Genomic DNA, 117,951 nt, shown 5'->3' with positions numbered 1-117,951 from the left:
CCCTGGAAGGCGCTGGAATCCCGGGCTGCTGCGGGTCCGCTGGCAGAGAGCAGCGGAGCAGAGCAGCACAGCACAGCGTGCTCTGTGTCCCACCCTGGATTCTTATTTGTGAGAAAGAACATTAAATTCCCACAATACCTGAACGGAAGGACAAGGCAACAAGAACCAAACAGCAGCCTGAGAAACACTGTAAGAAGAATTCACCACCAACTAAAGAACGACTCCAAACGCAGCAGCACTAATATAGAGATTTTATTTCGACTGTATTGAGTTGTACAGCACGTTTTGTTTGTCACAATGCTATCGAACTGATTTTTTAGAGTTTTTTGGCCGGCACATTGTGACGCTGAAACTCACGAGAGCTAAAAGCAGTTTGGACTAATGGCCTGAACGGCAGGGCCAACGGTACCCAGTTTCTGGCTTCCTTATTGCTCGCAGTCATTGCAACACACGCAAAACAGGAGTGAACCCCGTTTCTTCTGCAGCCCCACGGTCGCTCTTCCACGTCCGGCAATGACTGCGAGGTCCAAGGCAGGGGAGAATCCGAAGCAAGGAGCCTTCTCTTCCCAAAGCCATTTCGGTTGTTCCCAGTACGGAAAAGCAGCAGAGTCCAGGTCAGCCCAGGGCCCTCAGCCGACGCCAGCTTTGCTCGCACTATCGGGATTTACAACACCAGAGGCTGACATATCAAAGTGCAGGAAAGGGTCGTTATTCCATTCCCTCCGCTGGAGATGACAAACCATTAGCAAAAATTCGGGAGATCCTAACAGCGTCAAGTCCTTTGCCTTGTTAACAGATCGAATGCCCTCACGGGTATGAAACACACGCCCCCCATGTATGAAAGTCTCAGCTCATGGGGTGCAGAGCGTGTTGGACCTTTGCATTGAGCTGGAAAGAAAACCTGCATTTCAGCAAAGAAATGCCCCGTGTTCAAACTCTTTTTCCTCATCAATATCCACAGATTTCTTAGAAAGGAGGCAGGATGGATACTCCCAGAGGGATCTAGGGGCTAAAAGCCCACCTGAAGCCTTTCTTTCCAAACCTTTCTTTCTAAACCCAGTTCCTTTTTCTTAGAACGAGCTGGGAGTCTTGCTCTCTAGTTTAAAGAAGTAGAGACGCAACTACAAGTCAGCAACTCTGAACTTTGACCACTGTACAGGAGACAAAAAAGAAGTCAAATTCAAGAGGCATTTTAGGTAGTGCTGGGGCACGTCAGAGAGATTGTTTCCACCACTGCAGAGATGCCGCACGTCACGGTTATCGCTGTAGCTGGGCTGTATGTCCTCCCGCGGAAAGCACAGAGTGTAGTGTCTGTGTCAGCCAGTGTCCTCCCCACCCTCATTTTGGTATCGATGCTTCATTCTCCCTTCTTCGGGTTACATTAAGTGCACAGAAATATATAGCAGCATTTGGACTGAAACCCTCACATACACCAGACAGCACATTCCAGGAGGTAAAACAACACATTATGGCCTATACCCTCAAGGTATCAAGTTTTCAGGATAAAGAGCAGTAGGAAGAGGAGAGCTGAGGGCAGAGAAGGGCCGGAGGAGCAACACGGGAAGGCGAGTTCTGTTTCCATGCCAGGAGAGGACCAGGGTGCCAGTCCTGTGCGAGCACCGCGCTGGGACACGACCGCGGACGAAGCAGACGGGCAGAGCAGAAGTGAAAAAGCCAATTTCTCATCTCCCCGCAGAGCTGGGAGGTCAGAGAGTCAAGTGCATTCACCAGTCCCAGTGGAGCACGAAAACGGGCAAAATCTGCTCGGCCCGTTTTCAGCCAGAATGAATTTCTGGTTGACGCTCAAGAGACAAATCAATTAGTGATGGCTAATGAGTCTTGTTCACCAAGCTGATCGCAAATCTCACTCATGGAAAGAGAATCTACAGGACTGCTCCAGGCTGAGGCCCTTCCGAAGCTCGCGGTCCTGCCCAGAGCCTGCGCTCTTCTGGTACAGCAGCCTGCCTTGGTGGGGGTGGTTCTAAACATGCCTTTCTATTGCTTTGGGGGTACTTTGCACAGGCAATAGCTGTGAAAACGTCGCTTTCCAGCCCACAAAAGGAAGAGGTTGCAATCCCCTCTTTAGCCCTAGCTCGTCAGGCTACAACGTATGGGCCCACGGGTACCAGAGGGAGGACACGCACCGCGCTCCAGCCCGAGCTCCTCTGCCCCAGCCCAGCAGCGAGACTGCTGCAGAGGGGCGTTCGAGCGTGGTGTTCGAGGGCTGCACCAAAGGCCTTCACAAGAGTGGAGGCAGAGTCACCCTTCAAACCCCCAGGAGGAAAGGCTGGGCTTAGACAGGTCCCTGTCTGGCATTCAGCTGGAGGCCGTGGCGATGGGTTTCTTCAGGTGTTGGCTCATGAGCTCCCTGGCACGAGACACTTGGATGTGGTCATAACAGGAGTTACAGACGAGGACGGGGTCGTACAGCTGCTGATCGGGGATGGGCAGCTTCAGGTGGCAGCAACCGGCACAGAACACGTTCCCACAGTTCCTGTCAAGGAGCGAGAAAACCGGTGAAGAGAGAGCCGGGAAGAGCACAGCAGAGGATCCGGTTCAGGGTGAAGTACCAGCCCTACCAGGACTTTTCAACACATACAGTGGTCTCCAGTGGGAGCAAACTGGCTACCACTAAAAAGAGACTCATGGGCGTTACTACGCAGGGGAAGGATGAAAGGCCTTGGAAAAATAGAAAGAACAATGCAGAATGGAAATCTGCAGGGAATTTATGAGGCCTGGCAAATAAAAGAAAGTCCTAAAACTCTCTCCTGGGAGCTGGAGGGAACAAACATCGCAGACAGGCATTTTGTGAGTTTGTGAGAAACAGCCTGAGCAGAGGAGCGGAACTACAGCGAGAGCGTTGCTTACCTGCAGTGGTGCCTCCGCTTGGCCAGCCAGAATTCACAATCGCAGTTGAAACAATGCGAGGCCATGTGGTCTGGAACCCACCGCGTGACCTAGAGCAAACCCCAGTCCTGTCAGCTTTCTGTTTGTGACACAACGACCAGGTCCAGGACCCCAGCGCAGGCTGAGATGCGGCTCTGGACCATGACAGGATGGCTCAGGATTAGCCCACCCCCCACATCCCCTTCCACCGGCCCCAGCGGCAGCAGGGAATGCAGAGGATGTGATAAAGGACAAGGGTGATACTCTCTGCCGTGCTTCCAGCCCACCCTCTGCTGCCCTAACACAGTTAACTGCTAAGAAACATCCTCTCCTGCTGCATCACAGCCGCCAAAACGAGACACGTACCTCAGTCTCCTTCTTATCGACTGGCTCCCAGCTCGCTTCTGACAAACAATCCTCACTGTGGTCAGAGCAGAAATCCTCGGTGTCGCTGCCGTCCGATTCCTTCAAACATGTCTGCAGAAACAGAGTCACACGTGCCCTCAGTTGTCTCAGCTGCAGCGTCAAGGGCGTTCCCTGCTCTGGCCACGCTCGGTGCTTGTGAGGGGCACGGGGGTGGCTCCACAGCTCCCCACGCAAGGAGGCAAAGCATTAGTGAGCATGTAGGAGCTGTTGCTTGGTCCTCAAGAAGCAGAGATGCCTCTGGGTGGTATGAGGACACAGCACGTGGACAGGAGGAAAACGGGGCTGAGTAAACATACAATGATCTTAATCATTTTAGCAGGGCCTGTTGTGACAGAACAAGGAGTGATGGTTTTAAACTAAAGGAGGGAGATTCAGGCTGGACATGAGGAAGAAATTGTTGCCCTGAGGGTGGTGAGAGCCTGGGCCAGGTTGCTCAGAGAGGTGGTGGCTGAACCATCCCTGGAGACATCCCAGGCCAGGCTGGACGGGGCTCTGAGCAACCTGAGCTGGTGAAGATGTCCCTGCTCATGGCAGGGGGGGCACTGGGGGAGCTGGGAAGGGCCCTTCAAGACAAACTATTCTATGGTTATATGATCCACTCCAAAAGTATGAGAGTGAGAACTGCAGGTTGGAGGGGGCGGTGTGGGGGCGCAGGAGCACTGCTGGCCCAGAGTTGGGGTGTTCCAGGCCGTTACTTACAAAATCATCCTCGTAGTCCATGGGCGGCTCAGCCGGAGGGGCGCAGAAGTGACGGATGTCCAGGCGCAGCTGCAGCTCCCGCACTTGCCTGCGCAGCTGCTCCACCTCCTGCTTGTAGCTGGCCTCGATCTGCCGCAGCCTGTGCTGAATCACATCCGTGGGGAAGGGGAGCCCATCATCGTCCAGGTAGAGAGGAGGCACAGGGGAAGGACATTTTGGTGGCACGTGCTTGGGACCAGACGCTTGTTTCAGGTGGCAGGGCAGCCAGGAACGGCTGGGCCTCCCCGTGGGGCCTGCAAAATGCACACTGCCGTGGCCAGAGCAGGCGGCGGGTTTCGCTCCTTCCCTGAGGCACAGGCCCGGCGCCCGCAGCGCTTTGCTGCTCAGCCTCTTGCTGCAGCAGCCGTAGGAGAGGAGGTGTCTGGGTGCAGGGTCCCCATTGGAGAGCGGTGTCACCATTCCTTGAAAACTGTCCCAGTTAGAGCCCAGGAAGGAAAACTCGCTGCTCTGGCTCTGGGAGATGGGCTTGCGCCACTGCTCGAGCAGGACTCTGCCCGGCCGGCCAGGCTCCTCGCAGGGCACGTTCCGTCCACCGTCGCCTTTGCCGTTGTCTTCACCTGGGCAGGGGACGCCCGTGGCAGGGCCTGGGCTGTCCTGACAAGGGGCGCTTGGTCCCATGGACTCCTGGCCGGGAATGTCTTGGCCAGTGGTGCTTCTCTTGGGGCAGCCTCCTGCATTGGACACCAGGCCAGCAGCCTTCAAAGGTTCCTGGGGAACGGTTTCTAACTGCTTTCCAGAACTAGTGGAAACCCCCTCAATATTTTCCTGTTTGGAAGGATGTGGAGCTGAACACGTGCCGTCCCGTTCCTCCGTGACCGCTCCACTTCCCTCTTCTGCCTCCAGAGAGGCACCGCTTGCTGGCACAGCAGCCCAGCCGCTCGGTTCCTTGCTCTGCTCTCCATGCTCAGCATGGCTGCTACAAGCGCTGTTGGCTTTCAGGAGAGTGTTTTCCTCTCGCTCCTCCACCCGCCCCGTCTCTCCGGCAGCCCCGGCACCGCCTTCTCCCCCGTGCAGCTCGGGCCCCTCGGCCGTGCCGTGCCGGGCTTCCAGGCCCACCCGGACCTCCTGACAGTGGTTGTTGAGGTTGGGATCGCTCGACGTGCGGGTCAGCGGGCTGCTGGAGTCACAGGCTGAAAGCAGGTCATCCATAGATCTTGTCTTTGGTAATCTAGAATCCAAAAGAAAACAAATTTTAGATGGGATATTAGGAAACATACATTCACAGAAATGTCCAGCATTGGAACAGGCTGCCCAGGGCAGTGCTGGAGTCACCATCCCTGGAGGGCTGGACAGACGGACATGAGGTTCTCAGGACATGGGGCAGTGCCAGGGGTGGGTTATGGTTGGACTTGATGATCTTGAGGGGCTTTTCAAACCAAAATGATTCTCTCATTCTATGAAATCTCAAAACAAAACTCCTGAAACTCTCCTCAATTCAGCTGAAACTGAGAAGAGGGAAGGGAAATGCTCTTAGTTACAGATGACAGGTGGGTGGGGAGGGGCGGTGCAGCAGCACGAGCTGAAATGCACAACACTACGGTGCGGCCTCCACTAACTGCTGGTTTAGCGGCAGCTGGGAGCTGTACACGTTCTTCTCCAAGTGGCTGTGACAATGCTACAGAACTCTTGCTCTCCACAGAGAACAACAGGTAAAACAGAGCAGCTACAATGAGCACGGAGGGAAAGAATCCAGCTCAGGCCTCTGGGGCTCCAGGCTCTCACCTGTCCAAACATCTGCCGCTGAACTCCTGGCTCTGCGACCCAGAGGGCAGGTAAATGTCCATGTCATCCTGTCCCAGAGGGTGCGGCGAGGACGCCGGGAGATACACCGCAGTCCAGACGTGCAGCGCTCGCACGTGGCACACGGGATGCAGCACCTGCAATAACCACTTGTGATCAGAGATGTACACAAAAGGAAACCCCTCCGGCCTCTCCACACAGTCCCTGGTGCCTGGAGGCAGAGCCTGGAACCTGGCCCGGGAGCCCCGCTCACCTGCTCAGAGCCCGGCATGTAGAGCAGGTTGTGGAAGTTCTTGTTGCCGGCCCGCAGGAGGGACCACACGGAGCAGGTTCGCTTGTAGATGTTGTGCATCTCTCGCTCGCAGGGGCTGTTCCCGAGGAAGGTCCCGTAGAGGCAGGAATACGTGTGCTGCACCAGCTTCACCTGCAGTGGCACAGGGGGAACAGCGTCAGGGCCAGCGGGAAACGCTGTGTCCTGTCCACAAGGGAAAGGTTTAACGCTCCTCTGGGGTGGCTCACGTGTGCAACCCCAGGCAGTGACGGTGCTGCTGTCCTCTGCCACACAGGGCAGGACAGAGAAGGGACAGCAATCGGAATCGCTTGATTAAAGCAAAAGCAACAGTCAATGATACCATGCCCATCCCTCTATAACCCGACCTGTATTATTTGATAAGACAGAGATTAATAGTTATAATTTCTCTAATTTAGCTTTATTAAATGTTTCAGACTCATACTGCTCTGAGATAAGGAAAACAGCCTTTTAATCAAAACAATGCTGCTGATGGTATCTGATTCACTGGGCTAGAGAGGGACCTGGAGAAGAAACGATTTAAAGAAACCAGAGAACATAAACCCTCCATCACTGTGCATTCTGTTACGTTCTCCGAGCTGCAGCACCCCCGGGAGGAGGAGGAAACTGCATACAGCCAACAGAAGCAACACACACACACAGAGCCAGGTCAAAACGCCGCGGCTGAGCGGCAGGGCTGGAGCCACACGCAGGGCTGGAGCCACACGCAGGGCTGGAGCCACACGCAGGGCTGGAGCCACACGGTGCAGGTATGTCAGGAATCCAGCAGAGCCCAAGCGCTCAGACACTTCCTCGTTTTTAAATAATTCCGTTTTTGTTTTCTGTCAACCACAAGGGTGTAAAATATCATGGCCGTCCCTTTGGCCCTGCTCACATCTGGCAAGGGATAAAGAGATGTTTGCATGTGTATTTCTTACCAAAAAGGCTTCATTAAATTCAAAGAGGCAAGGAAACTGCTTCAGAAGCTGATGAACCGCGTCCAGCCACTGGAGGAAAACTGGGCACTGCTCGTTCTGATCTTCCACCTTTTCCTGGTGACCGCAGCGATCACCAAACTTGTGACCGAAATCCAGCCAGTCTGATTCAACAAGCACCTGGAAGCCCTGTGAATAAAAGACAAAAGCAAACTGCTGACACTTTGCTGTAGGCAGGTGGCAGGACAAGTGTATGGGGATATAGCGGAAGATTTGACGAGGAAGTTAGTTAAATGTAAATATGCTCAAGTGACTCGCACCTGTCTGTAGAAAAGGCACATACATCACACTAATTGTTTTACTGACCTTGTGTGCTTGATGAGTAGAACCTGTGTTGGATAACATAGGCCTGTGAGAAACTCCAGGCACTTTATCACTATGTCTGAGATTCCTGCTTTGTTGTGAGAAAGAGCAGGAGGCTGCACCTGCCTAAAGCCGTGAAATACAGGCGAGCTCAGCAGGCCCAGTGACCTTCCAGCAGGGTGAACTGACCAGCGCCTGCGTCCCCGCTGCTGTCACCTCTGCTGGGAGCTCAGGGGTGGCTTTGGAGATCCCCCAGGAGAGCAGTAACTAAAATAAAACTTGCTCTTTGCAAATGCATCCGTGGCCTCTGGCTCTTCTTGCAACGTGCCTGCGTATGTGTACACAACAAGGCAAACCCAGGTCTGCAGCGCGGGAAGGAGGCGGCACCAGTGCTGGGCTGGGAGCAAAACCACCCCCGTGTCAGAGGTTTCCGAACACAAACTCACAGCTGGTATTTCTGTACAATAAAAGCCTGGAGAATATGCAGGGAAGCGGCCAAACCCTGAACACAACAGGTTATTTACCACTGTGCTTCACCAAGCCGAGCAGAGGAAAACGGGCAGGAAGAGAATGTGGAAAAACCCAACGCCCACAACAGAAGCTCTGAAACGCCGCTCAGCTAATTACCAAATACCGATCCTGCTCCTTCCTCCTGAGGCTCCAGGACAAAAGCTGCCTTTTAACAGCCATGAAATAGCAGTGAAGCACAACTCGTACCTCCATGGTCCTGTAGTAAGGGTCCAGAAGAATCTTTGCCAGCGCTACGATCTGCGGAGTCCTGTCCCAGCCGTCGGAGCAGTGAACCAGCACGGGCCGCCCTTCTCTGTCCACCGCGCTGGAGACCAGCACGGCTGCCTTCAGCATGACGGAAAGGTGCTGCAGCCACTTGGTGCTCTCCAGGGCGGAAAGCCAGCTAGAAGGGGTGGAAAAAGGCAAGAAAATGGTCGCTTAGCTCTCCAGTGAAAAAAAAAAGAAATATATTGTAACCCAAGTCTTTTTGGAGTCCTCAGTGAAAATCAGCCTTTTCTAAACATGTTCCAGAGGACCCAGCCAGCCTGGGAATAAGTGGAAAGAATCCAACCCCTAATTTCAGTTTTTCCCAGCTACACCTACACTTTAGAAACCCTTGGAGGACACACACAACCAAGTGACACTGGGGCAGCGCTGCAATCTCTTCTGGATTGCCAAGGATCACAATAAGCAGTGTTCAAGCACTGTAAGTGTGTTTCTATCCCTCTGTTTTCTGAAGTAGAGACCTGGGACAGGAAAAAGGAAAAGGGAGGGAAAATACTCCAGGACGTTCACAGATTAGGGTGTCAAAATCAGCAAGAGAACAGTCACTTACTTGCTGGGGTCCGGCACCTGACTGCAGACAGCGCGCAGGTACTGGAAGCTGTTCCGGATGGAGTGGATGTTGGCCATGCCCATGAACACGACTTCACAGTTTGGGTAATACTCTGAACACAAGAGAGACGGAAACACTCAGAGAGAGCTGCTGCTGCCTCCACGTGCTCGTTTAGCTGTCCCCTCTCAGCACCAGTCCCGCTCTGCAGGGAGGCAGGTTTGCTATAAAAGCCTCACCAACCAACACCAATATATCAGGAATAATGGACTTTGAACAAGCATGAAGAGAAATGTGCTCCCAGAGACCAACTCAACCCAAACTCCGCTTTAGGACAAAGTGGGTCCAAGAGGAGGTGTTCTGGGATGTGCTTTGCCCTCTGTACCTTCACATTCGCAGCCGCCTCCCTTTGCCCTGTTGGCCACAGCCGCAGTGTAGGACCTGGCATCAAGAATCAGCAGCTTCTGAGGAGTTCCCGCGTTCTCCACGCCTGAACACGCCGTCAGGGACGAGTCTGCAGAGACAAACGTGGACTGAGCTCCTTCCCAGGACAGGCCCCCGGGGCCACCAACGCCGGCCATGACCGAGCCCAGAAACCCGTCCCACACACCGTGGCCCCGGCGTGATGGGGCCCAGATGATCCCTCTGGATATTGAGATTAAACTTGAGGGTGCCAGAGCCTGGCCCAGGCTGCCCAGAGCGGGTGTGGAGTCTCCTTCTCTGAGACATTCCAACCGCCTGGACCCACCTGTGTGATCTGCTCTGTGACCCTGCGTGAGCAGGGCTGGGCTGGGGATCTGCAGAGCTCCTGCAGCCCAGCCAGACTGGGGTTCTGGGATTGCTGCCCTGTTGGCAGGAACCCTGAGGTGCAGGAAGCCCTGATCGACTCAGGTGTTTGGGGAGCAGAGGGGAGCGAGGTGTCTCACCAAAGTCGGTGTCGCAGGCCTCGGCGCCGTCGCTGCTCCCGTTGTGCGGCACACCGCCCGGCACCTTCGCACCAGGGTTCAATGCACAGGCTTTGGCAATAGACGTCACCAGATACTCGTCGTCAGCGTTTCGCCAGCCCCACCAGCTGATTTCGGGCTGGCTGCAGCGCGCGATCACCGCCCCGTTGCGCACGTGTCTGCAGAGGAAGCGGGAGCCTCATGAACCCCCGGAGAACCAGCCCAGCAAACCTCACCTACAGAGACACCTCTAACCCCCTCACCGCACCACCTGCTGCATTTACACTTGCGTTCCAGTGCTGGGACACAGCGTCAACAATAACTGCCATTCAGAACAAAATGGTGACGGGGAGGCCGTCACTCACATGGTCACCAACAGACGTGGCTGCGAGCAGCTCACGGAGCTGGAACAGCTCACAAAACCAGATATTAGGAGCAGGTCGCTGCAGGAGGGACTGTCGGGACCCGCCGGTGCCAGGGGACAGTGGCAGCTCTGGGGACAGCTCTGGCTCATGGGATGTCACCTCCAGGAGGGACGGCTGTGCCCTGGGTCTCAGCTACCACTACACTTAACGGGGAATTCCTGCAGCGAGGGGGAAGCTGCCAGTTGTTCTGTTACTCTTCTGAGCTACTTTTATACTTTATTTACAATAACATATTATTATCTATAAATATACAATATATATGTCTGTTATTGCCTATAGACAATATATTAAACCAGAGAGGAAAACTTCAAATCATTATGGTTGTACTTTGGAGAATTACTAGTTACTTATTCTAATACTGTTGTGTTCTCCCATTCTCTTTTCTTTTTTCCTCAAAGTACACACCGGTTGCCGAACCATTTCATTTATCACTTGTAAGGCAGAAGGATCAGCTCACCCAGCATCAGACCGGTTTGTTTCTGTGTGGAGGCCTGAGCTGGTGTTTATTAACCCCTAAACGCGAACCCTACACTGGCTGTCGCTACTGAGTCCCGGTGGAAGCTCTGCAGAGGGATAAATTGGGGGAAGGACAGACTAGTCACGTCATTCCCAAACGGTCTGGAAGGGGAATTAGGTGACAAAACTGCTGGTGACACAGCATCAACCAGGTAAGAGTTGCAAAAGATCCTGTCATAGTAGGTGATAGAATATGACATTTAATATTAATAAATGAAAAGTATTTACAAGTGATCAAAATGTAACTCTAGCTATCGACAGGGGTACAAATCGGCTTCCAAATCTCAAAAACTTCAGTCACTGAGCTCTCAAAAAGCCTCGGCTCGATGGTCAAAAGAAACGAAAAGGTTAACAACGTGCCAGCAGTTATTCCGAGAAGAGCCAGACAACAAACGTGACAGCACCACATCTTACGCATGTTCAAAAGGACATCATTTCACACTAAACCATCTCAAAAAGGATAATGTTGTACTCAGACCTCCAGAGAAGGGTGGCAAGGACAGAGGAAAAGAAGAGCTTCAGTAAAGGGACGTGAGTAGGAAACAAGTCCCCACCATGGGAGAAGGACGAGGATGGACGGGAGGCATAAAAGGTCATGAAAATAAGTTCTATTTTTCCCGCAAATCCAAGTAAGTACTGGAATGGTCAGATATGCCATAAGTTGAAGAAAAACCAGCAGTATTTCTTGGACAGCAGGCAGGACAGACAGCTGAGTCTGCCACAGTGAAATGTGGAAGCACAAACTGGCTCCAAAATACAGTAAATTTACAGCAGATAGGTCCACCAGGTGACCATGAAACACAATCACACCTTCCGAATATCTGTTAGAGGAAATCTAAGGTACCGGCTGCTCCAGAGATGCCCCAGGAAGGAATCCCTGTGTACTTGTCCCACCTGTTAGACCTCCTGACACCCAACGCGTGGTTCCTGGCCCCTCTTGGGGACAGGACAGACCAGAGCCTGCACCTCGGTTCTTCACAACAGCGTTCATCCTTCCTATCCCACCACTGCCTGGGCAGAACCCCTCTGAAGATGAGCTGGAAGATGCAGATAAAGCTCCTGACAAACCACATCCAGGTGTCTTCTGTTTGTAGGTCAACGGCTCTGAAGAAGTTGCACTGGTGCAAAGTTGGGGACGTCACGGTGCGGATGCTGACGCACAGCAGGAGCCTCACCCAGCACCCCAGGCTGGTTGGCTGCCAGCGAGGGCTCTGAGGAGCTCTCGTGAAGGTGCATCCTCCTCATGCTGCCACCCTGCATGGAGCTCTGCTGTTCCACAGGGATGAGAGCACCTATTCGTGCCTTTTGCTGCATGCCCCGGCAATGCTCCGAGGCTCTGACCTCCTGATGGGGCCTCTGGTGTCTCAGCAGCAGCTCCTGCACTTTGCAGGAACAGTTTTGCTTCTCAAAGACAAGGTCCCCTTATTCTCCTGAGGCCACTTATCAATAAACGCACAAGATCTGTTATCATTAGTGACATCTCACAGATAATAATGGTCAAGATTTCAAACCAAAGACTTTCACGGTTCAGCTGAGTCAAAACACCGCGGGGTCCTCAGCCTTTCAACGCCACCTCTATAGCTGTTGCATTTCGCAGGGTGATGTACCGAGCACTCAGCCCCACTGCCGGCTTCAGGACCAGGGAAGGACAGTTCACACAGACAAGAGCCAAGGCTTTATTTATGCTCAGAAATGAAACAGAGCCCAGGCGTGGACTTAAGCACCAGCCCACGCTCCCCGAGCCTGTTTGCTGGCACACCCGTGCTCTGGCCTGTGCCAACCGGCGCTTTCCCAGCCAGCGCCTCAGCACGTTGCTGGGAAAGGCAGGAGCTGTGCCAGGGACAGATCCTGCAGGCTGCTGGGACGCGGTGGCACCGTTTTGGGGTGCAGAGGTGGAAAAAGAGTTCAGCTGGGCAGGCCACTTCAGTCAGAGGTCGCCTGTTGAATGCAACACCGCAGCTGCTGCCAGGGAGTCACATTAAATCCAGAAAACTTCTTGGTAGCACTAACTTCTCAGCACTGCAACAAATGCTGGGCAGGGGATGGCCTTGAGGTGGTCGGTTTCAAGACACATCAGACATGCCAATAAACACGAGGAAATACGGCCAGTACCGATGAGCGTGAAGTCATGAAAGTGCCAGTGGACGAACCAAAACCACGAGGGAGCTCGCGATGAGTTCCTGGGTGAGGGGAGCAGCCAGGGCTCAGCAGGAGAACCTGCAAACCTCCCCTGCACAAGCACATGATGCATTTCAGGCCTTTTCTTACAGGGGATTTTTGTGGAGGTTTCCTCAAAGCACAAAGTTCCTTTCTTGAAGCTGGAAAGGCAGAAGGTGCCAGTGTTTTAACTTATGTGGACAAAATTACTTTGTAGGGGTCCTCAGTTTAGTCTTAATGACTCAAGACCCTTTCAGAATCCAGAGCTGGAGCATGAAGTGCCTTTGTAGTTTACCAGTTGAGCTTTTACTCCCAGATTCATCCAGAGCACAAGGCTAGAGAACACCTGATGTCATTAGCATGTGCCACCAAACACATAACAATCACCCAGAAAGCATCAACCAAGATCTCCTGAGTCCACTCCCTGCTTTTCTGGCCATAAGAGAGCTCAGCCACAATGCAAGTCAAGCAGCTTGGATTAAAACACAAGAAAGGAGCTTGGAGCCAGGGGGGTCGGGCTCTGCTCCCCAGGAACAAGCGCCAGGAGCAGAGGAAACGGCCTCAAGTTGCGCCAGGGGAGGGTGAGGTTGGATGTGGGAACAATTTCTTCCCCAAGGGGCTGTGGGGCATTGGAACAGGCTGCCCAGGGCAGTGCTGGAGTCACCATCCCTGGAGGGCTGGACAGACGGACATGAGGTTCTCAGGACAGGGGGCAGTGCCAGGGGTGGGTTATGGTTGGACTCCATGATCTTGAGGGCCTTTTCCAACCAAAATCATTCTATGAAATAGCCAATAGAGGGTTTACAGAGCTGCCGCCTAAAGGTTGCCCACTGAGACGCACGTGCACAAGTCCTTTCATTTCCCGAGTCTCTGGGTTAAGCTCCTGTCTCACTCTGGCACCATCCCAAAGCCTGAGCGCGAGTGCTCAGCCCTGGGGCTGCAGCCGTGTCCTGTTCATCTGCTGTACCATCAACACGGGCAGAGGTGACACCGAGCGCATCGAGCTCTCCTGCTCACACAGCCCCAAGGTCTTCTGAAGGTGGTTGTGCAGACAGCGGGTAATGACCAGGCGCGGCTGGCAGGCGATGGCCGTCTGCCTCTGCAGGCAGCTAAATAATTAATTGCATCCTCTGTGTTGTTTTAAAAGCGAATGTGCCTGGAGGTTCCTGCATCTCTACTGCGCATCCCCACTGAGGACTCGGAGATGCAGATTTCTGCTCTGCTTAACAGGTAAATTGTACTTTTTGAAAGAAAACTGATAATGTGGTACCTTCAGTGTCATGTTTCACAGATCTGACTGTGAGCTGATGAATTCAGCCTTGTTCTCCAAAGCCCTGAACTCTACCAAACAGTCCTGCGCTTGTCACGTACTCGAGCCCACTTGTCCACTCTCTCCTGATCTGCGGGTGAGGAGCTGAGTGTGAGGCTTTCAATATCTTCCCATCCCTTTCCATACAGCACAGGGCACTCCAGAAAAAGCCGTGGCCCTCGCAGACCCTCCTGGCTTCCAATCTTGAGGGCAGAGGCTAAAGAACGCATGAAAACGAGATACACGGTGGCCAAGCGCTTGCCCCATCTTGTAGCATCGCTTGTCAGCATCTTCTAATCTGATCCCCGGCTGCAAAGGGCTGTAAATTACCGGGTACCATTACAGCGATATTATAAAGCAAGGAACAAAATAATTGTTAGAGCAGCAAAAAGACATGGCTTTGCCCTCGGGTGGGGAGGCGCAGCGGGACAGTCTCCAGCACCGGGCCATTTTTAGCAAAAGTAATCGCAAATACAATTAACTTCTTAGCTGACTTGGCTACAAAGAGGGAAAGGCTCCATACAATGAGCAGCGCTTGTTATTACTCTGCTAGAGAATTTAGTCCTTCTAGAAGAAGTAATACCCAGTGTCTGCCACCACCTGACAGCAAACACTGCAACACGAAGATGTAGAATTAAGAGGCGTGTAAATTCCCTGGTTTTGTTTCCAGGCTTTTGTACTTCACAGGGTTGTCGTCTGTTGTGCAGCTCTTTTCTTTTCACAGCGTTTTATATTTGGATTTAGTAACTGCTAGCATGGAATCTAAGGCTAGAAACCATAACGTACGTTCCAGCATGTGCACTGACTGGGTGCACTAATTCAACCGGTCTCGCAGAGGATGTTTTGGATGGGAAACCATCCTCTGCCCTGAAAAGCTCTGCTCTGTTTGCTGCCTGGCCTCCTGCATCCCCCTCTATACATTATTTTTGGAAGGCTGACCAGGGAATAGGTATTCTATATATTTACCAGGTATCGAATCAACAAAGTTCAAGCACACGCAAACATTTCATTCTGTTGCCTAAACGCTGTCAGACTCTCAGAACTCGCTCAAAACAGAAACGATTTGCTCTGGGGTGTTTAAAGGTATGTCCAGCTGGCAGCAGGGCTTGTTTTGGGCAAGACTTCTTTTCAAAGCACCAGCCAGGTACCAAGCTGTGAAAAGGTTTTGAAACTCAGAAATCTTAATCCAACACAGTGTTCTTGCTGTATCTCCATAGGAGGAAAATCACCCACATCTTCAGATCTACCTGAGCGCGGGCGAGACCACGAGGACAAGGGCAACTGCTGTAGGTTTAGGGGAGAGCTCTTTGGTTGTTACCTGTACACCACCACAGGGATCCTTTTCCACGACCTGAACGAAGCCACATTCTCCAGCTCCTTATCGGTGATCCAGACAGGGACCAGCAGCTTCTGGGGATAACTGGAGCAAAGTCTGGGGAGAAAGAAAAAGCAGCACAGAGGCAAGATGAGGACTCTGCAATCAAAAATCTGCACTAGAGAAGCCGTGCGGAGAGCAGGCAGGAGCAGCTCATGTTTCCCCAAACTTGGCTTGTGGGACCTTGACTCTTCTTCATACCCATCTTAGCACAATCTCAATGCGGGAAAAGTGACCCAAAAAGCGCTGTCAGGAATGAGCTGAGAGCAGACAACCTCCTTTCACCCCACGCCTCGCTCCGGCCTGTACAAAGTACCCCCGTTCTTCCCAAGGGTGCCTTTGGTGCATACTCGGGATTTAAGAATTCATGAGGGTTTAGGGGAACAGCCCTTAATTTATGTGGGGTTTTGGTTTCCTCGCAGCACTTGCAAACCCAGAAACGCACACGGCTTCTGGTAAATGATAATCTGCCACTTTCTGCCTTGCAGAAAACAGGTCACTGCAGATAAGCTTCATACATTGCTCTCTGCAAGGAAGACACAGCTCTGCCCAGAGAAATGGCAATGGTGATTTGGGGTATGCTATAATAAAATGACATGAGAGAGATCTAAAAGAATATCCTGTTTTGTGGGGCACCAGAAATCAGATTCCTGATTCCCATGTGAACACACACCAGCAGCGAGAGGAGTGTGATGGGCGAGTCTGATCCGGACCCTGCGGAAGGAACTAACGGCAGAAGATGTGCCATGGAGGGTCAGCTGGACGTGAGGAAAAGGTTCTTGACCCAGAGTTGCTGGACACTGAACAGGCTCCCCAGGGAGGTGTCACAGCCCAACCTGACAGTGTTCAAGAGGAGACACTCAGGACATTCTATGGTTCTAACTCCCGGTGCACACAGTGAATAGTGGGGGGGACCCAACTCTCCGACGAGCAGAGCAGCAGTCCCAGAGGAGCCCCACATCTGCGTGAACACAAGTGTAGAACAGTCCAGCTGAAATGGAAATTCAGTTGGGGAGGGTGGGCGAGACAGGAAGAGGCAACAGGATTGCAAATGCTGAGGTCCCAAGAAAAATGTTAAAAATCCAGCTGCAGGTATGTTATCAGCAGAGCAAGAGGACGGACAGCCAAGGGGTGCTGGGGAGAAGGGGAGAGAGTAGAATGATGCAAAGGTAAGAAACCAGGAGCACAGGCGCTCCCTGGTTACTGCAGCTACTGTCCTTCCGCGCTGCAGGCAGGGCCGGCCGCAGGCAGCACACGGCTGCAGGCAGCACACGGCTACAGGCAGCGCACGGCCGCAGGCAGGGCAGGCAGGTCACATGCTGCAGACAAAGCGCTGCCCGGATGCTGGACCAGCTGAGCTCCATCCAGCAGCTGAAACAAAGCCGAACACGCAAGCGACATCAAAGAGCAGCTCCAGCTCCAGGCTATAACCCACATCCTTCAGCAGGAATGTTTCAGGGCAGATGGGAAACAAAGTGAGGGGGGTGAAACTACCCAGCCATAAGCTCCAGAGGTGGCCTGGTGTGCAGGACTACAGAGATGAGGAGGGGTCTGGAGCCTCTTTGTGATGAGGAGACACTGAGAGAGCTGGGGCTGTTGAGCTGGAGAAGAGAAGCTGAGAGGGATCTGATCCACGGATCAATAGCTCAGGGTGGGTGTCAGAGGATGGAGCAGACTCTGTTCAGTGGTGCCCAGCGCCAGGGTGAGGGGCAACGGGCACAGACTGAAACACAGGAGGCTCCATGTGAACATGAGCAGAAACTTGTTTGCTGGGAGGTGCCAGAGCCTGGCCCAGGCTGCCCAGAGCGGGTGTGGAGTCTCCTTCTCTGAGACATTCCAACCGCCTGGACCCACCTGTGTGATCTGCTCTGTGACCCTGCGTGAGCAGGGCTGGGCTGGGGATCTGCAGAGCTCCTGCAGCCCAACCAGCCTGGGGTTCTGGGGTTCTGTGACTCCTCCGAGCTCAGGGACTTCCCTGCTGATGGCAACAGGCACGATACGGCACTTAATGTTATTTAGTCTGCGATGCTGGTGAGGAACTGCCTGCCACAGCACTTCACACAGAGTCTAGACAGCTCCACAGAAAAGCCCCGGGCTGAAAGCAAAGCTGGTCTATGAGATAAAAAACAACAGGGTGAGGAAGTAGAATTCAGGCAGCAAAATTAAAGCTGTCAGGAAAGACGCTGGAGACCAGGATGTCTGTGGTAGGATGTCTAGGCTTGGACATCTCTGAAATACCTCAGATTCCACCAGTGAAGTTGGTCAGGAAATTAGAGAAGCATTGAAGTGTGACTGAGAATAAAGGTATGTGGGAGCACCTGGTAAGACCTGGAGGAACTTTTGGAACAGTTGAGTCTGTACAAGAACTGGCTTCACGGGAATGAAAACAGAATGAGTTCCCTGGCACTTGAGCTGAAACACTCCAGGAGATGTCAGCAACTCAAAACCGGGGAAAGTCGGCAGAGCAGAGGTTCAGGAGCACATCTTCTAAGAGCTCTGCAGCCTTAGGAAAACAGTAAGACAGAATTCGATGAACACAGGTAGGGAACAGGACAGACTCAAGAAGCTGGGCCAAATTTAAGCAGAGTGCGCAGAAACAGGCAACGATGTCGAGACAAACAGACCTGTGCTTCTAGGGTAGAATTCTGAAAAGTAAAGCAGATGAACTGAAAAGGCAGGATTTACTAGTGGCGTCCTAAATTTCAGAGTACAAGCTTTGTAGGAAAACCGAAATAGGTTGAGCTAGAGAACAAATATGTTCCAGGAAAACGTGAAGGTAAAAGTGTGAAGCGCAGAGTCACCAGCATCAAGAAACAAAGCAGAATGTGCATGGACCCAAATCCCGAGCCTAAAGAGAACTGCGGGAGCACTGAGGCGCCAACACCAAACACCGCAGCGACCACAACGACACCCACGAGAGGCTGGAACAGACTCAGAAAGGCTGTGAGGGCAGAAATTGCAATGGGAGACTCGCGCTGCTTCCACGTGAGCATCACAATAACGCTTGAGACAAAGGTGACGGTTTTAGACGCCATCAGCTGCTTCTTGGAGATACCAGCCAAATAATACAAAAGTATGGAGCTCCTCCTTCGGTCCTAAGCTGCTTCTAAATAGAATAATTGAAAAATTGCTTTGTTACATATTCATCATACAGTAGAATTTCAGAGGGGACGAGCCTCCCACAGCAGCAACAACCAGATTCAGAAAAGAGGGGAAAAAACTTGTAGATATGGTGGTTATTTGGACATGCTATTAATATAAATGCATCAATAAGATCAGAAAGGGCTAAACAGTGACCAAAAGAAGGATTTTAGATGTCAAAGGACACCCTTCTAAGAGGGGAAATGTTTCCAAAGGACTCAAACCCAAGAGGAGCCCAATGTGCACCTAAATTGAAAAGAACAGTAAAAGTGAGATGTCGTGCAGCTTCTGAGAAATGATCTGTTAAATGATTAAAGCTCTGAAGACCTTTTTCAAACACTGTGGACGTATCAGCCTGCTACCACAAGTGAAGGTCTAACAGATCAGCAAGATCGCAGCAGAAAATCTGAACTATTCACGCTGGTGTTCAGCAGGAGAGCCCCCAAAAAGCTGCCAGCGCTAACCCCGTTTTACGAGGGACAACGTGGGAAGTTTTAGAACAATCTGCTAGAACGAGGAGTAACTAATCACCAGGACTAGATAATGCTCAGCATTTCCACGGCAACCCAAATGTGCACCAGGTGAATGATTAACCGCCGGTGCTTACATTGGCTCGGACGCCGCAGGAATGAACGATGGCAAACACGGGGTCGGTTTGGTAAAAAGGTCTCTGGGAAAGCGCTTAAACGTGAGTTCAGAACAAAGCGCCGGTGGCCACGGTTGGTTCGAGGGCAAACACGGCACACGCGGGAAGAGTCAACACGGCTCTTCGGCAGGGACGCTGTGTCACGCACGGACAGCTCGCTGGACACACCGCTGCCCGAGCAGATGCGGCTCACAGGGCTGCCAGTGGATGTGGGTTTTCAGAAGGGTTGTTTTATTTTTTCTTTGTTGTTGTGGGGCGTTTTTCCGTTTGTTCATTTTGTTTCACAGGTCACTCCCCACACACTGGAAGGAAGCTCCTCTGAGGAAAGAGCAACGCTTGGAAAGATAAATAGCGCAGGACTTCAACGGTCATTTTTCACAACAAAGGGAGCGCCAAGGGGAACCGTGTTCATCCCCACACTGTGCTCGTGTGTCACAAGGAGAAGAGCCCAAGTGACGGAGGTCGTAGAAGGATGGGTTGAGACGCCCCTGGGATGTCTCAGAACACAGGGTGAGACTTTTTTCAACAGTGGGGTTTTGACCCCAGAAAAGTGTGGCTCTAACACCTCAAACACACAAATCGGCACAGGTCACGCCTACGGACAAGGACCGACACAAGAGGTCCTCTCGGCACGAAGGGAGCGGCCAGGCCGGGGAGAGGGATCCTCCTCCTTTGCGGGATGCAAAACCAGAGTGTTTTGCTAATGGCAAATATAAGCGAGAACACTAATTATCACCCTTCAATTAAAGCCAAGGATAGTATTAAAATTTGTAGAGAATTTTAACAAAAAAAAAAAAAGACAAAATACGAGTGAAGAGCAGCCACAGAAATGGGTGGGAAACATCAGCTGCCTAAAGCATAAGACAGAACTCAGCTTTTCCCTTATAAAGCACAAAATAAATAAAACCACAACTGCAAAAAGATCAGAGCTGAAAACCAGCACCGACACTGAAGGAAAGGTGAATGGGTTTATTTTCCTTTTTGCACAGCAAATCCAGCAGCATCAAGGCCGATATGAAACGGGTCCTGTCGCAGAACACGGGTGCCCCAGGTGGGGAATGTCCAAACAGGCCCATTTCCCACCGAGAGATCACGCAATCACGTTGTTATCTTTGTATGCTGGAATAGTATACCTTTATGGAGACCAAAGGAGTGGTTATTATACGCTTGTATTGCTCTAATTTTACGATGGCTGTCGCCAGGAAGAAGATAATAGTTTCCAGATAAGGACATCTCGGAACAGACTTGAAAGACAACGGACAAAGCCATTACCTTGGAGTATCCTGTCTCTAACAACACTGTTTTGCCAACGCTGGGAAATAAAAGATAAAAGGACTATAAACAGTTAAAAAGTAACCTGATTCCTGTGAATAGAGGCAGGTGGTAAGGATCAAAAGCCAAGGCAGGATTTAAAGACACACTCCCCGAAGCAGAACTGGTTTGAGTTGCACAAGCAAACAACACCACCCTGAAGATCTCGGGATGTCTGCAGGAAGGCGCGACCTGCCGGGATCCCTGCGTGGGACCTCGGGACTCGGAGAAAAGCAAAGCCAGGCCTGCATCCAGCTCGCTGAGCTTTGGTTCAAGTCCGTTCTTCCCTGGTTTGACTGGAAAGAAAACATCTGTCTCGAGAGAAGTTGGCTAATTGCTGTGAATTACTGGCCAGGAGAGCAAACCACAGATGGCCAGCCTAAGCTGGACTTTCTGCAGCTGCTAGAGGGACGCACGTCCCCAAAAACCTCGGCTGCTCTCAAAGACACACGGAGACTCTGCCTAGGGCAGGGACCTACAGGTTGCGTCCTCCAGAACTGCGCAGGTCAGGAGAACGATTCTTATTTTACATCCTTGGAGAAACTGTGTAAATGCCATTAAAACCATGTTAACAGTCCAAAAGCAATGATGTGGTCAGTATGGCCAAGTAAACTGTAAAACAACCCCCAAATCTAGTGCTTGCTGCCCGGATTCTCGAGGAAGAGAGAAAAGGCAGCAAACTGCAAAACTCCACCAGGATTTCCACCCCCAGGCCTCTCCATGAGAAACCAGTGACAGGCACCTGGTGACACAGAGGTGACGGGGATGCCTTTACTGGCTGAGACAGAGAAAAGATTGAGGGATACCGGTCATTTCAAGAAAAGGATTACAGGGAATGCAGAAATGAATATGTCTGGCAAAGCTTAATAAAATCCTGTTGGCTTAATGCCACCTGCTGCAAAGAATGCGGCAGCGCTTCTCCAGGAGCTCCTGGGCTCTTCCAGGAGCAGAAGACAGGCTGGGATCACTGGGAAAGACCTTCGGGAGGCTCCAGCCTCCCGCTCACAGGGAACCACCAGATCACCCAAGATGATCTGTAAGGATGAAGAACCCCCACCTCTCTGGGGATCGGCCCCAGGACACTCCTGGGGAATTACTGGGCTTTTTTCCTCCCATGTCCAGTCTGAACGTCACAAGCTGCATCCCGTGGCTGTCGTCTCTTTCTTCAGTCACCGGCTGCTGTCGTCAGAAGAGTTTCACTCCATCGCCTTTGGAAATGCCGTTCCAGCAGCTGCAGGCAGCTCAGCCTTCAGCCTCTGCTCCAGACCGAACGAGCCTCCCGTGTTCCCCAGGGTGCCAGCATCAGACAGCCCTGCACTGGCCCAACCCCGCTCCTAAACAGCCACCAAAACTTTGGTTTTCATTTCAAACAGCATTTTAGAGAGAACAACTGGCCAGAAACGCGACCCCACGATGGACGGTTCCGCCAAGACAATGTCATCAAAGGATGAGTTATGGCCAGCGCGTCATCAACCACCCGAGTTAGCGTTTCTAACTGCTGCTGGCCCAGGTGTTTGGGCTGGATTCCTTCAATTCCACAATGTGAAAGGTGGGAAGAAAGGGGATGTGGCTCATACGCTGATCTGCCTGAGGGTTCTGAAGGTCAGGAAGGAGGATTAGCTGGGGTGTGACTCAGCCGCTGCTCTGCCGGGGATTGCGAAGGGAAAGAAGGGAAAGAAGGGCAGGGGAGAGTGGGGAGAGCCCGGTGGTGAAACACTCACTTGTAATTGTTGTTGATGTCAGAGACGCGCCAGACGTTCTGCAAGTCAAAGCCCATTCTCACCAGCTCCATCTCAAATCGGAATCTCACGTGGTCTCCTGGAAGAGCAGAGCATGGGGTATTTACTGACAAACGTGCCAGCGGCAGCTCCGGCGCAGCGTTCACAGGCCACAGAGAAACTACAGGAGCTGGACAGCGGGGATCTGCTTCAGAAGCCAAAAAGATGTGTCCATCACGGGGGTTCCTCTGCTTTTTGTGTTAAATCAGGTCACTCTCAGTCTCAGGGCACAGAGCAGATGGAAACAGCTTTCCCACATCCATGTGGGAGTGGGGGACATTAATTTAACCCACTTTTTGCCCTTCTGACAGGAATGGCTTCTGAAGCAGATGTCAGGAAACCCATGGCAGAAGAGTCCTGAGCACCCACCCCAGGCAGCTCCTTTTTCTGGACTCCTCTCTCAGAGACTGACTCGGGGTTTGTTCTCTCATGTTTCAGCCTCGCCTCACAAATCCTGGATGCCTCTGTTGCTCGAGTGTCAAATCTTGTTAATGAATAAACACTGCAAAGCTCTTCACCCCATTCATACCCTGCAGCAACAACTTCCACAGGTAGGCTTATTTATACCAGAGAATACTCCTTTCTCTAAAGCAAAGACAACAAACATCTCCCAATGGCTGGTGTTTGGGACACAGTAAAAACATGTACTTTACCTTTTCTCTGTCAGCTTCTTTTTGAGATCTCTTTCAGCTAACCCATTCAACCCCATCCCTCCATCCCAACCTGTGTTTGGACAGTTCATTCATGCTACTGCTTCTCTCCTCTTGTATCAGCACATTTTTAAGACTAAAGCCAGGTTTGTCACTCATTTTAATCCCCTTTTATCCATGATGAAGCTGTTTAAAGAAAAAGCAACTGCAAGTGAACTTTGTGCTCCCAGTGAAGCGAAACTCCCAGTCCACACGAGGGCACCATCACAGCTCTGCTCTTCTCTTTATGGATTCAGAGATTCTGTTTGTGTCTGTGTAAAGACGTACCAGACGTCTCCACAGATCTGAACACGGGAGTGTCTATTCTATGATTTCTAGGTGTTGGAGAAGAGATGCAGATGGACTCATGTTAATTAAGCTGTCTCAAAGCTGATGGTGTTTACTACCCTGGGGCAAGACTGCGTGGGCTCTCCATCACTATGAGAGTACTAAAGTATGGGGTGTTTTCATAGGAAAAAGGGAAAAGCTGTGCACACGTCGCTGGCTCAGAACACCCCTTATTGTCCTTATTACTATTATTTCTTTTACTGTGCTGTACCTGGCCATCAGTTGATCTCTAGGCCAGGTACAGGATGCCCCTCACCAAGGTAAACTTGAGCTATGGCTACAGCACAGCCTAAGACACAGCCAGACATCAGTTTATGAACAACAGTTCAAACTGCATTGCAGTGATTCTGGATGGAAAAGCAGAGAGGGGACCGGCCAGGAGCTCACCTGGACGGCAGAGATGTGCATGTTGATCCTCCTCGTCCACACAGACTCCTAAGCACCACGCGTGGTAGGCAAACGCAAAGAGGTCCTCAGGCTTCGCAGGGCGGGCAATGGCTCGAGTTAACCTCTTCAGCCACTCCTGGCACTGCTTAAAGGTGGAAAAATGGCACCTGCAAAGCCAACAGTAAATCATCCTCAGTGGGTAAGTTCATCCAGCCGAGACACATGGACAGGGAGCTCTGTCTTAGTAACCCTGGCCAGGAACAGCTCAATTCCAATGGCAGCACAGAGGGAGACGCTGGAGCTGACCGTGGCGACCGGCCTGCAGCAGCATCTACGATACAACAATTAAACAGATACCTGATCACTTTGGAGTCCTTGCAGACGATGTGAAGCTGGAACATATCCCGACACTCCACGCTCTCCATCATCCTCAAAGGCACCTGCGAGGGACAGACGCAGGGCATGACGAGACGCGCCGCATCCCGCGGCAGACACCGCAGCCTGGCCCGCGGGCCCGTCACGCGCAGTCACGGCTCCACCAACAGTCACGAGCTTCTACTCCAAACTACGAACCCACTCAGAGGTTTATGAAGCTTGGTGACTCAGCGCAGAGCCTCCTTCGACAATTACTATTCGGATTTCTGTTCTGTCCCTGGGTAGCCTCCCACCTGGGGGTAGTTACTGACTAAATCGCATCCAGACAAGTGCAGGTAACCGAGCCAGACAAAAGCTGCAATAAAAGACGGCGAGCCAAGACAGCGAGAGAAAGCCTCAGGCTCCCACTGTCTCATTCTCAATTGCTGGTCTCCAGGCAGGAGAAGTCTCATTAAAACTGGCCTGCAAGAGACCTTAACAGTCTTAAAACTGCCAAGCTTAATGCTTGAATTTAAAAAGAACAGCAAGGGAAAGACCTAATTATTATCCAGCTGAGAACCCCATCTACACCCCGAAATGCAGCAGCAAAACAGCAACTGCACGACCAGCATTAACGAGAGATGGCATCAGGCATGGCACCTTCGAAGAGGGACAGCTCAACGACACAGAACTGGCCTTTACCCCCCCGAAATACTGCGAGGAATCACGGTTCAGGCAGCAGGAACAGGCAGATGTGGACTTACGTTGATCACAGAATCCTTGAATTTGATATGAAGCCTGTAGTTGGAGATGGCGATCACAGCATCGTTCGCGTGGCCGAGATACTCCACACCCTCACCCTGCAACACCGTGAACGGGACCTGCAAGGGAGACACCGCCAGCTGAAGACGTGCAGAGAGCTGTGGGCACCATCCGTGCCAAGAGCCGCTCGTCCCACTGCGCCGCAGCGCAGCTCCCGTGGGAGTCACTCCCGGCAACGTGCTCGTCGTGTGCTGAGAGCCCACAACAGCACCGACAGCGCTGGGACCACGCGAGGGATCTGCTGCCGAAGATACATCAGGAGCCGCTGAGAACCTCCTGATGGATAACTGGGATGTCAAGAGGATGGACCAGACTCTGTTCAGTGGTGCCCAGCGCCAGGGTGAGGGGCAACGGGCACAGACTGAAACACAGGAGGCTCCATGTGAACATGAGCAGAAACTTGTTTGCTGGGAGGTGCCAGAGCCTGGCCCAGGCTGCCCAGAGCGGGTGTGGAGTCTCCTTCTCTGAGACATTCCAACCGCCTGGACCCACCTGTGTGATCTGCTCTGTGACCCTGCGTGAGCAGGGCTGGGCTGGGGATCTGCAGAGCTCCTGCAGCCCAGCCAGACTGGGGTTCTGTAATTATTAATATTAATACATGCACAGGAGAGGTGTGACCACAAACACCACGTACGCCAACCACGGGCACCTGGCAGCGAGGGGCTGCGTGGGAGTGGAGGGTTTTACGGTCCCTGCTTTTTGGAGAGGGTACAGGCAGCCCTGGCACAGGTGACATGACAAAGGTGACAATGTCAGGCACAGTTTGGAGCCTCTCAGCCCGAGTCCCCTGCCCCACGGCAGAGTCCAGACGAGATCCCGATGTGTCACATAAACCAAGGGGGCTCATAGCAGCACCCCAAGATTGACAGGTACCAATGCGGGTCCATGAATCAAAGGTTTGCCCAGTTTCTGCTAACAAGGCTGCGAGGGAATCTCTGCGTACAGTATTTGCATGACTGAGGAAACTAATTAAGTTACCTATATTAGAAACTGAAAAATAAAAATCCAGATAATCAAGTGTTTCTCTGGCTTTGCCTATCAGCCCAGACATGCCCCAGCTAGTTTTAAAACAGGGGATCCTGGCAGATGGGCAAGTTTAACTTTGATTTTCTTGAATTAAAAAAAATTAAAAAGTGAATCAGCTTAAAATTCATCAGTCTCCTCTTCCCTGAACCGAGTAGAGTCCTCATCGCCCCCCGAATGCCACCTGCACCAGGTGACGTGAGGAACCAATTATATGAAAATGTCACAAAGATTTATCATTTCAGCCAGAGCCCTTTGCTCGCCAGACAGGGCACCTGATGAAACAACTCATTATCCTGTAATTAGCACAAGTCAGACAGCCTTGTCTCGATTTCTAAGCCGATGCTAGAGGTTGGGTATATGCTGCCTAAAAATTGAGTTTCCTGGATTTCAGACTTTATGTGCAAGTGACAACTGTACCAACAACTTCTCCCTTCTTAAGTTGCTTGTACAAAAATAACTTTAGACTGGCACCTATCTGAAAACACTTTAAAAAACTGAATTATTTGACATTAAAAAATAGACACTCTTTATTCCTGCAGTTTTTTTACGCACGATTGCCGGAGCTGTTTTTAGTTGGCATGTGTTTCTTCTGCTTGTGTGGCTCTTTCACACAGCAACAGAAGGGAGACAGATTAGAAACGGGATGGTGAAAACTGCAAGAACTGACAGAGGAAAATCCTGGAATAGACTGACAGGTGCCCAAATACAGCTTGTTGTCAAGCCGATGGCGTCCTTTTAGACTTCACCTTCCATCAAGAGAACAACAAATTGCTGAAGGCAAATTGCCCTTTGGGAGGGGTGAATTTTATGGTCCTCCACGCAGAAGACTTGAGCAGATTCTGCTCTTCTCCGGGTGGGCTCAGCTCAGTCACCTCAGCAGCTTCACCTCCCGAAAGCCACAGCCCTGCAGCCCCGACCCCGCGTTTGCTCCTGCGCGTCGCTCCTCCCGCTGCCGCAGCCCTTGCTTTTATCAGCACCGTTTAACCAAGATGATGCCAATCGCGGAACAAACTCAAACACTGCAGCGAGAACACCCAACGTGAGCCTGGAGGATGAGGAGGATGGACAAGGTGCCAGCGGCCGATGTTAAAGGCAATAACAAACACCAGGACGCTTCGGCTCCCACCGCTCAGGATCTCGCCCTTGCTGCACAGCAGCGACAGCACCGGGTGTCTTTCAAGGGCTTTTGCAGCAGGAGGCTGGCATCGGGCAGAGGTTTCTCTTTCTAACAGCTCTGCAGCAGGAAAATGCCAGGAGCAACATGTATTACAGCCAGATCAGCCAGTGCAGCTGCACCGTACGGCTACACAGAGCCCAGCCCAGCGCCGACACTCAGCCTGTCCCAGCAGCGTCCACCTGCTGCAGAGGCTCCGCGGTTTCTCCCTGTCAGCGCAGGCGGAGGGCAGGGAATGCCCAGGACGGCTCCATATTCCATCCTGCTCCAGCCATATTTCCAAGCGGCAGATGTGATGCTGTGCAAATCGCAGCATCTTGGCAGGGCCGGGGAGGCAGGGCCTGGGCGTTCAGAGCCGCCGCCACAGTCTGCACGCGTGCGGAAGGACCCGCCGGTCCCTCCGGAACACGAAGCGGGCTGCAGAACGGCTCTCAGGTTCAAGACCACCAGAGCTGAGCCTGCTGAACCCCAAAGCTGGTTTATTGCTTTGTTTGGTTGTTGTTTTTACTTCCTTACCTGCAATGACTCTTCCTCCTTTACAAGCTCTTTCGGGGGGAACAAGTCCTTGGCCTGGATGTACTCCAAACTGGGAGGGCCTTCCTCACCCTGCATTGCAAACAAAACACACATTGAGACAGGCCCCAGCCAGCACACGTTGTGAAAAGGCAAAAATTGAGGCTGCTGGATGCTCTTGGCACCCCAATACGTTGGGGATCTCCTGGACCTGTGCATGGAAATGCCTGTTCTGCCTCTGGACCTCAGTGGCTCGTCCTGCTGCTGCAGAACTCCCACAGCACAGGGAGAGACTGAACCAGGTCTCCAAGCCCCGTCTCTTCCACCCGTGTTGTATTTGGGAAGCCAAGCAGAAACACCTCGGCCACGCACAGGATCCTGGATCGACGTGATCGTGATTTGTCACATGAAAGGTTACCCCATTACCTTTACTATGGCAGCACAGCAGAAACACCGTGGCACAGAGGATTTCCACCTACAGCTTCCACCTACTCTTCCTCCTCCTACGTTCAGAAGGACTATTTTCTTTTGGAAGTGTTCGTTATTACTCTCAGCCCAAAGAAATCTGGGAAGAGCCTGAAGCTTTTTGAGGAGAATATGCAAGCGTGAAATGTAACTCTACAACAGCTGTACCCAAGTGCAGCCAATTCACAACTTGTGCGCCCGACTGGTGACAGCACCCAAGCAGGACGTTCGTCCTCATGGCGGCTGGACGTGTCTGAGCTGCTGAGACGGACACGCCGGGAAAACCACAAAGGCTGAGAGAACATAGAGCCTGGACACACCATCCTTGGGAAAGCGGAGAGAGTGTCTCAGTTCAGGACGTGTCGATCTTCAGTCACTCATGAGATCTCGGTCCTCGCTTTCACCGACCCTCACCCCATATTCTGCCAAACCACCAACTGGCTACGTGAGCGAGCAGCATCCAACACTCAGCTGAGGATGCTCGCCTGCCCGGAGCTCAGGACAGTCTTAATTCCATGGGTATTCAGTGTGGGAATCTTTTCTTCAGAATGCCTCTTGCTCTCTAACTATAGCTCCTCTAGGCTCCAGCATTTATTAGGAAATACTCTGTTCTGTAAGCATCAAACAATATTTTAAAATGAAATCTCTTTCCAGTTAAGTCATCTGAGCCACAACACCAAATTTCAATCTGAAAAAAAGTGAACCTGACACTGTTGGCTCAGTTCTATTTAAAATGCTGTTGGATCCCCTCGTGCTGCTGACAGCTGCTCGAGCCCCAGCACCTGAAGGTGCAGCCCGTCCTGACGCGCTCGCAGGACCGCAGAGCAGGGCTGCCCCCTGCCCACCCCTGGCTCCAGAGTTGCCCGAGCTGGTGCAAATCTCAGCACGAACCCCAACTGCCGGCCAGGGCATTTCCGCCCCTCACCCGCTCACCAGGCCCTGGGCACCCGCTCCAGCAGCCCTTGGTTACCAGAGACGCTGGGGGGCTCGGGGGCCGCTGCGATGCTGGGGCACTAGCCCAGGAGAGCACGAAGGAAGGTGAGTGCCTGAACAGCCGTGCGACAGCTGGGGAGCAGAGATCATCTCCCATCGCCACTTCGCAGCTCGCAAAGAAATCCCGGTGAGCAGCAGGAACTGGAACAGGGCAGCCGAGCGCTCCACCGGCCCGGCTGTCCTTGTCCTCCTGCCTGCGGCGCGGGACGGGCGGGAGGCTGAGCTGAGCATCTCCCGCTGCCACCGCCCCACCCCGGCTACCAGCGGGTGCCCACGACCCTGCTCCTTTCACAAGCCTGAAAGCCTCAGAGCTCGTTTGGCCATGAGTCCTCCTTGGGGGGGGCTTTTTGCAGGAAGGGGCATCAGGTTTCCTCTGAGCAAGGAAACTCCTTTCTCCGAAGGTATAAAAGATGCAGAGGCAGGACCCCCTCCCCCGGCACCCCCCGCAGTGTCAGCACAGGGGTCTCGCTGCGCACGCTGCAGCCATGGCGGGAGCCGGGGCTCCCCGGGGCCGCCGGCTCTGGCACCGCGATTCTCCAGCTCCGAGCAGGGACCGGCTGGAGCCTGCGTGGCACAACACGCTCACCGGGCCTTCCGGCGACTCGGCCTGCGGTGCCGGGCGCTGCTGTGCCCTTGGGCCCCGGCAGCGGACACGGGGAGCAGGGGTGGCACCGGGGGGAGGAGGAGGGGTCCCCCTGTGCAGGAGATGACAGCCAGGCCAGGCGGACCCAGGGCAGGAGGATCCGCACGCAGCCCGGCCTCAAGGACAGGCCTGGTCTGGTGCAGCCGCCTCAGCACGGAGAGAAGCTGGCGTGCAGCCCCACTTGCACGGAGGAGAGGAAGGGGGGGCAGAAAAAAGCAGCACTTACGAAGCAGTTGAGCATGGAGCAGGAGACGCGGCCGGGCAGAGTCATATTCATTTCCCGAGGCGGCAGCTGGGCCGGGCAGGCACAAGCAGCATCTCCTGCCCCCGGGTCCCTGCTGCTGGCGGCAGCGGATCCGCGGCCACCGCGCCGGGCCGGCTGCAGCCCCCGCGCTCCGCCGGGCCCGGCAAGGGCAGCAGCATCCCCGGCAGGTGCCCAGCGCTGCCGGCTGCCGCTGACAATGGCGGGGGGGCGGGCGGGGGCCGGGCAGGCTCCTCCTCCCTCCCGAGGCCGCCGAGCTCGGCTCTGCCATGAGTGTCTCCCGGACAGAAAATGGAGAGAGCGACAGAGGGATCCCCCCGCCCCTCCAGCCCCGGCCCCGTGCGCACAGCCGGCGCGATGCCCGCGGGCGGACGGCAGCGACGCACCTGCCGGCCCACCAGCCGCCGGGGGATCCCGTCCCGCTCGCCGGGAGCCTGCGGCACATCTCCCGCCAGCACCTGCCTCGTGTCGCACCCATGGCGCGAGCGGCAGAACAATAGCGGCGGGGAAGGCCTTGTCCCCGGCCCCCAGCCCTGCGCCCGGCTGCCCCGCTGGGATGCTCGGCCAGGAGCCGCCCGCCGCAAACCTCTCCCTGCGACCCTCCCGCCGGCCTCTGCCTGCGCACGGAGGGAGGACAAAGGGCTGCGCTGCTCGCTCCTCAGTGCTGGATGCTCCCAAGCCTTCAAGTCCTCGCACTCAGGGGCTGCTGTGTGTGCAAGGAGCAGCTGGATGAGACTGGAACCACCAGCACCTGCGTGCCCATGGTCCTTGGTGGGGACAAGGCTCCCCAGGGCCACTGTCCCCCTTACTGACCTGTCAACAACTCATCATAAGAAGGACATTGAAATACTAGAGAGAGTGCAGAAGAGGCGACGAAGCTGGGGAAGGGCTGGAGCACAAGTGTGATGGGAGCGGCTGAGGGAGCTGGGGGTTCAGCTGGAGAACAGGAGCTGAGGGGAGACCTTCTGATCTCTGAACTGCCTGAAAGGAGCTTGGAGCCAGGGGGGTCGGGCTCTGCTCCCCAGGAACAAGCGCCAGGAGCAGAGGAAGCGGCCTCAAGTTGCGCCAGGGGAGGGTGAGGTTGGATGTGGGGAACAATTTCTTCCCCAAAGGGCTGTGGGGCATTGGAACAGGCTGCCCAGGGCAGTGCTGGAGTCACCATCCCTGCAGGGTTGGACAGACGGACATGAGGTTCTCAGGACACGGGGCAGTGCCAGGGGTGGGTTATGGTTGGACTCCATGATCCTGAGGATCTTTTCCAACCAAAATGATTCTATGATTTAACTCTGGTATAGCAATGCCTGCAGACACAGGGAAATGCCTGGGGCACAGGGACCGCTGCAGGTTGAACACCCAGGAGCTGACTTCTGCTCTCTGTTGTTTGGCACGTCCAGGAGCAAACCCCAAACTCCCCAGGTCACAGCCTGTGCCAGAGGCCACAGTCCAGCAGCCTCCCCAGCAATGCCATCTCCAGTTCCAGCACCAGCTCCTGCTCTGCACTCCAACTCCCACCATTCAGTCCGAGTGAGAATCTCTTTCTTAAAATGAAAAATTAAACCCCAGCCTTCATTAATCCTTCAAGGCCCAGGCCCAAGTAATTTTGCTCAAATTGCACCAGCTTTTTTGTTCCTGGACCATCCAAACAGGGCACAGCCTGTAGGCATTAAGCTCCTTTTCAACATGGTTGCCCCACAGCCAGCACTACCCAGCAACACCAACCGCATGCCAAAAGGTTTTCCTGAAGTCAGATAGAAGATTCAGGCGTTTCTGCACAAATTCATTAAGGGTTAGATTATTCTGAGCTGCTTCAACCAAGGGACAAGCTTTTCCACGCCCAGGCCTGTTGTCCTGTGTCACTGCAGGGTGACAGTGCCCAGGCAAAGAGCCACTTAACGAACCCCCGTGCTGAGAAACCAGACACACAGACCACAGCCACGCACAATTCAGGATAAAAACCCCAGAAGAGAATGTGACTACACCTGGAGATAAGCCATGAAATCCCATCACTGCCTCGGCTCCACCCCTGCCCACCATTTCCACAGTGCACGGGGGCAAACGTCAGGTATTGCTCAGCCTGGGGGACCCGAGTCCAGCTGGCACCCACAAACCAAAACACGTTTGCGTTACACACAAAGTCAACACACCGAGAACAGAGGGTTACGGATGAGGTTACGGACTTGTCGTGGCCAACCCTGGGCGGCAGGAGAGGCACCTGCTCCCCACGGGTGATTCTCTCGGTGAATGCCAGACGGCTGCTGCAAAACCAGGGCAGCAAAAGGAACCTTTTATATTGAAAGTGTAGCTATTAAAGTAAAACTAATATATTTTTTTTCCCTGACACATCAGAAAAGCAACAAAGCGCATCTGTGGATAATGGCTGAAGCAGAGGTGTCTCAGTACGCATCGCTATTTAACATATTAATTGCATACAACACATCGGCAGCGTTAATAACACACAAACCCACGGACGGGGCAGGTAAGGGGTCTGCTCCAGCCGCAGCGAGATGTTTAGAACCAGCGTCCAGCTCAGGGCCTGGCATGGGGACTGTTGCCAGCTCGAGTTGCAGAAGGACCTTTATAACCCTAAGCTGCAGCTGTGCGGAGTTAAAAGGTTGCTCATCAGATCATCACTTTGAATTTCCAACCTAAGATGACCTGAACATCCAGAAATAGATGTTCTCCTGTTTTAACTGAAATATTTTTGCACTTTTAGCATTAAAAAAAGACTCACACATGGCTTAGAAACTCCCACCCAAGAGCTGTGCCTGGTGCAGAGCGGACACAGACCTTGCCCTGAAGTTCAGCACCGAGGCTCACGGAGCTTGAGGAACCAGATTCAAACTCCACCACGTTCACCCCTTCCTCCAGCATTTCACAGAGCACCTGCTCTCATTCCCATGCCATCGACCGGACGGGGACAGGAGCGGTGGCAGCGAGGCCGCCCGGTGCCGGGCACAGGAACACCGAGTGCTCAGGGCCTGGTCTGGCTGGCAGAGCTGGAGGGAGCTCCTGAATGTCACCTCAGACGCCTCCTCGGCTGAACAGCCACTATTTGCTCCATATCACAAACCACCAGCAGACCGAACGTGAAAGACGAGGTTACTTTCACAGAACTGGGCTCCTCTGAGTGTCGTGCATGTGAACATTCATGCAAAGGGAGAGAGAAACCTCCCTCGTTTTCTCCCAATCACAACCACCATAAAGGTCTCATGTTCTTTGAGGAAAAGAAGAGGCGATTATAACATGGGCAGCATGTTCTTAAGACCGGTTTGCAGTAATTAACCCCTTTTCCCCCGACTTGCAATGCATGTTGCTGACGCTCAGCGGCTCCCTCCCGTGCTGCTCCTCCCACCCCTCCACACGAACAGTTTACAACCTCTCGTGAAGGTCCCAAAAGGGATTGGGAGGCTCTGAGAAAGCACAGCGCTCCGCAAAGACAGGGCTGGCACGTGAGGGACCGCCCTGCAGCCTCCGAGGGAGACAATATTCCCCATGGAGATGTGCCGGCACACACCAGGAGCCCAGCCTGCAACATGGGGTCCACACCTGGACTAATATGTCCAGGGAATCGTGCCAGGAGCACGGGACAGGCACCATGATGGTGACACCCACCACGATGGTGACACCAGGAGCACGGGACAGGCACCGCGATGGTGACACCCACCGCGATGGTGACACCAGGAGCACAGGACAGGCACCATGATGGTGACACCGGGAGCATGGGACACCCACCGCAACGGTGACACCCACCGCAGTGGTGACACCGGGAGCACGGGACAGGCACCGCAATAGTGACACCGGGAGCATGGGACACCCACCGCGATGGTCACACCGCTCTCCTGGCCTGGAGCCGGTCAACACCCTGAACCGCATCTCTTAGTCAGCAGCTGGTCCAGCTTTCTGGAGACACAGCCAGGGGGGATCAACAAGCAGGTGCTGGCAGAGCCCATCACTTGCAGGAGGGGGGAAGCAGCAAAAGGGTGGGATGAGGAAAATTGGTCCCATCTACTACAGGGAGGTGCCACAACCAGCATAGGTGTGCCCTTCCCAACCACAACATGTCTTTATCCTCCATTTCTTTTTGGCATCACCAATAAGACTGCTGTGATCACTCTTTCGTTAGGCAGAGGGCACCACTCCCACCCCTTCTAGATATTAAGGGTGAATTTTTCATCACCACAGCATCACCCTGCAGACAGACAGGAGGGAACGCAAGGGGCTACGGCAACGGGTGGTGGAGATCTGAAGCCACAGCCCTGTCCCTGGCAGTTTGTGCATTGTACAAGCTGCCCCGATCTGCCTCAGCTGGAGGAAAACCACAGGAAACCTGGCACGAGGAGGTGGCTTCCACAGCAGGTGCTGCCAGGACATCAGTCAAATCGACGGGAGCCAGCGCAGCTTTGCCCAACAGCCTGGGGCTCCAGCGGCCACCGAGCCCCGCCGGACCTGCTTATCAACATCTTTTAACAGGCAAGGAGTGGAAGGGAGAGACTTGTATCATTTATCTTATCCTAAAAGTTAAAATTTATCCTCCTGCTTAGCAGATACCAGCTCCATGGTGAGGTGACCTGCACTCAGACACGTATTTCTATTTCTCTCCACTACCTGTGCAGGGGAGCTACAGAAGCTGACACCAAGAGCTGACTAGTTGCGGGCAACAGAACTTCTTGTGCTGCCTTCTCTACCTTTGTCACATGGTGGCATCTTTGTCTCAGGTCCCTCTACAAAAAAATTCGGTTCCTCAAAGCCTAAGGAGGTCCTTGGGTGAACTGGAGGGTTGCTGAGCCACTGAGGCGGCCTCCCAGAAACAAACCCCTGAACTTGGTTGAAAGAAAAGTTACTATTTTATACCCTTTAAATCAGGACCGGGATGGCGAGTGCCATCTTTTTATCTTCACAGGCCCGCAGAAGAGGTTCTAGAACCGCAATACTGCATTTAAGATTTGTTCAGAAAGCTGCCCAGAGGTCAGACAGAAGTCAAGGGCTGTCGACTCTGTACGTCAGCAAGAGGGGACGAGGGACGGCTGAGCTGCAAAAACCCACCCAGACCAGCGGTCACGGGCTCCGCCAAAGGGCATGAGCCGACCCCCGAGCTGCCGGCAGAGCCACAGAACCTCGTGCCAACTTACCTGCCAGGTTAGTTTTAAGTAATGTATTAAGGGCCATTAAGTTATGTAATTAATTAAGTTATGTATTAGTTTTAAGTTATGTATTAAGGACTTGGGGGTTTTGGTCAACAACAGGGTGATCATGAGTCAGCAACGTGCTCTTGTGGCCCAGGCCAATGGTACCTGGGGTGCATTAAGAGGACTGTGACCAGCAGGTTGAGGGAGGTTGTTCCTCCCCCTCTGCTCTGCCCTGGTGTGAGGCCACATCTGGAGTTCTGGGGCCAGTGCTGGGCTCCCCAGTTTAAGAAGGAAAAGGAATTACTGGAGAGAGTCCAGCGGAGGGACACAGAGATGCTGAGGGGTCTGGAGCATCTTTGTGATGAGGAGACACTGAGAGAGCTGGGGCTGTTGAGCTGGAGAAGAGAAGCTGAGAGGGATCTGATCAATGGATCAATAGCTCAGGGTGGGTGTCAGAGCATGGAGCAGACTCTGTCCAGTGGTGCCCAACGCCAGGGTGAGGGGCAACGGGCACAGACTGAAACACAGGAAGCTCCATGTGAACATGAGCAGAAACTTGTTTGCTGGGAGGTGCCAGAGCCTGGCCCAGGCTGCCCAGAGCGGGTGTGGAGTCTCCTTCTCTGAGACATTCCAACCGCCTGGACCCACCTGTGTGATCTGCTCTGTGACCCTGCGTGAGCAGGGCTGGGCTGGGGATCTGCAGAGCTCCTGCAGCCCAACCAGCCTGGGGTTCTGTGAAGGTGCTGGGTGCTCATTCGGACTTCAATAGCCAGAGTTAAGAATTAAACCACTACTACCTGCTGCCTTCAAGGTCATTTTCAGCAGCAGCTAGTCTTTGGGAAAGAAATGAGAAGAGTCATACAATGAAAGCAAACAGAGCTCCTACCTGCCGCTACACCAGGCGTTTGTAGCAGCAGAAAGCGGAGAGCAGCTGGTGACACATCCAGATTCGGGCGCTGCTGAGACGGGAGCAGCTTTCAGGCAGCATTGGCGCTGTGTCCTCTGACTGCAGAGCTCCCCGGGGAATCACCGGAGCACTCCACATGCCTGTGGGGAACCGGGCCTCCAGCCAACCCTCCCGGCAGCTGCCTGGAGAAGTCCAGCTCCGAAGGGCTGCAGAGAACCCTGCAGATGGTCCATCAACCAGACCCCAGCTCCAGCCCTCACCCCAGCAGTCACGACCCTCCCGAGAGGTGGCAAAAGGACTCGGAGGAGGTTGTCAAGAGTTTGCAGCAGGTCCTCACCTCCAACTGCTGCCAGAAGCTCAGAAGCAGATGGAGGCAAGTGCTTATTCCCACAGCTCACAATTATTAGTTGCTTTCTCTCCCTTGCCAAAGGAGACAAAAAGCCAATATTTTCTTCTTAAAAGTCATCTTCAGGTATTCATAAGGAGCAGAAGACCCTCTTGTCTAGAAGAAACCAAACCATCCCTGGTTACAACCAAGGGTGGGCCAGGGCCAGGTCAGGATGAGTATCTGTCAAGACACAGGAAAGGAGCACAGGGAAAAGCAAACGCTTTCATGTTTTAATAAGTCCCAAGTTCCAGCCTATGCACCCCAAAGAGAATAAAGGTCTGAAAAGGGGTGACAAGGATTAGAGATGGCTTCTCTACAGAGAAGAATTTAGAAGACTAGAGCTCTTCAGATGCCCAATTGGAACGTGACAGATCTACAAACCCCAAAGGCCACGGAGATGCTCACGGGCAGCACCGCACTTTACCAATCCCAATACAAGAACCGGGGACCATCAACTGAAACAACACAGGGCAAATTCAAAAACAAAGCAAGAGGGACTACCCTGTGCAACCTGTGTTTCCTGGAGGGATTTTGGATGTATTTTCAATTTTAATCCACTCTTTGCTTTTTCACTGATATCTGGATACATCTGCATCAGTCTCATACAAGAGAAGTTGTTGGGTCTTTTACAATCTGCCACCAGGGTAACACAGTCTGAAGGGTCACACACTTTCCCAGGCCACGACAAGGACAAACTTTCACGTCTGCACCCCAGAGCAAGCTCCTCAACCCCAAACTGTTCCGATCAAAAGCACAAGAGACCCTGAAGCCAAAGCAGGGAGTATCGGGATAGGGACTACACCAAAAACCACTGCATGCGTAACTACTAGAGCTGACAGTGCAATTAGTGCAGAGAGCACCTTTCCTTTTCTATTCCAGTTGTTAGCAGATCACACAGGGGACGATCCCACAGGAGACGTCACTATTTCCTTGAGCAGCCTGCCAGATTTTATTTTTATTTTCACATGTTTAACCTACATTTTCTCGTCCTCAATTTGGATTTCCAGCCCTCTGACCGTCTCTGCTGTTCTGCTCTGTTCTCCTCCTGACGCCACGACTCACTCCTGGCAGCGGCGAGCGCGGAGCTGCCGTTGATCCTGCGTTGCTGCAGCAACGCTCGGGCTCCCGGCGCCCGCAGGTCCCCGTGTCACCTGCAAACCCCCTCAAACCACCGCCCTAACAACACCTGCAGCATATTTTTCAACATTCCTGGTCTCTGGTTTTCTTCCTCTCATCAGATCGCACGTATTTTGGGTTATTTCTTGCATTAGAGGCACTTGATCTGAGTTTATCAGCAATCTGGCTGGTCTGGCTGTGTTCCAGTCTTTCCAGATTCTCTTATACCATATTCTTCTGCGACTAATTATCCCGAAAATTCTGCTACTTTGGTGGCACCAGAGCACGTTATTAACATGGTGTTAAATCTTCACTGAGAGCTGACAGAAGAACAGAATGAGAAAGCCCAACATTCAGTTTTAAAGCAAAAATAAATCAGTAAGCCACAAACCCAAAATAACCATGTCAGTAGCCCAAGGAAGCAGAAGAGGATTCCAGTCTTATTTACTTTTTTCCTGGTACATTCCAATAAAAAATGAAAGGGTAAACTTGTCCTACCAACAGCATCATGGCCACAGTAATAAAATCTCTCTATATTATATTACTCTATATAATATACCAGCACTCTTCTTTCCCATTCTCTTATTTATTCTCACACATTTGGCAGCAGTACAAGATTTGGACACACAAGGAAAGCCCAAAACCACCCCCAGAAGACAAACTGGAATATGTACTCACCATCCTCAGACAGCGTCCAAAACCTCCTGGTTCAGTCACAGCTCAATCTCTTCTTGTTCTGCCACTGGTCCCACCTGCAGCAAACGAAAGATAAACCAGAGGAGAAGTTTAGATCAACAGAAATGAGACTTCAGCGTGAACACAGAGGGGAAAAAAAGCAAGAGCCCAGTGCTGTACTACCACTGCCAACCTCTGTTTAGTGCCCTTTCCAGGAGCTGCTGGAAATCAGATCCAGCATCACAGAGTGACACCAAACCCTCTCCATCGGACACAACACACAGCACACCCAGAGGTACCAAAAACACCAGAACGGCTCAGGAAAGAAAGACGTGGTCATTACAGTTCAAGGACCTGAGGAGGATCCTTCTTCATACAAAACTTGCTGCTTGGAGAAGACTGCTGGTGTCTTGGGGGAAAATCGCCTCTAAAAATCCCATTTCAGGTGCCCAGGAGGTGGGGCAGGATGCCAGAGCTCCAAGTGCCATGTGAAAACACGCAGCCCCTTCTGCCAACTTCCCCCGTCAGCAGCGGGATGGTCGGGGAGGCCTTTGGGAGGAGGGGAGAAGCCAAGGAGCAAGACCTGAGCTACGTCCCCCTCCGAGAAGAACCTTTCAACAGCACTGGACGGTGCCACATGCAGATCCTGGGATGTCCATGAAGAGACCCTTCCTCGAGGGTCTGCCAGATTTCTCTGATACGGGACCATTTGATCACCAACATCTCTCACCTGTCCAAATTCCGCCTTCTGTTCTGCTCTTTCAGCGCCACATACACCAGTTACACGCAATTAAACCCTGCGGCTGGAAGGGGTCAAGCAAACCTGATTTTTTTGCACATCAAGCAAACCTGATTTTTGGCAGTTACCGGCAGCCTGTAGGATGCCAGAGCTCCAGGACTCCTCAACGACTTTGGTAACTTTTGCTTCTATTTGGGGTAAAGTTTTTTCCTCCTTAGATGAAATACAAATGTCAACAAATCATAGAAGCACAGAACGGTTTGGGTTGGAAGGGGAACATCCACAGCTTCTCTGGGCAGCCTGTCCCAGGGCCTCAGCACCCCCATGGGGAAGAATTTGTCCACAGAACCCCAGGCTGGCTGGGCTGCAGGAGCTCTGCAGATCCCCAGCCCAGCCCTGCTCACGCAGGGTCACAGAGCAGATCACACAGGTGGGTCCAGGCGGTTGGAATGTCTCAGAGAAGGAGACTCCACACCCGCTCTGGGCAGCCTGGGCCAGGCTCTGGCACCTCCCAGCAAACAAGTTTCTGCTCATGTTCACATGGAGCCTCCTGTGTTTCAGTCTGTGCCCGTTGCCCCTCACCCTGGCGTTGGGCACCACTGAACAGAGTCTGCTCCATCCTCTGACACCCACCCTGAGCTATTGATCCATGGATCAGATCCCTCTCAGCTTCTCTTCTCCAGCTCAACAGCCCCAGCTCTCTCAGTGTCTCCTCATCACAAAGATGCTCCAGACCCCTCAGCATCTCTGTGTCCCTCTGCTGGACTCTCTCCAGTAATTTCTTGTCCCCCTTTAACCAGGGAGCCCAAACTGGACACAGAACTCCAGATGGGACCTCATATCTGTTCTAAATCCACCCTTTTTCAGTGTTAAACGGTGGAATTGGAGAGTGTCTAAACATCTTGCACAACATTCCCCAGCTGAGAATGACTGTTCCTTCCACCATCGTGGAACCAGGTCCAGCTACACAAGAGTTTCTGAGGAGGGGCTGGGGCTGTGGAGCTGGAGAAGAGAAGCTGAGAGGGATCTGATCAATGGGATCAGTAGCTCAGGGTGGGTGTCAGAGGATGGAGCAGACTCTGTTCAGTGGTGCCCAACGCCAGGGTGAGGGGCAACGGGCACAGACTGAAACACAGGAGGCATCATTTCTCAAGGCTTTCTGCCCGCTCAGGGGTTTCCTCCCCAGCCCAGCACCAAGTGAGGTTTGACACCCACAGCTCAACGCCAGCACCAAGGAGGCATCTTTGAAATGTCACCTCCATCGCGCGCGAGCAGCACCGCGTCCTTCACCCTCTGCGCTCCCCCAGCACCGGCAGGGAGGAACGACCACCCCCCTACTTCCAGGTCATTTCTCATGCCTTGCCACGCATTCGATGAGAAAAGACAGGAGAAAGGAATAGGAGTGCAGAAGGGATTAACAACTTGTGCACTAATTGAACTTCCATTTAAAAGCAGATCACCAAGTTCCAGGAAAATATGAAAAAAACCCACAACGGAAACCAAAGATTTTTCTAGGAAAAGAGAAAAAAGACAAATCCTGCGATGCTTCAAACCCACATCCAGCCTCTTTTCAACTATCAGAGCCTTTTTTCCACTATTTAGCAAAATGACCACACAGATCAGGCTTCATAGAGATAAATAAAATCTAGTAGCAGCTTACAAAGCGTCTAGGAGGAGTCGCTGCCTCTGGTGACTTACAAATTAGGTGAAAAGCACAATTAGCAAGGGAAGTAAAATGATTTGTTCACTAGTCTGATGATACCCGAATTCTTGATCACAGCGAGTGACACACGAGCACTTTTCCTGCAGCACACTTTGTACCAACTCATTCTACCGCTGCTGAAGGCCACTTCAGTTTCTCACTTCCTCCCTCCTAGGAGAAGTCGCTAATCGCTAGAAACTGTGATTCTCCGTGGCTACGTCAGGTTGGAGGATGCTCCTCCTCGCTCCCATCCCCCAGGCCCGCCCTGGAAGCCCAGGAGGAACCAGGGGAAGCGGCTCCTGCAGCCACTGAGCTCAGCACGCAGGAATGCAGCCGCTTCTCCGCCCCAGAGCCGCCTCGGCCTGGCCGGAGCGGCTGTGGAGCTGAAGGGGCTCCTGAGGATTTATGGGGTGATACCACAAAAACCCAAGTGCCGCTTGTACCACCAAGGAAAGCCTTGGGCCTCCCAAGTTACACCTGGCCCAGTCCACCCGTCCATGGGCACCATCACTCCTGCACTTGTGCAGCTCCACGTGCTCCTCCGCTGGTATCCCAAACGCATCCCCCTGTCTCACAGAATCCCAGAATGTCAGGGGTTGAAGGGCCCTGGAAAGCTCATCCAGTGCAATCCCCCCATGGAGCAGGAACACCCAGATGAGGTTACACAGGAAGGTGTCCAGGCGGGTTGGAATGTCTGCACAGAAGGAGACTCCACAACCCCCTGGGCAGCCTGGGCCAGGCTCTGCCACCCTCACCGGGAACAAGTTTCTTCTCATATTTAAGTGGAACCTCCTGTGTTCCAGTTTGCACTCATTGTCCCTTGTCCTATCAGTGGTTGTCACCAGAAGAGCCTGGCTCCATCCTCCTGACACTCCCCCTTTCCATATTGATCCCCATGAATGAGTCCCCCCTCAGTCTCCTCTTGTCCAGCTCCAGAGCCCCAGCTCCCTCAGCCTTTCCTCACACGGGAGATGCTCCACTCCCTCCAGCATCTTGGTGGCTGCGCTGGACTCTCTCCAGCAGTTCCCTGTCCTGCTGGAACTGAGGGGCCACAACTGGACACAATATTCCAGATGTGGTCTCCCCAGGGCAGAGCAGAGGGGCAGGAGAACCTCTCTGACCTACTGACCACCCCCTTCTAACCCACCCCAGGTACCATTGGCTTCCTGGCCACAAGGGCCCAGTGCTGGCTCATGGTCACCCTGCTGCCCCCCAGCTGTCACCCTCCTTTCCAGAGCTGGTGTGTTCGACTGGCTCCCAGCTCTGCCGCTGTGATTTCCCCCAGCGGTCGGTCCCCAGCCCCAGGAGGGAAGATGGCAGCTGCCACCCTGCACCGCTGCCAAACACTGGGTTGGCACCCACCACCTCTCCTCTGGAATCCCACGTGTTTTTACAGCCACTCAAGGAACAGTTTCCCCCAAAATCCAAGTCAGCAGCTCTCCTAACATCTCGGTCATGGGGGCTGCACTGCAGCTGGTCCCTGCTATGCCTGGCCAAGGCGGAGGCTGACACTGCTGAGTTAAATGAAGAGGGGACCAGAGACAAAGACAAGACAAAAAGGATGAAACCGGAGAAGAGATGAAAGAGCACAATGCCGTTTCATGCATGGATGGGAAGCACAGCCCAGAGCCTCCTGCTGTTCTGCTGCCATGCAGTCGCGGGCAGAGCACAGGGCTGGTGTCCTATGGCTGGGGACCGGCAAAGCCAGCACCCCCTGCCCTGCGCACCGACACCAGCAGCGCCGGCCCCGCCGCCCAGCCCTGCCCGACACACCCGGGCTGCGGAACCAGAGAAAATAACTCACTTCACTCAAGCATTTTTACAGCCTGTATCCTACCCTGGAACTATTAATCCCAGAGCCAAACCCTCAGATAATAAGGAAATGTCAGAGATGAGAACACTCATAAAAATCTTAATTTGCTCTCCCCATAGCCCTCTCGCCCGTGTGACTCATGGTGTTACTGCACACTTTGTTACACAACCGCCTGCTTTCCTCCAGGGATTTTTGCCTCTCTCAGTGTCAAACAGAGCGGCGGGGACTGAAGCAGCGGCCGTGCTGAAACCTCTGCCCTCGTTTGCTGCAGGTGCTAAAGGAGACGCGGGGGCTGCAGGAGGAGGACAGGACAGAGCTGTGTCCGCAGAGCCGGACCCACCGTCCTCCTTGGGGACGCTCGGCCACCACCTGAGCCACATTTCACAGTGGAGCAGCGACTACTCTCCATTTTCTGGATCGCAGCCCTGGATGCAAACACCGGGTTGCCCCTCAGCTGCAAGACAAGTCAAGGTGCCGTCTAAACCGTACGTGCGCCGGAAAACCCGACTGTCCAAGCAAACAACGAGGCTGTTGGAAATCAGAAGAAACACTGACTCCCCCTCTGCCTCCCCACGTCTCACAGAGGTGCCCTGAAAGCACATCGCTGCTTCCCCTGTGTGCTTCCCAGAGCCCCACAGAAAACCTTGTGAAAAGCTTAACCGCCCTGTCTTGAGCGCAGCTTAACAACAGCAAGCCAGGCTTAGGAAAAGGCTGAATAATAAGGAACGGCAGGGCTGCTCCTGCAATCCCCGGCGGTGGGAGCAGAGTCCTTCAGGAGGGGGACGGACGCACAGGGGTATTTCACGCACCCACGAAAGGTGGAAAGGCAGCAATTGCTCATTAGAGCTCCCGGCCTCGTTAGCGCTGCCGTGCCGCGGTTTTCGGTGGGTGGCCCCGCTGGCAGCGCCGCGCTTCCCGCTACCAGGCTGGGTTTTAATTGCATATAAAACTCAGCCAATTGTTCGCAGTTGGAGCGAAGCTCCTCACACTCAGTGCTGCCCCAGGCAAAGATTTTGCTTTAATTTCAGCTAAAATGGGAGAGTTAGTCCTGATGCACTTAGTGGGGAAAAACAAGCCCCGCTATCAAACAGGAGATGTTAGAAGAAATAACCAGGAACCTTATTAGCCTATTTTGATCCCAAATGAAACAGAACAGCCATCTCAGACCGCTCAACTAATTAGATGCTAAAAATATAATTGCCAGACCACATAGTTACATGCAAAGCAGATTGTATGGGACAGTCTTTGTTATTTTAAGCAAAATTACAGGTCTGAGGGCTGTTTCTAATGAATGCCGCTACCAGCTGGTCTTCAAAAAGAAAAAAAACTTACTAATGAATAACTATTAAAAGAAAAGATTGGGCTACCAGAGCTTGGGAATGTCACAGTAATTCCAGATGATTTTGACAAGTTGCCCAAGTATTCAGATTGCTCCGCAACGCTAAAGCAATCGTAATTTAACTGCATGTGGGTATAACCAGAGCAAGGTACGAATCCAGAGATCCACAATTACCCACAAGATGAAGAGCGGCTGCTTTCCGGTTCACGTACCTTAGAAAACCCCGGAGCTGCCGGAGCAGGAGCAGCAAAGAGCCGCCTGCAATAACGTATAAAAGTAGTAAACGCAGAGGTGGTGAACCGATGGTGTCGCTGCCACCGGGGTCGTGGCTGTAACTACCAAAGCTCAGACAGCAAGGTGGAAGCAGAAGGACAAAACCCATCTAGCGACACAAAGCAAAACGAGCTCACATATGCAGCTTAAAAAAAGAAGAAAAAACCGAGAGAGAAGACTTGCTCATTATGTTGAAGTATTTGTGCAAAGTATAGTGAGCTCAGGGCAACTCAGCTGACGAGGACATAACTCGAGCCAATTCCTGGTAGACAAAGTTTCAGAGTTGGACAGATTCCATCAGGCTGATGAAAAAAGCTGTTTTTTTACTGCTCGGAGTACTAAAACCAGATCAGATACTTATTTATGTGCAGGTTTGAATCCCCACAGGCTGCCCTCGGCACAGCCCCCTCCGGCTGCTCTACCCAGGTGGGGACTCGGGTGACAGAGCAGGAGTCACCCCGCCTGGAGGGCGAGAGAACTTCTCCCAGGGGATAACACACACGCGTTCTCCGTCCCCAGTACCCGGTTTTAGATGGTTTTAGACCAACAAGCAGCACAGCACAGACATCACCTTGCTCAGCCCACGGCACAGACCCACGTCCTGCCCGAGAGCTGAACCACCCGCCTGAACCACGGCCACCACTGCAGCTGGGAGATGGTAACAGCTCGTAAACCCTTCCCGGTCATCCGGTCTGAGTCAGTTCGTTATTAAAATGCCCGGAAAGTGCTTCCTTTCTTATTTAAAAGCCATCCAGACCTCTTTGGAAAGTCATTAGGCTCCTCTCGCATTCGACTCAGGAACACCCTGGGTGCAAACACGGGTGATCGCAGCCAAGAGATGAGCATAGGACACAGCAGCTGTGTGCAGGGCTGTAGAGCGCGGGGAGAGCTCTGGCTACACAACAACACCCCACAGCAGAAATTCACCTTTTGGCCCTCAGAAACATCCCCTGTTTTGGCTAGTGCTTATGCACATTCTCAGTCCAGATTAACACAAAGATGTCAGACACTGTCCTCCAAAACAGCAGCGTTACCAGTCATAGAGTCAGGCGGGTGACACGGGGACAGGTTCTCCAGCCCTGCTTGCCTGAGAGCTGGGAATTGAGGAAAGAAAAACCAGCCTATGCATGTGCCAGCTGCAAAGAAGGGTGGTTGAATGTACACGTGTGGATAAGGTTACAGAGAACGCAGAGCGACAGAAGGACAGAAACCAGAGCCCACGCCGGGAGAGCAAATCCCTAAGGAAGCGCTGGAGGAGCTGCAGAGCGAGGGAGAAAATGGGCAAAGCCAGTTTAGGGAAGGGATTTCAGGAGCACAACTGCCACAGAGACAAACCTCCCGAATGGTGAAACGGGGGGAATAACCTGGAGGTTTTTCCAAGCTCCAGGATTTTGCACCAGCAGTTCTAGTATAGCAGGCAAGGCAGGCTGAGGAGACAAGGGACCTCGGTCTGAGTAAACTGCGTACAGGGGACTTACCAGGAAAGCGGGGAAGTAAATAAAAATCAATCACAGGAGGTGAGCAGGAGCAAGAGAGGAACTACACAGCATGGGGAAGGATTCAGAGACAGAAGAAAAACTGAGGATAAAGGGGAAGGAGAATGGTGTGATGGGGATGGAGGGACAGCACAGGGTCAGAGGACAAACCAGAGAACTTGTGTCTGGTGCAGGGAAAGGAGAAGAGCGTGTGGGGAATGCAGAGAAGGAAGAGAGGACGTTGATCGAGTGTTTTGCTCAATGCCTGACAAAAGCAAAGCTCCTGTTTGGTGAAGAGCAGACCCGACATGAGCCTCGGGCCCGCGAGGCTGCGGACGGGCCCGGCGTGCGGCTGCATTCCTGCCGGGGTGAGAACCAACAGCAGGGGTTCGGGAACAGTAAATACACCAGAGGAGAGATGGGCTGGAGATTGCAGAACTTGGCAACAGAAACAGACATTGAGGGCACAGACAACGGTGGCACCGGGGTCCCTGCTGGCGCTGAGGACCTGGGGCACGGGCAGTTTTGGGGTTCGTGCTGGTGACCGGTGCAGAAGTGAGGAGTGCGAGGGGGACGGGACGGTGAATGCGGCAGCCATGGCAGGAAGGGTGCAGGAATGTAGAAGAGGGTGTGGAGGGAGCTGGAGCGGGAAATGGGCAAATAAGACTAGAGCTCAGGGGGAGGAAAATACCACAAGAACTGGAAAAGTGCCTGACTCGCTAGGCTGGGCCAGAGACGTGCATGTAGTGGAGACCTGCAACCCACCCCTGTGCTCCAGGCCCAGGGAACAGCTTAGCCTGGGGACACTATCAAAGCTGCCTAATAACTTTTTCTCCAAAACAGTGAATAAACGAGGAGATCTTTATGGTGCACCCAAGCCGCAGGACCACTTCTCCAGCACCACTGCGGGTGTCCCATCCTTTCCTCTGCCACAACCCGCTCAGCCAGGAGTCAGGAGAGGGGGATACGCAGGAACAGAAAGCAGTTAACACTGTGTGCAAAACAGCAGTGTATGGGCAGACGGACCTACAGACTCCAGCCCACAGGACGCCTCCAGCAAGAAGGGTCCAGCAGTGCCACCCAGATGTCACCAAGGTGTGCGGGATTATGAGGGACGAGAAGAGAGCCCAGCGTTTTGCCAGACCCCTAATGAGCACTGCTATCCATCACCATCATGATTTTAAGCATAATTAATTCCAGCAGCCTGCCTGCCACCTGACTCCACTCTTCATGTTAATGACAGGGAAATCAGAGTTTTAAGAGGAAAGCAGTAACTGTGAAGGAAGCCCCATGGACCGCAGAGATTGTTAATGTGTGTTACTCCAGAACATCTCCATTCTCTTGCCAAGGCTGTGGCAGGGAAATAAACACTTTGTTCTGCAGGCGAAGCAGCCCAGGGGCTGGGGGCAGCCGGTGGCACCAGGTGGCAGCAGCAGCCCAGGGATGCTCCCTTGGCAGGTCGGGCTCTGCCTCCTCCTCCTCATCTTCCTAAGGAGCTGGCAGAGCACAGGGCTGGCAAGGGCTCTGCACGATGCCACATGCGCTGCCATCGCCAATTCATCTCCCATCGCAGCCAGGGAGAAGCTGACACACCAGCAGAAAGCAAGACAGTCCCCTCTTTCATTTCAATGACACAAGGACTTTAACAGCCCCCACCATCCCCACCCTCCAGGCCTTTCATCCCGAAGGGATTTGAAGCCAACCAAGGCTCCAAGCTGAACTTCAGAACCATCAGACTAATGGAGACAGGAAATATTTCCAAAGCCCCCTGTAACTCCAGCCCCTTGTTCTCCAGTTTTGTTTGCTTTTCTTTAAAAAAAAAAAAAAAAGCAGTTGGGACATCTCAAGTCACAATTAAGCCTTTATTCAAGTACAAACAATTGCCTGGTCCCTGCCCAAAGCCCTGCAGATGGACCCAGCCCAGCTGCAATCCTGGCTCCTGCTCCTCCCCCTGCACCCCGGAGGGACACACGGACACCGGACAGCCCCCTTTCCCCTCTCCACACCAACCATGCACAGACTTGAACTCAATCTCAGGAAGGAAGGAGCATCAGCTTTAAGGAAACGGTGCCTGCGCTGCTGAGGTCACATCCCAAGTCTCCCAGCTGGAGAAGAGCTGTCTGAACCGGTCTCTGTGCAAACACTCATTTCTTCTTACGCACCAGGAGAATTCACCTTTTAATTCCCGTCAGCTCGTGTGGTCTTTGACAGCCACGCTTTTCTTTGAAAGCCAGTCTTTGTGACTGCAGGAAAAAAAGCCTGAAGTATGTGACCCAAATGCACCAGAAGGCTCAGAAATCAGAAGATAAAGCCCTGAAGTGTGTTGCTCCCCCCTCCACACCGCCCTGACTTTCCCAAGCCGAGCTCCCGGTTCCTCAGAGCATGAGATGCTTGTACTCACCATCTGGGTACTTCGAAACAATTTTTACTTAACAGCAGCAACACAACTTCAGCCCAGTTGCTATTATTACAAATATAACTACTACTACTCTTTCACACAGGTGTGAAAACATAGTGATCCAGTATTATTTTAGAAGCCCTAAGGTTTCTAAGGCATCAGCCAGAGGACAGGATTGATGAGGGAACAACACCCCTCCGTAAAGGCAACTGGAAGCCAGGCAGGACGGCTCTGGCATCCAAACTGGTACTAAACTGGTTCCTGCGAGCACCTGAATCCTCACCAGGATTCAACAAAAACAGTGCCTGAAAGGAAAAATGATATTGCTGTTATTGCAGGAGATGACATGTCCTGGATGGGCCTGCAAAACGACTGGGTTTGGCAGCCCTGAGACAGACATGTCAGCGCTGAAACCTCCGGGCTTGTTCTGCACGTGCTGCTGACCAGAGGGGGAACCATCATTATTTGTAGCCATGGCACCATCAGTATTTGTAGCCAAAATTTCTAGGAGACCTTGTTTTCTTCAAGGGTAGTTACCTTCCATGGGATAAAATGATGCATTTTCTAGTTACCCCCATAAACATGTACGTGGAAAAGCTACAACTGAAACTAGAGCAGGTTTGAGAGGACAAGAGAGCATCAAGAGCTCTTCTCCGGACTCAGCCAAACCAAGCCCAGTTTCCCCAGTAGCCTCCCCACAACCAGCGGAGGAGCATCCTGCACCAGGGTCTGACAGCGGCATCCAACCGCTGGAGACGCGCTGGGAACACACAGTTCCCGCTGGAAACCCAGCTCCTCTATAAAACATGCAATAACCACACCATTATCAAATTAAACGCACAACTCCACCTTCACAGGAAGAACACTCTAAACCAGAGCAACAAACATCTGCTCGGGGTTTCTACCATCAAGCTGCAGGAAGACGGATGACCACAAGATGAGAGGAAAACCCTTAGGAGTTGTTATTAATAAGTTAAGAGCTCACTTTTGATTACATGTGCGGCTTGAATTCTCTCTTTTTTTGCTAAGTACGGCCACCCAGCAGCCAAACGCACCAGTGCCGGGTTTACGGGCGGCTTTTCTGATGGCGGGTTCTGCCGAAAGCCTGGCCGTCCCGCTGTGTCACCAGAGGGAGCTCCGCGTTGTCACCCCTGCTCTTCCCAGCCATGAACTCAGAAACCTTCACCTCGTGTGGCTTTTTCTGGGGTGGTATCACACTGCTCCCTCCCAACACCAAGCAGTGCCTAACCCAGCCTTTAGCAATTCCCCTTTCCCCAAATCTCTTGTTCGAGATGGTTAAGCTAGAGCCTCTGGTCTTTAATTTCTTTCTGGAGCCTTTAAAAATGTTGTGCACTTTAGCAGCAGAAAATCAAGGGAAATCCACCTTGCACACTGACCTGCTTCCCTTAATAAATTCACCTCAAACGACATGGGCAGGACAGCAAGTTCAGGTGAGCTTAGCTGCCCCCACGCCCGCTCTCTGCCACCAGCTTAACTGCTTCTAAAAACAGCACTGCCCATGACGTCCCCTCTTAGAAAGGGAAATCCCCAGGCAATCAATAAAAGGAAAGAGAAGGCAATTCGATATATATAGCAAGTCCCCTCCTTATTGAGCCGTAAGAGCCGCACAAATCCCCAGGCGCTGTCCCTGCCCTGCTGGCAGCTCCCCCGGGACAGCGCCGAGGACACCCCGGAGCACGCTCGGTGCTGAAAGGAGCCCGAGGATTTAGAATCATCTGCTGCAACTCACACTAACTGTTCTAGCGCTACGAGCGGAGTCTGGGATCTCTTACCTGAAAGAACTGATTGTATTAAAACTCACTAAGGATCAAATTCCTGCCTCAAAAAGGTTTAGGATAAAAATGAAATGCAGCACTCATATCTAAACACAAAGACAAATTTCAGGAGGCAAGGGGATTTTTATCAGTTTTGCTCAAATACGAGACAGCCAGTTCCTCCCATCGCTCACAGCGATGAAACCCCACGGCTGCCGATAGCAGCAGCAGATCTATCGGCAAATTCAGCTGCAACCAGATCTCGCCCAGCACTGCGTATGAATTTCAGCACATGCTCTGCAGCACGAGCCAGCACCTGGGGCTGCCGCACAACTGCCCCGGAGCCAGCGGCGATGGAGAACGGGCAGAGAGGAAGCTGCATCTCGGAAATTAAACCCTCGAGGAGGTGTCCTGCTTCCCGTCTTCTGTAAAAACCCTTTCCCTGTGATTCTTGGGGGGTGGGGGAAGCAGGAGCAGCCACCGAACAACCCACAGCATGAGTGCACTGGGCTCCTCAGGGAACTCCAACAGTTGAACCAGCTGCTTGTTCCAGCTTCAATTTTGACCACTCCGTCATTAGCAAAACACGCTGAAAATGTGACTTCCTCTGCTACAAGACCTATCGAACCTTTCCTGAGAAGTCTAAGTAACTTCCTCTCTTATTTCAATTAAAAGAAGGCAAGCCCACAGGCGGAACAGTTCCTCTCATACTTCTGCAAATTCCTTCAGCAGAAACACCTACTGACGAAGGAAAGATGCAGTAAAAGAGAGAGGAAGAGAGGTAGGGAGGGAGTTCTCACTTTTCATCAAGTCTGTTTTATTACAAAACAAAACTGTTAGTCTCCTTCACAGGACAACACCACTTTCGCTTCCTCTTTTGCCTCATCTAGCAACAGCAATGAAAACTCTGCATGTTGTTCCCTAATGAGGCAGTTAGGAGATCCGCATAGAACCTCTGCATTCAACAGTTTTATACTGAAAAATAATCTCCATTTACTCTCCCTGCTGAACAAAACAGGCTCTGCCTAGGACCATCTTATCGAGCATCCAAAGGTGCTTGGCAACCCTCTTTCTGATGGAAACGCACAGAGCAGGCAGTGGAAAGGGATCGTCTGCCACGGGGTCACTCCTGAGTCACAGAACCCCAGGCTGGCTGGGCTGCAGGAGCTCTGCAGATCCCCAGCCCAGCCCTGCTCACGCAGGGTCACAGAGCAGATCACACAGGTGGGTCCAGGCGGTTGGAATGTCTCAGAGAAGGAGACTCCACACCCGCTCTGGGCAGCCTGGGCCAGGCTCTGGCACCTCCCAGCAAACAAGTTTCTGCTCATGTTCACATGGAGCCTCCTGTGTTTCAGTCTGTGCCCGTTGCCCCTCACCCTGGCGTTGGGCACCACTGAACAGAGTCTGCTCCATCCTCTGACACCCACCCTGAGCTATTGATCCCATGGATCAGATCCCTCTCAGCTTCTCTTCTCCAGCTCAACAGCCCCAGCTCTCTCATCATCTCCTCATCACAAAGATGCTCCAGACCCCTCAGCATCTCTGTGTCCCTCCCCTGGACTCTCTCCAGTAATTCCTTGTCCTTCTCGAACTGGGGAGCCCAGGACTGGCCCCAGAACTCCAGGAACAACCTCCCTGACCTGCTGGTCACACTCTCCCTCACACACCCCAGGTACCATTGGCCTCTTGGCAAAAGGGCACATTGTTGGCTCATGGTCACCCTGTTGTGGACCAGCAGACTGAATGTATTAACTTCGACAGAAAGGGGAAAGAGCAAAGACCACAGTAGGTAAAGAAATGATCTCGTGCCAGTTCCAGGCAGCGCAAAGGACAGGAGGGAGGGGGATGAGGCGCTCGCTGGCACATTCCAGCTCTGGCATCTGCTCCCCCTGCGGATCTGCCTCGCGGCCGGCGCTGGCTGCCGGTACCGCGGCATTCCCGGTACCACGGCATTCCCTCGGCAGCTGCCTGCAATCCGTCTGCAGGCCCTAGAACAAGCACAGCACCTTGGATGCTGGAAGCTGCCGCTCTCCTCATGGGAACAGTCAGCGGTGTGTCAGTGGTGTGAGTCAGCCACAGGCACAAGAAAGGACAGCACCGATTCTGCAGACAAAAGCACGGCTGTTCATTCATTTCTTCTGATCGTTTGTCTTGAAGCACTGCAGGGGCTTCCCCGCAGGCCCAGCTCCTCACTAAGTCCATCAAACCTCAGCCTGAGGCTACTCCATTACTTATCGCTTCCTGCACCAAGTCTCACCCCTCACCTTCGACAAGCAGAAAAGCTGCCCCCCAACACGGTTCTTCACTCTTCCAACCTACCGGGGTACAAAAAGCAACCATCTGCTCCTCTAGGGTCAGCATCCCAATAACTCACAGCATCACAAACACCACAGAAGAACATGGAGTCAACGTCATCACTTAATGTTTAAAGCAAAGACAAATTTTGCCTGGGTCACCCCTCCAAACGCCGCTGCCTCCCCACAGCTCCCACGCGTTCTCACCAGGCACTGCAGACGCCCACTCCAAGGATCGAACTGCCAGGCTGAGGAACAGGAACGAAGCTGTCGCAGCCGTTGGGCCAAGAGCAGCAGGAGGATCAGAGCAAAGCTGCCGCAGCAGCAGCCCCGAGGTGCCGCTGCCCCCGGGCACAGCAACGCTTGACGCTGCCCTACGAGATGGTGCAACCTGGCAAAGCTACAGGGAAAGTCTGGGACTTGCTCTTAGGTCCCCTCGGGGATTTCTGCACAAACATCCAACAGCCTGGAGTCTCCCACCGCAGCCGCTTCCCTTACCGCAGGACTTCGAACAAAACGATTGTGTGTTCTGGCTGTTATGTTCCCTTTAGTTACAACAGCCACTACAATAATGCACCAGAGGTTCAAAACTCCCTGGAAAATAGGGACTTTACAGCCTGAACCAGCACTTCTCCTTTGAAACCGAGGTACTTTCTCTTCCCATAGGTGTTTAAATCCCAACATGAAAATATATTTTTCACCTGAGTTAGAAGCAACAAGGGCCTGTGCAGGGCAGCAGTGTGGGAGCTGGAGCAGGAACGGAGAGGATATACAGCACCGAGTTATCCTGGGGATGGCAAAACTCCCTTAATCGAGTAGCAAAATTACTTATAAAGTCTTTGTACCAACCCGAGCTCTGGTACCAACCTGAGCCAATCAGAATCAGAGCTGGCATCACCAAAATTCACTTGGTTAACAGACCATCAGCTCAGCCAGGCTCCAACACCTCTACCAAGAGCCACTGCTGCCCTCAGCTCTGTCCCCTCCCCGGACACAGCATTGTCCCCTTTCCTGCAAAAGGGACAGCAGCAGCACACAGAGCCCCAGCGCCCTGTGGACACCAGGGCCACAGAGGCAGCAGTTCCCTTGCAGCAAGCAAAACGAGATTTCTCTTTGCCCAGACACCCTCCCTCTCTGTCCACAGCTACTCGCTGGGTTTGCAGATGTATCCGTGGCCTCTGGATATCCCCAGAGAAGGTGAGCAGAAACAGGGGGCACCAGCAGCTTTCCTTTCCTGGAGTAGTTACCTCTTGTCGGCTGCTTGTAAAGGGCGTGGATGTGAAAAATGTGAGCCAGCAGGTCCCCTGACAGAGACATATGAAGTGCTGGCACTTTCTAGAAGCAGATCTCCCTTTCATACCAGGCAGAAGAGCCTTGTGCCGGTCACAGAGATGTTTGCAGAGGACTGAGAGGAACCGGGCACATTGTCCAGAAGCACAAAAGCCTCAAATATACAGAAAGAAATGTTGATACCCAAGAAAAAGGAGATTGAGTTAACTGCCCTGCAGGGATCCCAGTCTGACCCATGGGGACTGCGGGGACATGGCTGCCCAAGGCAGGCAGATCCTCGTCACCGCAGAACCCAGCAGCAGATCCCCATGTCACGAGGTCCTCACTTTTAAAATAAAACCAAAAAAAAAACCCACAAAAAAGCAGCATTGAACTACACCATCAAAGGAAATAACTCCCACATGCAGAGGACATAAAAGTATCAGGCTGTGACAAACCCTGCAGTCACAGCACTCGTCACACTGCAGGAGCATCAGAGAGGGAACGAGGGGCTGACAAGGGCCCCGACCCACCCAGGAGCGCAGGAAAGCTGACAGCAGCACTCCAAAAGCTTCAGCAAGAACTGTACTTTGGCACAGCCAGAGGGAAAATGTAACACTCCGAGTCACTGGTAACGTAGAGCTGACACAGCATCTTCGGCAGTATGTAAAGCATCTTAAAAAAAAAGAATCTCCAACAGTCCTTCCAGAGGAGCTCACCAAACCCCTCTTTGCTGTGCATCTTCCCACCAACCCCCCAAAACACATTAAGCTGTTTTTCCCCCACGCACCCACAGCCTCTGCCCCACCACACACAGGCTGCTCCGTTTCACATCTGCCTTCAGCTTCCCCAGGCTTTGTGCCTCCAGAGATTCACTTCCACTTACCCAAGCCTGACCTTCAGGGCAGCGCAGGCTTTTTAAGTTCGCACCCAGCTGCCACGGGCTTGCTCTGAAGTTTTCAGCAAGATGAGAGCATTTTAGCCTCTGGGAAATTCAGTCTGGCATTAGAGAAGGAAGGCAGAAGCGCCTTTGGCACCGGGGCAGCTGCAGCTGTGACCTGGTGGGCGGCAGGATGGGGGCTGTGCAGTCTGGCCAGAAAGCAGAAGCAAGTATGAGCCTAAATGATGCTGACGGGTGAGAAGCAATGACGCTGGGACTCCTTACGTCCTCCTAAACCTCCACCCAAACCCCCAGGGTCAGGCTGATGCTGGCAGGAGAGCCATGCTGCAGGGAGCACCCACCCTGGCCACGCTCTCCCCGAGCACCCTCGGTGGGATGTTCCCAAAACCGCGTGTGACTCCAAAACCAGACACGAAACAGGACAACGGCTCCTCTCGTTCGCATTAAAATAGGGACACGCAGTTCCACTGGGCTCTGGTGGTACTGGGTGCTACGTGCCAGTCACGCTCCAGCAATAAATTGCACTTCCACTGGTTACTTTGAAAGGTTTAAAAAGAAAAAATAAAATTATTGTGAATCCAGAGTGAATATTGTGAATAACAGAGACAACTGGATAGATTTATGCTGGATTGCCACAAGGCACCCATCCACTCACAGAAAGCTGGCTACTTCAACAAGTTTCTAGAATAAAACAGAGCAACAAAACCCTGTGAAGCTTCCAGAAGGAACAATGCAAACTGCAGCCCGCAGCTTCAGCAGAGCCCAGCAGAGAAAGACTGGCAGAGTCCAAGCAATTGAACGGCCTGCAAAGTAGAATGCTTTGAGGGTCCTTACCATGCAGCTGTCACTCACACAGCACCACGTCCAAGCACTTTCTGCCAGAGCAAACAATTCCACAATTTCGTTTTGCAATGAACTGGTGAGGTTGGAAAAGGAACAAGGACTCCACTTTCCAGCCGTGAAATGGAAGCAAGCAGAGCTCCAGAGAATACTCTGCCAAGAATGTGGGCTTAAGTTCAGATACAAGACTTTGCCCCCGTGAAGATAAGTTGTGAGCTGTGTCTACCTGTGTCTCTGCTGCCAGGACGGACTCCTCCAGAGAGGGTGGAGCTGACGGTGCTGAGCAACCTCAGCAAGTCACCGGATTTGGCTTTTTGCTACATCTCAGGCAGAGGTGCCCATCATATCGCTCGTACTTTGCTATCAGAGCAGTCCCATCCACTTTATCCCCCGCTAACGCCATTCCCAAGGCTCAGATAAACCTCGGTCCTCATCACCATCCCTCTCGTGAACACCGTGCCCATTCTCCACAGTGTGATCAAATTTGTGCCCTTGCAAGAAACGGCGCGACATTTTCTTTTCCTCTGGAAAATAAATACAGCGAAAGCAGAAGTGTGCTGTGCGTGCCCAGGACAGCTGAACTTCACGGGTTTACAGCGCATGAGATCAGCTGTATCAAACATGCTGCTGAGCAAACGCCCCACCTAGAAGATAAGCAATGCGATCCATGAGGGAAGGAAGATTGATAACGCTCTAGATGAGAGACTAAAAGGAATAGGGCACCTACGGATACACACAACAAAAAAAGGAAGGCTCTGATGCCAGCAACTTGATACGTGTTGAAACAGAATATACAGTCACTTAAGTCTCTTCTCTTGGGACATGCTCTGGACAGGCTTCTCCCTCTCCAAGAAGAAATCTGAGGGCATCTCTCAGCTGAGAAGAAGCAACAAAGTTGCAATAATAAGAAACAAAAAGTCATTTCCACTACTAAGAGCACAAACCATGTGATTTAGTTTTGTCCTTGTTACGTCCCATTATCTCCCCCAGGAAAGGTGAGACCCTGCTCTCCAACCAGCTGTACACAGATCGCTCAGGGCTGCAGAACGATGCTGCAAAAACAAACCCAAAAGCAAATTGATTCCCTTGATTTGATCCCCGTCACCTGGGGAAGAGGCAAACCCAGGTCCAGCAGAGCGAACAAAACCTGAGTGCGGGGAGGGCCGAGCACAAACAAGGCAGGACAACCGCGGGACTGTCCATGGACCCGCAACGTCCACCGAGCCCAACGCTCAGCAGCCGTCAGACTGACCACCAAGGGACGACGGAAGCGAAGCTGGAGGGGAACAGATGTCAGGTAAGGGGGATGCGTGTGTGCAGCCCAAAAAGGACACCAAGAGCTCAGGCTTAGAGAGGAGGGGGGCTCCCCGGTACCAGCACACGCTCTCTTACAGGAAATCGGGCTCATTTCCAATGGGATTCAGCCATTGAATGTGTCTCAGTTTCATTTCGGCTCACATTCCCGGTCAAATGAGCCAATTTTCCTGTGCCAGCAAGGAACCAGGCACTACCACGGCGTGCAGAGCGTTGCTGCTGCTGGAGCCTTTCAGTCCATTGCGCCGCCTGAAGCACCGGCTGCAAAGCACCTCACACCAGGGCCGCTTCCCTCCTCCCAGAAATCCATCATCTCCCACAGAAAGTGCGCCCCATTTCCTTGGATTCGGTTTGGGCCACGAGGTGCAGACGCAGTTGTACTTGTTGCAAACGCGGAGAGCAAGACGGCAGCCAAACAACGCGCACTGAAAGTAGGCCTGAACAGGCATTTACTATTTATAAGATAATCACCTGATCCCTCCTAGGGGAAATCCTATCCTTTCGGGCTGCTGAGAGCACAGAGCTGCACAGTCTCCGCAGAACTGCCAGGGAGGAACGGAAGGGAAACAATTATACCGGCGAGGAGCACGCTCAAAATTCCTTGTGCTCCATCACAGCGCAGGCATCGTCCTGGAGAACGAGCCAGGGATTACAAGCAGAGATTAATCTCTTACGCTAATTTGTTAATAGCCAAGTAAATTTTAAATAGCTGTCTTCCCCAGTCATCATTATCTAAAAAGGGCTCCGATTTAGTCCTGCAAATGTCGATGTTTTCCTGTAAGCAGTGACAGAAGAGTCTCATGATAAAAGTCCACATTGAAACCCAGAAACACGCCAACAAGTAGAGAACTCTGGCTGGATGGAGCTGCCTTGGAGGGTGGGCAAGCAAGGATGGAAGAGAAAGGTATGAACTTTCATAATTGCCTTTTAGTTATTAATACCTGGGGGAACATTCCTGTCCTGGGAAGCTGAGCATGACGTGCAAGTATGCAGCACTGTTTTGTTTTGTTTTCTCTCCTGTTGACATTTCTCCCTGATAAAAATAATCTGGGTTAGATTATACTGCTTGATTTTCTTGTAAAACAACGCTCGGTCACTTCCAACACAACCGCACACACTCCTTCAATGGAACCACTCATCCCTCCAGCCTCCTTTCTAATTCACTTACCAAACTATTATCGAGAACAACTCTGTCCCTCAGATGACAGCAGCCCCTAAAGAAGGGCTGAGGACACAGGAGTGGAAATAGCTCTGTCTCAAACTCCCAGACTAAAGCAGCACGTCGAGGAGGCAGCCCAGCTCCTCAGCAACCCTCACCCACCGGCCTTCAGGTGAGCAAAGCTCAGTGACACAGGCGCCAGGCGGGGGACCGGCCGCCCGCAGTGTCCCCCGCGCTCCCGCCAGCCCGGGACAAGGGCGACTTTGAAAAGCCCCACGTGAACAAAATAAAAGCGAGCCAGCGCATATTTTGGCAGATGGAGATAACAAACAGCTGGCACAGCGGCATTCTCCAAAGCCTCTGTAGCATGGGAAGATCTAGCCCTAAAGTTCCCCCTTAATTATTTTTCTTTTCCCTTTTAGCTTGCCACAGACAAACCTGAGAGCAAAGCGACACTTTCAGCAAGACAGAAGGGCTGCAACGACGTTTCCACAGGGCTAACGGCAATCTGAGGAAATTTCCCTGTTCAGGCGCTTTGAGAAAAATCAAATAACTGTCACTGCCAGCGTAAACAGATTTCTGCAAACACAGCAAAGGGGAAACCAGCTATTCCTAGAAATTAATAACTATAAGTAAAACTTTTCCATTTATTTACCAGTCTTCATCTCTGTTTGCTTAGATATCCATCTTGCAGCAAACACCCTGAAAGACGTTATGTGGCGACCCTACAAACCCACGAGCAGAGCGGACCACAGAACCTCCCGCGCTGTTAACTGACCTACAACACTTGCTATTGTTATTATTAAAAGAAAAGTTCTACAGCTTGATGCAAAAGTTGCCAGCAAATACAAAGTCATCAGTGACTTCAGGAAGTTTGTTTGCACACTTGATTATCACTTCAAAATATACGCTCTGGTTTCTATGCACGCACTCGTATAGCACGACCAGCCACACTGAAGTCCCACAGTCCAACTTCTGTCCTCCCCAATACACACACACTGACCCAATCTCGTTGCATGAGGCAGACCGGAGTTCTTGTACTGCACGGCAGCTTTTTTCACCTTTAATCCCACCCTCACACATTGTGTCTGAACTCTGCCCAGCTTTCCACCAGCGTCCGCCCCACACACGGGCACCAAACCTGGGCGCAGCGCTGCAGAAGTGCTTTTTCCCTGGTAATAGATGCACGACCCCAGCCAGAAATACAGTGCCAAACTCACCAGACCAACCTATTGGATCCTAATCTCTTATTTTTCACTCAGCACTCCAAGCTGCTTGTGTGCTCCATCAGCTTTTAGCTGCAAACTTTCTTCAGATCACTGACAAAATCAGCAGTAGGATCTTTAGGAGACCGTTAACATAATGTCCCCAGTAATGTTCTGGGAGCCACCGACCTTATGCAGGTTATTTTGAGCTCATCCCCCTCCAGTTAATTCAGCGGGAAAACCCAAAGGCATCGCATCAAATGCTTTAGGGAAACCTACGTTTACAACACACAGTTGTTTGAGATTTTTTAATAAATGTAAAACTTGCAACAACGTTGTCTCCACACCAAACTTCTGCCACCAGCAGTTTCAAACCTCCACAGGGAGCTTCACCAGCTCCTACCCAAGGAGGGGAGGCACCTTCTCCAAAAACCAGCACCGTGTGCGGGGACACCAGGCAGACCCCAGCGGGGGAAGGGGCAGGACCAGTCTGTTACCGCGCTTCGTGTGGCACAAGAACCCCGCGACCGGGAGCTGCTTCCAGGGGGATCTCCGGGGCCCGGGGGCGGCAGCGGCAGCGTCGCTCCGTCCCGGGCCCGGGGAAGTCCAGCCGGGCCAGCAGCCTCCTGCCCGCAGCCGAGCTCTCACAGCCCGGGGCTGGGGAAGGGCTGTTGCTCCCGGCACGGCGCCGCCCCCAAGCCTAACCCGGCGGAAAACCCGCGGCCCGTTCCTTCTCCTTAACGTGAACCGGCTTTTAAACCTCCGGCACCTCGGGGCCGCCCCCTGCGCCCACCAGCCACCCCACGCCGCGGCGGGCAACAGCGAGGCCGGCCCGGGCCCGCCGTCGCCCGCCCTGCGCGGTAGGGCCGCGGGGCCGCCACCGCCGCCTCAGCGCTGCCGCCGCCCGCCCCACACGGACAGGCCCCGGGGAGGCCGCGCTCACCGGGAGGCGGCGGCGGGGAGAAACCTGAGGAGCGCGCAGGGCCCGGGCAGGACCGGGCCGGGGCCAGAGGCCGCGCTGGGCCCGCGGGGGCGGCGCCGGGCGGGGAATGGGAACCGGCGGGTCTCACCTGCTCCGGCCGCGCCGCTCCCGCCTCTGCCGCGTGCAGCTCCCCGCCCTGCCCCCCCCCACCGACCCGCGCGGCGCAGCCAATCAGCGCCAGGCGCCACCGGCACTGTGGGCCAATGAACGGAGCGAACGCGTCCCCGCCCAGCGCCACCGGCAGCCGGGACACGCCCTTCTTGTCGCCCGCAAGCCTATCCCGTGACCCAGTGCGGCGAGGCTCGGGGCGGGACCGGGCGCTCAGCGCCCAATGAGAAATCACAGCGCGTCCAACTGCAGCCAATCCGCGGCCGGGCTGCCCTTCCCCTCAGAAAAGGGCGGGCGGTCACTGGGCCGCGGCGGGGGGGGGGCATAACCGGAAAGGGGGAGTCCGTCACGTGATCGGCCCGGTGACCGGACAGCCCCGCCCGCCGCTACTGCGCCTGCGGGCAGCGGGAACCGGCCGGTGGGGCCCGTGGGCGGGAAGGGCCGGGATTTGGGGAAAGGGGCGTTCCTCACGTGCCCCGCACTGGGGCAGCCCGGGCCCCTCACGGGCAGCGCCGCCCCCCGGCTGCCGGGTCCTGGCCAGGGCAGGGCGGGGCTGGGATCCCAGCGTGGGGCGGGGCACCGCGGAGCCGTGAAGTGTGAGGGCTCCCCAACAGGCCTGCGGGGCCTTCGGGATGGTGACAAGATCGTGAGGCCACCCTGTGTTATCACAGAACCCCAGAACCCCAGGCCGGTTGGGCTGCAGGAGCTCTGCAGATCCCCAGCCCAGCCCTGCTCACGCAGGGTCACAGAGCAGATCACACAGGTGGGTCCAGGCGGTTGGAATGTCTCAGAGAAGGAGACTCCACACCCGCTCTGGGCAGCCTGGGCCAGGCTCTGGCACCTCCCAGCAAACAAGTTTCTGCTCATGTTCACATGGAGCCTCCTGTGTTTCAGTCTGTGCCCGTTGCCCCTCACCCTGGCGCTGGGCACCACTGAACAGAGTCTGCTCCATCCTCTGACACCCACCCTGAGCTATTGATCCCATGGATCAGATCCCTCTCAGCTTCTCTTCTCCAGCTCAACAGCCCCAGCTCTCTCAGTGTCTCCTCATCACAAAGATGCTCCAGACCCCTCAGCATCTCTGTGTCCCTCTGCTGGACTCTCTCCAGTAATTCCTTGTCCTTCCTAAACTGGGGAGCCCAGAACTGGCCCCAGTTCTGCAGATGTGGCCTCACAGCAGGGCAGAGCAGAGGGGGAGGAACAACCTCCTGGATCACACTCTTCCTCACACATCCCAGATACCATTGTCCTCTTGCCCACACGGGCGTGTTGCTGACTCATGGTCACCCTGTTGCCAACCACAGCTCCCGGGTTTTTCTCCGCAATGCTGCTTTCCAGCAGATCAGCCCCAACCTGTACTGGTGTTTGGCACTCAGCAGCTGCAGTGCTCCGTGGCTGTTTGCCTCTCCCTCCCGAAGGGCGCAATGTACGTCCCAGGCAGTCAGCAACAGGACAAGGGGCCATGGGCTTCAACTCTGCCCGGGGAAATTGAGGCTGGAGATGAGAAAGCAATTCTTTGCAGAGAGAGTGGTCAGGCATTGGAATGGCTGCCCAGGGAGGTGCTGGACTCACCGGCCCTGGAGGTTTTTAAGCTGAGATTGGACATGGCACTTAGTGCCATGATCTAGTAAACGGACTGGAGTTGGACCAAGGGTTGGACTGGATGATCTCTGAGGGCTTTTCCCACCTAGTCGATTCTGTGATTCTGTGATTCCCTTTTCCCCATGGCTCCTCCCTGGGTTTCCCCATCATGGGTGTTACTTCTGCTATTCTCACCCACGTCTCAACCTGTGCTCAACCTGCCCTGTGAAACAGCCCTGCTAATAGAATTACGGGGCAGCCTCAGGCTTTCTTACAGTCTATATTTTACATTCCAGGCAGGCTCCCCTTCAGTGCTTGCGGGATGGAGACCAGGCTGGTGAACCTCTGCACGGATGAAGATGCTGCTGCCCAAGGCAGCATCTCCCTGCCAGCGCCTGCACAGGGCAGCGTGAGGAAGAGATAAGCGGAGCTTAGCCTCAGACAGGTCTGGAGGGTTTGGGGCTGTGTGCATGAAGATGATGTCGGTCCTGGCCCTGGGGCCATGAGCTGCGAGAGGAGCTGCTCCGTGCCCAGCTCTGAGAGGCACAGCAGGGCTGGGAGCCGCCTCCTGGCTCTGCAGGCACTGAGCGTTTTGGCGCTGGGAACAGTTACGTTTATTCATGATGCCCCAGTGTCACAGGAAATGTGCTGGGCACCCCCAGAAGCAGATCCAAGTGTGGCCGCAAAGCGTGCAGGGGCTCTGTCCCCACGCCCAGTGAACTCTCAGACTCAGGCGACCACAGGGGTGCAGGCGGGGGATGGCAGCAGCCCAAGGCCCGTGCAAAGAGGCAGGAAGTGAAGCTCTGTAAAACATTTGCTTTCGTATTCCTCCGCGTCAGGAGACTCCGTGGCTGCTTCCGCAGGTCACGGTTTGAGGGGCGATGGCAGGTGAGTCCGACCGGCGGTGCTGGGGTTCAGTGGTGGGACGGGGGTGCCAGTGGGGTCCTGCTTGGGTCCTGCTTGCCCTGGTTAGCCCGAAGCACAGGGACACAGCACGTGGACCAGGCTCCAGGACACTGTGGCCCTGGGTGTCCGGGGCCTTGCGAATGCGTTCCTTGGGGGACTGTCTGTGGGTGTGTGGGAAAAGGGGGAGGTGGGCAACTGCAGGCAAAGCCCCCGGGGTGACAGTGAAGGAGGGAGCAGCACCCTGGGTGGGAAATGGGAGACAGGGAGCACACGGGATGGAAAGTGGGAGGGATCAGCAGAAGCGGGGGGCAGCATCCAGGGAAGGCGATGGGGAAGGGGGAGCAGCTAGAGGGGTGGCGGGGAAGGGATCAGCACCCAGGGGAGGCGGTAAGGAAGAGGAAGCACGCAGAATGGGCAGCGGGACAGCAGGAGCTGTGGTGTGAGTGCTCCAGGAACTGATGAGGCTGCCCCACAGATCGGCAACTCCTGAATGTGCGGACGGAGTTTGTGGAGCGGGTGAGCAAGCCACTGATCTCTGGCCTGCTGGACGACCTGCTGGCCCAAGGGGTGCTGAACCTGCAGGAGGTAGACGAGGTGCAGGACCGGTACGTGGTGCGCACCGACAAGGCTCGCTGCCTCATCGATTGCGTGCGCCTCAAGGGCTCCAGGGCCAGCCAGATCTTCATCGACAGCCTCAGGAAGCGCGATGGTGTCTTGGCAAAGCAGCTGGGTTTGGCCGCTGAGTCGGGTGAGAACTGTGGAGCTGTGGTTTGCTCCAGGCCTTGCGGGGGGACCCAGCATCTCCTGTGTGGTACTGGAGGGGGGTCTGGCCCTGGAGGGTGTCCGAGGCCCAAAGGCAAGAGGCAGTTTGGTGTTCCCAGTGTCACTGCTTTGTGGCACTGAGACCCCCTTGTTGTGCAGCAATGACAGGGCTCTAAGGGGTGTCTGTCCTCTCCCAAGGGGCGGATCCCAGCTCTGCTCACCCGTCTGTGCCCTGCCATAGGCCCCTCTTGCTGCAGGTGCTTCCCAGCGTAAAGGAGGGCTTTCTGCTTGCAGGGCCTCGTGATGTGCAGCTGCCCGCCCCCAACATTGAGGTCCCCACTGGGCACCCCATCAGCATCCAGGGCCAGCAGTGGATCCGGCAGTGCTCCCTGAGCGAGTACCGGCACATCAGGGACACAGAGGGAGACCAGGTGCTGCAGAGATGAGAGGGGGCTGGAGCGTGGCAGGGCCTTGCCCAGGGAAGCTAGGGTCTTTGCTGACCCAGGAGTAGGGCAGGAGATGTGGGGAGATGCCCCAGGGACAGGGAGATGTGGTTGCTGCACTCATGGGCCTTCTCCACTATTAGCTGCCTCTCAAGAAAAGCCTCCCTGCACCCACCCACCACTGAGCCCTCTCTCCCTCCCTCCTTCCTCACAGATCTATCCCATCCATCTACCACGGGAGACGCGAACCCGTAGGGCCCTGCTCATCTGCAACATCGAGTTTGAGCACTTGAGCCGGCGAAATGGGGCTGAAGTAGACATGGTGGGGATGACAAAGCTGCTAGAAGGGCTGGGCTATGTGGTGGACACCCACTACAACTTAACTTCCCAGGTAAAGCAGAGCACAAAGCAGCTGCCACCGGCCCCAGCAGTGGCACAGTGACCCTCCTTGCCTGCACTGGTGAGAGGGCTCAGGCACCACACGGACAACTCTGTCCCCAGTGGCAGTGGCTCCTGCCCACAGCGGGTGGCTGGGTCACAAGTTGCTGATGTTCCTTCCTTGTGCTGGTTTGTAGGGGATGGCTACGGTCATGAAGGATTTTGCAGACCGTGAAGAGCACTGGACCTCTGACAGCACCTTCCTGGTCTTCATGTCCCACGGGCTGAGCGCTGGGCTCTGCGGGACCAAGAGCAAAGATGAGACCACAGACATCCTTTCCCTCGACACCATCTATCAGAAATTCAACAACCAGAACTGCCGGGCACTGCTGGGCAAACCCAAAGTGGTCATTATCCAGGCCTGCCGTGGAGGTGAGTCTCCATTATGAGGGGCCTGTGAGGCGACCAAGCCAGCCAGGCTCTCCCAGGGCACGTGAGCCCTGAGCGCAGGGTGGGGACAGGACAGCCCGTCATCGCTGATGGCTGGCCCTGCCTTCCCAGGAAAAAGAGGGTCTGTCTTGGTGAGTGATTCCGCAGACCCTGCTGCACCTGCTCCTGGCTCGGCTGACGCATTCCCTGAAGGGCTGGAAGCTGAGGGAATCCGCGAAGTCCACCTGGAGAGTGATTTTGCCACTTTACATGCCTCCACACCTGGTAAGCGGTTCCTGGAGATAGTTGCCGTGCCTGAAAGCAGGTGGGGACAACAGGACTCCTATTCCTGATGCCATGGGTCTCCTCCACACCTCCTCGTCCTTGAGGCTGGTTGATGGGGATCCCCTCCAGCCAGTGACTGCTCAGGCATTGCTCCAACAGCTCTGGAGAAGTCAGTGTCCCCTAATGCCAGGGTACAAGGCTGCTCCAGGACACCACAGATCCCTCTTGGCCAGGGACAGAGCTTTGTTCCCCTGCCTGGCTGCTGTCCCTCGCCGCAGCTCCAGCCCTGCCCACTGGCTCTGCCCACACTCCTTCCCCAGCCAATTTATCTCACCGCAGTGGCCGGCCAGGGGAAATTGTCTTCTGCCAGGTCACAGATGGCCTGGCAGCTGGCATGGCTGGGAACATGGGAGAGCGGAGAGGCTTGAAGACTTCTTGCTTCCCTGGGATGCCCTGTCCTTTCCCAAGCCCGTGGGTTGATTAATGATCTCGGAGAAGGTGCCCCAGCCTCCTGTTTCAGCACCCAGCACTAATCATTGCTGCAGTGAAATCACACTTGGCACCTTCTGTCTCCTCAGATACTTTGTCCTGGAGAAGCACAGAAAAAGGCACCATTTTCATCCAGGTCCTGATAGAACAGTTTCGAAACCATGCCTGTGACAGCAACTTACAGGAGATCTTCCGAAAGGTGAGGCTTTGCAGTTACCTGCAGGTGTGCCGGCAGATGCAGCCATACCAATGGTCAGAAGTACTGCTCAGAGCAGAGTTCAGGACAGGCCATTTCCCAGCAAGATCTGTCAAAAAGAGGTCTGGTTTGGCCTGGAAAGTCAGCTGGCACCCTGCCATGGGGTGGGCATGCAAGAGCCTGGCGTGTTGGTGCAGCCCACGGCATCTCATGCCACCAGACACACATCTGGGGATGCCCCTGGGGACACTTCCCAACTCCCTGCACCCTTCCAATGCTGGGCACGGAGCTGCTCTCATGTGTTCCCGCTGCCTCTCTCACCCCAGGTGCAACGCGCCTTTGAAAAGTTCCCTCGGCAGTTGCCATCACTAGAACGGACCACACTGCTCAGGAAGTTCTACCTCTTCCCAGGCCACTGACCTCCAGCCCATGGTGAGTCCCTTCACCTCACACCTCTGCGCCAGCCTTTTGTCTGTGCCCCAAACCTGGTACCAAACCAGCCAGCAAGGCGGAGCGGGGAGAAATTTCCCAGGACTTGTGTGCTGGTAGCAACAAACAGACCTGCAATAAAATAGTCCTTGGTCTCCTCCCTTCCTTTTGTGGCCTCCAGGCAACCCCAAACTGGGCAAACTCTTCTCAGGGAGCAACAGACACCTGGCTCTGCAGCACCAAATGCAAAGCTGATTAGTGTCTCTCTTAACTGTTCCCAGAGCTGGTACCCAGTTGCGACAGAAACGATCCGTCACCCCCAGAGACGCTTCCGCCCCATCTCTGGTTTTATCCATCATCTAATAAAGAGATTTTACAGCAGACAGCACCGCTTCTCTGCCTTTAGCCCACGGTGGGTGGATGGTTGTAGCTGGTGTTACATTGCCTTCTCAGGGATGCTGTGAGTGGGTGGGAGGTGAGAAATCGGGGGGAGCTCAGGGAGGAGGAGGTGCCTGCCTTGGGGGTGTGCTAGGCAGATGCGCTCCAGGGGGACTTCTGTGCACCCTGCATTGCAGGCTCGCAGCATCTCCTTGCTTAGAAGATCCTACAATCCTCTGTCTGCCCCTGAGGTGGAAGGAGGATGCAATTCCCCCTTGGAGACACAAAAGACCCTCAGACCTGTGTCTTACATGCACTGCTCCCACAGCTCAGTGTGTTACAGGCCCAGCCCAGTTGTCACCTCCCACCAATATTCCTGCTGGTGGTGAAAGCCCCGTCCTGTGCCCTCCCCAACTCCCCTGTCCTTCACCGCCACATCCAAACCCTTCTCTGCCTTGGCATGGATTCAGCTTTATTGCACATTTGGCAAAGTCACAGCCAGATCCACAGCCAGGTGGTCTGGCAGAAGAACGAGAGGGCTCTCCTGTCCCCTCCCAAAGCCCCAGCACAGGTGGGACAGGCTGCGCAGGAAGGGCAGTGCCAGGGCCGGTGCCACCCTGCGAGGTGGCAGGAGAGCTATGCGGGATGGAGGTGCCTCTCCACTCTGGATCCAGGCAAGCCAGGCTGGGAGAAGCCCTTGCAGGCAGGATCCAGCCTAATCAGTCCAGGCTGAGCCCCTCTCACAGAGTCCTGCCCCAGTGCCCGGAGCTCCCCGGGTCCCACGTGGTGCGTGCAGAACCCCAGGTCCCCAGCGCTATGGAGGTGGCAGGAAGTTGAGGACAGCAGTGATGAATTCCTCGAATTTATCCTGATGGACTATGTGGCCCGCACCTTCGATGTACTTGACATCAGCCCTGGGGAAGAGGCGCTGGATCTCCGGATAGTCTTTGGAGCTGCAGGACAGGGGAACACGCCACGGGAAGTGTGGTCAGATGTCTGTCCAGGTGTCTTCCCTCACCCTACTCAAGCAGAGTGGGATCCCAGGTCTGACCACGTCCCCTTCCCTGCTGGGGCTGTCCCCAGGTTCCCCCTCGCTCTCCAGCGCTTTGGTGTCATGGCTGCTGGAGGCACAGAGCTCACTCCAGGACCTTCCCCATCTCAGGGGCTTCCTCCCACCCTCAGCAGCTGCAGAAGACCACAAAGGGTCAAACCACAGACTCTCAGACCCTGAACTGCTTCTCCCAGTCCCACCTGATATAGGGTGAGTTGGATCCTCCCAAGAAGAGTGCAGGGCCAGGATATGGCTTGTGGAAGGCGGGGAAGTTCATGATATCTGCCAGGTGGTGGGAAATGGCCTCCAGGTTCACCCGCCAGACATAGCGGCCCTCCACCTCCACCAGGTTGGTGAGCAGGAACTGCCTCAGCTGCGGGAGCTGCCACAAAAGGGGATCGTATGCTTTTCAGTGAAAACAACAAGACCTCAAGATATCCTGGCACCCTCTGATCTCCCCTCCATCCCTTCTGCCCGACACCCATGCTGTCACACTCCCCATCACCCCTGCAGCCCTGAGATGTCCTCCAGCTGCCCAGGCCGGGTGTGCAAAGCATCCCACCAGGACCATGGCCATAAAGCTCTGGGACACTCCCAGGGACAGGTGGGGAAAGGAAACCCCATCCCAGAAGTGTCATTTCCTACCTGCACCACTGGTCGCAGCTGATCGTCAGCCAGCTGGCGGGCTGCAGAACGGGACAGACCCTCCGGGATCTTCACTGTCTTCATGGCTGAGATGTAGGCAGAGAATTCGGAGACAGGTGCGGTTGTGACAGGACTAATGTCCACAGAGATGAGGCGCTCCACCAGGTCTGGCTGGGGACACAAACGGCAGATAGATGCCAGCCAGGATCTCCGCAGCATGACCGAGCACAGAGTTCTGCTCTCAGTCAGCCTCCTTAGAGACTTCTAGCTCATTTCTGCCTCAGCAAAGACTCCCCGTGCCCTTCCGTGAGTTCCTGTGTCCCTGTGCCTTGGCACCAATCTCTAACCTCACCTGCAATCAGTACCAGAGCGTGGGCTGGTGGACAGAGACCCGCTCCTGCTTCCACAGCCCGGCTTACCACTCTGAGCGGGACAGCACCACCGACCACGTGGAGAAAAGCCACTCGCTGTGGGGCCGCGGGCAAGGCTGGCATTGGTGAACAACACCCCCCAGTGCCACCCCCCTTCCTACAGCCTCCTGCTCCAGGAGCCCCCTGAGCCTGCGCGCCCCCAGCCCCAGAGCCCTGCGCCTGCCGACCCGCTGCAAGGCCAGCGTCATGGCCGTCTTGCCCCCCATGCTGTGGCCCAGGAGGATGCACTTGGTGATGCCCAGGTGGGTCAGGAGCTGCTGCACATCCACGCTCATCGCTTCGTAGCTCATCAGCGGGCTGTGGGGGCTGCTGCCGTGGTTCCGGGCGTCCAGCGCGAGCACCTGCCTGGGCAGAGGTACCGTGTCACCCCGGCCCCGGCACTGCCTGCCCGTGACCCCTCCTCGGGGCGCCGCGGCCTCACCTTGCCGCTGCCGCCGCGCACCAGCGCCTTGGCCGCCGTCTGGAAGTTGCCGCGGTTGCCGAAGAGCCCGTGGAGCATCACCAGGGGCGGCCGGTCTCCGCGTCCCGACACCTCCGTGTACGCCACCGGCACCGCGCTGCGGGAGAGGGGCGTGGCCAGGGGGGCAGGGGTGTGGTCGGGGGGGCGCGGTCGGGGTGAGGGCGTGGCTGGCCCGGCCGTGCTGCCAAGCGCTGCCCTGCTGGCGGGGGACTGCCCCGTGAAGGGAAACCATAACACGGGGCGGGGCTAACGTCCGGGGGGCGTGGCCCAACCGCGGGTAACGGCCCCGCCCCTCCTCTCCGGACCCCTCCCGCCGCCCCCGCCCCTCGCGCGCGGCCGGGCCCTTACGTCACCACGGAGCGGGGGGCGGTAGCGAGCGGCGGGCGGGGGCGCAGCCGGCCCGGCGGGGCGGGGGCGAGGGACAGCCGGCGGAGCATCATGGCGACGGCGGCGGCGGGGCGCGCGGGCCGTGACGCACCGTGCGCGCCGGCGGCCCCGCCCCCGCCTCGCTTGCCGGCAGCGGGGCGCCCCCTGGCGGCGGGAGGGCGCCGCGTGCCGGGCGCTGCCGGCGGCAAGGTCACCGCCGAGCGCGCGCTGCCTGCCGGGCCGGACACGGCGCCGCGTCCCCGTCTGTCAGCGCCCCCGGCACAGCCGGGCAGCGCCGCCCCGCCCGGGCGCTGCCGATCCTTATCGCGGCTGCTGCGGGGAGCGGCCGGGGGGGCCGGGGCAGAGTCCCCGCCTGCGGGCCGGGCAGCGGGGCTCGGCCGGGACACGGCGCTCGGGGCCGGGCTCCCGCTGCCTGCGCCTGCCCGCAGCCACATCCCAGCCCGAAGGCAACAAAACGTCCCGCTCCCACCTGCCCGCGGGCAGCGTTTTCCCGAGAGCTGCTCCGAGCCGCGGGGCGGGCAGGGTGCGGGTGCGCGGGATCCGGCCGTGCACCTGCGGCGGCTCCTTCCCCCTTTGTCCCTGCCCGCTGGAGCGTGGCGGGGGAGGCCGGGCCGGGCCGGTGGGAGCGGTTGTGCAATGCGGCCTCGCCCCGGCCGCTGCTCTCGGTGGGGGGTGGGGGAGCACCCCGTGTTCCCCTCCGTGGAGCCAGACTTTGGACCGGGCGCGCAGGGAGTGCCGCTGCCGGAGTTCAGCGGCTCCGCTGCCTCCCGACCCGCCACGAATGTGCCCGCGAACGGGCAGCGGGGAGCCGCCCCCCCGAGAAGAGACCCCGGTGCGGGGGACGCGGGGCTGCAGCGGGACACCCCACAACGGGACACCCCACAACGGGACACCCCCGCCCCCAAATCCGGTGTTGCCCTAGCGGGGGACGTGACGTGGCGCCTTGGGGGGGCCGTAGCCCCAGCAACCCCACCGTCCCTGGTGGGATCTTGTTTCCCCCACACACACTCCAAAGATACTCTGGCTACCAAAACAGGACACGTTTATTGACAAATGTAACCGGTACAGACACACGTAACAGGGACAAACGGTGCCCGGCCGGCGTGATGGGGGGGGACACACTGAGAGGGGGCCACTGTCGCCAGCCCTGTCCCCATCCTGCCCCATCGGCGCGGGCAGGGGCGCGCTGGGCGCCGCGTCTCCCGCCAACCCGAAACCGCTTCTTGTTTACCCGAAACTGTCTCTATTTACACAGCCTGGCCCTGACCCCACCGCCGTCCCCGTCCCCTCCTTCGCGCCCCCCTGCCCCACTGCCGCCACCCCTGGCTCTGTGGAGGGTGATGAGGGTCTCGGGGTGGGTGGGGTAGGGAGGGTGGGTGTCGGAGGGTCCCAGGGGATCCCGGGGGGGCTCAGACATAGTTCCTCTTGTCGTAGCTGGTGACGGCAGAGCGTGGGGCTGAGTAGGCCACCTTGCCGGTGGTGTACCTGTCGTCTTTGGGGGGGCAGGAGCAGCAGAGCAGGGACCCCCCCAGCAGCAGGAGGGCAGAGGCTGCCCAGCCCACGTAGAGCGAGGTGCCCAGCTCCCGCTTCTGCGCGTCGAGCACCAGCGGGTTGTAGAAATCCCGGATGATGGTGTTGGCCGACCAGGAGACGGGGATGAGGTTCATGATGGCGGAGAGGATGAAGATGACGCCGGAGACGATGGTGATCTTGGCTTTGGTGCTCTCGTCCTCCACGCACCGGGTGCACTGGGCGCCTATGATGGCCACCAGTAAACCCAGGACGGCCAAGAGGATGGTTACCACCAGGAGGGCGCGGGCGGCTTGCAAATCCTGCGGCAGGGCCAGCAGGGAGTCGTAGACCTTGCACTGCATCTGCCCCGTGCTCTGCACCACGCAGTTCATCCACAGCCCTTCCCAGATGATCTGCGCCGTCACGATGTTGTTGCCGATGAAAGCCGTCACCCTCCACATGGGCAAGGCGCAGCAGAGGATGCTGCACAACCAACCCAGCACCGACAAGGCCACCCCACTGATCTCCAGTGCCATCGACATGGTGACCGCTTCGCTGCCGCGCTGCAGGCGATGGTGGAGAAGAACCCACGGACCGAAACCGTCACCGCCACCTGTCGCCGTTCGCAGCCCTTGGGGGATCAGCTTACACCTGGGTGCACCTGTGCTTATAAGGGCTGGCGGGGCCAGCTCCAGCGCCCGCCCGGGGTGGGGTTTCACTGCTGGACGCTCCTCTCGGCTCCTCCGTCACCGTCACCTGCGTCCCACACCCTCCCCTTTGTTTGCAGAGATGGCGCTGGGTTACCTGAGAAGGGCGGGAGGGGGAGAGACGCCACCTGCCGCAGCCGTCCCCTTGGTTTCGGGGTGATAGGTGCCAGGAACACAGAGCCACCCTGCTCATTTGGACCCACTGAACCCCCCTGGGGACCTAGAAATTCCTCAGCTTCACCATTATCACCTGGAGCTGCCGCCAGGTCAGGGTTTGCTTTTATTTCTAGAACATCTTATCAGTGCTCACGTTTAACTGGGGTTCAGCGACCGCCGGGCACCTCTGCATCAGTGTGCAAAGTGCAGCCCCTTCGCTGTGATGCTTGTTGCTCCGACACTGTCACCTCAGGGCACCCATGGGTGCTCCCTGCCCTGTGGGGTGGGTGCAGGGTCCCCAACACCCGGCCCCCTCCTTCTCCCACCCTGCCAGGCAGGGAGCACCGGCGGGGATCCCCGAACTGGGTGATAAATACCTTTACTCATCCTGCTCAAATATTTTGGCCTTGAAGGAAGCAGATAACGCACGTAACCACCCCGGCAGCGTCACCAGTCAACCTGAGCAGGGAGACGGCAAAGGGAAAATAAAAAACCCCACAGGGCAGGTGGGGGGCGGCTGCCTGCGCTCACACACACACACACCTGGCAGCGGCTGCGGGGGCGTGTGTGACCCCAGCAACAGCCCCCCAACATTTCACACTGGTGGTGGCATTTCCAGCCACCCCCCCGCCCCCAGGAATGTGGTCGCTGGCCTCTGCCAGACACGGGCTCGCTCCTGCCTGTTCCCTGCCTGCTCAAAATCTCCCCTACAACTCATTAACTACTCAAGAGCGCAGCGGGATGCTGGACCATGGCGGGAGCCTGCGCAGCTCGGGGACCCGAGGTCTGCGATGGGGAGAGCTCTCTGTCCTGGCTGTACCCCACAGCACCCCAGCACCCTGGAGCCAGGGGCTTGGCTTTGGGTACCCCACAGCACCCCAAAACCACAGATGTGCCTGGGTCAGCACCCTGAACCAGAGCCAGTAGGGTGTCCCCCTGCCACCCCACAGCACCCTGACAACCCAAATCTGGCTGGGTCAGATATTGTCACCCCATGTCACCCCAGCACCCTGCATGCATCCGGGTTGGCCTCTGGTCCCTTGCAACATCTTGTACCTGACTGCACCACCCCGATACCCCGTACCGAGCCAGGCTAGCCGCTACCAACCCATGGCTCCCCAAAAATACCCTGTATACGGCCAGGTAGCCTTCTGCCACCCCATTGTGTGCCAATGTCTCCCGTGTCTGGCTGCGCTGGCTTCTGCCACCCCGTTGTAGCCTGATCACCCCCCAAGGGCACCCTGAGCCAGGCTTGGTGGCTGTGGGAGTGCCCAGGGGTGACCCTGTATATGTTGCTGAGGGGCAGCCCGGGCCAGCAGCACCCTGGGGGCAGTGCCTTGTCACTGGGTGCTGGTCCTTGGGGACACCGTGGGGTGCCGGTGATGCTGGTGCTGCAGCAGGTGACAGTGGGTACAGGGTCAGATCTGCCCAAGGTATTGCTGGCACCACAAACCCAAACAGAGCGGGGTGCAGCCTGGCCCAGGGCCCCCCGTCTGCAGGCAGGGGTGCAGGCAGGGACGCAGGCAGGGGTGCGGGCAGGGACGCAGGCAGGGGTGCGGGCAGGGATGCAGGCAGGGGTGCAGGCAGGGGTGCAGACAGGGGTGCAGGCAGGGGTGCAGGCAGCACACACCTCGGGCGGGGCTGTGCCAGCACCCCCGGGGTGCAGATGCGCACAGGCGCACACACACACAAACTCACACCCCCTCTGCTGGTGGGGACACCCACATCTGCACCCACAGACAGACAGACAGACAGACACCACACACAGGAAGAGGCAAACAGACACATGACAGTGGGGGTGCACACACCCCTCCCCACCATGGTGTACCCATGGCTGTGGGTACACCGGCATGTGCACCCCACACACACGGCTGTGGGGCAGGGGTGGGTGTAACCCAGGGGGGCTGTGTGTAGGGGTACCCCAGGGAGGGGTTTGGGGCAGAGGGGGGTACCCCAGGCAAGGCTGTGTGGCTCTGGGGTCCTCCATGTAGGACTGTGGGGCAGGGAAGTACCCCAGACAGGGTTTTGGGGTGGAGGGGACCCCAGGCAAGGCTGTAGGGCAGGCAAGTACCCCAGGTGGGGGTGTGGGGAGAGGGGATATGGCAGGCAGGGCTGCGGGGCACTGGGGTACACCGGGCAGGGCTGTGGGGAAAGGGTAGGGGGGGTACCCCAGGTAGGATTGTGGGGCAAGGGGTACCCAGGGAGGGATTTAGGGCAGGGGGTGCCCCAGGTAGGCCTGTGGAATGGGGGTACCCAACACAAGGCTGTGAGGCACTGGGGTACCCCAGCTCTGAATGTGGGGCAGGGGGTACCCCAGGTAAGGGTTGTGGTGTGGTGGGTACCCTGGGCAGGGTTGTGGGGTGGGGGCGTACCACACGCAGGTGTGCTGGGGTATCCCAGGCAGGGGCGATACCCCTGGGGCAGGGGCTATGGGGCAGGGATGGGGTGGGAGTGGGCAGGGGAAGCACTGCAGCCCCCAACCCTGCAATCAAAGCCCCACACGCGCCGCGTCCCCATTTTGTCACCCTAAATTGCCCAAAGTACAGGCTGTGCGTGTGGTGCCGCACCGGCCCGGGGCAGCGGCCGCCTGAGTCATGGTGGAGGAAGGGGCAAACCACCGGGGTTTCGGGGAGCCGGCTGCCGCGCGCTCCGAGGTGCATTCTTGTGGCCAGCAAACCAGCTCGTGGTGTTTACTGAAAAGAGCTGCGTGGGGCTGGTGTCCCTGGGGGGTGCTGGGAGCATCCCCATCCATCCCCTGCCGTGTCGCCCCCGGTGGAGCCCCTGTGCTCTCCCCCAGCAGCTGGGAAGGGATGGGGACCTTAGCCAGCGGGTCTCCCGGGATGTGGACAAGGTGGGGTGGCCACATGGAGCCACCGATGACATGGGGACAGGTTTGCCCCTGTGCTGTGGTGACCCAAAGGTCACAGTCGCATTGCTGGTTTGGTGGCCTGTGCCGTGGGAAGGACACCTGTGCTGGTGGGGGGGACACCCACCACGGGCACCCCCATCCCAGCACCCTGGGGCGAGCAGGAGGTGACACCAGAAACCGCCCCGGGGCCGTGGGGCCGCGTCCCGCTCACGTGTAGCCATCAACCAGGGCAGGTTTGGGGTGTTTCCCCCCCACTGCGGTCTCGGGAGTGACGGCGCGTTTCCCCCCCCGGGGGAGCTGGGTTGGGGCGGTAAACGCTGCCTCGACCGCTTATATTTCAGGCGCGGGGCTGCTGGCTCTGCCCCGGCCAGGGCACACAGGCAGCCCATTGTTGAAGCCCCTTCGGCGGCGGCGAGGAGCAGGTAGGGCTGCTCCAGCATCAATGGCAGCTCTGTCTGCCGGCGGGGCGGGGACGGGGCTGTCGGCACACGGGGAGCCGGGGGTGGTGGGGGGCACGGTCCGGCAGGACCCGGCAGGGGGCTGGCAGCTCGCCCAGGGAATGCCGGGTCACCCATAGATCTCAGTGTGCCCTGGGGCATCCTCACTCTGACAGCTTTGCTGCAGCATCCCGCTTCCTCCGAGCATCGTCTGTGGGGGGTCCCCACATTGCACCGCTTGCATCCCCCTCCCTGGGCCAAGGCTGTCATCTCCCCATCCCTTTGACAACCACCTCGGCAGCACTTGTGCATGTTTTCCCTGTTCAGAGCTGCTTTTTTGCTCAGAAAATTAGGCAGGACTTTTGATTTTGGAGTGATTTCAGGTCCAAGGTCCCGTTTCTCACGTCTCGCGTCCCCCAGGGGACCCCACGGCTCCTCTCTGCTGAGCCGATAAGAATTTGCTTTCCCATAGCAGGAAACAACCTGACTCTGCATATTTGAGCTGGTTGGGGGGGTTTATGTTGGGCAAGGACTTTTTTTTGGGAACATTCAGTCTCTGGCCTGCCGGTAACTAATCCCCGCGCGCTGGCAGGGGAGGCTGCCAGCTCCGTGCCGGTGGAGCGGGAGGGCTGGTGGCCGTCCCTCTGTGCCTTGCTCAGTGGATGTGAAGCCGGAGATCCCAGTGGATCACCGCTCCTGGCAAGTCTCACGTGCCTTTGTGGGACCTCAAGGTAGCCGGGGCAGCGAGCTTGTGCGTGGGTGCTGGGGGACGTGGGGCTGAGCTGGTGTGAGGTGGGAATGTCACCTGTGTCCCTGGTGGGGACGTCCCGAAGTGCTTTGGCAGAGGATTTGTGCCCCGAGCGCTCTCCCCGTGGGGCGTCCTCTGTCCTGAGCAAGGTCAGGGTGGCGCAGCTCCTGCTGTGTGCCTGGTGGCGTCCGGCATTGCGGTGACACCTGCTCAAGGCTGTTGGTCCCCTCTCCCTGCCCGGGGATGGCCTTGCTGCCCAGCCGTGGGGCTGAAATGTGTCCCCATCTCAATGACACAGGGGTGAGGGGCAGAGGGCATTTCCCGAGCCACAAAGGGCCAGTGGCCGATGTGCCGGGATGGCAGCTGTGCTGTCACCGATCCCATTAGTGTGCAGTGGGGCAGAGACTCAGGCCCCTGTGTCCCCGCACCCGCTGGGTGCCGCAGCAGCTGCAGGTGGTGAGGGCTGGGGATGGGGTGAGCACCTGTTTTGGAGTGAGCACCTGTTTTGGAGTGGAGGAGCTCCCACCTGAGCAGGGGGACTGTGTTGCCACCAGGACACATTCCTCGCTGTGTGTCCTTGCAGGTGGCGCTGGGACAAAGCTGGGGCTCAGGTCCTGCAGGATGCACCTGGGCAGCTGGGATGGGGCTGTGGCGCTGGTGTCCCTGTGGTCACATCCCTGAATGACACGTGTCAAGGTGCTTGGTGGTGCTGTGGTCCTGCCCGAGCTGCAGTAGCACCCTGGCTCAATGGGTGCTGGGGATGAGGGGCTGGCCCATGGGGACAGGGGGCTGTTGCTCCTCCCCTCCCCGCCGAGTCCGTGTCTGTCTGTCCTGCTGGCCAGCAGTGCTGGGGACATGGGGCCAGTGGTGCCGGCCTGGCAAGTGCGTCACTGGGGGACATGGGGATGGGCACAGGGGCTGTTTCTGGGTGGCAGCTGCCTGTTTGAATATATGTCACGTTCTGGCTTTAATTATAGTAATTGGCTGTTGGAGGGCCGTGCTGGCGCCTGCCCTTGCTCCAAGGGGGAGCGTGAGCACGTGGAGGAGTCCCTGTCATTTGTCCCTGGCCCTGAAGCGTGTCCCTGTGTGCCTTCGGGGACATGGCCCATGCCATTTGCACACACACACACGTGGTGCACGCCTGTCTCCAACCCCACGTAATTTGGTGGTTACAGCAGCCAGCTGGGAGGTGAAAACCACATTCAGCCTGGGGCAGAGGCCGGGGATGCTCCAGATCCCCGTGGATTAAAGGGAGCCCCTGACCACAAGGCTCTGGCCCTGGGGTGGGCACGCTGGTATGACAGCAATGTGGGCGCTCCAGCAGGACAGACGGACAGACAGATTGTCCCAGCATGGCTCCCCTGGCACAGGTCAGGACCCCGGCTTGTCCCCGTAGGTGAGGGTGTGCCACGAGACCCGAGTGTCTCCAAGCACCCTGCCCGCTCCTGCCGCGCCGGGCACCGGTGTCCCCAGCCCAGGTGCTGTTGGCATCGTCATGGCACCGCAGGCAGGAACCACCTGGTTCTCCCCCTGTGTTAGGGCGCGATGCCCGGGGACACCCCAGTGTGGGCAGCGGTAGCCAAACAATTAGCACAAGTAATGGGATCGTATCGGTAACTACAGTGCTTGGGAAAACAAAGATAATCTATGGCCCTGTTATCTTTTCCAGAGGCCTGGGCTTAAGCCGGGCTGGGAGAACGGTGCACTGTCTGTCTGTCCGTCCTTATGGTCTGTCTGGCCTCATGCTGTGCTTGCGTGGGTGCTGGAGGGACTTTGGAGGGAGCGAGGAGGGGAAGTGTGTGTGCAGGGTCTCGTGGAGTGAAGGAGAGGTTGGGCAGTGCCCAAAGCTTCGGCATCAGTTTTGGCATTGGAATTGGCATTGGTATTTGCATTGGAATTGGCATTGGTATTTGCATCAGCATTGATATTGGTGTTGGCATTGGCATTGGCATCGGCCTTGGAATTGGTATTGGCATTGGAAGTGGCATGGGCATGGGCATTGGAAGCGGCATTGATGTTGATATTGGTATTGGTATTGGCATCGGTATCAGTATCGTTATTGGCATCAGTATTGGCACTGGAGCTAGCATCGGTATTGGTATCAGCACAGCTTGGCCACTGGCATGGCCAGATGTGCCAGAATTCTGCCAGCATGACATGGTCCCCTGTCCATGCTGCCCTGCCCGTGCTTGGCACCCCGGTCCCCACTGTGGCACCCCGAGGGTCACGTCTGCCCCCGCAGCCTGTGACCCACCGAGCCCGGCTGCAGCGCAGGCAGCAGGGCAGGGACCGGGCTGCCGTGCGAGCGCCGTCTTGGCAGTGGAGCACAAGGCGGGGTGGGTTCCGGGATCTGCCCCCCCCTCGCCCGCGGCAGCACCGTCTCTCCTCCGCGGGGAGCCGGCAGCCGCTCCAACCAGTTTGTGGGTCTGGGTGGCGACACCTCCCGCCCCAGGCCTGGCAGAGGGCTGGGGAGCGCGGGTATGGCCGCAAAAGAACAAGCAGGAGTCGGTTGTGTCCTGCTGGGCACGGCGCCCGGCGGCGGGGCAGGGCCGACGCGCTGCTCCCCGGCACGGGGCTGCGGGAGCCAGGGGCTGGAGCACCGCGGGAAAAGCCACCCTGTGAGCTGGGGGGAAACTGAGGCACAAAAGCATAGAGGGACTACATGTGGGTGATGGAGCAGGAGGTGCTGGCAGCAATGACAGAGACATCCCAATGTCTGGACACTGGCTTTTCCCCTTCAGCATCCCAGGCTGAGCCCCAGCACTGCTCTTGGCATCTGTCACCTGCCTGTGGGCAGTGGTGGGACACGCTCCCGCACCTGGGTGGCCTCATCCCCGTCCCTTGCGCCCTCCTCCGCAAGAGCAGCCGGGATATTCAGTGTCAGTGCTGCAGGGAGAAATATAAGTGGAGGAATCCTGGGAAACTGGTTTTACCCCTCCGTCCGGTGCCGGCGGCAGGACGGCGGCGGTGGCTGCGCTCCTCCCTCGGCGAAGGCATATAATGCCCGCCATGGTCCTGGCGAGCGGCACAGTGCTGAGGGAGGCGGGCAGGGGTGCAGGCAGAGAGCCATGGCCTCCATGGGGCTGCAGGTGCTGGGCATCGCCCTCTCCGTCATCGGCTGGTTGGCCACCATCCTCTGCTGCGCCTTGCCCATGTGGCGGGAGACGGCCTTCGTCGGCAACAACATCGTGACGGCGCAGATCATCTGGGAAGGGCTGTGGATGAACTGCGTGGTGCAGAGCACGGGGCAGATGCAGTGCAAGTTCTACGACTCCCTGCTGGCCCTGCCGCAGGATCTGCAAGCCGCCCGCGCCATGGTGGTGGTGGCCATCGTCTTGGCCGTCCTGGGCACCCTGCTCGCCGTCACCGGCGGCAAGTGCACCAACTGCGTGGAGGATGACACCGCCAAAGCCAAGGTCATGATCGTCTCCGGTATCATCTTCATCATCGCCGGTGTCCTCATCCTCATCCCCATCTCTTGGTCGGCCAACAGCATCATCCAGGACTTCTACAACCCGATGGTCACCGACTCCCAGAAGCGGGACCTGGGCTCGTCCCTCTACGTGGGCTGGGCGGCCTCCGCGCTGCTGCTGCTGGGAGGGGGGATCCTGTGCTGCACCTGCCCCCCCCGGGATGAGAAGCCCTACTCTGCCAAGTTCACGGCTGCTCGCTCACTGCCAGCCAGCAACTACGTCTGAGGAGCCGCTGCACCCCCCTGGACCCCCCAGCCTCCCCATGGAGCCGGGAGCTCTCGGGGCATCCCTGGATCACGGACCCCCCTGGCTGGGTGCTGGCTGGCGCCAAGGCGGTGGCAGGGCGGTGCGAGGGACGGCAGACAGAGCTGCCTTTGTTCACCGGGGGATGGAAGCTGGTTCTTTAATCTCGGTTGAGACGGAGAACAAGGCGATCCTGTCCTGGCTGCCTCCCCGGCGGGGTCCCGCTCCCCCTGGAGCACCCGGTCACGGCATCTTCTCTGAGACACCACCCGATACCCCCCCGGAGCATCTCCTGGCTCCCGGTATCGGGGTGTGCCGTGCGGTGACGCAACTCCCGGGGCCTGTCCCGTGGGTGACATGGGGCTCTCACTTGGTAAAACCCCCCAGGATGCGTCCCCCCGGGTGGACGGCGGTGCTGATGGGGACAGCAAACCTGTCCCACACTGTCATGGGGACATGGTGGCTCTGCAAACCCTGTCAGGGGCTTGAGGGGTGACATGGGGGATCTCATCTGCTTGTACCCCCTGTCCCCCCTGTAGATTTTGACACTGACCTACTTTCGGTGCTCGCAGTGGCGGTACAGACGGTACAGACGTGTGATTTCTCGCAGCGGCTCTCCGGGGCGGGGGCATCATTATCCTGGGAGTGGGATGGCAGCGGCTGGGCTGGGAGAACCGGTCGGGGAGGCGGAAGCGGAGCGGGTCTGTGCACCCGCATGGAGGGGGCGACTCCAGGATCCTGACCCATGGGGTGCCCCCAGCCCCATAGTCCCCTGGCATCCCCCGGGTGGGCTGTCTGGGGAGGGGGTGGCTTGTGGTGTCCCCTGGGACTGTGCTGCCATCTGTCCCCATGTCACAACCTTCCCACATTAAACGGCAGCTGCTCAGCCCCATGTGCATTGTTTTCTTTACCTTCTCCAACACGTGCCCTGGTGATGGGACAGACCAGTGTTCCTGTGCCGCAGATCCCCGTCCCCCTGAGACCCCCCTAAATCTGCTTTCCAGAGCCTCCTGCAATCCCAGCCCCCCAACCCCTGCTCCATCACCCACTGCTCCCCTCCCCGGGCCCCTGCTCCCTGGGAGTGACAATGGGACCTCCATGGCACGGTGCCTTGGCAGCACCCAACATAGCATCGCAACTACCCCCTGTCCTGACGTGATCTTCCAAAGAAAGGAGGAAGGTGATGGGTGCTGGTGAGGGCAGGTCGGGGTTTGCTGGCCCCAGGGCCACCCTGCAGCACCAGCTGGGAGCTCCCCAGGGCAGCGTGGGCAACGCCGGGTGTTTTGCCTATCTCGGTTCCTGCATGGCAAACTGTGCTGGGGCGCAGCGGCACTGAACCAGCTTGGGAATGTCCTTCCCTTGTGCCTCGGGGTGCGCAGGGATGGTGGGTGATGCTGCTGCCTGGTGAACATGAGGCTGTGGGTGTCTCATCTGGGTCTGGGGTCTCCCAGCTCCCCCATCCCTTCACTGGGAATGTTAGAAAATGCTCCCACAGCCCTGTTGTGCTGGTGGCTGGGTGGAAATGTGAGTGCGATGCCTGGGTGAGCATTCCTGCTGGGATCCGTGGGGACACCGCTTGTCCCCACTGGGGGTGGCCTTGCACCCCATTTTGGGTGTCTCTTGTAGTCCAGGTCCCACTGGCTGGGAAACAGTGCCCGTGATGGCTTTCCATTGTCCTGGCTCCCCAACCTTCCCAGCGGTTGGTCCCCCTTTCTCTAGGTGAGAGAAGCTTTATTTTTGGTTCAGGGAATCAAAGCCCCAGCACTGGGTGTCTGTCTGGATGAAAGGCGCTGGGGAAGGAGCGGGGACGCAATGGGGGAGAAAAGGCCACAGAAACCGAAACTGGGACCAGAGAAACCGTGGTGAAACCTCCTACGAGGCCAGAGGGTGCGCCGGGCACAGCCGATACCGCGCTGTTGTGTGGGGCTCATAAAAACTCAGCTGGTCCTGTCTGCCCAGCACGGGTGTGAGCACCCATGGGTGCACTCTGCCCTGCGGTGGTACCGTGGATCTGCTCTGTGTGGGGCTAAGCGGAGACTTGGCCGTGTGTGACTGTGGTAGAGCCATTGGTGTGTCCAGCATGTCCCCTTGTACCTGCCACCCCTCTTACAGGGGTGATGCCTGTGGGCCCATAGCCCCTTGCCGGGGGTTTTCTCTCTCGATGCTGGTCCCGGTGTGAGGGAAGAGCTGGTATCGCTGTAAGCGCTGAGCCCTGGCCCGTTTCCAGTGCCACAGATGAGAATTCCCGGGTCCAAAGGGCGCTGCAGCACGGCTGCCAAGGGCGAAGCAGAACCTGCCCTTGAACCTGGAGCAGCTGGTGCCGCGGTGAGAGCAGGGGCTGCTGCCCGGGACCCCCGGTGCCGGGGGGGTGAAGCACCAGCAATGGAACAGGGCGTGGGGTGGGAGCTGTGGGGTGACCTGCAGCAGTGCCCCTTGTCACACCTGTCCCCATGCCCTCCTGCAGCAGTGCCCCTCGTCACACGTGTCCCCATGTTGTCCTGCAGCAATGCCCCTTGTCACACGTGTCCCCATGCCATCCTGCCGCAATACCCCAGGTCACACGTGTCCCCATGCCGTCCTGCATCTGTTCCCATCCAGATGGGGATAAGGATGCACCCAGCATGGAGCCCACACTGTTCAGAAAGCACCCCTGTCTCTGGGGTGGTGTCGGTGATAGCTGTCCCCTGTCCCCACAGGTGCTGTTGATGGCGACGATGACGATGCAGCTGGGTGGGCTGTTGCTGGCGGCGCTGGGCTGGCTGGGCTCCATCCTCACCTGCGCACTGCCCATGTGGAAGGTGACGGCCTTCATCGGCTCCAACATCGTGGTGGCCCAGGTCTTCTGGGAAGGGCTGTGGATGAACTGCGTGTACGAGACCACGGGGCAGATGCAGTGCAAGGCCTACGACTCCCTGCTGGAGCTCACCTCGGACCTGCAAGCAGCTCGCGCCTTGGTGGTCACCTCCATCTTCGTGGCCCTCTTTGCCTTCCTCACGGCCATCTCGGGCGCAGACTGCACCCGCTGCGTGGACGACAAGGATGCCAAGACCAGGATCTCCATCGTGGCAGGTGCCATCTTCGTCCTGGCCGGCATCATGCTGCTCATCCCTGTCTCCTGGTCTGCCAACAGCATCGTCACCAACTTCTACAACCCCATGGTGCCCGCAGCCCTCAAGCGGGAGCTGGGGGCTGCCCTCTACATCGGCTGGGCTGCCAGTGCCCTCCTGCTCTTTGGTGGGGGCATCCTGTGCTGCTCAGGACCCCCGTCCCAGCAGGACACCTATCCCAAGGTGTACAGAGCGGTGAAGGGCTGCAGCCCCATGGCTTACCCCATGAAGGACTATGTGTGAGCCGCCACGGCCACTGCCAGCTCACGGAAGAGCACCACCGTCCTGCCCCCCCGCCACTCGCTGCCTCCCCCTGCCCGCCCCCACACCGGCTGCACCCCCAGCACCATCCTCCCATCCCTGCCCTTCCCCGCTCGCGGGCGCTGCGCTCGCCATGGACGATAAACATCTTGGTGCCACCGAGGCTGCCTGGGCTCATTGGGGAGCAATGGGGGGAGGACGGTGACATGTCCTAGGGGTGCTGTGTCCTGCCAGCTCGGGGGCTGCTGCTCCAGCACCTTGGCATGTCCCCATGTCCCCACAGGGATGTGGCGGTGATCAGGCAGGATGCTCCTTGTGCATCCCCCAGCAGGGAAACTGAGGCAGGGAGAGGGTGCTGAGAGCCAAGAGGGGCACAGAGGGACACCAGGCACCCAGAACTCGGACATTTCAGCCCCCAGGGACTGGGAGGGGACTGCAAAGAAAGGCCAAATCCTCCATCCCCAGCTCCTGGCCACCCTCCCCTGCACACTCCAGAGGGTCCACAGCAGGCACACAGCAGGCAACAGAGGCAGGGAGTTTACTCAACAGGTGGGATTGTCCCCCAGGGTACAAATACGGGAGAGGGGAGCAGGGCAGCCACCCACAATGGGTGCATGAACCCCAAGACCTGGCGGGACAACACACAGGGGTGATAGGAACCATGGGGAAGTTGAGTGTGGGAGGGGTGGGATGCCCAGGGTGGGGAACGGGGACAAGGAGAGACAGTCACCACTTCCTGCCTGGGACGAGCTCCTGAGGAGAAGGAAGGAACCTTCCCCAGGGCCATGGGAACGGGACGAGCAGGAACAGGTCTGGGAAAGAGAAAAGATAAAAAGGAAATATCCCAGCAAGAGATTTGGGTAAAAAACTTCCCAAGGGAGCAGTGGAGGAGGAGGAGGGGTGGAGGCAGCTGGGTGAGGGGCTGGGGAACAGGCTGGGCCGGCGATGCCGGGTGCTCCTGGGAGCCTTCCAGCCTCATTTCCCACCCGGACCATTAACTACAAAGATGTAGGAAGGTGAGAATCTTAAGCAGCTGCTGTGGGATGAAAGGCTGATGTGGTGCTTGGAGAGCTTCTCCGGCTGGGTGTCACGTTGGTGCAGCTGTGGACGTCTCCTGCAGCTCAGGGTGCGCTGGGTTAACTCCTGGGGAGGATGAAGATGAGGGAAGCGCAGGACATGGCGATGGGGACCCACCTCCAACACTCCCCAGGTAAAGACCATGGGGGTCTGGGGTGGGGAGGATGAAGAAGGGTCTAGATTTTGACCATGAGGGCTGAGAGGTGAGCACGGCAGGGAGAAGAAATCCTGGACAGGAGATGGCTCTGAACAGTCAGTCTGCAAGATGTGATGGTGAGGGCCAAGGTGCTGGGGACAGTACCTGAATGTCAGAGCAAACAGTAGTGCCCAGGAGACCCCACTGAAACCAGGAGACCCTCCCCAGGCTGAGGAATGGGCAAGGTTGCCAGGGGAGAAGGAGCCGGGGAAGGGAATGAGGAGGCTCCCCAAAAACATTGTTCACCCCCTAGCAGCTGCCCAGCTCCAGGAGGGTCGCTGGGTTGGGTTTTATGTGGGGCCACGTGCTCACCCAGCTCCCCAGAACCATGGTGGCTCTCAGCCCTCCTCAAGGGGGGACACGGGGCACTTCTGGTAGATGTAGACCACCCCGGAGATGTAGCCGGTGCCCTGGGTGCTGTCCTGCTCAGCGGTCGCCCTCTCCCAGTGCTCCACCTCCTGGGACAGGACCTTCCGCCAGGCTCCCTGCGCCCCCAGCTGCTCCAGCGCTGCCTCCAGCTCTGCCTTGTACCGCAGGTTCGAGGGGTCACTCCTGGTTGTCATGCAGATGAAACCTCCTGCCAGGAGAGGGGACATCCATGCCTGTCTCCCCCCTGAGCAGGGCACCATGTGACCGGTGTCACACTGGAAAGTGGGGGGCAAGGGGAGGCAGAGAGACCCTGATGGGTGTCAGCAGGCAGGGCACAGGCAGGACAGGGGACAGCAGGACAGCACATGGAAGCACACACTGTCACACATCAGGAGCGCCACTGCCACCTCCTGACCCCGCCAGCAGGCATGGCCGGGGACCCGGGTGTCACTACACATCCCTGCACCTGGCAGAAGGGACAAGGCCACGTTCTGGTTGTGCCACAGGGCCAGCGCCCAGCTGGGGACACACATCTACCGGGATCTGGTGACCCTGTCCTGCCATCCGGGGGGCGCGGCAGGGAGGGGACAGCAGGGGACACCCCCTCACCCGGCTTGGTGACCCGGAGCAGCTCTGTCACAGCCGAGCTGGGCACCTGCCCCTCGCCCAGCGCCCCCACCACGGTCACGGCATCGTAGTGCTCTGCGGGGACACGCGTGGTGTCACCGGGGGTCACTCCGGGCTGCACCCCCGGTCCCTCGGCGCCGGGCCGGTACCTGCGGGCGCGGGCAGCGGCTCCGGGCCCAGCACACACCGCCGCAGCTCCCGGTACAGCCCGGTGCTCCGCGCCCGCTCCAGCATCCCCGCGCTGCCGTCCACGCCGTGCAAGCAGCGGAACCCGCGCCGGTGGAGCTGCAGGGACAGACGGACACATGGCGCCGTTAACCCTCCGGCCCGGCCCGGCCCCGAGGCCCCGGCCCGCCCGGTACCTCCCGCGCTACGAGCCCGGTGCCACAGGCCACGTCGAGCAGCCGCGCCTCGGCGGGAGGCGCGGGGAAGGCGGAGGCGAGCGAAGCGGCAGCCAGGGCCGGTGCCCGGTACTCCAGCGTTGCCACATCCTGCGGGGACACGGCGATCAGCGGCGCCGGGGAGTGGAGGGGGGCGGGGCGGCCCCGGCCCCCCGGCCCCGGTACCTGCTCGTACTGGGCGGCCCAGCCGTCGTAGAACCGCAGGCGCTCGGGCAGCGGCGAATCCCCGTGCACCGCGGCCACGCGCCGCCGCGCGCCCGCCGACAGCCGCATCCCCGGGCCCGCCGGATCCGCGCCCCGCCCCGGCCCCACCCTCGGAGCGCCATTGGCTCCACTCTCTGTCCTGGTCACGCCCCCAGCGTTTCATTGGCTTCGTGAACTCCGAACCACGCCCCCAGGGCCCCATTGGCCGGCCGACCTGCGCCACCGCCTCCTCCGGCCCACTCCGTTGCGCGAAACGGCGAGGGGGCGCGACCAAGTGCGCCGGGGCGGTAGGGGTGCACCGAGAGGGCCGGGTGCGACCAAGTGTCCCGGTGGGGCGTCATGGTGCCCCGGGGGTAGCAGCAAGTACCCCAATGGGTGACTAACTGTCCAGGGGATGGTGACACCAAGTGCCCTGGGGTTTGACATCAAGTCTGCTGGGGTGGTGGCACAAGGAACCCTTGGCAGGGTTGACACCAAGTGCTCTGTCCCTGCAGTGTCCCCAGGCAGCTGCTGCTCCTGGAGGTCCTGCCTTGTCCCTTGCCGGGCTCAGGCGCTGCTTTCTTGCTCCCCCGTGTCACCCGTCCATGGTGACCCTGCTCCCTGGACAGGTCACCTCCTGCCCCACCACTGGTCCCATCCGCGATGCTGTGCTGTCACCTCCACACCTGCACCTGCATCTTCTGCCACTCCCACCCACCACCTCCTCAGGCACCACCTGACCCCAGCATGTCCCACCACGTGTGAAGGTGACAGCAGCCGTCACAGTCCCCACCACTGGGGTAGGTCCTTCATGTCCTGACATGTCCACCCATCTCAAGCTGCCCAGCCATGTATGCTGGTCAATATCTCCGGGTGGGTGTCAGAGGATGGAGCAGACTCTGTTCAGTGGTGCCCAACGCCAGGGTGAGGGGCAACGGGCACAGACTGAAACACAGGAGGCTCCATGTGAACATGAGCAGAAACTTGTTTGCTGGGAGGTGCCAGAGCCTGGCCCAGGCTGCCCAGAGCGGGTGTGGAGTCTCCTTCTCTGAGACATTCCAACCGCCTGGAGCCACCTGTGTGATCTGCTCTGCGACCCTGCGTGAGCAGGGCTGGGCTGGGGATCTGCAGAGGTCACTTCAATCCCAGCTGTGCTGTGTGATTCTGTGTGAACTGCTCCCATGGGGTGGCCATTCTGCGCTGCCCCTCACCCATGGACAAGGTGTGTAGCAGCAGGAGCAGAGCTTGAGGACAGAGGCATGGTTGTGAGGGAGGTCGAACATCTTGCCTCCATCAAGTTTGAATTTTGCTCAGGGGAAGCAGGACAAGAAACATCACCGAGCACCAACACGCACAAGGAGGTGGTGAGATGCTTTCTCCCTTGATCCAGGTGCCCAGCATTTTTAACATACCATAGCTAGCTGATTAATGAGAGAAGTTCATTAGCTCTTGGGTAGAAAGGACCCCACTCATTACTTGTTGAGTCTCTGCGGTGTTCGGGGTGATTCTTCTGCTCAACCAACCTTTGACATTCACGGTGGATGATGTTGAACAAGCTCTGGCTAGTGGGACCATCCCCAGCTGTTGTAACCCATCACTTGCCTTCTGGCTTTTTCCAGGCGTGAAGCAGACAAAACCAGCTGCTAATTAATTCTGGAAAGAAAATGGCCTGAAGGAGCTGGTGCCTGTCCTGAGGCTGCATTAGTGGCTCTTATCACCTCCTGCTCTGCTCGACACCTCTGACATCTTGATGATGCTCCTCCGTTGTCCCCATGTCCTCCTGGCCACCACCCCACTGGTGGCCGCTTCACCTCCAGCCAGCAGGTCCGGGAGCCCTGTGGGGACCTGCCCGCGGACACGCGTGGGGGTGGCCGTGCCCCTGGCCGGGCAGTGCTGGCCGGGACCTCGAGAGGGAGCCCTCCGCCCGCGCTCGGCTTCCCGGCCAGCAGAGCCCCGGGTCACCCCGGGGACACCCTCGGAGCCGCCCCCAGGGGTGGCAGAGGGGACGCAGGGGTCACCCCCACCTGTGCCAAGGACATGGGTGACTCCCGGCTGGGGCCCGGGGGGACTGCAGTCCTGGGACAGCTCCTGCCACCCCCACGGGCACTTTGTCCCCTCTGCGGCTGCTGTCAGGGGTTCGATCCTGACCCTCGAGCTCTGCACCTCCTGCCGTAGCACCGTGGTGACCACCGGACAGCTTTGTGACCAGAACTCTCATAATGGCTTTCACACTCCCAGCATTATTTCCACCACTAAGTAAGCTTGATCTTAATTCAGAAGATAAACCAGAGGCAGGATACGCTGCCAGTGTCCCCCTGTCCCTCGCTCTGCCACCCTCCGGGCTGCAGCTGGGTCACACCATCCCCGAGCCTCGACCCGCACAGATCCCATCCCAAATCCTCCGGTGCTTTTCCAGACATCGCCTTCCCGGGGCTGGCTCGCTCCGCCATGCTGCGCACAGCTGTGCAAACAGCTTTGTGCCGTGTCCTGGTGGCTTTGGGCTGGCTTGACCCAGTGCTGGCCAACTGGGGTTTGAACTGGACCCAGTGCCAATGTCGGAGGACGTGTTGTGTCCCCTGAGGGTGCGTGGTGGGATGGTGGGGACCCCGAAGAGGGGTGGCAGCAGGTCGAAGCAGGTTGGAGCTTCGCTGTGGCTAGTCCTGAGGTCAGACTTTGTCCTGGCACCCATGGCTCCCACTCGGGTATGTGTCATCCTCTTGCTGCGGTGCAGTTCCTTGGGGTGCTGTCCTTGTCCCCTGCCTGGGGACAGGGGGTCTGGCTGTGCCCTGGTTGTGCTGACTGCACAGAATCATGGAATCACAGAATCATTTTTATTGGAAGAGACCCTCAAGATCATAGAGTCCAACCATAACCCACCCCTGGCACTGCCCCATGTCCCTGAGAACCTCATGTCCGTCTGTCCAGCCCTCCAGGGATGGTGACTCCAGCACTGCCCTGGGCAGCCTGTTCCAATGCCCCACAGCCCTTTGGGGAAGAAATTGTTCCTAATATCCAATATCATATGGGGCGCATTGGCCTGTGCTCCTGTGACCCTGGAGCTGGGGCTGGGCCAGCTCGGTGCAACCAGTTTGGTGGGGTGTCTTCCCTCCAGAAGGAGGTTGGGGGGACTTGTGTCCCCAAGGCAGGGGTTTGGCTGGTCACTCCGAGCTCTGGCGTCACCTCGCCTGTTCTACTTCACCAAGCAGATGGTGGCAGGGGTGGAAAGGCAGCTTAGGTGGGTCCTTCGTCCTTGGATCTGCCGCTGAACTGGGACAGGTGCGATCACCTCTCCCTACCCCAGGTCCTCCTTGGTGATGGAGGGAGGATGCCAGGGCCAGAGAATGTCCTCAAGGCACCCCAAGACACACACAGCTCTGGTAATGGACCGCTCTGACCTCCCTGCTCTGCATCCCGAGCCTGGAGGAGCAAGGACAGCCATCCTGGGGGCACCTGAGCCTCACAAGGTGCAGGACTTGCCCTGCTGAAATTGGGTGCTCTGGAGCTACGAACGGGGCACAGCAAGTAAAACCTGTGGGGTGCAGCCAGGGGGGACCTATGTGGGGGCAGAGGCAGGAGGGAGCTTGTCCTTGAGGCCAAGGACACGCAGGATGGATGGGGTGGCTGCTGAGGTTTGCACATCAGCGCTGCTGTGGGCTGGGGCGGCTCAGCGCTTGCATGCTTAGAGGACACAGCATTTTCCCTTCCCAGCATCCAAACGTGGCTGGAGTCCATCAGCCCCTGAACTGTACAGTTCCTTCCCTAAAGCCCAGCCCTTCGGTGTCCAAGGACAAGTGGATTTTGCCCCCAGCACATATCACTCAGCACCATGACCCCCCCGGATGGCTGGGCTCTCGCCTGACTTCTCAGTTCGTAAATCCAAGTGTTGCTGTGATTGATGGTGGCCGGGGCTGCTGTCACTAAACCATCCACACTGGCCCCTCACGCCCACATGGCTCAGGACCAGGTAGCCAGAAAAGGCTGCAATATAAATCAGTGCAGCACAGCGCTGGCTGGGGATCAGTCCGACGGAATGGATGGGGGGAGCAACTCACAGAGCTGATTCATGGCTGGGACGGGTTGTCCTCCCGCCAGCGAACCACGCTGCCCGTACCATATGCAACATCTGGGGACCTGACGTGTCCCCCGGCTGTGGCCTGTCACCCTGTGGGGCTCTGACCATGGCTGCTCCCCAGGGCCAGGTCACAGCAAGACGTCTCACCATGCTGAGAACCTCCCCAGGCCATGGTGCTTCCACATCAGCCTCAGCCTCTGTACATGTGTCACCTGCACCTCATCCCTCCTGCATCCCCACTGTATGGTGCTCCCACCCCTCCTGCATCCCTCGTGCCCAGTGCTCCATTCCCCTGCACCCCCAATGTAAGGGCTCCATCCCCCCTGCACACTCAACGTATAGTTCTCCAACCTCTCCTGTACCTCTGGTGCACAGGGCTTCCACCCCTCCTGTACCCCAAATATCTGGTGCTCCCACCTCTCCTGTACCCCAAATGTCTGGTGCCCCCTGCCCCACTGCACCCCCAGGGCACAGCAGTCCCACGTCAGTACATCATGGGGCCATGGTGCTCCCACACTGGTGACATTCCCATTTCTCACCATCCCTATCCCAGATGCCAGCAACTCCTTCTTCACCTGAGCTCTGCTCAACCTCCTCACCACCGAGCAGCCCCACACAGACCATCTCCACATCCCCAGCCCACGGGCCTCCCTCCATGTCTGCCCCAGCTGCACTTTCCCCCTTGCTCCCTCCTGTTGTCCCCATTGCCATCTGTTCTCTTCCCCTGACCAGGGACTTCCACTTTCCACCCCAGCCATGTCCAACACCCCCTGGGAGCCTCAGCTCAGCTCCCACCCACAGCCCCTGCCTGCTAGCCATCATGTCCCATGGCCACGTCCCCTCCCTCACAGCCCTTCCTGCAGCCAGGCACCCCGCGCCACCTCCTTGCTCCCACGCCCATGGGCAGCGCCACCGCACCGTCACCATCTCAGCCCTGTCCCTCATGGGACAGCACTCTCGTGAGCTGATGTCCCTAGCGGGACAGCACCCTCATGACTCAACATCCCCCGTGGGACAGCACCCTCATCACTCAACATCCCTCGTGGGACAGCACCCTTGTGACTCCTTGTCCCTCCCCAGGCACACCCCAGGAGCTTCCCATTCCCACTCCTTCCTGACCACATCCCTGCCACTCAGTGTAAATCCTGAAGCGTGTTGCTGGGGCTCCGGGTAGGGCTGGAGACCACAACCCCATGGCAGGGTGCAAATCCCACCCAACCACCCCCCTGCCACCAGCCTGGCTACCCAGATCTCACCCATGGGACCCGGCCCAGCTCCAAGGTCTCATCCCTGAGACTGCCCCGGTCTGCCCGTGTGTCTCAGGAGGTGACTGCCACCTCCTGGGGAACCTTGGGGACAGGCTGGCTGAGATCCAGGAGGTAGAAGCTGGAGTCAATAAAGTTCAGCTCAGTAATAAGGTGCAAATTTTCGTTGGAGCAGGAATTAATGAGTGGATTAATGGCCATAAATAAACAAAGGATTTCTTGTGCCTTGTAAGAGATGACTCAGTGCTTTCGGTGAGGCTGGGTGTAGCCCAAGCAGACAGCGCAGTGAGCCCTGGGTAGTCTGGACTTTATCTGTTGAGGACCGCACTTCTGGGCATTTGGTGAGGCCAAACCATCTGAACTCTGTCTACACTGGGACTTGGGTGTCATTTGGGTATCTGAATCTCAAAAGGCAATTTCTAATTCCCTCCACCAGCACCCATATACATATATTCAGGGAGGAGGACGGGCTGCTGCTGTCCCTATTTACTTTATCCTCAGGCTCTTGCATTATCTCCAGAAGGCCAGGCCTTCCCTTGGCAGTGGCATCTGTGGACGCCAGCTCTGCTGTGAGCCCAGCAGCTCACCTTTGGCAGGAGGGAGGGAGGATCCCTCAGTTGCTTCAACCCCTGCCCATCCTGTGCAAATGGGGACTGTGGGGTTCTCTTGCGGAGTGGAGCCAACGAGGTGAAATCATTATTTTTTTCTTAAATTGAGCTAAACCTGAGCTGAGCTTTGACAGTTCCAACTGGAACCAAACCACCAGACATGGACTGTATAACACATTCAGGGAAAGCATGCACAGAAGACAAAGTGGCTTTGAGTCTGGGTTGACCAGCAGAGAGCAATGGACCGAGAAGGTGACAACGGTTTGAGCGATGGTGACCACGGACTGAGAGTTCATCTGTCCTAGAGCGTGATGACGTGTGCTTTTGTGGTTGAAACAACATCAACCAATCCCTCCTGGCTGTGGAGTGTTGCCCTCCCTTTGCCGGAGGATGTCAGCTTTGGAGGGTTTTGCTGGAGGATTGTTCCTTTGGATTTCCTGGCTTGAGCTGCTTGTCTGAATGCTCTCCAGCCCACGTTGATCCAAATGACCTGGTTAGGCAGTCTGGTGGTGGGCCTATCCTAACTCACAGTTGCAGCTGGAAGAGGATGTGCAATTAATGTCTTGGAAAAGGAAGGAGGGGGAGCAGCAAAGCGAAGACTACGGGCTGAGAAACACAACGTAATAACTCCCGGGAAACACGTGCGAGGGAGGATCCCGCCTGGTCCTTCAGAAACAGCTTTAAGGGAGTAAGTTCAGAGAGAGGCTAGGAATCTGGCAAAATGGAAATCTCTGCAATTATCTCAAGAACAAGGAGGAGGAGCCCAGACAGCGGAAACAGCATTAAATCATTAGAGACAGGGTAATGTGCGTGCATGGGCAGACGCAGCACGACCTGCTGGAGGTGGCTGATGCATTTCCAAGAGCCCACAGGCAAGGGGAAGGTGGTCCCTGGTGGTCCCAGTGTCCTGGGGAGGCGTGGCTGTGGCTGGGTCTGGGATGGCTGGTTGGTTACATTCCTTTTCAGCTGATGTCCTCTGGCAGGGTGAGAGCTCAGCCTAGGCTGGGCTGGAGGTCTGTGTAAAGGGTGTTTGGATAACCCCCATATTTTCAAAAGCCTGATGGTGGGCTTTTGTCTTATGGCACTTGGAGTACTGGCTGAAGAAATCTCGTCTGTGGATTATCTTTGAGAACAAGTAAACTAGGAGCTCACATGGGTTCAAAGGGTGGGTTCGGCTCAAGTTCACGGAAGAAAAATCCACCAGGGATTATCACATAAAAAGACTCGGCTCTGGCTCAGGAGGTCCATGAACTGCAAACTGCTGTAAGCTGAGAAAGTATTTGAGGATGTGTCACCCCGTGTGGGTCCTGGGCTTCTACTGATGGCAAGGTACGGCATGCACGGTGCCCTGGGGCACTGCACCCACCTTCCAGTGCAGGGCAAGGCAGCAAACTGCCCTCTGCAGCAAGTGAAGAGGTGGGTGGAAAAGGCACATGTCGGATCCTTGACTGCAGGAAGGTCTCTGGTATCGCTTCATGCTGGTCAGCAGGGAGCGTGAATCACCTGGGACTGCTGTAACCTGTGTGCAGATGTAGTTCCCCAAGAGCAATCCTCAACGCCCCCAAATGAAGACCATGTTGGTCTCATTTTCCAGACTCCACAACACTGCGAGGAGCCTTGAAGGACCAATTCAGAGATCAAAATTATCCTGAGACATCAATTAAATTATCTTATTAAAAAGCACTCCACAACCCACCTCATTAAGGGACATACTGTTAAGGAATATACTGCCTTAAGTTATTGAATTATTTGGTGTAGCTTAACAATGCTCTAAAAGGAAACTCTCAAGCAAGAAGATGCAGCCAGGCAGGCTGGAAAGGAGCAGGGCTGGAGTGGCACCGTGGGGGCTGGAGGGCAGGGTCAGGAGGGACCTGGTCTGATCTGCCTGAGCAAGGGAATGACAATTGCTCTGCTGGTAGGATGAGGATCTGGGGATCGAGATGACAGTGGTGAAGTACAAGTGCTGGGGGAGACTTCTGTGCCACAAGCCCTAGGAGAGTCTCTCCAGCTTCATCCCATCCCTGCTTTTGAGGGCTGGTGTCTTGCAGCCCTCTTGACATCATAGAATCACAGAATCACGGAGCAGTTTGGGTTGAAGGGCCTTCCCAGCTCCCCAGTGCCCCCCTGCCATGAGCAGGGACATCTTCACCAGCTCAGGTTGCTCAGAGCCCTGTCCAGCCTGGCCTGGGATGTCTCCAGGGATGGTTCACCCACCACTTCTCTGGCCAACCTGGGACAGGCTCTCACCACCCTCAGGGTAAAACATTTCTTCCTCATATCCGGCCTGAATCTCCCCTCTTCTAGTTTAAAACCATCACTCCTTGTTCTACCATAACAGGTCCTGTCCTGCCACAAGGCTGAGTCAGGGAGGTCATCCCTTGGTGCCACAGCCAGCTGAGCTTCACCAGGTCTGGTCTTCAACCAGTGGTTGGTACAGTGGGCCTTGGAGGAGGGTGTCTGGTCTGAGGTTCACCACAGGGTGTCTGGGATGGATGGCAGAGCTCAACATGCCTTGTCTCTGAGATGGAAATGACTGCAGAGCTGAGTGGAAGGGACCACAGGAGGTTCCTAGTCCAATCTCTACTATTACCAACACCAGAGACTAGCCTGATGCCTGGTGCTGTGCTGGGTCTCGGTGGGCTGTGGGCAGCATGCCCTAATGCAGGGACACCGATGTGATGGGGTCCTGGCTCCTGGCTGGGATAGGAGGATGGACAATGGCCTCAAGTTGCACCAGGGGAGGTTTAGATTGGATATTAGGAAAAAATTATTCCTAGAAAGGGCTGTGGGGCATTGGAACAGGCTGCCCAGGGCAGTGCTGGAGTCACCATCCCTGGAGGGTTGGACAGACCTGAGATGAGGTTCTCAGGGACATGGGGCAGTGCTAGAGTTAGGACAGGTGATGGTTGGACTCGATGATCCCGAGGGTCTCTTCCAACTGAAATGATTCTATGATTCTATGTCAAGAGCTCTGCAACTCCTACTTTGGACCTCTCTCCTGCAGTCCTCATGGGCTGCAGAGAAGCCTGGTCCCTTCCTGGGCTGTGGGTCAGCAGATGAACGCAGCACTGGGGCTATGAGGGGGTGTCTGAGCCTGCCCTGAGGTGGGGTGGTGGCTGGGCTCTGTGTTCTTGTTTGCAACTTGTTGGGCACCTGTGCTTCACGGCCGGGTGGATGGAGCTCAGTGTTCCACCTCCAGACACCCGGCACATGCCGGCTGCTCACCACCGGTTCACAAAGCGTTGGCCCTTCGTGAGGGTCCCTGCTGTGACCCAGCTCTCCCCTGCCAGGCACACGGATCCACACGCAGCCCCGGATGCTTGCAAGCTGTGTGCAGCACAGATGCTTTGGGTGATGCCAGATCTGCTATGTTTCTTGGCCTCTGGTTCCTCGGCCATCTCGCCAGGTATGTAACTATCCCAGCTATTTCCTGCTGGACTGAAAAAAAAAAAAAGAGAAAAAAAGAGAAATTAAATAATACAACCCTTCCCCCTGTTTGATATAAATACAGACTGCAGCATTGCAGACGGATTGCGTCTGACGGCGGCACAGCCAGCACCCCCGTGCCCGGCTTGTTCCCTTTGGCACGGGGAGCAGGAGGGGCTGCCATGGCCATGGCCCCGACCCAGCTCCTGTCACAGCTGGAGTGATTTATGGGCCGCTTTCCTCCTCCTGACAAGCACATCCTGGGATGGTGCTTCTGCACCCAGTGGAGAGAGGGGAATTTGTGGCCACCTGTGGCTGATGGTGCCAGTGGAACTGCCCCATCCCCTTGCAGGGGCTTGTGGGCAGAGAGGGGCAATGTCCCACCAACCCGGGGAACCTGAGGGTCAGCGGTGAAGAGAGAAACCCCTCCCCAGTGTCTCATGGACTAGCTTATGTTTTCTGTCCTGTGATGAGAGTGCCGAGGGTCTGATGTTCCAGGATTATGATAGAGTTATAGAATAGTTTGGGTTGGAGGAACCTTCCCAGCTCCCCAGTGCCCCCCCTGCCATGAGCAGGGACATCTTCACCAGCTCAGGTTGCTCAGAGCCCCGTCCAGCCTGGCCTGGGATGTCTCCAGGGATGGTTCAGCCACCACCTCTCTGGCCAACCTGGGCCAGGCTCTCACCACCCTCAGGGTCAACAATTCCTTCCTCATGTCCAGCCTGAATCTCCCTCCTTTAGTTTAAACCATCACCCCTTGTCCTTTCACAATGGACCCTGTTGGAAATCTGTCCTCATCTTTCTTATTGGCCCCTTTTAAGTACAGAAAGCCAATAATAAGGTCTTGCCAGAACCTTCTCTTCTCCAGGCTGTACAGCCCCAACTTTCTCAGCTTGTCCTCATAGAAGAGGTGTTCCATCCCATAATCCCAAATTTTCAGCCCCCTTGCTGCCCCATTCTCAGGAACAATTTGTTCCCCAAAGGGCTGTGGGGCACTGGAACAGGCTGCCCAGGGCAGTGCTGGAGTCACCATCCCTGGAGGGTTGGACAGACGGACATGAGGTTCTCAGGACATGGGGCAGTGCCAAGGGTGGGTTATGGCTGGACTCGATGATCCCGAGGGTCTCTTCCAACCAAAATGATCCTGCGATCCTATGATAAGCAACCCTGGGTGCCACCAGCCCTGTCTGACTGAGGGCACAACCCCCTGCCCTGTCTCCTGCTCTGTGGGTCAGTAGCCGGTGCCCAGGGCCATGTCCCCGTGGTAGGTCTTTTATTATTTTGTCTGCACTTTCCCCAGCCGAAAGCAAGTAAGCCATTTTTCGAATTCCAGTTTCACTGTAATTGTTCTGTTATCTCTCCACCAGGGTCTGGTTTCACTCACGCTTTGTGTTGCTGTTTGTCATGAATGGACGTTTCCCTGAGCATGTGCTGTTCCAAAGCTTTCCCCATCTCTGCCCTTTCCCACTTCCTGTGCTGCCCCTGCAGATCCCTGCGCCCCACAAAGCCCCGAGCCCAAAGCCCCAGCAGTATGGGCAGGGCAAATATTCCCAGGAAGCACAGCACCAGCAGACATGGACCCACCACCCATCCCCTCAGCAGGACACAGTCCCGTTTTGGCCAGGAGACTGGCTGGGGTGATGTAACAGGACCATGGGGGTGAGGAGGAGCAGCAGGGAAGGGGTGCTGGGGGCTGAACTGTTCCCTACCCCGCATGGTCTGGTACCCTCGCCTTGCTGGGGTGCAGCAGGAGGGCCAGAGGTGATGGGCAGTGGTTGCAACACAGGGAATCATCTCAGTGTTTCCTGATGGAAATTTTTACCCCCCAAGGGTGATCAAACATTGGAACAAAGGCTCAGATGTTCAGGACTTGACTGGACATGAACCCAGTCAACCTGATCACCTTGGACCTGCTGTGCTGGGGAACCATAGCTGGACCAGACAAGCCCCCTCCAACCTCAGTTCGTCTGTAATTTTCTGATAGCACCCAGGGATGACGCTCTCCCAGCACAGCCTGAGGGGCTGAAGGCACTGAGGTGGCATCAACCGGTGGCTGTCAAAGAAGGGATAAACTGCAAAGGAGGTTTGCTGAAAAGTGGTGAAGAAGATGCAGGGTGGGGGGTGTCCCCTGAGTGTGTCCCGGGACCCTGACCTTGTTACTGAGCCCTGGGCTGTTCGTTACAGCCTCTGTTTAAAGCTGATTTTCCAGCACACTTGTCTGGGGTGTGACCCTCCTCCTGTCTCCAGCGCCCAGCCCGGTGCCAGAATGGTCCCAATCCATCAGCATTACTCTGCTGCTGGAGCTGCACGTTCTCCCCCAGGTACCAGAGCAGGTTGTGGTGGGCTGCTCCTGGAGATGGTGCCTGGGAGCACAAAGCTGCACTCTGAGGATGATCCTGCTTCTCCACCACCATGCAAACTTGTCCTTCCTCACTGCCCTCTCCAGGTTTCAGGACCATTTTCCAGAGTTCAGTTCCCCAGACCCTTCAGAGAAGGAACCCCATGGACCACCTGTGTGGTCCGGGGATCAAGGGCTTTACTTCGCTCTCTCTCTGGGCAAGAGCAGACCAGGCTCTCTGGTGTCCCCAGGGCTCAGGAACAGACCCTGCCCCCGCTCCTAGGGTAGCTGCTGACCACATCAACCAGGACACAGCCCTGTGCCCCCAGCAGTTCCCAGCTATTGCTCCATGTGCTGGACATGAGCTGGTGTGACACTGCTCAGGACACTGAGATGCGTGTGGGTGCTAATCTCTGAGGACATCAGACTGGGCACCGAATCAAAATCCAGCTCTAATTGGCCTCATCCCATAATTCTTCCTGACAAAACCATGAAGTTTGTCAGGCAAGAGATGTTCTTTGCAAAAGGTCTGTGCCAGATGCTTTTGCTTTTTTCATCTGTGGTATTTAAGGATCTTTTCCTAATACTCAGTCATTATTTTATGAGGCACAGACCAGTTCTCCCTGCCCTTTTGAAGCTTAGTGTCACACTCATGTTCGTTTATTGTCTCAGGGCTTCCCTAGCTCTACATGAGGGTGGTTTTTTTTTAATTGTTTTAAATAAACATTCTTGATTTGCAAAGGGCTGGGCCCTGCGAGACAGGGCAGGGAGCGGGACCAGCTCCAGCCCTCCCAAGCCTGTGTGTACTGCAGCAGAACTGAGGTCAAAGCTGGAAAAACTTGCAAGACCACATTACAGAGAAGGTCGCTGGCCAGCAGGAGCCTGGCTTGCAGTCTGGCTTATCCAGGGGATGGTGGCATATGGAAAACATGAGCTGGGGGTGGCTGTGATCGGTGTGCATGGGCTAGCAGTGCCCACAGTCTTTCCTCTCTCCGTCCTTACCCACCTCTGGAAATCACAAGGCAGAGGTGCTGCTGGTGGGCTGATGTTCTCTGTCTCCTCACCTGGGAGTTTTACAACTCCAGCCTGTTCCTTATCTTCCTGATGTTGACTTCTAGTGGCTTCAACCTGCCCTTTAGAGCAGCTCCTGCTTTGTTTTCCCAGCCTGGGTTCCCGGTGAGGCTGCTCTGAGTTGTGTCAGTATCTGGATGAGCTGCTAATGCCAGTGCTGCCAACACCTTCCCTTCCCAGGGCCCTTCTCCCAGCAGCGTTTACACCCCATCCCCACATACATTCAGTTCATACCAGTCTCAGTGCTGCTGTTCCTTATCCTGGGAAAGGGAAGGTGCAGCTTTGGGGAACAGCACCCCAGGAGGGTGCTGCCCTCATACCTTTGGGAACAGCACCTCAGGAAGGGGTGCAAAGACTCAGATCTCTTGGAAGCAGAGTAGAAGAGAGTGTCTGAGTGGAATGTGGTGCCATGTGAGACCAGCCGGGCTTTGGGGTGAATCTCTGCTGTCTGTAGGGTGTATGGACATTAGTGCTGGATGTGACCTGGTCTTCCTCATGATGTCTCTGAGGTTTTGCCTGGTGTCTGCAACATTGCAGAGAATCTGGGCTGGGGTGGGTGCTGTTTGGCCAATGATGTCCCAAGTGCTACCTTGCTTGGCCTTTGCTGGAGCCAGGAGGGATGTCGGGGGCAGAGAGGGAAGGAGGGGGGCTGGGAGGATGCCAAGGGAGGGTGCAGATGGTGTGCAAGCTGTGGACCTGACAGAAGCATCCCGATGTGGCAGCCCCACTGTGTGTGACAGCTCCCTTGTGCCACCAGCGCTGAGGAGGGAAACGGCTCTGGGGAAAGGGGAGGTGGCATCCCTCGCTGATGCACATCCATCACTCCCAGCCTGGGGACTATGCCAGAGGGAAAGAAAACCCAAGCCTTTGCATCCATGGCAGGTGCTCCTGCGGCTCAGGATGACCTTTCCCAGTGGGCTCAGTCCCAGAGATTCAGTCAGTCCATAAATCTCCCTTCCTCCGTGGTGCGGATGGCGGAGAGGCAGCCCTGACTCAAGGCTGGGAGTGTCCAGCTGCGGACGCTATCTCAGCGGAGGAGCCGTGTGTGGGGATGCCAGCATTTCCAGGCGAGAGACAATCGTGCTTTATTTCCCTGCCACATAGGAAAAATAAAAAACATTCCTCGGGTCTGTTTGTAGGCTGCTTTGTGGAATAAATCTCAGACTGTTGTTGTCTCCCTGGGCTCCCCCGTCCCGCAGAACTGCCTGTTCTCACTCCATGAGTCACCAACGCCTGCGCTGCCGCTGACGGCACCTCTAAAACCCCGCGTGGTGGTCCAGGGACTGCTCTGTGCTGGATGTGCTGTGGACACCCAGAGCAGACGTGCTCCATGCCCTGGGGGAGCTCAGGTGGGCACATGTGTCTGTTGGGATTGATGAGCCCCCTGGACATCTCTGTCATCTACCAGCAGCAATCCGGATAGCCATTGGCAGCTTGTCTTGGGCCTTCATCCCAGGGTCTGACAGCATGACATGCTGCAGATCTTCAAGGTGAAGGATCTGTCCCATGGGACAAGGTTTTCCTTGGAGAAGACCAACCCTGTGCTGGAGCCAATGGCCTTTCCTGTCCCCTCTGCCTGTGTGGGAAGTAGATCCAAGGGGTGCTATGGTCCTTCCAGCTGTGAGAATATCTGTCAGCATTGCCCATTTTGGTGTGGTAGGTTCTGACCCTCTCCCACCTGGTGCAGAAAGCTCAGCCTGATGCAGACCTTCATGCTGCAGATGTGGCTCCAATGGGGAGGAGCTGACCAAACCCTGTCCTAGCTAATCTCCATGGAAGCATCTGGATGCCACAAGAGGTGTGTTGAGAGGGAATTGTCCATGCAACGTTCTTGAATCCAGATTCACACCATTGCTGATGAACCAGTCACATGTGTTGTTGGACAATGTGAGGGTGGGAGACAGCAGGCAGCGCTGCACGAGCAGCTCCTGGAGCAGCGGTTCTTGCCGTGACCAACAAGTAAATATTACCCACATTATGTCCAATGCCTAGCAAAGTGTGCCCAGAACCCAACCACATGTGGAGACCACATAAACTTGGCATCTAACCCTCGCCAGCTTTCCTTCTGCAAATGGTCCCACCACCTGGGAGATCAAGTAGGTCCTGGGAGATCAAGGAGGCCCTGGGAGGTTGGTGTGGACCGTGTGTGTGAGTGGTAGGCACAGGACCCTGGGTCAGCTGCTGCAGGACGGTCCCCGCTGTGAGTGACCTGTGCTGATGGGCTGAGACCCTTGGCACAGGGTTGGGGCACTTGAGTGTCAGTGAATGTCCTACGAGGTGGGATGGGATAGAGGAGTCTCCAGGAGGTCGGTGCATGGACACAGCTGGATGTCTGACCTCAGCCACAGCATCGCTGCACACGTCCCAAAATTAGCCAGTTTTAGAAACATGAAATCTCCTCATGCTATTGCCCAACACATGATACAAACATAGTGGCAGCAGTCCGTCTAGTGAAAGTATCGCCAGAAATAGTGCGAGTTACGGAAAAAAAAAAGGGCTTTTAGGAGCGAAGGTGGCTGGGAGATACTTGGTCCCTGGGGCTGCCAAAAACCTGGCAAAGCACTAGTCCAAACTCAGGGTGTTTGCAGAGCTGTTGATGGTGAATAATAGTAATAAAACCCCCCAAAGGTAAAGTATTTAATTGCCTCACAGGGAGGGAAAAATGGGCTGAGGAATGAATGAAGTGCTGTTGCCAGGAGGGGTTGTTCAAGCCCTGGAACAGCTGATAAAAAGCCTTGATGAGCATCGTGACCCTGGGAGCAGAGCGGCTGCCGAGGATGCGCTGGCTCAACCCAGGGGCAGGAGGGGACCGGACACGGTCACTGATGGCTCTGGCACCCGCCGGCCACCCCAGAGACAGCCCAGCTTCTTTAATTAGAGGGTCATTTAGGGGAAACGTGGTTGCAGTTTACAGGAAAGTTTGTGGAGGGAAGGAGCTCCTTCCCTGGAAATGCCCGGTAGAGGCGCAGCAGATGTCTTGTGCAGCCAGCGATGTAACTTCTCAAGAGTTTCTAAAAATCCCAGATAAGAGCTGGTCATTACGGAAAGCTCTGGACACTGTCAGGCTGAGGAGAGAGTGGGCTCTGCTCCGCTAACGAGAGGCTGATTGCTGGGCTCAGGCGCAGGGGATCTGTAGGCACTGGAGAGCGGCGTGGCTGCCTTGGACATCAATGAACAGAGTGTTTATTTGGACATCTGAAAGGTCAAATTTGCTAAAATGTGAAACAATTGCTGGCATGACCGGCTGGGACTGTAAATTTAGAGTGGGAGGTGTTAGCAAAAACTGGGACTCATTCAAGGACATCCCAAAAGTGCCCCAAAAGCCATGATTTCATAGACCAAAATAATTCTCCCAGGGAAGAGGCTGTCAGAGGCGGTTTGGATGTGTAAGCGTGGTGGCCCGCAGCTGGAGCGGGAGGACTGCTCTGCCCCGAGCGATGCAGCAGGTGGGAACCAGGCGGGAGCCTGGCCGGCATCTGGGGTAGGGAGAAGAAAGCTGGATGAAGGTTGAAGTATTTACTTCGTTTCATTGCCTCAAAGAGGGCAGCGTGCCTTTCCCTCTTCCTCATCCTCTTTCTTCTGCTTTGACCATGTATTTTGGAGGGGTGACTCATACCGAGCAGCCAGAGTGAGAAGGTGGTGGTGTGGAACGGAGTGGCTATTGGATGAGAAAAGTGACCTTGGTGGAATCTCCTGGGACCACAGGGCAATTGCAGCTGGTGAAGACCTCAGCAAGGATCTGCCCTTAGACCCTGCAGAGTAGGGTCCAGAGTAGGCACCAGTCTCCTGCTCCATCCCACCAGAGAGGGGTGATCAGACAAGGAGAGAGGGGTGATCAGACACAGGCACTGTCACTCCCACCAGTTGTTACTGAGCACCAAAATGGTGCAATTCAGCTTCTCAAGATCCCTGAAAATCAGGCACAGCTGTGCTGCAGCCCAGGAGAAGCTTGTACAGCAATGAAATACCCAGGGTTAACACTTCAAGCAGGGTCTGTCTGGTCCATGGCGTGCTCCCATCTGTCCTGACACCTGTTGTGCAGAGCAGGCAGGAGAAATCTCCTCCTGCATGGAGAAGGCTTCTTGCCAAGAGCCTAGGATGTGTCAAAAACCAAGGTCCAAGCCATGGGCTGGAGAAGCAGGAGCACTGCAGCGAGGATGGGGTAAAGGGAGAGTAAAGAACTGCTGCTTGAAGTCTGCAGGTGGTATAATGGGAAGCTAAACAAATCAACGGGCTGTTGCTGGCTGATGACAGTTAGAAGTCTTCAAAAATATACATTTAGGACAACCAAGCCAACCCCAAGTCCCAGCCTTGCACAAAACAAATAGAGTAAAGTTATAACAAGCGAAAACATAAGTGTTCAATAGATGACTCCAGCCTGTGCTTGGGTCAAAAAGCACAGAGACACTTTCAGTCTTGGGGGGGTTGAGATTAACATCTGTGATGGTTGGAGGCTGTGCAATCCCAGATCAACCCTTGAGCTGGGAATGAGCTGCTGGAAGAGTCCTTGAAATGCTTATGTTGACATTGAACAAGACTTGGAAAGACAGGACAATATCGAGGGCTTGGAGACCTGCCAGGATCCAGGTCTTGATGGCCCAGGGAGGGTGACGTGCAACCAGGCGTGGTGTCCACTTGTCATGGGCCCCTGGTCCCACGGGCTGGGAAATGAGCTGCAGGATGTGTGTCTTGGTTTATCCTGCTCACTCAGAGAAGCCTGGGGGGTGACGTGATCATTTTTATAGGTACGTGCACATAAAGATGTTTCCTGGTGGGGAAGGCTTTCGGGAGCGTTGACAAATGTGTGCAACGGTCCACTGGGTGGAAACATAATTTATAGAAACTGAGCCTTGAAACGAGCTGCAGTTTCCCACTCCTCAAGGTTCACTGAGCACTGGAGGAGATTTTTGGATACTGGGAGGATTCACTGTTACTTGGAGCTGGGACAGAGCAATTTTAATCAGTGGAAATGGGCTTTACCCTTTGGTGGGGCTATCCAGCTGAGCAGAGGGTCAGAGTACTCGCAGGAGAGTGGGTCTGGGCCCAGGTCCTGCACCAAAGAGCTTCTCGGGCCACAGGCCACCACAGAGGACCATGAAACCAGAACAGTGGTGGACGTTGGAAATGATATGGAAGACAGACATGACAGTGCAGAGGAGTGGAAGATGCTATGGGATAGAGATATAAGCCATTGAACATGACAATACAGACCAGCAGCAGACAGTGCTGTGGACAAGGATGCAGCTGGTGGTGCTGACACCCACCCGTGCGTCTGCAAAAGGATCTTGCTTAGTCTGAGCAAGCGTCTGCCATGTGTCTGTCATCACCCAGCAGCGGTGCCCAGCAGATGTCACCAGCAGGACCAGGCACCCACTGTGGCTCTTTTCCCAGAGCATCCACCCAGATTCTCAGATGCAAGTGTTACCCACTTGCCCGGGGACATCCTTGTTGCCCCACCCCTGCCCACTCCCTCCTCTCTGCTCCATCCTACAGCCCCACCTTAAAAAGCAGAGGACGATTTGCTGATTCTGTGCATCGCAGTGGTTGGGGCCCAATTTACCTCCACCCTGTGGGTGTCTCTTCCTCCAGGAGCTCTGGGGAAGAAGGCTCTGGCCGGTCCCTAAAGAGCCTGTTCCAGTGCCAGAATAATACTGGGCATTTTGCCCGGTGCCATTTGCACATCTCGTGCTTTGGCCAGTCCCAAGAGCCGTCCGGTGCTTTATTTCTGTAGCAGTTATTAAATGGGCTGGAGGGAGGGACAAAAATAGATGCTGAGAGAAGAAGCAGATGAGAAACCCCATCCCGAAGGGGAGGGGATGGGATCAGAGCACCTGGGCCCCATTGGGCACTGTTATGGGAAGCTCACAGCAATGGATCGCTGCCTGCACCTGATTGTCCCAGCACTGGGGTGATTGCGATCCATTCCCAGTCTTCCTCAGGGATGGGACCAGATGAGCCTCAACTACCAGGGTGGTACCAGCTGCTCTGAAGCTTTTCCCAGCTCCTGGGAAGATGTCTTGGCAGCACAGGAGGGTCTGGGAGTGGGACTGTGACCCTGCAGAGCTGTCTCCCTCCAACCAAACCAAGTGATGTTCCTAGGGGACATGTGTTAGGGAAGTTCTCCTTTCCCCTGGCACTGACCAGGGTCACAAAAGGCCTCATGGGGGGCTGGGGTGGTGGTAGCACCCATGCCAACTCGCCTGTGCAGACGCACCCCCCCCCATGCCCCTGTTTCCAGCTGAGCGGGCTGTGCTACCCTTGATCTGACTGGGATGAGACTTGGGGTGGTCTCGGTGACCACCCTCCTGAGATGTCCTCATGCAGCTCACTGAGGCTCAGGCACCCAGCCCAGCCAGGCTGCTCTCAGCTCCATCTCCTTGTCCTCCCCGGGGAGCCAGCTCCACAGCTCCCATCCATCCCCTTCCAGCCCTGGGGAGAGGTGTCCACTGCCCGCTCTATCTCACTGTCTGGGAATTTCTCCTGAGACTTTGCCTGTCCTTATTTGCACCTCTTTAGGCTCATTTATACCCTTGCATCATCTCCTCCCCTCCTTGGTGCATCTCCTTCCCTCCACCAGCTGCCCCCTCTTGCTCCTGGATCTCTTTTGGTGGCCCTGTGGCCACTGTCCAGCACTGGTGTGAATGACCATCACCTCTCCCTGCTGACCCCCGTCTCCACGGTTGGTTTCTGAGCCCATAAATCTGCCTCCACCCCCAGCACGTTCCTCTCTGCCCTGCTGCAAGCTGCCCGCCTGGTCTCCCACCCTACCAGCTTGTGCCTGGCCTGGCCCCACTCACAGCCCCTGGTTTTGGGGCTACCTTTTGCGTTTCATCTCTTTCTGAGTGAAGGCTGGAGCCAGCTGGGTACCTGCACTCTCAGGCTGGGTGCAGCCTGCACATGTTTGCCTGTTTCTCATCGCTCCTTGCAGCTCCGGGGTAATGCAGCACATCTGGATTCCTTGTAGCCAGCCCCCATCTTGATGTGCCACATCTGGATTCCTTGCATACAATCCCTGTCTAACAGGCTGTGTCTGGCTTCCCAGCATGTGATTCCTAGATAACAAGTCACTCCTGGATTTCCTACATGTGATTCTTGGATAACATGGCACATCTGGATTCCTTACATTCAATTCCTGGACAATATGGCACATATGCTCTCTGGCCAAAGCTGGGTCTGGAACAAGACTTTCTCTTTACAGTTTAAAGGATTTTTTTTTTCTGGAGAAAATGAAGCTTTGACCTGAATTGCTGGCTGCCTCACAAAATCTCCCTTCTACCTCGGCTTTGGCTGCTCTTGGCTGGGAGCCTGGCTTGAAAACAAAGATCCTATCATCTCCCCCCACCCCCTGGGCTTTGGGATTGCTGGCGGTGGACACGCTGCCCCTCGCCAATCACTGCTTACAATAATATTTTTCTCTAGGATTGAGCTTGGAATAACTTTGTTTTGACATAATCTGAACTAATGTCTCCCCGGCAATGGCAGTAAACACTCACCAATAGGTCGCAAGCAAAGCCGTGAAGCTCTGCAGAAGGGGCTCCGGGATGTAAGGGTACGGGGTACAGCTATTGGGAAGAACCTTGTGGTGGCAGGGTGAGCCATAGCCCCAGAGCTCCAGTTTGCACCCTTTTCTCTGCAGACACATCCCTCGCTTGCTCCACAGAGGGTGATGGAAAATGCAGAGTGGGGCCATGGCTAATCAGTTCCCTGGGCACGAGGAGTTATTGTGTCTGCGGTGGTGGCAGCTCCAGTTTAAACACTGTCACTGCACTATTAATGGTCCTGGTGCTTGCTGACTCAACAGCTAAGCCTCGGACCTAAGAGCACTAATATTTGTGGAACCCAGAAAAAGACACTGAGCTTCAGTCTGTGCCTTGTGCTGGCCGTGCCCGGCTTTCTCCCAGTGCTGTCCCCATGAACTGGTGTGCTCAGGATGCTTTGTGCTGGTACTGGCTGGTGCACATCACATCAGGCCGTGATTCCTCCCCATCTCTTCTGGGGGAGGACCCCAGAAGGTCTCACCTTGATGGGGACAAACAGCATCCACCAAAACAGCTTCAAGAGAGCTTTGCAGCCACACAGCATCCCCTGGAGACCAGCTGACTGCTGGACCAAGGCACCAGGGTGGGAGAAAGACAAGGGGCAGGGGCTGGGATTTGTGGGGAGGGAGCAGATAGGGACAGGAGCACCTAGGAGGCCCCTACAGAGAGGACACATAGGCAAGAGGCAGTGGGGACATGTCTGTAGGATCTTCCTCCTGTCCCTGTGTTAGCCAGCCTGTGGATACACCTCAGCACCTGCATGGCACCTGCTGTCCAGCTAAGCATTGAGCAGTAGCTAGACCTGGACCTGGTCTTAGACCTGGACCTGGACCTGGACCTGGACCTAGACCTGTATCTGGACCTGGACCTAGACCTAGACCTGGACCTGGACCTGGACCTGGACCTGGACCTGGACCTGGACCTGGACCTGGACCTGGACTTGGACCTAGACCTGGACCTAGACTTAGACCTGGACCTGTATCTGGACCTGGACCTAGACCTAGACCTGGACCTGGACCTGGACCTGGACCTGGATCTGAACCTGGACCCGGACCCAGACCTGCCATTATCTCTGGGGCTGCACACAGGGCAGTGGACAGCTGCCCATGCACCTCTGAGCTCTCCATGTGCCCCAGAGCCTCTGGCTCCTGGGGACCAGGGAATATCCCACTAGTGCTTGTTCCTTCCTGGGTCTGTCCCACCACTGGGCTGATGCTGTGGTCCTTTGAGACTCCCATGGGATCTCTCAGGTAGCACTGGTCCCAAACTGACTCTTTCTTGAGCCCATTTTGATTTGTTTTATGAGCCAGCAAAGCCTGTCCAAAGGCTAAAGCCACTCAAAGCGTCCGTCTCCCTCCCTTGCTGGAGAACTCTGCTTCTCATCCATCCCACCCACACCTCTTTGTCCCATCAGACACTGAGGCACTGCAGAGTGAAAACTAGTCCTGACAGCAAACAGCTTCCTGCCGGTTCACCTCCCTTTTTCGGCTCCCATTTTTGGAGTAATTAAGATGATGGCGGTGCTTTAAAATAGTGTCCTTAATGCAGCAGAGATCTGTGTATTGCAGGAGCAAGCTGTGCCCATGCACAGCTTCTCTCCACAAAGGCAGCGTTGGCTATGGGCAGCGCAGACCTGTCTCTGTCCCCGTGGTCAGAACATGGGGACCAAGAGAATAATCCTCCCTTATCCCTATTTTTTGCGAGCCAGACATCTCACTCTGAGCCTGATCCTGACAGCAGTGAACAGCAGTTCTGAGCTTCAAGCCAGTGCAAAGACTTCAAATCCCAGGGCTAAGGACACCAGAGAGTAGGTGACACCAAGTAGACCCATCCCTGGCTTGGCAGCATTTTGGCTTTGTGGGGAAAAGGCAGAGGTGCTTACAGGTCCATCAGGGCAGGTGGGGCTTCAGGCTGCCAAAGGTGCCTTTCCCAGAGACCTGCAGCCCCATCCCTGCTCCTTGTTGGGGACCACGGGGGTTTCCACAGCACTGAAACTGGAGGATCCTGTCTGCCTGGGAACTCAGCACTGCAGTGTGGAGTTTGTGGACCAGTCTTGAGCATCTCCTGAGGGATGTGAACTGCTCTCAGCATCCTCCTCCAGTGGTCTCCTTGGGTACAGCTGGAGCTGCAGCTCCTCTGGTTATCCTGGAAGACCACAAGTTGCCCTCAAGGTTTTTTTTGGATGGATGAAACTTTGTGCTTGATATTGGGTCAGGAAAAAGAAGCTGTGGAACAATACCTGGGAGACTTCCGAATGTCAATGGAGCGAGACCTGGAAGACTGGAAAATGGATGGATGTGTCTGATGTGACTGGTGCCAAGGACAGCAAGAAAAGTCTGCCCTGGGCTGCATGTTTAATGCAAAGAAGAGTTCTTTAGGGAGGATGTAAAAGGGACAGGATGAGATATGAGGCTCATTTAATACCTACAGAACCATCAGCCTCTCCAAATGGTCATGGCAGAGGTCAGGGAGTTCAGGAGTAATGTGTCTGCTTGGCAGAAAGGAGCTCTGCACTGATGAAGTTGCACCAAATGGCTTGTCTGAGGAGGAGCAGAGGGGACAGGCAGGTGGTGATGGTCTGGCCATAGAGCAGGTGCTGAGGTTCCTCTCCTCAAGGGGATGGTGGGCTCCCAGACAAGCCTGGGACCAGTCTGGGTGGCCTTATTCATCCCTGTCTCCTTTTCTTGCCTTTTTGTCATGTTCCAGGAATCCTTTCATCCATGTGTTTGTTTTTCTTTCCCTCTCCTTGCAGATGCTCAGTAATTCTTTGAACACATCAGACGGGTTTGTGTATCCCTGTATCCGAGCTGTTCTGTGGATTCCACTCCCCCAGAGGAAAACAGGCACCTCTGGAGCATGTTGCACACTGGCCTGAGGTCATGTCTACCAGCGGGCTGGCAAACCCTTGCTGGAACACTGGCTCTGAGCAGAGGGCAGGTGGCGAGCTCGAGGGGAGAGCGATGCTGCACATGGGGGCATTTCCCAAGGTGAGGAGGGGTGGTGGGTGCTGGTGGGAATAAACATTGTCGTGCAGAAAGGATAAGGCAGCAGTGGCTTGTGAGTGCAAAAGCCCAGGGCTGTGGTGGAGCCATGGACAAGTCTGGCAGCTCCTTTGGAAATGTGATTTTGCAGATCTCCTTTCCCTGGATGCTTTGTGGAGCATAAGATTGGCTGTGGGACATGATTTTTCTGCAAGCACATCTCCTCTTCCAAGGCCAAGCTGGCCCAGGAGCGCCAGGACATTCTCTGCCCATGGATGAGTGCCAGGACACCAAGCCCTGAGGGTCCTTCTTACTTGGTGCCTTGGCCATGTTGGATGCTACCCTCCAACATCTGAATGAAGAGGTGCCCCAAAGCAACAATTTGGTCCCTTGGAAAGTCATGGGCACACAAACTCTCCAAATACTGTACTTCACATGTGCCAAACCAGCCACCCCAGGTAATGTGGGTCCAGTGTCATGCCCCACATCTTCACTTGCTTTGGCTCTCAAGTATGTGATGACCATGCAGTGCCTGAACAGCTCAGGGACCAGGGTCGTCCGGATGTGGAGCTGAGGAGTTCAGAACAAGATGCACAAGACAAACCATCAGCAAGTAGGAGAGCGATGCTGCTGAATGAATGACACGTGATTCAGCAGCAGCTGCTGCCCACATGGTGCAAGACAAATTTTGGATAAATATTTACTCTAAAGACTTGCATCTTCAAGGACTTCCATATCCTTGGTGGCAAAATATAGAGGTGTCCTGCCTCTCATGCTGAGCAGACATCACTGTCCTAAATAGGTGACCAAGAGGAGGATAAGGACAGAGATACTGGCTCTGCCACTCCCCATCACTCCTGGGGATGGGATGTGCTTGCTGGGGCTGACCAGAGGCAGCTCTGCAGCCACCTTCTTCCAATGGTCACCCAACAGCCTGGGCAGAGCAGGATCCACTGCAGCACCTGGGGTCACCCCCAGCTCCCACGAAGCCCTTTTGCAGGCTGTGGTTGCCTCTACTGCCTCCCCAAAGGAATATTGTGAGCACAGCATCCAGGAGCTGCCTCTGCCCAAGTGCAAAGGAGGCCTGAGGACATGGATGGGGGGCGGGGGAGCCAGCACAGAGGAACAATTGAAAAAAGGAAAAAGGAAATCCTCCTGGAGCTGTGAAAGTGTTTTCTCAGACTGTCTGGCCGCTACGGTGACCTCATTCTCCGAGGTGATGTTAACTGGGCTGAGATACTGGAGAACAGGACGTCCAGCCCTGCCAGCCCCAGCACCAGGGTCACCTGCGCAGCCCCTCTCACCTGCCCAGCAGCTCTCCCTAAAACCCTCACCCAGGCTGTCCCTCTGGGGACTTGAGTTCCCAGGCTCCTGCCAGTGGCCGTTAACGAGGGTTAACAAGCCACACATTTCCATGAGTTCATCTCAACTGTTTATCCTGGAAAATCCCCTTTGCAAAATCTGGTGATGCATGCAGAGATCTGGAGGGAGGAGGGAGCAGCTGAGTGCTCTGCAGGCAGAGGCATGGTCTCTGAGGTCTCTGCTCATCCCCAGGCACTGACACCCCTGGTTGAGAGTGTCTTCTGGATGAACATAAGCCAGCGTGTGCCCAGGTGGCCAAAAAGGCCACCAGCATCCTGGCTGATACTAGCACTGGTGTGGCCAGTAGGCCCAAGGCAGTGACCGTCCCTGTTCTGGGACCTGGGGAGACCAAACCACAAATCCTGGGGGCAGTTTTGAGCCCCTCACACCGAGAAAGGCCTTGAGGTGCTGGAGCGAGTGGAGAGAAGGGAACGGAGCTGGTGAGGGGCTGGAGCACAAGTGTGATGGAGCGGCTGAGGGAGCTGGGGGTTCAGCTGGAGAACAGGAGCTGAGTGGAGACCTCAGTCTTCACGTCTGTGTTTGAGTCTCTCAGGGCACACCACAAGACAGGGACCAAACCTCAACGGTCATTTGGTTTTCTCTAGAAACCTGTGGTCAGTTAGAATCATAGAATCAAAGGGTTTGGTTTGGAGGGCCCTTCCCAGCTCCCCCAGTGCCCCCCCGGCCATGAGCAGGGACATCTTCACCAGCTCAGGTTGCTCAGAGCCCCGTCCAGCCTGGCCTGGGATGTCTCCAGGGATGGTTCAGCCACCACCTCTCTGGCCAACCTGGGCCAGGCTCTCACCACCCTCAGGGCCAACAATTTCTTCCTCATGTCTGTCCTGAATCTCCCTCCTTTAGTTTAAACCATCACACCTTGTCCTATCACAACAGGCCCTGCTAAAGAATCTGTACCCATCTTTCTTATGGGCCCCTTCTAAGTATGGAAAGGCTGCAGTAAGGTCTCCCTGGAGCCTTTTCTCCTCCAACCATCAGTGTTGCTTATAAACATTCTCTAAAACACCACATGCCATGTATTTGTAGCTTTCTTTAAAGATAAGAGAGGGTTCCCCATGGTACTGGAGAGTCGTTCCCACTCCCACTGGGCGCCTTTATAATGGTTGCAGTACCATATTTGTCCATTCCAAACCACAAAAGGTCTTCATATCTTTTTCAACGCTGGCATGTTGCTCTAGGATTTCAAATGCTAGTAATGAGCAGGGACTGATAGTGGCATTTTTTGTGGTGGAGCCTCATCAACTTTTCCTCCAGGACAGACAGCAGCAAGCAAAGCCAAGAAGACCTCTTGGGAGACTGTCTGACAGACGTGAGCCATGTCTAGATTGAAACTTTGGATTTGAGATCTGGCTTGCTGAAAGCAAGCTCTGACACCACTGACAGCACTGGCAGTGCCTCTCATGTCCGTAGTGAAGCTGGAGGAGATACTTGTGTCACATCCATGCAGAGCCTTTGCGGTCGATGAGCAACCAGCCATCGATCTGCTGACTCTCTCATTCCTTTGTCTCATTTTTGTTCCTGTGGGAGATACCTGTGACTGCCAAAGTGGCCACAGCTCTCATCCGATCAACCCCAGCTTTTCAAATATTCAGACATTTCGCTGTCTAAACCTTCGTTCTTCGTTGTCGGCTCTCACCTTCCCTGTGTCACTTTGCAATGCCTTTCCTTATAGAAATGCTTGGAAAGTTTTGCTTGTCTTGAGTGCAATGAAGAAAAGATTTTAAGGCAAAATAACAGATGCCATCTGGTCTCAGTGCCCCAAATACTTGTTTTTATTGCAGGATCTCTTAACTACTTCTGTGGAAATCTTTAGTGTTTTGGGTTTTTTATATATCTTTTTAAGGATTTTAATGTGAACAACATTGTTATGCACAAATAATTCTCTGGAACTGGATCTTCTCTTCCAAACCTGGAAAGCTGGAATCTGGTCCTGCTGACCTTCAAGATGTCTTTCCTTTGGTTGGTGCAGAGTGTTTTGTCCACAGAATTGGATTCTGCTGCAAGAATGTTCTTTTATTTACATTTGTCTTAGTACTATCATGAACATTTCAAGATGTATGACTTTCACATACTTTTAATTTCCTACCAGTGTTGCTGTTATTCCCTTTGGAAATGGCTTTAGATTGAGACTTCAAGCCCCCTTGTTTTTCAGGATACCACTGATTTTTCTTATGGGATGACTTTAGCTGATGAGTTACGACCTTATCTCCATTTTTCTAACTACTTGGGAAGCAGCTGATGTTAATTGTTGAATCTTAGTGATGTCATGGGACTGCATTTGGAACAGAACTTTCATTATGCTCTGTCTCAACTTAGACTGCAGGTTCTAACAGTGAAATCTTGCTGTCTTCTTTGCTGTCCAAATTTGCTTGAAAAGTTTCTTGCAGTACTGATGAGCCCATCTCTTCCTTAAGGATGTCACTGAAAGCATTGTTATTAGGCATGAGAGTATTGACCTTTGCATCTGGTTTTGTGTTGTTTTGAGACATAACTTGAGATCCAGATTCTTTGCTAATAAAATCATCATCTCAGGCAGAATTTAGAGCTGGCATATTTTGTCCTTGTACTTATGTTTTAATTTTCTCCGTTTCTGAATAAACAAACCAGACCTGAATATGGTATTTCTTCTTTTTATTTTTTTCTTCTTTTGTTTATTTTTTAGTCTGTTTGAGCCAACAACTTTACATGGGTCCAGCCCACGCTGTTACTCACCTCTCTTGCCTAATCTAGATCTGAACTCATCAAGAATAGCCTTGCTTTCCCCAATGAGCTACTGATGTTTCATTAATGACGTTTTCTGCTCCAGCACTGGGACACCACTCCCCCTCTTCCCCTTCACTTGCCAACTTGTTGGTGGGCAGCAGCAGGTCCTCCCTGATGGAGAAGGGCTGGTGCTCAGCAGATGCTCTGGGGTGGTCCAGGAGGATGGTGGGGTAGGAAGGCTGTGGTGGGGCTCTCCACTGGGCTGCTGGTGGAGTTGTTAGGCAGGACTTGGTCTGGGACATGTTTGCCTTGTGCTGGTGGCCCCACATACCCCCTCATCATGGGGTGAGCATCTCCAGGAGATGCTCCAAAGCCTTTCTGAGATCTTCCTGGCTCCTTTCTTGGGAGCACACAGGAATCCAAAGCAAAGGACAGAGGGTGCATGCAAGGAGAAGCCCAGGGTTCGTAGGGACAGCTGATAATAACACCCAGGTCCAACAAGACCAGGGGCAGCTTGGCTGCCCTGGGTGACCCTCCCCAACCAGCTGTGCTCCACCGTCCCTGTGCAGTCTGCTCGTGTCTTCTGTCCCTGTCCATACATCCCATCTGGCCTTCCAGAAGACAACGGTGGGCAGCAAGGGGGTGCTGGCAGAGCAGCCATCCATCCTGGACAAGACAGCTGACATAGCAGCTGTATGTCACCCTGCTCTGCCGGTCCTTGCAGCCCAGCCCTCGTGTGCCACCCCAGTGCCAGGGACAAGGGATGACATCCTCTGGGGATGGGGCAGGGCAGTGAGTGGGGACAGCAGTGTGACCTGCTGTGGCTTTAGTGGGGTGCAGTGGCAGCCCCGTTGCTACAAGCCTGGCGTTCCTCCCAGCAGAGCAGCAACATGCAGTGCTTCCCTCTGCGGGCGGCTGCCTGGACCTGCCGGAGCAGCTCCAGATGTGCAGGCGGTCAGTGAGCCAGCTGTGCACTGCTGCTGGGACTCCTTGGACCAGCTGTGTCTGAGGGATGCTGCCAGCACGCCCTTCCCCTGCCCATCAGAGGGCTGGGGGCACAGCCCCTGGGGACACCTCTGACCCCCAAGTGCTGCCTGTCTGCGGGGAGCCCCTCTGCATGGATGCGGGATGGGCTGCGCCTCCCTCCAGATGTTTGTGTGGCCCTTGACCCCCTGTTCCCTCGCAGCAGGGCCTGTCTGGATCACACCAGGGGCCGGGGCTGGGCAGGTTTGAGAGTGCTGGCTGTTTTTGTTGCAGTAGAGGAGATGAGAGGGGATGCAGTGCAGCAGCAGGCATGTCCTGGCCTGACCAGCCCCTCTCTGGATAGAACCCCAGTGTGCCATGGGGAGGGCATCCCTCTGGGATGTGCTACAGGGAAACATGAGGTGCTGGAACGTGACAGGAGGAGCAAAACAGCCCATGGTCCCACCAGTGGATGGAGCATGGAGAACAGAGCAGCAGCCAGCCCTGTCCCCCACTCTGACACCAGCCAGTGTCATCTTCATGTCTCTTGAGCACAGGCTGCTCAAGGGACCTGAGCACTGGTGCAGATTCATTTGAGCCAGTCCAGGCTGCAGGGACGCCCTTCCCTGCCGGGTGAGGACATCACAGTCCCTTCTTCCCAGGGAGGCTTGTGCCTATTCCCTTTCTTCACCCCATGACACTTCAACATCCTCCAGGCCAGCCTCTTCGTGCCCCACAGCGTCCCTGGGATCCCAATGCAACCACAGCTCTCCTTGTGCAGCCCAGAGCCAGCCCCACGTCCCCACCCTCCACACCCTTTATCAAGTTCCTGCAGCCTTCCCCCCTTGCCCGCCTGGGCCCTTAGCCAGGTCACATTGGGACCGAGGATGTGGCAGAGAGCCCACAGCCCCCTGTTCCCCTCCAGCTCCTGGCTGCTCACCATCTCAGTGTGCAGCCTGCTGTCCCTCTGGCTGCTCCAGCAGCCCACCAGCCCACACGAACAGAACCCCAGGCTGGTTGGGTTGCATGAGCTCTGTAGATCCCCAGCCCAGCCCTGCTCACGCAGGGTCACAGAGCAGATCACACAGGTGGGTCCAGGCGGTTGGAATGTCTCAGAGAAGGAGACTCCACACCCGCTCTGGGCAGCCTGGGCCAGGCTCTGGCACCTCCCAGCAAACAAGTTTCTGCTCATGTTCACATGGAGCCTCCTGTGTTTCAGTCTGTGCCCGTTGCCCCTCACCCTGGCATTGGGCACCACTGAACAGAGTCTGCTCCATCCTCTGACACCCACCCTGAGCTATTGATCCCATGGATCAGATCCCTCTCAGCTTCTCTTCTCCAGCTCAACAGCCCCAGCTCTCTCAGTGTCTCCTCATCACAAAGATGCTCCAGACCCCTCAGCATCTCTGTGTCCCTCCGCTGGACTCTCTCCAGTAATTCCTTTTCCTTCTTAGACTGACAAGTCCAAACTGGACAAGGGTAGTCCAGGCATCTGGTCAAATGCAAGTCCATGCTTAGGCAACACAAGAAATGCCTCCAAACACCTCCCAGAGCCAAGATGAAGCACCAGAGCAAACCCTGTGCTCAGTGTGATGCTGTGGCTGTGCTGGGGGCTGCGTTTGGCACAGGGGTGCAACAACACTGCCTGGGCAGTGCCAGTGCCTGCTGCCCCTCGCAGATTAATTGAGGGGTGAGGGGGGTGGGGGCAGACCCAGCCTGGTGTGGGCTTTCCTGGGGGCAGGGGACACCTTGCATGGACCCAGACTCTCCTCTGCCTCTCTTGTGCCCCATGGCTGCTTCCAAACCTCATAAATGGGCTTGACACTCAACAAGCCATGCCAGGACAGATGTGCCAATGTCCTGGAAGCCCAGCAGTCCCGTGACCTCACTGGGGACCCGTCAGCCTTTTCTCTTCCTTCCTGAAGCTCTTCTTCCCCAGGTGGCCCTGCAGCCTATGCCCAAAGTCTCCTCACCCTGCTCCAGCCCCTTCCTTTGCATCAGGGCTGTTCATCCATCCTGGAGACGTGTGACAGGCAGAACCATGACCTTGACCCTTCAACAAGCTTTTGGTGGTTGAAGCAGCAGGGCTGTGTGACAGGATGAGGTGGCTCTTATCTGCATGAGGGGGCTTGTGGGATAGCAGCCTTGGAGAAACAAATACCTGGAAGGGGATGGGTCTTCCCATGGCCCCTTAGCTGGCTGAAATGCTATCAAGGGCTGTGCAGGAAACTGTTTCAGACTAGGAGTCACCCCAGCTATCAGGAGTTGTTTTTGGATGGGAAATTGTCTGGCAGAGGATGCCAGGAGGGATGTGCAGTGTTCAGAGGAAGCGAAGTTGGGATGAAATGGGATGGGATGGGATGGGATGGGATGGGATGGGATGGGATGGGATGGGATGGGATGGGGTGGGATGGGATGGGATGGGATGAGATGAAATGGGATGGGATGGGATGGGATGGGATGGGATGGGATGGGATGGGATGCTCAAAGTGTGCCAGAATGACCAAGCACTGGTAGGCCACCCCAGCCCCTTGAGATGTCCCTGGCAGCAAGCAGAGGTTGAGCTGAGACAGGAGCTGGTGCTAAAGCACACGTTCCTGATGCTTAAGAGGGATGTGGGAAAGAAGTAGCTGGAAAGGCTGGAAAATACCCTGTCACAGAATCATAGAATCATAGAGTCATTGAATAATTTTGGCTGGAAGAGACCCTCAAGTTAATCGCGTCCAACTTATTGTCAAGTGTCAAGGCACCACAGGATGTGTCTGGGGATGGGGCAGCACAGAGTTTGAATCCCTGGCCACTGCGAAATTGGTGCTGCAGGCAGTGTCTGGAGAGCTGCTGCTGCCCTTGGGCTTCTGCTCATTGTCGTGGAAAATCCCAGCAGGAGAACCAGAGTGAGACCTTGCAGTGACTTCCACCAAGCTGTTGTCAGATGGGCAGTCATGAGTAAGTCTGAGAACCCCAATGGTCAGTTATAACAAATCATGCAAAATAGACAGTTTTCAGCAATTTTTTTCCCCAAAAAACAAAGTAGCCTCAAAAATAGACAAGACATGTGCTGAGACAGTAAACCTGGAGTGTCACAGGTCACTTTTTTCATAAGATGTGCCTCTGAATAGGCACGGTCCTGGGGAAGGTGTGGTCTGTGCTGGCTGGTTCCCCACACCTGGTGGTATCCTGGATTTTCCTCCTGGCTCCAGTGCTCCCATGCTGGAGAGGACTCAGCCTACCCAGTGCGTTCTCACTCCTCCTAACCCCTCTTGGTGCTGGGGGACACACCATAACCATGCACCCATCCTGCTGTCCCCTGGCATGTCACGGAGCCACCCAGCCTGTGCTGGGCTCAGAGGGGCTGAGGCCCTCACCCAGGCACAGGACCTGCTGCAAGCACCAGGCTTCTCCTTGCTCCTCAGCTCCATGGTTCTCTGCCACCCTCCAAACCTGCTTTGCAGCCACAGCACCAGCAGGACACAAAGGACACTGCAGCAGGGTGTCTGTGTGTCTCCAACAGCACCATGGCATGAGGGGGGATGTCCCCTGGCCATGACCTCCCTGTTAAGGACAACGTACCCTGGGGAAGGTTCATGTCTTGAAATGTCCCGTCCTAGTGCCTTGGCAGCTTTGGCTTTGCTGTTATTTGTGTCTGGGCTCCTTATCTCACTGCCCCACCTAGCAGGGTGCTGGCTCTGGTGTACCCAGTGCCAAGGCCATGTCACAGCCCTGTGCCCAACCCAGCACTGCTGCTCAGGGGACAATTGGAGGAAGCCATGTTCCTCAACAAACCCTGAGATTTCTTCTGGAAGTGACAACTGCCAGGAGAGCTGGCAGGGGACAATGCTGCACGCGAGGACTGGCATGGTCCCAGGCAGCACAGCAGGAGCCATGCCCTCCCCTGCCTCATGTGCAGCCCCCACACGGACCCCCACACCTGCCGGGAGGTTCAGATACAGTGGGCAGGTGGGCGCATATGCTGCAGGGCATCCAGTGACCACCCCATGCTTGCTGTGGGGCTCACACAAACCTGCAAGCATCAGCTCCTGATGACAGAGCCACACATGCACATCCGCATGTACGTCCCTGCTTGCACACAGCCGGCCATGGCACACACACACCAACACGACACGAGAAGGTGGGGACCACACATCTTAGCACAGATATGAGTCATGCACATGTC

The 117,951-nt window shown here is 55.8% G+C and overlaps 7 protein-coding genes across 14 annotated transcripts; 3 read left to right on the top strand and 4 right to left on the bottom strand.

Moving 5' to 3' along the window:
* Positions 1-237: 237 nt before the first annotated feature.
* MTMR4 (myotubularin related protein 4) lies at positions 238-59,870 on the bottom strand. Of its 3 annotated transcripts, none has more exons than XM_065037299.1 (19): positions 59,797-59,870; positions 38,234-38,307; positions 27,659-27,748; positions 24,885-25,001; positions 24,124-24,206; positions 23,767-23,933; positions 22,286-22,382; positions 15,410-15,523; positions 9,667-9,863; positions 9,126-9,254; positions 8,744-8,855; positions 8,116-8,311; positions 7,039-7,224; positions 6,065-6,235; positions 5,794-5,948; positions 4,012-5,239; positions 3,253-3,363; positions 2,869-2,957; positions 238-2,494 (listed from the first exon to the last, which is right to left on the bottom strand). In XM_065037299.1, the coding sequence occupies exons 2-19, from the start codon at positions 38,234-38,236 to the stop codon at positions 2,317-2,319; spliced, it is 3,423 nt and encodes a 1,140-aa protein (XP_064893371.1). In that variant the 5' UTR covers positions 38,237-38,307; positions 59,797-59,870; the 3' UTR covers positions 238-2,316. The 3 variants fall into 3 exon arrangements, with proteins under 3 accessions (XP_064893371.1, XP_005515063.2, XP_013226855.2); XM_005515006.3 differs by lacking the exon at positions 59,797-59,870 and adding an exon at positions 54,194-54,987; XM_013371401.3 differs by lacking the exons at positions 38,234-38,307; positions 59,797-59,870 and adding an exon at positions 29,983-30,225.
* A 2,070-nt stretch (positions 59,871-61,940) lies between these two features.
* LOC102097973 (caspase-13) lies at positions 61,941-66,095 on the top strand. Of its 2 annotated transcripts, none has more exons than XM_005515007.3 (9): positions 61,941-62,285; positions 62,779-63,051; positions 63,360-63,496; positions 63,723-63,899; positions 64,084-64,318; positions 64,448-64,600; positions 65,179-65,288; positions 65,612-65,717; positions 65,996-66,095. In XM_005515007.3, the coding sequence occupies exons 1-8, from the start codon at positions 62,279-62,281 to the stop codon at positions 65,702-65,704; spliced, it is 1,185 nt and encodes a 394-aa protein (XP_005515064.2). In that variant the 5' UTR covers positions 61,941-62,278; the 3' UTR covers positions 65,705-65,717; positions 65,996-66,095. The 2 variants fall into 2 exon arrangements, with proteins under 2 accessions (XP_005515064.2, XP_021138417.2); XM_021282742.2 differs by having other exon boundaries at positions 61,988-62,285; positions 65,896-66,095.
* Positions 66,096-66,547: 452 nt separating this feature from the next.
* ABHD11 (abhydrolase domain containing 11) lies at positions 66,548-69,187 on the bottom strand. Of its 2 annotated transcripts, XM_065037290.1 has the most exons (6): positions 69,028-69,187; positions 68,641-68,776; positions 68,387-68,560; positions 67,789-67,959; positions 67,344-67,525; positions 66,548-67,045 (listed from the first exon to the last, which is right to left on the bottom strand). In XM_065037290.1, exons 1-6 carry the CDS (start codon positions 69,117-69,119, stop codon positions 66,907-66,909), a joined length of 894 nt encoding a protein of 297 aa, XP_064893362.1. In that variant the 5' UTR covers positions 69,120-69,187; the 3' UTR covers positions 66,548-66,906. The 2 variants fall into 2 exon arrangements, with proteins under 2 accessions (XP_064893362.1, XP_064893363.1); XM_065037291.1 differs by lacking the exon at positions 68,387-68,560.
* Positions 69,188-70,091: 904 nt separating this feature from the next.
* On the bottom strand, positions 70,092-71,238 carry LOC102098148 (claudin-3). The gene has a single exon (XM_005515008.3). The coding sequence runs from the start codon at positions 71,118-71,120 to the stop codon at positions 70,476-70,478; it is 645 nt and encodes a 214-aa protein (XP_005515065.1). The 5' UTR covers positions 71,121-71,238; the 3' UTR covers positions 70,092-70,475.
* A 3,340-nt stretch (positions 71,239-74,578) lies between these two features.
* LOC102098991 (claudin-4) lies at positions 74,579-82,741 on the top strand. The gene is made up of 2 exons (XM_065037297.1): positions 74,579-74,732; positions 81,908-82,741. Exon 2 carries the CDS (start codon positions 81,917-81,919, stop codon positions 82,559-82,561), a length of 645 nt encoding a protein of 214 aa, XP_064893369.1. The 5' UTR covers positions 74,579-74,732; positions 81,908-81,916; the 3' UTR covers positions 82,562-82,741.
* Positions 74,821-80,103, top strand: CLDN4 (claudin 4). Its single transcript, XM_065037298.1, has one exon. The coding sequence runs from the start codon at positions 78,564-78,566 to the stop codon at positions 79,191-79,193; it is 630 nt and encodes a 209-aa protein (XP_064893370.1). The 5' UTR covers positions 74,821-78,563; the 3' UTR covers positions 79,194-80,103.
* A 360-nt stretch (positions 82,742-83,101) lies between the features above and the next one.
* Positions 83,102-85,572, bottom strand: METTL27 (methyltransferase like 27). Of its 4 annotated transcripts, none has more exons than XM_065037294.1 (6): positions 85,415-85,572; positions 85,211-85,339; positions 84,998-85,133; positions 84,831-84,923; positions 84,165-84,429; positions 83,102-83,957 (listed from the first exon to the last, which is right to left on the bottom strand). In XM_065037294.1, exons 1-5 carry the CDS (start codon positions 85,520-85,522, stop codon positions 84,191-84,193), a joined length of 705 nt encoding a protein of 234 aa, XP_064893366.1. In that variant the 5' UTR covers positions 85,523-85,572; the 3' UTR covers positions 83,102-83,957; positions 84,165-84,190. The 4 variants fall into 4 exon arrangements, with proteins under 4 accessions (XP_064893366.1, XP_064893367.1, XP_064893368.1 ...); XM_065037295.1 differs by having other exon boundaries at positions 83,102-83,944; XM_065037296.1 differs by having other exon boundaries at positions 83,102-83,722.
* Positions 85,573-117,951: the final 32,379 nt, after the last annotated feature.

Source organism: Columba livia, chromosome 20 (assembly GCF_036013475.1).
Source record: "Columba livia isolate bColLiv1 breed racing homer chromosome 20, bColLiv1.pat.W.v2, whole genome shotgun sequence".
Lineage (NCBI taxonomy): Eukaryota > Metazoa > Chordata > Aves > Columbiformes > Columbidae > Columba > Columba livia.
This window is presented reverse-complemented; position numbering and strand designations above follow the sequence as displayed.

Coding starts and splice junctions, on each gene's coding strand:
- MTMR4 (XM_013371401.3), bottom strand. CDS start 30,033: ATGAATATGACTCTGCCCGGCCGCGTCTCCTGCTCCATGCTCAACTGC. Junction 24,207..24,884: donor TCAAGGATTCTGTGATCAAC/GTAAGTCCACAT, acceptor TGTCCCTCGCAG/GTGCCTTTGAGGATGATGGA. Junction 22,383..23,766: donor TGCACATCTCTGCCGTCCAG/GTGAGCTCCTGG, acceptor CTGCTCTTCCAG/GAGACCACGTGAGATTCCGA.
- LOC102097973 (XM_005515007.3), top strand. Junction 63,900..64,083: donor ACTACAACTTAACTTCCCAG/GTAAAGCAGAGC, acceptor GCTGGTTTGTAG/GGGATGGCTACGGTCATGAA. Junction 64,601..65,178: donor TTTACATGCCTCCACACCTG/GTAAGCGGTTCC, acceptor CTGTCTCCTCAG/ATACTTTGTCCTGGAGAAGC.
- ABHD11 (XM_065037290.1), bottom strand. CDS start 69,119: ATGATGCTCCGCCGGCTGTCCCTCGCCCCCGCCCCGCCGGGCCGGCTG. Junction 67,960..68,386: donor TGACGCTGGCCTTGCAGCGG/GTCGGCAGGCGC, acceptor TTGTGTCCCCAG/CCAGACCTGGTGGAGCGCCT. Junction 67,046..67,343: donor TCCAACTCACCCTATATCAG/GTGGGACTGGGA, acceptor CCTGTCCTGCAG/CTCCAAAGACTATCCGGAGA.
- LOC102098148 (XM_005515008.3), bottom strand. CDS start 71,120: ATGTCGATGGCACTGGAGATCAGTGGGGTGGCCTTGTCGGTGCTGGGT.
- CLDN4 (XM_065037298.1), top strand. CDS start 78,564: ATGGCCTCCATGGGGCTGCAGGTGCTGGGCATCGCCCTCTCCGTCATC.
- LOC102098991 (XM_065037297.1), top strand. CDS start 81,917: ATGGCGACGATGACGATGCAGCTGGGTGGGCTGTTGCTGGCGGCGCTG.
- METTL27 (XM_065037293.1), bottom strand. CDS start 85,522: ATGCGGCTGTCGGCGGGCGCGCGGCGGCGCGTGGCCGCGGTGCACGGG. Junction 84,924..84,997: donor GCCGCTGCCCGCGCCCGCAG/GTACCGGCCCGG, acceptor GTGTCCCCGCAG/AGCACTACGATGCCGTGACC. Junction 84,430..84,830: donor GCTCCGGGTCACCAAGCCGG/GTGAGGGGGTGT, acceptor CTCTCCTGGCAG/GAGGTTTCATCTGCATGACA.